The sequence below is a fragment of the Muntiacus reevesi genome, chromosome 1 (assembly GCF_963930625.1).
Source record: "Muntiacus reevesi chromosome 1, mMunRee1.1, whole genome shotgun sequence".
NCBI lineage: Eukaryota > Metazoa > Chordata > Mammalia > Artiodactyla > Cervidae > Muntiacus > Muntiacus reevesi.
Window position 1 is genome coordinate 162,986,965 of NC_089249.1, and position 144,179 is coordinate 163,131,143.

A 144,179-nucleotide genomic window follows, 5' to 3' on the forward strand; every position below is an offset into this window, starting at 1 on the left:
TCCCTGGGGTGGGAAGATCCCTCGGAGGAAGAAATGGCAGCCCACTCCAGTATCCTTGCTGGGAAAATTCCACAGACAGAGGAGCCTAGCGAGCTACAGTCCATGAGGTCCCAGAGAATCAGACACGACATGCACGCACACACCCATCCCTCCTACCCCACACACACTTTCCCCAATAAGCCTTTAGAAAAGGTAGGCCTTGCTGTAATTGTCCAGTGAATTAGAATCGATGAGGTTTAAGTGCAGCCTTGAGAAGAACCATCCTTATGTTCTGTACTGTGATTTAGTTTTACAGGAAGAGTTTAATTACTGGAGTGCTTACTGTATCTATTAATGATCTAGCCCTGTATGTAGCCTCCAATCACTCTTAGGTCCCTTTTGCAAACAAAGCCCAGTATTCTCCCAAAGATGGATAGTGGCGGCTCTGCTTGGGTGTCGGAGGGGAGAGCAGGCCCAGTCTGGGCCTTGTGTCACTGTCCCCAGTCCATACCTTCCCAGCGGTGCCTTGGGGGTCCTATGTGGAACCTGCATGGTACCCTGAAACAATGTAAAAAATGGCTTATCTAGGATTAGGCAAAAGTGGGTATTTGTTTGCAGGTGATGGTAAATTCGTAAAGTTAGGAACAGCAACGAGGAAGAGGTGTCACAAAGCCAGCCAAGAGGGAAAGGCATGGACACTGATTCAGGAAAAAAAAAAAATCGAGTTGTTCTTAGGTTTTAGGTGTTGTCAGTGAGGACATGCGGTGAAGTGCTCCTAGTCAAAAGCTAGTGGGGGACTTCCCTCATGGTCCAGTGGTTAAGACTCCACCCTCCCAATGCAGGGAGCCTGGGTTTAATCCCTGGTCGTGGAGCTAGATGCCATAACTAAGAGTTTGCATGCACAACTGAAAAGATTCTGTGTGCTGCAATGAAGATCAGAGATCACATGTTGCAACTAAGATCTGTGGCAGCCAAATAAATGAATAAATAAAATATTCTTTAAAAAGCTGGTGGAGAAGCTGAATGTCATGTGGATTTTGTCTGAGACAAGAAAGCACTTCTCCATCCATCCAGGCTCATGTCTCTTACTTATTTCTGGAAGAATTCCCTAATCTTTGCTGTCAGCAGCGCCTGAGCTTTGGGGCACCTTCACTGGTGACACTTCTCCTTGCTAAAGTGATACATGTTCACCATAGAATATTTGAAAAAGATACACATGAGTAAAGAAGAAAAATTTCCCCATTGTCCAACCACCTGGTGACAGCTGCTATTAATGTTTTGGTGCATTTCTTTCTACTGTTTCTTGTGTGTATCCATACATATACTTATAAATAACTTTTTACTATATATAGTTTTAGATTCTTGTATCACAAACATTTTCCCATGCCACAGTCATCTTGAAAATCAGAGTATTAGTGACCGCATGATTATTTGGATCCACCGTAATTTACTTGGCCATTTCCCCAGTGGTCATTTAAGATGTTCCTTATTTTTTGCCATTCTCAATTATAGTTAATAACAATATCAATGATTAATGTTGTAATGAATTTCCCTCTACATATTTAGGCCAGTCTCATTATTTTATTGGAGTAAATTGCAAGGAGTATATTACTGTGTCAAAAGGAAAATACAACTCCTGCTATTTGTTGCCAAACAGAAAGGTTGCATCAGTTCACACCTCTGAGCTGGGTTTTGAAGGAGGAGCCATTTTTGGAGTTAGGTTTCTTCCTCTGTAAAATGTGGACAGTGGTATGAACCAGGCAGTGTTTCCTTTGGTGTTGAATGGTTTTGAATGGAACATGGATAGTGAAGTCCCTCTCCTGGTGCCTTCTCCCTCTGTCTTCTCTAATGCTCAGCCCAATTATTGTGTGAGATAAACCACACTGTAATTACATGTTCTTTAAAAGTCTAGGACAACTCATACCTGTGCACACATACTGAGTAAGAGCTGCTACACATCCAAAGCCATGCACTCTGTTTAGAATCTCCTATTTCCTCAAGTCCCTAAATTCCCCATTCATTCTTTCCCAGGGGGAATGTACCCTCATTGCTGTGATGATGACTCCTGGGAAAGCAACTGCAAAAGGGAAATAAGGCTTTTACAAAATATTTATTAATGAATGATAAAATATGCAGATGGCTCACAGACTGGGAAAGAAGGGAAGCAGCCTCATTTGTGAGAGAGAAGGCCTAAAGTAAGCCCTATACCAGAGCAAGGAGGGTAACAGTGGCATAGGCCAGCAGGGTGATCATGTCCAGTTGTACAGGCTGTGCACTGCATGACAAGGGTGAATCATTCACATTACAGTCCATCACTCTTAGAGTTTCAGGAAGGTGAAACTGCTATGGGACCAAGGGGTCTCTGGAGGTCACACCAAAACTAGTGAGATTTAAATGTTATTACATGTCAAGCATTTGAAACAGGGGACAGAGAATCTGGTGATCACCAATACATGTTAACTTTGATTTGTGTGAGTTACAGCTCCTCATGTTCATGAGAAGGACTAGCTTGTCACAAACAATATAGACTGGTGAAAAGGTCTTTTCTAGTTGGCTAGGTGTGAATGGACTTCCCTGGTGCTAAGGGGTCTGCCTACAATGTGGGAGACCTGGGTTCAATCCCTGGGTCAGGAAGATCTCCTGGAGAAGGAAATGGCAACCCACTCCAGTATTCTTGCCTGGAAAATCCCATGGATAGAGGAGCCTGGTAGGCTACAGTCCATGAGGTCACAAAGAGTCGGACATGACTGACTGACTTCACTCAGGTATGAGAGGGTTTTTAATGAAGGTTGGGGGTTGTTGAGGTTAATCGGAAGGTGGGTTATGTGGATTGTATGGGAAAATGGCAGGACTAGAGTCTAGGCCACTTATAACATTAGCTATGTGATCTTGGCCTCAATTGAAAAGGGGGTATTACTTTTGCTTTATTGACTATGCCAAAGCCTTTGACTGTGTAGATCACAACAAACTGTGGAAAATTCTTCAAGAGATGGGAATATCAGATCACCTTACCTGCCTCCTGAGAAATCTGTATGCAGGTCAAGAAGTAACAGTTAAAACTGGACATGGAACAATGAACTGGTTCCAAATTGGGAAAGGAATAGGTCAAGGCTGTATAATGTCATCCTGCTTATTTAACTTATATACAAAGTACATCATGCAAAATGCCAGTTTGAATGAAGCCCAAGCTGGAACCAAGATTGCCAGGAGAAATATCAATAACCTCAGATACACAGATGACACCACCCTTATGGCAGAAAGTAAAGAGGACTTGAGGAGCCTCTTGATGAAAGTGAAAGAGGAGAGTGAAAAATCTGGTGTAAAACTCAACATTCAAAAAAACTAAGATCATGTCATCGGATCCCATCATGGCAAATAGATGGAGAAACAATGAAAACATTGACAGACTTTATTTTCTTGGGCCCCAAAATCACTGCAGATGGTGACTACAGCCATGAAATTAAAAGATACTTGCTCCTTGGAAGAAAAGCTATGACCAAGCATATTAAAAAGCAGAGACATAACTTTGCTGACAAAAGTCCATCTGGTCAAAGCTAAATTTTTTCCAGTAGTCATGTATGGATGTGAGAGTTGGACCATAAAGAAATCTGAGTGCCAAGGAATTGATGCTTTTGAACTGTGGTGTTGGAGAAGACTCTCGAGAGTCCCTTGGACAGCAAGATCAAACCAGTCAATCCTAAAGGAAATCAGTCCTGAATGTTCATTGGAAGGACTGATGCTGAAGCTGAGCTCCAATACTTTGGCTACGTGATGTGAAGAACTGACTCACTGAAAAAGACCCTGATGCTGGGAAGGATTGAGGACAGGGGGAAAAGGGGATGACAGAGGATGAGATGGTTGGATGGCATTACCTACTTGATGGCCAGGAGTTTGAGCAAACGTTGGGGGTTGGTGATGGACAAGGAAGTCGGGTGCAGTAGTCCATGGGGTGGCAAAGAGTCGGACACAACTAAGTGACTAAACTGAACTGAACTGATGATTTAGTTACAAGATGGTAGGTGGTAGCTTTGATAAAGCAAGAGGATGATTAGTGGAAAGTAGTAGAGATTTCTATTTGAAGTAGTTAGGAAACAAGTGATGACCATCTCGATGTTAGAGCCTTCTGAGATGGAAAGAGGGTTGCACTCTGAATGAGAGGCTCTGGGGTGGATTCATGGTGCTTTCTTGGGCTATTAATAGCTTCTTCCTATGTCTTCATTTCCTCACCTATGAAATGGGGATCATAATACTCAAATACTCACCGTACTCATGCCTAAAGTGAGCATAAAGCTCAGTTGGTATAAACATGCCCTGAATACTGAAAAGTCTTGTACAATGGTGGTTTTTACTGGAGATTAAATCTGTCACTAGAGCTCACAAACCACCTTCTTTGCTTCTGCTGCCTACTTTGAAATAGCAAGTAACTAGACTTTTATGTGCCAAAAGAGAAATAAATGAATTTTAAAAATATTTGGTTCCAGGGCTTTTGAATCACTGACATGAGTGTGTATGCTGATGTCCTAGCACCCTCTTGGAATGACCAGGACCTAGAAAGAAGCTGTGTGTGTACTTCCCCAGAAGGGAAGACAAAAGCCGCTGTCTCCCCGCCCACTTACATACTCCGTGCTTATTGGGCTTCTTTGTTGCCCTCCCCAAAGTCTGGGAAGGAATGTGCAGCCCGAGCAGAATTCCTCTTCTCTCTATCCCCCCAAGGTCAATACTCTGGGATGGCCTGTGCCTAAGAAGAGGGTAGAATGCAGCAGAGGGCAGGGCCAGGAGCAACCAGCCTCCAGCCACACAAGTCCAGGCCTCCACTTCCTTCCCCAAACTACAAGTTACCAGGAGATGCACTGGAGGCAAAAAGGTGGCGCTTGAGTCTTGGGACCAGGCTTTCTGGGTTCTGATCTGTGACTCACCGGGTGACCTTGGTCAACTTACAGTAGTTAAAACCAGGTCTCATTTCTCATCTGTGAGATGTGATACCTGTTGGGTCCCTGTGAGGAGATTTAAGCCATTGATGCAGTGTTGTAGTCTGCTCAAGCTGACTTCACAAAATACCACAGACTGGGTGGCTTAAGCAGCAGAGGTTTTTTTCCTAAAAGTTAGGGAGGCTGGAAGTCCAGTATTGGCCTGCTGTCATGGTCAAATTTTGGTGCGAGCTCTCTTTCTGGCTGGTAGACAGAGAGAAAGATCTCTTTCACTTCCTCTCCTAGGAATACCACCAGTTCTACTGAATTAGGGCCCCACCCTTCTGACCTGGGTTTCCCTGGTGGCTCAGACGGTAAAGAATCCAGCTGTAACACGGAGACCTGGTTTTGATCCCTGGGTTGTGAAGATCTCCTGGAAGAGGGCACAGCAACCCACTCCGGTATTTTTGCCTGGAGAATCCCTATGGACAGAGGAGCCTGGTGGGCTATACAGTTCATGGGGTTGCAAAGAGTCAGACACGACTGAACGACTAAGCATGGCATGTCTGACCTCATTTAACCTTAATTACTTCCTAAAGGCCCTATCTCCATATACAGTCCCATTGGGGGTTAGGGTTGTTTTTATTTTTTTTTATGATTTTTTTTGTGTGTGTGGGTGGACCATTTTTTTTAAGTCTTTATTGAATTTGTTACAATATTGTTTCTGTTTTATGTTTTGTTTTTTTGGCCACAACGTATGTGGGATCTTGGTTCCCCAACCAGGGATTGAACCTTCACCCCTTGCATTGAAAGGTTAAGTCTTAACCATTGGACCACCAGGGAAGTCCCAGTGGTTAGGGTTTTAACACATTGTTTTGAGAGACATAAATCAGTCCTTAGCATCAGGGAAAGTGAAACTGGATAAAATCATCAAAAGGATGTGAAAATGGCAAAGAATAGAATATAAATGCTTGAACTAAGGGCAAGTCTCTACTGCATTCTGCAAACATTAGCAGGCCTCTTTCAGGCTCAGAGCAGTGTGGACCAAACAGTAGGAAGATGCTTGGGTTGATGGAGAGCTTGCTCTTCCACAAAAAGTAGTTTTGTGTGATGAAAAGTAAGTGCAGGAAATTTTGAGAAAACCCCACTGTTACTCCCAAATATGGGGACTCTGGTGGTGTACCTGAACTGGGAAAAATGCAGAGCAGTCTTCTTGGAGCTCCTTCTCCAGTTAATATTAGCATCCTAAGGCCTAGGCCAGGTGAACCTCTAACCACACCATTATTTTCTTTGTCCCATGCAAAGGATGGGAAGTAATCTCTAAGGAGTTAGCAAGGAGTATGAGCCGAAGGCCAACACTAATTCTAGCTGGCTGTCCACACTTCCTCCCAACCCCCTATGTACCCACTGTTCCTCCCATCCAGAAGCCAGTCCTATGAACCCTGACTGGCCTTGTGACTTGCTTTGCTCAATCGGATGCGGTAGAAGTGAGGCCTGGCAACTTCTACCTTTGTTTCCTCAGGAGTCAACTGCAAGGTGAAGAAATCCAGGCTCTCTTGCTAGAGAGAAAGGCCCTGGAGGAGAAGAAACCCCATAGAGAGAGAAGCCACACAGAGGAGAATCCCGGGGCCCACGGTTTGTGGAAAGGGCTCATCAACAGGAAACGCTGCTGCTTGCTCTGCTGCTGCTGCTCATCGCTCAGTTGTATCCGACTCTTTGCGACCCCATGGACCCCACCAGGCTCCTCTGTCTGTGGAATTTTTCCTCCTCCAGGGGACTGAACCACATCTCTTGCTCTCCTGCATTGAAAGCAGATTCTGTACCACTGAGCCACCGGGAAAGGCAATAGGAAATGAGAAACTTAATTCCATTCATCAAGTATGTATGGAGCTCCAAGCACTGTGTGGGGCTCGGGGGATACCAAGAAAAATGATTTGGAGCCAGAGCCTGTCTTCATGAATTGTGTTGATATTAAACATGATTATAGTACCCACTGAGTGTTACTGTGGGAAATAGACAAGGTGCTCTGGAAACACATTGTGGGGAGAGACTGGGGAGATGGCCAAGTCTCCAGGTCAGGGAGCATTTCCTCCCTGCCCCGCCCCCATGAACACCCCTCCTGTCCATTTGCAGTTCATCTTTGTTCCTACCCCCAGCCCCAGGCAACCACTAACCTACTTTCTGGCTCTATAAATCTGCCTTTTTTGAATATTTTGTTTAAATGGGTGCATACAGTACATGCTCTCTGGGCTGGCTTCTTTTACTTAACATAGTGTGTTTGGGTCATTTTCATTCTTAAAGGATATTTTCACTTAATACAGAGTTCTGAGTTTAATTTTTTTTTTCCTTCAGTATTTTAAGGATGCTGTTCCATTATCTGGCTGCCATTTCACATTTTTCTAATGAACAGTTACCTGAAATTTTAAGTTTGACCCTCTGTATGAGATATGCCATTTTTCTCTGACTCCTTTTAAGATTTTCTATCTTTGGTTTTCAGCAGGTGTTCTATGAACTAGGCATCATTTCCTTCATATTCTACCTACCTGAAGTTCTGCCTGAGGTTCCTAAGTCTAAAATGTATGTCTTTTACAAAATTTGAGAGTGTTTAAGCCAATAATTTTTCAAAATTTTTTTTTCCTACCCTGATTCTTTCACTTCTGTCCTTCCTGGACTCCAAATACATATATGTAAATCTTCTCATATTGTTCCTCTAGCCCCTGAGGCTCTCCTTTTTTGGCATTTCTTTTATTAAATTTTTTTAAAATTTCAACTGACCATGGTGGAATTTTTTAGCTGATTTAATTAACATATTATATTTGTTTTAGGCATACAACATAATAATTTGTTATATGTATACACTGTGAAATAATTATCACAATAAGTTTAGCCAGCAGTTAGTTACAATTTTTTCCCTTGTGTTGAGAACCTTTAAGTCTACTCTCTTCGCAACTTTCAAATAAACAATGGAGTATTGTTAACTATAGTCACCATGCTGTACATTTCATTCTCAGGATTTATTCATCTTATAATTGGAAGTTTGTACTTTTTTGACCACCTTCACTCATTTCGTCACCACCACCACCACACCCCCCACCCCCACCCTATGGAAACCAATCTATTCTATCTGTGAGTTTGATTTTTTGTTTTTAGGTTCCACGTGTAAGTGATGTCATACAGTATTTGTCTTTCTAAATCTGACTTATTTCCCTTAACATGATGCCTTCCATTTTTATCCATGTTGTTGTGAATGGCAGGATTTCCATCTTTTCTGTCACTGAATAATATCACACTGTATATATTCACTCATTTTCTTTATCCATTCATTCTTTCATGAGCAGTTAGGTTGCTTCCATGTCCTGGCTATTGCAAATAATGCTGCAATGAACATGGGATACAGCTATCTTTTTCAGACATTGATTTCATTTTCTTTGGATAAATACCCAGAAGTAAAAGCGCTGGATCATATGATAGCTTTAGTTTTAATTTTCTGAGGAAACTCCATGCTGTTTTCTGTAGTGGCTGCCCCAGTTTGCGTCCTCACCAACAGTGCACAGAGTCTGCCTTGTCTCCACATCTTTACCAACACTTGTTATTTATTAATGTTTTGATAATGGCTTGATTAGTATTTCCCTAATGATTAGTGATGCTGCACACCTTTTCATGCACCTGTTGGCCACTTGTATGTCTTTATTATAGAAATGTCTATTCAGATCCTCTACTTATTTTTAAATCAAATTGTTTATTTTTGCTACTGTGTTGTGTGAGTTCTTTTTATATTTTAGATATTAACCTCTTATCAAATATATGACTCATAAATATTTTCTTCCACTAAGCAGGTTACCCTTTCATTTTGCTGATGATATTTTTTGCCCTACAGAAAGCTTTTTAGTTTCATGTAGTCCCACTTCTTTAGTTTTACTTTCGTTTTTGGTATCAAATGAAAAAAAAAAAAAAAAAAGCAACAACACAGCCAAGTCTGATGTCAAGGAAATTACCCACTAAAATTCTCTTGGAGTTTTATGGTTTCAAGTTCTTATATTCAAGTCTTTAATTCATTTTCACTTGATTTTTGTGTATAATGTAAGAGAGTAGCCCAGATGAATTTTGTTGCATGTAGCTGTCCAGTTTTCCCATTCAGTTCAGTTCAGTTACTCAGTTGTGTCCGACTCTTTGTGACCCCATGAATCACAGCACGCCAGGTCGGGAGGCCTTCACAAACTCCCAGAGTTTACTCAAACACATGTCCATCGAGTTCGTGATGCCATCCAGCCATCTCATCCTCTGTTGTCCCCTTCTCCTCCTGCCCCCAATCCCTCCCAGCATCAGGGCCTTTTCCAATGAGTCAACTCTTCACATGAGGTGGCCCAAGTGCTGTAATTTCAGCTTCAGCATCTGTCCTTCCAATGAACACCCAGGACTGATCTCCTTTAGGATGGACTGGTTGGATCTCCTTGCAGTCCAAGGGAATTCTCAAGAGTCTTCTCCAACACCACAGTTCAAAAGCACCAATTTTTCGGCACTCAGCTTTCTTCACAGTCCAACTCTCACATCCATATATGACCACTGGAAAAACCATAGCCTTGACTAGACAGACCTTTGTTGGCAAAGTAATGTCTCTGCTTTTTAATATGGTATCCAGGTTGGTCATAACTTTCCTTCCAAGGAGTAAGTGTCTTTTAATTTCATGGCTGCAATCACCATCTGGAGTGATTTTGGAGCCCCCAAAAATAAAGTCTGACACTGTTTCCACTGTTCCCCCATCTATTTCCCATGAAGTAATGGGACCAGATGCCATGATCTTAGTTTTCTGAATGTTGAGCTTTAAGCCAACTTTTTCACTCTCCTCTTTCACTTTCATCAAGAGGCTTTTTAGTTCCTCTTCACTCTCTGCCGTAAGGGTGGTGTCATCTGCATATCTGAGGTTATTGATATTCCTCCCAGCAATCTTGATTCCAGCTTGTGCTTCCTCCAGCCCAGCGTCTCTCAAGATGATGTACTCTGCATATAAGTTAAATGAGCAGGGTGACAACATACAGCCTTGACGTACTCCTTTTCCTATTTGGAACCAGTCTGTTGTTCCATATCCGGTTCTAACTGTTGCTTCCTGACCTGCATATAGGTTTCTCAAGAGGCAGGTCAGGTGATCTGGTATTCCCATCTCTTTCAGAATTTTCCACAGTTTGTTGTGATCCACACAGTCAAAGGCTTTGGCATAGTCAATAAAGCAGAAATAGATGTTTTTCTGGAACTTTCTTGCTTTTTCCCATTACTATGTATTAAAGATACTATCCTTTCCCCTAGTGTATATTTTTGGCTCTTGTGTCATAAATTAATTGACCATATGTACATGAGCTTATTTCTGAGATCCCTAACCAATCTTTGTGTCTGATTGTTGCAGCAGTTTTGATGCCAGTACCATATTATTTTGATTATTATAGCTTTGTAATATAGTTTGAAAGCAGGTAGTATGGTGCCTCCAGCTTTGCTGCTTTTTCTAAGACTGCACTGGCTTTTCAAAGTCTTCTGTGATTCCATACAAATATTAGGATTATTTTTTCTATTTCTGTGAAAAATGTCACTGGCATTTTGATAAGGATTATATTGAATCTGCAAATTGCTTTAGGTAGCATGGATATTAATTCTCCCAGTTCATGGGCATGACTATCTTTCCATTTCTTTGAACCTTCATTTTCTTTTATCAGTGTCTTGGAGTTTTCAGGTATTTCTGCTCCTTGGTCAAATTTATTCCTAGATATTTTATTCATTTTTGATGCAATTGTAAGGGATTTGCTCCTTAAATTTTTCTTTCTGATAGTTTGGTAGTAATGTATAAATGCACATCTGATTTTTATATATTGAATTTTTATCTTACAACTTTACCAAATTCATTTATTAGTTCACTCTATTCATTAAAAAAATCTTTTTCTCTTTATTCTTGAGATTTGAATATTTTCTGTTGATCTGTCTTTGAATTCACTGTCTCTTCTGTTATCCTTATATGCTGCCAAGTTTAGACAATGAATTTTTATTGCAGATATTGTGTTTTACAGTTCTAGAGTTTTCATTTTATCCTTCTTTTATAGCTCATGTTTCTTCAGTGATGTTCCCTATATTCTTCACTGTGATTGCATTTTCTTTTACATTATCAAATGTAGTTATAAAAGCTGCTTTAAAATTCTTGTCTGCTGGTTCCAGCATCTTGTTTATCTTGATGTTGATCTTGTTGATTGCCTTTTCTCTTGAAAATGGATCATTTTTTCCTGCTTTCATATATCAGGTAATTCTGAACAAGTATCAAGAATCCTAAACACTGTTAATGTTTTACAGACTTGGCCCTTCCGTATTCTTCCAAAAAGTGTGTCAATTTTATTTGTTTGTTGGGTGGTTTTAGCAGGCAGTTAGCTTGGTTGGATCCAAGCTAAAAACTTAATATCTTGGGTTGCAGTTTAAATATCCATCTTTTGAATATCTGGCAGAAGAATAGAGCTAACTTAAGTCTTTTTGTGCATAAAAAATCTTAATTTATTATGAGGTACTTAGAATACTCAAATTCATAAACTCCGAAAGTACTTTGGTAGATGCCAGGGGCTGGTATGGCAGGATGAGGGTGGGTGGGATGGGGACTTAGAGTTTAATGGGGACAGATTTTCAGTTTAGAAAGTGAAAAATTTGGGAGATGGATGATGGTAAGGGTTGCACAACAGTGTAACCACTAAAATGTACAGTTAAATATGGTTAAGATAGTATGTCTTATATTATGTGACTTTTACCACAATAAAAAAAAATTTTAAAAATCTTAAGATAAACAATAACAAAAAGCATTAGGAAATACAACTCAAATAGAATGTTAAATGGAAGTTTTGACATAGGCACCAAGATGTAATAATCTGCTTCTTTAAAACAAGGTGCTTGATCCAGTTGCAGAATTTCCAATGGAAACGTTGATCCCCCATTCCATGACTCTGAGACCCAAGAATAAGACCCAGGATTCACCCAGAGGGTGAAGATTTAGAAGCTGGGATCTTGTGAGGCAGCTTTGAAGTCCATCCCCTAAGGTCCAATTCAACCTGAGTGTCTTTGGTGCTGGAATGGGGTTGGGACGGAGACTTCAACCAGACAATCAGAGAGCCTGACTTTGTCTCCTGCAGGTGGGAGGCACCTGCTCTGATGTCTGACATTGGACTGAGACACCACAGTGGAGTTTGGCAAGGAAGAGAGTGTAGAGGATTGCATTTGGGCAGAACTTCCCTGGTGGCTTAGAGGATAAAGTGTCTGCCTGCAATGCAGGAGACCTGGGTTCGATCCCTGGGTTGGGAAGATCCCCTAGAGAAGGAAAAGGCAACCCACTCCAGTACTCTTGCCTGGAGAATCCCATGGACAGAGGAGCCTGACTGGCTACAGTCCACGGGGTCGCAAAGAGTTGAACACGACTGAGCAACTTCACTCACAAGACACTACTGCAGGGCTGAGGATGGCTTCCACGGATGAGATATAGATCATGCAGAGAGATGGGAGTCTTAGCATTTAAGACTCACTGGAAAAGACAGAGTGAGATCCTGTGACATAGACCTCTGGAGGCCTGCGGGCAGAGGGGTGGGGCAGTCAGAGGGATGGGATGCAGCCCCCACCTCAGGGGACTTGCAGCCAGGGGAACCCAGCTGTAACTTCTGCTTGGCTCAGAGAGTGTCAAGTCTCTTGGACCACCTAGTAGCCAAGTAAGAGATTCACTGCCCCTACTTCTCCCCTCGACACCCTACTCCTGAGACTTAAAGCCCTGCTTAATAGACTAGGGGCAAGAGGGTGAGAGGAAAAAGAAGCTTATCATACTTTCCTTCCCTGGTCCCAAATTCCCACCTGTCAAGGCCCTGTTTAGGGAAGGGAGAAGTTACCTTTAATCGGCCAATCTGGGGACAGAAGAGCTCTTACTTTGAAATGGAGATTCAAAAGTTCAGTCTTGCAATAAATATGTATTGAGTGCCTATTCTGTGCCAGGTATTGCTCAACACTGGGGATTTCTTAGTGAACAAGATACATAAAATTATCTTCCTTCATGGAGCTAACAATTTAATGGATTAATATCTAGGGCTAGAAATTTTAATGTTGATATTTGATGTTGTGATTTAAAGTGACCACAAAACTGTCTGTTACCCACAACAAAATAGAAATTTGAGGGGGTAAGTAAATATAAAATAAACATTTTAATTTTAATGGATGGCTATTTACCAGACAAATACTGCCAAAAGAAAGTATATTGTGATCAGAAAACAGTCTGTAAACAAAGAATGTTGTTAAGGACTTTTTAAAAAGTTCATGAAGCCATAACAATTCTAAACTTGTTTGTACCTAATAACATAATTTCAGCATACATCAAGCAAAAATTTGCAGAATGACAAGGAGAAATGAACAGATCCAGTATAAATAAAGGGATATTTAAACATCACTCATAACTATGTAACTGACAGAGTAAACAGACAAAAAATTTATTAGAGTTGGTTACAGAATATTTTAACACACATCTGACAAGCTTGATCTAAAGTAAAGATTGACAAATTATGACCCCTGGGGAAATTTCAGCACATTGCCTGTTTCTATAAATAAAGTTTTATTGGAAGAAGCCTTGTTCACCTATTTAGTATTGACAACAGCTGCTTTTGTGCAAAATGGCAGCGTCGAATAGCTGTGACAGACAGTATTTGCAAAACTGAAAATATTTACTAGCTGGCCCTTTACCGGACATTTGTTGACCTGTGATAGAAAGCATTTGACAAAATCCTGCCTCTAACAATTGAAGAATACATGTTCTTTTCAAGCATGCATGAACATTTGTAAAAATTGATAATGTAGCAAATATTGACTAGTAAAAAAGCGGCATATATATCTCTAACCACAGAAAAAAAGCCAGTATCATATATATCTCCGATTACAAAACAATTAAATCTGATAATGAAAAGATAACCAACCCTGTCAAGTTAGAAATTTTCAAAAATTTTCTAAATAGTGAATCAAAGAAGAAATCATAATAGAAATGATATGTTTAAACTGAATGATTGTGAAAATGCTGTGTTTCAAAAGTGAGTGGGAATGGCTGAAACAATTCTGAGAGGAAAAAGTAGAACTATCATTATTTATATTTGAAAAGAAGAATCCAAGTCCAAAAGTAAGGAAAAGAACAGAAAAGTAAACTCAAAGAAAGAGGAAAGGAAATGTTAAAGATTGAATTAATAAAATAGAAAATAAAGAACCAATAGAAAAGATCCAGTAAATCAGAAAACAAAAGATAAAGAATCCTTCAGTAAGACAGACCAAGCCGGGGAAAAAAAGACAAGAACACTATTGAGAATGAAACTCTTTGTAGTCAAATGGCTGTGGACTGGATAGACCCAGGAGATAGGCACAATGTATTCTTTTTATTAGTCTCTGTACATTTCTGTATGTTTGAGAGATTTCCTTATACACATGCACACACATAAAATGTGTAAACAAAGAGAGTGTGGGAGCTCTGGATTCAAACTGCCTGAGCTTTGAGACCAGTTCTAGAATTTCGTAGTGAATGCCTTGGGGCAAGTTACTTAAATCCTCTCCATCCTCTCCTGTTTCCTGTCTGTAAAATGGAGATAATCCCAACATCGGCACACGCCCTGCTTGAGATGCTGGGATCTCATGCCAAGGTTACACTGACATTGATTTTCAAAACTCTTTCTCTAGTCTTAAGCTTGCCGCAGAATCACTTAACCCATCTCCCTCACCTCGAGACAAGAATGTTTAAACTACTCTGGAGACTTCAGGAAGTTCTCTTGTTGTGCTAGACCTGACCTGGGAGGAAGGGGAGGGCTTGTCAAGGGAGGCTGTAGAAGGAGAACCAGAGCTGGGAAGTTGCCAAGAGCTTAGCTGCTCAGTCGTGTCCGACTTTTTATGACCCCATGAACTGTAGCCTGCCAGGCTCCTCTGACCATGGGATTCTCCAGGCAAGAATATTGTGGGTTGCCATGCTCCCTCCAGGGGATCTTCCTAACCCAAGGATCGAAGCCACGTCTCCCACACTGCAGGCGAATTCTTTACCATCTGAGCCTCCAAGGAAGCCCAAGAATACTGGAGTGGGTAGCCTATTCCTTCTCCAGGGGAACCTCCCGACCCAGGAATCGGACCATGGTCTCCTGCATTGCAGGCGGATTCTTTACTAGTTGAACTGCCAGAGAAGTCCAGGTAAAGAACCAGTATTTACTAAATCCCCAGAGTGCATCAGCTGGTGTGCTAGATGGGAACACCTACTTCCTTCTATGAAAGGTGATAACTGTGTTATCTACCACTGGCTGTATTTGTTTTCATAGGCATTACTCATCAAGTTATCTCTGTGCAGCCATGCATCTAGCTAGGGCCTCTAATGACTGTGTGATACTTCAGTGGTGAGCCAGATCCTGCCACAACCTCTTCTTACCCTTTCCCTTCTACCCTTTCCCTTAGTCTCAGGAACCTAGACTGCCTTTAATTCCGGGCCACAAGAAACAATACTTGGGAATTTCTTCACAGATGACCTCTTATGCAACCCTGGGTCACAAGGAAGATAAACACTGACTTAAACTAAGAATTTTCATATTGTTTTCCAGAATGTCAGCAGGGGACTCGAGCATCTGCAGATATGGGTATCCTCAGGGTGTCCTGCAACCAAGACCCCACAGATACTGAGGGGTGATATTGCATTGCCAACAAGTGCTGTAGGGATGGATGTTGTTAGTTGTTTGACTAAAAATTTGCCTCTAGGGTTTGTCTGAAGTAAGAGAAATGCTGGACTCCTGTCTCACCAGGTTTGGGTGGCCTGCTTTCACGTACCCACCCCAACTGTACATAAGGAATGTGCTATATAAGACTACACTTTGGATTCAGTGTTGTGATTCCTTTTTTCTTATTATCTTTACATGTGTTCCACGTCTAAACTTTACATGGGAGCCTGGAGCAGAGAAAGACTCAAGACTTTGGAATCAGGCTGATGGGAGGTCAGATGATGGGCGTGTCACTTTCTATTAAATTTACCAGTTCTGACTCTGCCTCCAAGGCCACCTTGATTAGTTTGGGGTGCTTTGCAGTTCTTTGGGTGCTCACTCCAGGAACCAACAGGTGGCTGGTTATATCAATTATGTGCAGGTTTTATGGTTTAATTCTGAAGATGATTTTATTCCTTAATTCCAGGGGCACATGCTGCATTTAACTAAAAGAAAGGCCAAGCCTCTTCCCTTGGCCCAGAGTCTTATGTGAATGAGCCTACCTCAGCTTCCACTGCTTTCTCTGAGCTCTCCAAGTCCCATTAACACTGGCCAAGATCATTGCTGCCTCAGGGATTCTGTGCTTACTGTTCCTTCTGCCTAGAACTTTCTTTCACCTGATTTTTATAAGATTTGCTTTTTCTGCATTATCAGTTCAAATGTCATCTCTTGCTGCCCCCCTGGTCACCTGTTTTTATTGTAGCACTTATTACCTGAAATCATCTTATTTATTTATTTACTTGTCTACTCTGCTAGAATGTAAGTTCTGCCTGAGCAGGGATCTTATCTGTCTTGATCACTGTTATATCCCCAGAACAGTGCTGTGTATACACTATACACTCAATAAATGTATAAAATTTGAATGCGTGGGTGATGGAGTAAATGGACTTACTGAAAGAAGAAGCAACTGTCCATTTAAAAAATATGGAAACTAACTTCTTCAGTGCCTATCAATATCTGTGGAATTGAAACAAATATTTGTGGAACTGAAACACATTAATGCTTAATAAAGCTTTTGGTTGAGAGCACCATGGAGAGTGATCATAAATGAGTAATAATTACCAGATTAGCATGCTGTGGGAGGCACTGGGGTTTGAGCCTAGCATATTTTAGGACAACTGTTGATTCTGAAATAGAGTTTGAGAAAGTGTTTCACCCAGGTTATATAAGCTCTGTGGCTGCAATGTGGTGGGAGGCACTGGCCTTAGAGAAGAAGGGCCGAGTTGAAGTTCTGCTTCTGTATCTTCTTAGCTATATGGCTTTGAGCATTTCCCTTCAGCTTTGGGGGCCTATATTTTCTCATCTGTGAAATGGGAGCATTCTAATTTGAATTTCTGCCAAATTCAGAATTTGACATTCTGAACAAAGTGATGGATATGGTGAATGTGAAACAAACCTAGGGAGGGAACAGGGATTGTGATCACATGACCCTGCTCTGGGCAGCTCTGGCCCTGGCAGTGTGAGCTCAGAGGTCATGCCAGAGAAGTGTCTGCTGAGTGCTGGCTGAGGGCAGTCTTCTCTAACCTCTGAGGTCAGAAGCCAGCTTTCCACAACCTCATAGACATGACATCTTGGGGCCTGAATTTTATTCATGGCTGAAAAAACAATCCAGGTCAAGAAGGCTCTTGCTGTGTCTTCTGGGGATTTTTCTTAGAACAAGGTTGTCAAGAAATGAAGCGCCCCCCTCCCCCCCACCATGGGAGGATGAGCTGAGTGGGGGTCAGCAGGGGGCTGACATGGGTCGCTGCAGGAAGGCACAGGAGCCCCAAACTCCCCTTAAGTGGAGAGGCCCAGGTCACCATCCAAATGGTTAAGGAATCTGGGAGACAGATACTGACGGTTCTTTTCTATTTGTGCCTCCTTTGTGGGACAAAGGTAGCGGTTGACTCGGAAAGACCCAGTGTGCAGATCTGCTGCTTTGACATAGAATTAAAGGGAAGGTGTTAAGTGGCCTGATGTCAGCTTTCCAGTTTTAATATCATCTCTCATGTGTTAGAATTACTTGTTGGACATCATGCACAGAATTGGAGGGCACTTGCTGACTTCTGACAGCCATTCCTATTTGATGGCTCTGTAACTCTAAGCCATCTCCTTTTGACCTAGAAGATACATTCTTTAGGGTCAGTGGCAAAGAAGAGATTTCCGTAGCAGTTTCTGTTCACCGTGGTCCTGGGGGGAGAAATAGCCCCTCGGTTCATGGCGAGAGGGAGATAGCTGGGAGAGCATCTCTGAAGCTCCCTCCGGGTCACTGAGTCTTGCCCGCGGGTGTTTGGGAGGAGGACCAGCTGGTGGTGACTGCCCGGCAGATGTGTGAGTCACTGTTTGGGGATGCCATGGCAGTGCTGCTTCTGGGTCACCAGAGAGAGAAGATGTCTTGACACATAGTGGCTGCCCCTGCCGGTAGAGGCTGCAGGCCAGACGTTAAGAAAGTGCTAGGTGGGGTTCTCAATGGCTGAATTCCAGTCCCACTTCTGCCTCTTACTGTCTGTGGGGTCTGAGACCTCAGAGTCCTCATCTCTAGAGTAAGGACGTTGGACTAGGACCTGGACACCGTGAAGGCTTGTGGTTCCTCTAACAGTCTCTGAGGCCCTGCAGAACACAGGCTCATGCGCATGGCCAGGCTGATCCAGGTCCAGAAAAATGCTGCTGGGGATACTCTCCTCCTCTGTCCCCATCCTAACAGGCTGCATCTGTACTGCAGAGAGCCTTGTTCTGTCTCATCTGTCTGAGGTTGGGGTGTGGGGACGTAGGGGCGGCAGGGATGCCTCTCATTCTCAGACGGGGCAGTGGGTTCCTAGGCCAGTGGTTTGCCTTCTCTGAGCTGAGGAACCACAAGTCCTCCCAGCAGCCCTGGTATTTGCTAATTTCCCTTCCTGGGGACACTCATCACTATCACTCCTGAAATGAGGTGTCCAGATGGGAACACAATACAGATGTAACCCAGCTATTACAGAGGGGATGCTCGAAAGCTGCTGAGCAACGTCTGGAATTGCGACATTTCCCCAGCTGGCCTTATCCTCTGTTTGTGCCAAATCCAGGGCATCCTATTAGACATCTGCCCATTTCAGGCTGAGACAGTTCTCCGTTTGTGTTTCTTACGTTTGTAAGTGTGTGTGAAGGCTCCATTTAGAGACAAGGACTGACTCTGGCTCCCCCTGGAGGACAGCTGGCTGCGATTAGGATAGGTAGCCTCACACACTGTCTTGGCCCTGCACTGTTGTCTGTCCTAAGGCAGCAGATATTTTTATGACCTGGGTTGTTTTGTTTATTAAAATATCATCTTGGGGGTTCTTTATACCCTCATAAGGCAGGTTTGACTGAGTATCTATCTGTCTTCTTAAGCAGGTGCCTCTGGGTCTTTCTCTTTGTAACTTGGCACTTAGGAGCTTCTCTGGGCCTCTGCTTACCCAGCTTTAAAATAAGGCAATTTGTCTAGCTCTAAATTATATGACGCTTGGGGAGTTAGATAGGATCTGCCTTTATAACTACAGTAGCTGCTATTTTTTTTTGGAGTATTATTTCTCTTGCTAGAATTTACTGTGACCCTAAGAAAAAGAAAAAGGCTTCCCGGGTGGCTCAGATGGCAAAGAATTTGCCTGCCATGGAGGAAAACTGGGTTCAATGGGTATGGCTACTCACTCCAGTATTCTTGCCTGGAAAATTCCATGTACAAAGGAGTGTGGAGGGCTACAGCCCGTGGGGTCCCAAAGAGTTGGACACTCCTGAGCAGCTAACACTGAGAAAAAGAACTCATCCTTTCCCTAACCTTCTACCTGTTTCTCACCTCCCCCTGATGGTCTGCCGCTTCACACCCCCCTCACCTGAAGATTCTCTGAGTTTATCAGTAAGAGCAACACAGCGCAGTGGTTAGGGACAGTGTCTCTGGAGGGGTCCAGCCTGGATGTATGGTCTGGGTCCATCACTGACCATCTGGGTGATCTGGGTGCATCACATAATCTTTCTGTGTCTATCATCTTTTTAAAAAAAGCAGCGTGGGTGGGAGCTGTGGGTAACACCAGCACCTTATGAACAAATGCATGTAAAGTGCTTAGAATGGTATTCCAAACATCCATTTGTTGTGATTTTGTCGTGGCTGCTTTCTTATGGGGTGAAATGGGAAGTGTAACCCCGGGTCACTATCAGCCTCTTTTTGTCTAGAATATACAGCAAACAAACAAGCAAATAAACAGAAAACGTGGACCCTGAAGTTCCCAGTGATGCCTGTTCTGAGTGCAAGACCAATACAGGCCACTGTCCCCACCATCAGGAGAGCCCAGCTGTCTGGTCAGCAGAATGGGCCACAGAGAGCAGGTCAAGAAAAGGGTTTAAGAGATGGGGCCACAGCCAGGAGGTTATTCGTTATCCGTCTATAAGGCAGTAAGCCCTAACTGAGGATCCTGAGGAGCACTCCCTCCAGTGGGGATGAATAAGCATCTGGTCATTGAAGGACTCAATCCAGTGGAAGAGATAAATGGAGTGCCCTTTAAGGGCTGAAAGCAGCATCCTAGGAATTTGGAGTTCCTAGGGAGGGGGTGCAAAGTAGCCAAGGCCAAGATAATAGAACAGGCAAGATCCAAAAAAGTGAAAGCTTGGTGAAATCGAAGGCTCAAGGCAATTGTAGGCAAACCCATGGTCCACGTGCCACACGGGCCTCCTGGCTTCAAAAAAAGACCCACGCTATAAATGGAAGATAAAAAATTAGAAAGCTACTTCTCAAAGTGAAAAGGACATATCTTTTATTCCCACTCTGAGACACACAGGGCTTCCCTGTTGCTCAGCCGGTAAAGAATTTACCTGCAATGTAGGAGACCCCAGTTCCATTCCTGGGTTGGGAAGAGCCTCTGGAGAAGGGATAGGCTACACAAGTGTGGGTGCCCAGTTGTGCCTGACTCTTCATGACCCCATGGACTATAGCATGCCAGACTCCTCTGTTCATGGAATTTTCTAGGCAAGAATGCAGAGCAGGTTGCCCTTTCCTACTCCAGGGGATCTTCCTGACCCAGGGATCAAACCCTCATCTCTTACATCTCCTGCATTGGCAGGTGGATTCTTTACCACTGTATCACCTGGGAAGCCCATGAGACACAAATAGGACAGCAATTAAGCTAAATTTATCTTAAATTGATTCCTTTTTAAAATAATATAATCATTTAATTGTACTTCACCTTATTGCATTTAGCAGATTCTGTGATTTTTACAAATTGAAAGTGTATGGCAACCCTGGATTGTCAGATGATGGTTAGCATTTTTTAGCAATAAAGTAATTTTTAATTAAGGTATATACTTTTTTTTTAGACATAAAATTATTTCACATTCAACAGACTACAGTGTGAACGTAACTTTTATATGTAATGGGAAAACAAAAATTCACATCACTTGCTTTACTGAAATATTTGCTTTACTGCAGTGATCTGTAACCAAACCCACAGTGTATCCAAAGTGTGCCTGTATATTACATAAACTCTGAACAACCACTGTTCACCAGGGCATGGTTTTTAGGGGCCCAGCCAGGAATGAGGGTCAGTACCTTGGAGAGTTCCAAGGGGGTTCCAAATAGCTGAGGAAGACAACTTAGTTCAGCATGAGGCAGAACCCTGCTGTTGGACCGCCTAGGTACTGTAGGCATTGATTTGTGAAGGCTGGTGCTTCTCTAGGTAGAGACCTCAGAGCTGGGATGGTGGCAGATGGGGAGCAAGATGGAGTTTGGGCATCTGCCCTCTTCCTGGTTGCAGTCTTCCTGAACCCAGGAGAGATCATTGCCCTAATCCTGGGGTCAACTGTTAGTGCCTGTCACTAAGGTGTTTGTAGCATTTTGCTGGCTTAAAGGCAGCTGGTAGCATTTCTCCTCTAATGGAGGTGACTTGGTTATTTGAAATAAGAAATTGAATGGATTGTTGCCCCCTGAAGGCAGAACCAAAGAACTGGGACAAGCTCAGCGGCAGTTGTGCTGTTTCAGTCTCATGGATATGTGGATTTCTCCAATGAATCCATTCACTTCTCGTGGGTGGCCGGGACTGTCTGTGAGACGCAGGGTGGAGCTAAGCTTTCACATGTTGTGATTGACTGCTGGCCCTGAACAGTGGAGCCTGATTAAGTTTGGTATAAAGCTTGGCTGACTGCAGTTTGGGAAGATGCACCCACACGCATCTGTTGTATGTGTGCAGATGGGCGTGTGGTTTGGATATTTCTCTCCTGAAACAAGGTGTTAAAATATAATTTATAGGTTCAATCCACAGCCAGGTGTGGACCCTGGTGAGATGGTGATGTCCACGGATTTTATCCTCACGGTTCCTCCACTTCCTCTTCTCAGTTGGTTTCCCCTTCACTTTTCCCTGGGCATTTATTGTCTTTTCTGCACAAGGCTGAGGTATGCAGCCATGGTCACCTGTGGCAACCATATGACCTAGATTTTCAGGGACATTTCTGGTTATGGGTACTTTCATTCTGTTCATTAAAAGTGGTTTGTTAAGTGTATAACTGAATGTGATTTCATTTTATGCTTTTGTAAAACATAAATGAATTAATAAATCAGGAAAATAACCTCAGTCAAACCACACATCCGAATTTTGCATGTAAGGAAATATGGTCACCATATGTCGTAGACTGAGAGGAAAAATGAGTTTCATCTCCTGGGTCAGTTCAATCCACTGGAGGGATCACCTGTGTTGAGAAGGAGCCTGAAGCTCTACTGGGAAAGAGGGTCATGATTGATTAGTGATGTCTACATCATATGGCCTCTGGTGTTGTCTTTGGCACCAGGCATTTGTGTTCCAAGGTCCTCCTGCTCTCAGGCTGTTTCAAGTCTCTCTTGTCAACAGAAAAAAGCTGGCTTAGTCATCAGTGGTGAGGAATTATTACCTTAATGTGTAACCACAACCAGAGGATGGAAGAGCCTCATGTCTCAACTGAGCCTCCAGAGATAGGCTTGGAGAATGGGATATTTTGTAGCTTCTCAGCACTCATTGCCAAGCACATAGCCAGCCCTGTTCTGAATCCTAAACTGCGTTCTTACCTAGAGACCACTTAGTTTGGAAGCACACAGACTTGGCTGTAAATCTTGAACGTTCCAGATATGCTGTATGACCCTAAAAAGATGACTTAACTTTTCTGGGGCCTTCCCAGGTGATGCAGTGGTAAAGAATCTGCCTGCCAATGCAGGAGACACAAGAGATGCATGTTCAATCCCTGGGTTGGGAAATCCCCTGGAGTAGGAAATGGCAACCCACTCCAGTATTCTTGCCTGGAAAATTCCATGGACAGAGGAGCCTAGCGGGCTACAGTCTGTGGGATCACAAGGAGTCGGATAGGACTGAGCATGCACACACACACACACACACACCACTTTTCTGGTTTTCAGCTTATTCTCAAAGAAGGAAATAATCTGTATTATGATCTTATTATTATAAGAATTAAATCATATAACATATTTAAAGCACCTATAGTGGTTCCTGGCACAGACTAGGTACTCCTTAAATAGGAGCCCTTCTAACAAATTGTAAGGACCCTGGACTATATCATTTGCTCCTGATTGGCTATTTGAATAAACCTATTTTAAATAATGGATGTCACTTGTACTTTGGTTTCACTGCTACTCCCAAATCCGAAAAATAAATAAAGGAAATGACCTTTACTAAATGATTTGGAATTTCAGCGGAAGGTTCTATAATTGCTGGTTAACAGGCCCGGGAAACCAGCTCTCACGCAGTAATTGGAGGTGTGCAGGTTGGGACATTTAATTACGGCCTGGCCTCCTGGAATAGAAGCCTTGCCACCATGACAACACCTCTCTGCATCTGCCTGATTAAGTCAACAAATTGTTGGTTCCCGGCCCCAACCAGACAGCGACAAGGGCTTCCTGCTGCTGGAATCTTCAGGTCTGGACATGCCAGTCAGATTCCTTTAGGAAGACCAGGCGCAGTGTCAGGGGAGACAGCCAGGAGGGGAGGAGACACAGCGCCTGCTGCAGAGGTGCCTGCAGCCTGGGTGGATGAAACTAGCAGAGATGGACCTGTCGGGGAGAGGGAAGGCAGGGCAGGACTGTGGAGGCAGCAAGGCAGCGTGGTCCGCAGAGCTGCCTGCTGGAACCTGCTGGTCAGTCCAGATCCGGCCCCACCACTCACAGGGGCATGTGCCTTGGACCTTACATAGCCTCTTTGGCTCAGTTTCTTTTCTTTAAAAAAAAATTATTTTATTTATTTATCCAACTGCTCCAGGTCTTAGCTGAGCATGCAGGATCTTTGATCTTCACTGTGGCATGCAGATCTTTAGTTGCAGTATGTGAATTCTTAGTGGCAGCATGCGGAATCTAGTTCCCTCACCAGGGACCTGACCCCCTGCCCTGGGAGCTTGGAGTCCTAGCCACTGGATCCTCAGGGGAGTCTCAGGGCCCAGTTTTTTTGTTTTTTTTTTTTTAAATCTGTGAAGTGGGGAAAATCATCACACTTAACCTCTTTGAGTTACTGTGAGAATTAAACATGATGGTGTTGATCAAGTGCTGAAGACCGTGTCTAGCAGATGGTGTACATATTTGATAGTATTATTATTGGAGTTATAGCTCTAATTATCTGAAAACAGAACGGCTTCTGGGTTCCAGGTGAGCAGGGAAGACAGCAGGGAACGCTGGAGGCCTCCTCCACCATCTTTCCCTGGGCTGCAGCCCCGACTACTGGACATCTCTGGGCCTTTGCTTCTGCTGTTTGCCCTCTTGATCTCCTGACCTTTTCCCAGGCATGCAGCCTTCAAGAACCAGGCCAAACATAAGGACCATGAAATCCTTCGGATCCTCTGCCTCCCCCCATAGGACTTGTCCACCCATCTCCAAGCTCTCCGAGCACCTTTCACCTGCACTGTGAACCCCTTCACTCCTGCCCCAGTGATCTGGCTCCTCGTGTGTATCCATCAGCCACCACATTGGAGGCAGCAGACCTGGATGTGCATTCTGACTCCCAGCTCGTTAGGGGTGAGACACTGGGCACCTACCTACCCCCCACCCCTGTGTCTTCGCAGGTGGGCGCAGCCACCTGGCAGGCTGTGTAGAGACTGTGTCTGGACCATCACTGAGCCCCTTCCCTCCCTCCCTCCTCACCTTGGTCTCCCTGACCTAGCCAGAGCCCACACACGCTGCTTTCTAAGCATCCTTCCTCTTCTATGCTCTGGGCTTCTGGGATCCATCTCCAGGTCTAAAGCATGAGGGGTGAACTATCTTTGTATTTTTTTCCTTCTCCCCTCATTTCACGTCTTCATTCTCTTGTATGTGTGTGCTCAGTCGTGTCCGACTCCTGGCGACGCCATGGACTGTAGCTGAATTTCCCAGGCAAGAATACTGGGTCGGGTTGCCATTTCCTATTCCAGGGGATCTTCCCGACCCAGGCATCAAACCCGTGTCTCTTGAGCCTCCTGCTTTGGCAGGCAGATGCTTTACCACTGTGCCACCTAGGAAGCCCTCATTCTCTAGCATCGGGCTATCAAATAGTGGGGAGGGGGCCTTCAGTGTGAGGGTGAGGAGTGGGGGGAACAGAGGCCAAGCGGCAGGGGGAGAGTTCTGAGGGCCAGGCCTGGACCCTGTGCTTGGCTGAGCCTTGCTCTACAGTGGGGAGAATTAAATGCCCTCTACTTTTAATTTTGAAGCATTTCAATGGGCACGATCCCTCCCACATCAGAGCACAGGAAAGGGACAGGGTTGAGAGTGGGAGGGGAGCTGGGGGGTCCGATACATCAGGAGGAAGAGAGGAAATTGAGCCCCAGTAGCCTGAGCTGCTGGCTCAGTCCCCAGGTGACCCGGGGGTGACTCATCCTGAACTCTTGGGGGTGTAGGGGGTGTGGGGGTGGGAGCTGGGTTGAGAGTGGTGGTAGTGAGCATATCACAGCCTAGATTCTGTCGGGTTGACCTTTCTTGGGCAAAGTAGCAAAGGCGCTGAGCTGGGAGTCCCCCGCCCCTGGGTTCCCCTTGAGACTCTCCTTCCCTCCAGCATCTGAGTCAGGCCTGAGCCATCCTGCTGGCCCCGTCCCGGCCCCTTCTTCAGAAGGGAAGCCCAGACGTGTCCCTTCCTGCTCAGCTTTTACTCAGAGCCATGCTGTGACGGAAGCCGCCGCGCGCTGGCCTTGGCTGTGTGCCAGGCGCAGCGTAAGCATTTCACATTCTCACTGCAACCCTTGGGGGCAGGGGCCCTCCAGCCCCACCTCACATGTGAGGAAACAGAGGCTAGCGGGGGTGAATTCATTTGCCCAAGTTCTGAAAGTGCCTTGACATAGTGGGGACTCATTCTTGAGTCTGTGGGCCCCCAACGCAGTTAAGCACCATGACACTCTCTGAAACTGATGGGACAGAGCAGTGATGAGGGGAGCAGAGGAAGGGATACACCAGGAAGATCCTGGGTCATTTGTCCCCCCGTGTGGTCAGATTGGTCACCATGGCTGGGTTTCCTGAGGGGATGGCACCCAAGGCTATCAATAAGAATTGGGGAGACCTGGGTGGGGCAGATCAGTCCTGAATATTCATTGGAAGGACTGATGCTGAAGCTGAAACTCCAATATTTTGGCCACCTGATGCAAAGAGCTGACTCATTTGAAAAGACTGATGCTGGGAAAGCTTGAAGGCAGGAGGAGAAGGGGACAACAGAGGATGAGATGGTTGGATGGCATCACCGACTCAGTGGGCATGAGTTTGAGTAAACTCCAGGAGTTGGTGATGGACAGGGAGGCCTGGCATGCTGCAGTCCGTGGGGTCGCAAAGCAGACATGACTGAGCGACTGAACTGAACTGAACTGAACTGAGCGGGGCAGATGTGGGAGGTACAGCTGATCTGGGCTGAGAGAAACAGCTGTGGGGCAGTGACGGAGCTAGCCCAGAAAACAGAGGAGAGCAGCCCGAGGCCCCAGAACCTTCAGGAAGGTGGGGAGTGGGCAGGTGCCTGGGCCCTATCTGGTAGGGAGGAGAGAAAACTGACATCTATTGAAGATGCCTGCCATGTGCCGAGCTATGTGCTGGGAGCCGGGCACCCAAATCAGGATATGTTTCAGCCTGAGGAAGCCCAGTGGAGTGGGGGAGGCAGGCGATGGTCCATAGCATTGGGGTAATACAAGATGCACTGCCAGAGACAGACGTGTATAAGATGGACTGGTAGCGCAGAGGGGTGGTGGGTGTGGGCTGGGAAGGATGTGGGAATGGCTGAGAAGGGTGCCTGTTTGAGCTGAATCTTGAATGGCGAGCAGTCGTTCACCAGGCAGCATGGAGAAGCTGCTGGGAGGTGGGGACGGCTCCTGGGCAAAGAGGAGGAGGACAGACAGACAGGCTGGGCCTCTGGAAGGAGCAGCAGAGGGTTAGGATTAGAGGCCAGTGGGGAACCACCACAGCGTTCATCCCGTGGCTCACGCGTCAGTGGAGTGTGAAGCTGAGGAGTGACTGAGATAAACCCTTGACAGGTATCAGAGAAGTGACTCTGGCAGTCAGTGTGGGAGATGGACTAGTGTGGGCTGGGACTGATGGGGAGGCTGGGAGATCCTGTCTTGAGGATGACAGATGGAGGGCCCTGCCAACAGTTACACCTGATGCCCAGCCCACCACATGGAATCTGGGCATCTCAACTGGGGCAGGTGGCACCCCCCGGCTCCCCGCTCCTGGGTGCTGACCAAGGAAAAGGTGAAGCTGGGTGGCCCAGGGTCCTGCAGATGGAGGCAGGAGGACACAGGCCAGACTGAACTTGTCAAGGGCCCGCTTTGTGCCAGACACTAGGCTGGGCGCTTTGCTTGCCAGGCAGATGTCTTCTGCTCACACTTAAGATGAAACGCTGGAGGGTCAGCGAGAGTGAGTAAGCTACCCCCAGGTCACCTGGCGGATGAGCTGAAACTGCACACTGAGCCCCTCTGACCTTAGAGTTTTTGGACTCTGCCAGGCTTGTGGTTTTCCCCAGCTCTGAGATAGCTGCTGCTCTCATCGATTCACTCAGCAAATAATGATCTCAACCGCGTGCCAGATGCTGGGGGTGGGGGTGGGGGGCTCTGGGTGAATTAGGCATGCCAGCTGGGTGCACAGAGTCCACAGTTCCACATAGGGGAGGCACTACACACACACACACACACACACACACACACACAAGATATAAAATGGCCCAAGGGAAAAACAAACATAACCCTTGGAAGAGACAGTCTCCACTGGGACTTGGAATGTTCCTACAGAAAAAGTGGCTCAGAAACCCTTTTCCTCCCTGTCTATGCACATCTTATGCCGTATTCCCTTTTCGTTCCAACTTTGCTCTCACTTTAAAACAAGGGAACACAGGGTCTGAAAAGAGGCTCCCCATTCTTGCTGGCGTATCTTTTGCCTGGAATGCAGTGATAATTCCCCACTGTGCTAGCCCATCCTCTCTTTGGCCCTGGGAGGCAGTGCTATTCTCATTCCCTTGAAAGTGAAAGTGTTAGTTGCTCAGTCATGTCCGACTCTCTGACCCCATGGACTGTAGCCTGCCAGACTCCTCTGTCCATGAAATTCTCCTGGCAAGAATATGGGAGTGGGTTGCCATTCCCTTCTCCAGGGGATCTTCCTAACCCGAAGATTGAACCTGGGTTCTCCAATATGGCTGGCATATTCTTTACCATCTGAGCCTGCAGCTTAGAGGGAGGAACCTGGAGTTGTACAGGTTCATTTGGACCCAGACCCAGGCAGCCTTCTGCCGTTCTGCCTCCCAAGTTGAATGAAAATGCACTGGTCTATGTAGTAGGCATTTTAATTTAAAAGCGTCAGACCAATTAGGTTCCCAACTGGAACATTAAATATTTAAAATTCTTTCATAGAGTTTAGTTACAGTCTGGCCACTGTAGAACTGAGGAGTGAATGGCCTCATGGTTCATGTGCATCTACTCATCAGGAAAGTTGACCTCACTTTCTTCTGGAAACTTCTTGCAGAATTAGCTCTTGCTTCTGGTTTCATTTTATTCTGTAACCACTTCCCAGAATTTAAAAATGTGTGTGTATGTTTTGAGGGGTGTAGTGAGGATGGGGATGCTCGAAAACAGTCAAGCATGTGATTAAATTCTCTAATCTATTTGTTCTAAGCAGCCTATGGGAGGGTAAGCATGAGGAAACCACAATTAAATGCGTGTAAAATTTTCCAGACAGTTGTAGAGAATGGATTTTTATAATCCAAGCCATATTTTAAATGGTTCAAGTGGTGTGGATGAGTTCGGCGTCCATAGTAAATTATTTAATGATCTAAGGAAATCTAATTTCCTTCCCTCTTTCTCTTTTTTCTCTCTCTTTCTTATTTTCTTTCATGTAAAGTTCTTCTTCATATGTTGGGTCAAGTTAGGGAAATGAACCCAAGACAAGGTTAGAACACCACGGTTTGGTGTCAGCTCTGCCAGTCGGTGGCCTTGTCTAAGTATCTTGCGTTGCTGACTCTCGGTTTCTCCAGTTGTAGAATGGGCACAGCCTTCCCTATCTGGCAGGTTTGTCTTAAGGAGTAAACAAGCTGACGTATATGGAGCACTGGGTACCAGTTTTGGCAGAAGGTAAGCTCTCAGGTTTTACATCCAAGAACCTTCTAATCTGGTGGTGGTGAGAATGGGGAAAACAGGAAGTACAGAACTGTGGCTGAGTGCCAGTCCAGGGAAGTCCACACAGAGACTACGGGGTCCCTGGGGAGGAGAGCTGCACCTTCATGGAGTGGTTAGGGAGAAGTCAGAGTTAGGGACATTCTAGGTGGGTTTTGCAAAGTAACTAGGAGCTGTTTAATTGGTTATTTATGTATCCTCTACCTTATTCCAGTGCTTCCCTGGTGGCTCAGCGGTAAAGAATCTGCCTGTAATACAGACGACTCAAGACACCCAGGTTTGATCCCTGGGTCTGGAAGATCCCCTGGAGGAGGGCATGGAATCCACTGCAGTATTCTTGCCTGGAGTCGGATATGACTGAAGCAACTGAGCATGCATGCACACACATCTTATTCCATATAAAGATTATAAATGATATACAGATACTCTATGTGAGAGTAAAATAAGGTAAATGAGGAAATAGGGTACAAGGGAAATAAGGAGAAAGAGCTAAAATAAAACCATGGGGCAGGTTAAGACCTAAAACTGATGGAGGTGATTAGCACATTTGGAACTAAGCTTCTTAGCCATGGAAACAGAAAAGGAACACTATCAGGTTGGCAGTTCTTAATCACTGTGTTCACAGAATAGAAACAGATCAAGAGCCCAGGATGTGCACAGCTTTCCAGAGGCCAAGGACAGAGACTCTTTTCCCTCAGGGCCACTGGATAAGGGAACGCTGTGTGATACAATGTCATTGTTGTTGTTTAGTCACTAAGTCATGTCCGACTCTTTGCAACCCCATGGACTGTGGTCCGCCAGGCTCCCCTGTCCATGGGATTCTCCAGGCAAGAATACTGGAGCCATTCCCTTCTCCAGGGGATCTTCCTGACCCAGGGATTGAACCCAAATCCCCTGTGTTGGCAGGCAGATTTTTTACTGCTGAGCCATCTGGGAAGCCCAGTCCTTGGTGATATTACTGTAGCATCGAGTCATCATTCCAATGTGAATGTTTCTGAGGGGGAGTGTATCAGGCAGGGAACAGTGTTCTTGGCAGTGGGAACAGCGTGAGCCCAGCTCCATGGCTTTATGGGTCTTTGGAGGGAATGTCTTCTGGCCAATTCTCAGCATGGTTCTCAGATGGGGTGACCCAGTGGGGCCTCCGGGTACCTGTGGAAGAAGTGGGTGGATGGGATTGCATGGGAGGGTGCACAGGAGGTGCATTGCTGGAGTGTGGGAACCTACTTGGACAGGATAGGGATCTGGGCTTCTCTGGCCCTGGTCTGACCATTTACAATCATGTAGGAGACTCGGAAGGCGGGGCCTTGGCGGTGGCGCAAGAAGCCTGATTGCTGGGCTGCCTCCTGGTTTGGGCCCCCAGAGGTTAGCTGCCTTTATAAAGACATTGCAAGGCTTTTCTCGGATGAAATTTAAAAAAAAGAAAGAAGCACATTCTGCAGGCTGTCAGGAAGCAGTGTGAGAAACCCGAGCTGCCCCGCTGTCGGAGCCTCATATTTTGGGGTTTTTGTCTGTTCTATTTTTGAGGCTGGTAAACTGGTTTCCTGTTTGTTGCAAAATGGGTGGTTGTCACTGTCTGTGCCTGGCCTGGAGGGAGGTGGCCTCACCCACTGAGGCCCTTCGTTCTCCCTCGAGCCAGTTACCTTCTGAGCAGGAGCCAAAGAGGAACCCAGGATTGTGGGGGCAAGGGGCCGGGGCACCCTGCCAGCTACTTCCTGGGGCACCCAGAGGTTTGAGGTCACCACGCTCAGTTCTGCAGGGTCCCTCTCTGGGAAGACTAGCTCTGTTTTACAAGAGGGGGCAGTTCATTCTCAAGGGTCAAATGAGAGACTCAGAGAGCGTGAGGGTGGGACTTGGAAGAAAGAGCAGCTATCATTAGAAGGATCAGGGAGGAAGAGAGAAAAACTAATGTTAATTATGGGAGTCTGTCATTTTCACAGCTCCTCTCTCACCTGTTACATTTGATTCCCATTTGTAGGTAAGAAGACTAAGGCTCAGAAACATTCTGTTGACTAGAGTCACTTACTCAGGAGCTGGCAGTCCAACCTCCCTTGGGAAGCAGGTTCAATATTCTTTCCTATTCCCACCTTCCCCCATCCTTTCTTACTGAAGTTTCAAGGGGCCAAAAAAAACACAAAAAACAAAAAACACCTTGTAGAAACTCACATAGCTAGTTAGTAGCAGAATCATAAAGTTAATTCATGATTTCTAGACTACTGGTTTTCTAGGCTGCCTAAGATACTTTCTACACTGACAGGGAAATGATGCTAGTTTGACCTGGGACAGAGTTGGAACTCCTAGCGAGGCACCCAGACCAGCCTGTGTGTGTGTGAGGGGTGCCTTTGTGAATATTGCCTCTCAAAGCAGCTTGATGGTGACAGACCTGGAGGGGATAGGGTTCTGTTTCTCCCTGCCCCTCCCCCCACTCCTTCACATGTCATCCCAGACCCTGCAACTCCGCCGCTGTCTTTTGGGGTAAAATAAGGATGGTCCTTCTAAAAGTGTGTGTGTGTGTGTGTGTGTGTGTGTGTGTGTGTTAGTCACTCAGTCGTCTCCAACTCTTTGAGACCCCATGGACTGTAGCCCATCAGGCTCCTCTGTTCATGGGATTCTCCAGGCAAGAATACTAGAGTGGATAGCCGCCGTTTCCTTCTCCAGGGAATCTTCCTCACCCAGGTATCAGACCCAGGTCTCCTGCATTGCAGGCAGATTCTTTACCTGTTGAGCAACCAGGGAATCCCTTTGAAAGTGTAGGTCTGTTATATTTGCTGGCTATTTTCCTTTTACTGGTTTTTTTTTTTTTCCAACCTCCCTCTTGACTCCTGGGGGCATTATTGTAAAGAGGATTGAAATCTATTTTCACAGGTATATTTTCTCAAGCAACAGATGCTAACAGTTACCCCCGATTTCTTGCAGGAATTCTTAAATTCCCAAAGCTAGAACCAGTACCTGGGGGCATTCTCAGATTCTTCTCAAATGCTTAGTTTTCCAGATTGACTCAGCCCAGAGCTGGGCACAGGGTGGGGTAGAGGCAGAGTAAAATCCATCAGCCGAGAGGGCATTGCCTTGAGGGGTGTTGAGGAGGGAAGAAGGGAGACTAGCTTGGGGGGACGAATGACCTGGGGGTGCTTTTGCTTTCTGACACTGTCCCCTACTTTTCTGCCTTTTTCCCGCTCCCTCTGCCTTGGATAATGTCCTGTCTCTGAGACCATGTAACTCAGGGTGGGACTTGAACCTAGAGACTTTTAACTAAGATCACACACCTGGTCTCAGGAAGCTCAGATTCTTGATGATTCATCACAGAAAGAATTCAATGAGAGATAAGGTGATAGGCAAGAAGTGGATTTGTTTAGAGAGAAGCACACCCCACAGGGACTTCCCTGGTGGCTCAGAAGGTAAAGAATCTGCCTGCAATGCAGGAGACCTGGGTCTGATCCCTGGGTGAGGAAGATTCCCTGGAGAAGGAAACGGCGGCTATCCACTCTAGTATTCTTGCCTGGAGAATCCCATGAACAGAGGAGCCTGATGGGCTACAGTCCATGGGGTCTCAACCTGGGGTTGGGAAGATGCTCTGGAGAAGGGAATGCAACCCACTCTAGTATTCTTGCCTGGAGAATCCCATGGACAGAGGAGATGGATGGGCTAGAGTCCATGGAGTCACAAAAATTTGAACACGGCTAAATTACCAGCACTTTCACTTTCACACTCAACAGTCAGAGTGTGGGCCATGTCAGGAGGCAAGGGTGGCACAGGGTATGGGGTTGTCAGTTTTTATAGGGGTGGGTGATTTCATAGGCTAATGAGTGGGAGGAATATTCCAGCTATTTTGGGGAAGGGATAGGGATTTCTGTGGGCCACCGCCCACTTTTTGACATTCATTTTCAGCCGTGGAACTGTCTTAGCACCTGTAGGTGTGTCGTTTAGCTTGCTGATGTGGTGGTGTTCATTGTTCAGCCGCTAAGTCGTGTCTGACTCTTTGCAACCCCATAGACTGCAGCACGCCAGACTTCCCTGTCCTTCACTATCTCCCAGAGTTTGCTCAGATTCATGTCCATTGAGTTAATGATGCCATCTAACCATCTCATCCTCTGTCGCCCCCTTCTCCTCCTGTCCTCAATCTTCAGGGGCTTTTCCAAGGAGTCAGCTCTTTGCATCAGGTGGCCAAAGTATTGGAGCTTCAGCTTTAGCATCAGTCCTTCCAATGAATATTCAGGATTGATTTCTTTTGGGATTGACTGGTTTCATCTCCTTGCTGTTCCAGGGACTCTCACGAGTCTTCTCCAGCATATACTGAGGCTCAAGACCTAGTGGAAGTTGACTCATCCTACACCTTGGACCTTTTTGGTTCTAATAAGTTTATGTCATGTCCTCAGGCTGTGTCATTTTTTTAAAGGTTGTGTCCTGCCACCTTCCCTCCTGTTTCATCTCCATCTCTTCCTGCTGAGTTTTCTCTTCCTTCCATGCTTAGAACAGAGGGAAGACGCCTTGTATCTTCTCCTTCCTCCAAATCCTGCTAAGCCTTTGGATATACTGCCTCTCTTCTGACCTGCCTTCATTGTATTTGCTTTTAAGTTATTTGTGACTTTAACTCCACTTGGCAATTGTAGCTCCTTGCATGTAAAGGTGTTCTAATTAGAGTTTATTCTCTCCACATCATGGTTCAGACCCTGAGAATGTAGAAAAAAGGGCGGCAGAGCACTTAGGCAGGTAGGTAATTCGTTCCTCCTTTGCCTCAGGGTAAACTCTGGCTGGAACATTATGGGAGAGGCAGAGATGGACAGGTCAAGGTCAAGGTCAAGCCCTTCTTCCACATCTGGGCCTGTCCTCTCTCTGTTTGGGAAGGCAGCCTTGTCATTTAGGTTTCTGATACCTCGATTCTGTGAAAAAGGTGCACCTACCTTGCTTTTGCATCTTCTCCCCTATGGTTGGCCATACTTGTGCTCCATCCTTCCTCCTGAACCTTCCTTCCATTTTTTGCTATCTATTGCTACTTAACAAACTATCCCAACACTTAGTAGCTTGGGGCAGTGATTTCTTATTCTCACAGCTGTGGGTGGGCCGTTCTCCCCTGGGCTTGGCGGGACTCACTCCTATAGCTACGCTCAGCTCACGGTGGGGCAGGGAGGGCCAAGAGAGCCTCACCCTCATGCTTAGGGTCTCGGTGCTGGCGGTTCTTCCCTATGTGGCCTCTCATCCTCCAGGAGGCCAGATCTGGCTTCTTCACAGTGCGATGGCCTCAGGGTTCCCAGAGTTGTGAAGGCAAAGCTGCTAGGCTCCTGAAGGCCTAGGCCAAAATTGACGCAACAGCACTTCCGCCACATTCTTTGGGTTAAAGCAAAAATCAAGGGTGGCCATATTCAAGGGGAGGGGAAATAGACCCACCCTTTACTGAAAGGAGCAGTAAAATCATATTGCAAAGACTCAGGGAGTGTTTAGCAATGATCCACTACACCCCGCTTCGTTTGCTTTGAAAGATAAAACCCCCCTTTTGGAAACCTTTGTGAAATGATTTCTAGGGGAGCATTCTGAATATGGCATGGCAGGTTTAGGAACTGATGCTCTGGTCTCTGCCTGCCACAAAGCTCTGGAAGAGTCTATTTGCATAGTGGAGCTGGGGATGGCTGCTTCTAAGGAATGTGGGCACCCACCTTCTTGATTAACAGGAGCAGCATCTTAGGGCACATCTCCCCCACCCCACCCCCAACCTGCACCGGACAAAGGGCTTTCTCAGGATGAGTCACAGTGGGGACCTTGGTCACCACTCAGATCATGCTGAATTTTCCCTGGAGTCCTGTGAGCGTTAATCCCCCTGTGAAAATAGACCTGAATTTTTATTTATTTATTTATTTTTTTTGCCATTTTCAATATCTGTTTCTTGAGCTCAATATATTTTAAAATTCTTCTTCCTGGGTATAGAAGTTAGTTTTGCTTTTTTGTTTGTTTTTTTGTTTTTAAATCATAAGCAGCAGAACTAATTCTCACTAACTTGAAAAAAGGGAATGTATTAAAGTGGAATGGGGTCTCATGGAATTGGAGAGAGACTGAAGAATTGGGCCAGGAGAGAGCAAGAAGCAAAGCAGAGGACTGATAGGTTCACTTCAGTCACTCATTCATCCCCAACTCTTTGTGATCCCATGGACTGCAGTATGCCAGGCCTCCCTGTCCGTCACCAACTCCTGAAGCTTGCTCAAACTCATGTCCATTGAGTCAGTGAGGCCATCCAACCATTTTATCCTCTGTCGTCCCCTTCTCCTCCTGCCTTCAATCTTTCCCAGCATCAGGGTCTTTTCCAATGATTCAGTTTGGAAATATACATATACAATCTGAGGACATGCTCACAGGGGGCTGGCAGAGAGATACTGGAACATCAGGGCTGGTATGTCTATGTCAGCCTGAGGGAGCTGGGGGCATTTCACAGAATGAGCAATGTCGACCTCAGAGGACAAGCAAGGAAAAGCATTTAAGAAAAGCATTTCAGGCTGGTGGAATAGCATGTGCAAAGGCACTGAACCTTGAAATAGAGTGATCTTATTTAGGGACTTGCAGGTAGTTCATGGGTGAGTGGCAGGAAAAGTATAGGATAGAAACAGAGGATGAGCCTGGAATGGGAGGTAGTCACCAGATGAGGGAAGGCCTATAGTAACTATTAAGGAATTGGTATTATATCCTGGAGGCCAGAGTTTTCCATACTGGATTTCTGGAACCATAGTGACCTGAGATATGCTAGTAGATGCTCCTTGAATAAAGGATTCCATGAGCACATAAGTTTGGGAAACCTGTATATCATTATGTGTTAATATTTCTCTCTTGGCTTCATCATCAAGATACTAAAGGCTCTGGGAAGTTCTGTAATAAAAAAACAAACAAACAAAAAACAAATACAAAAACACAGCAGAGACCACCTGAGAGTCTGAAGTGGTGCTCCAGGTGAGAAGTGCTAAGTGCTCTCTGTCCACAAGTAGAAAGGAGGCCGTTTTCCCTTCCTACCCTTGTCCTGTGGGATGGTACAAGGGCAAAGCACTTTAATTCTTTTGAAAATAGAAGGGGCAGCAGAGGGGAACTTGGTTGTAAATCCATTCGAAAGGGATAAGCTCACGTGGAGTGTGAGCCCTCTGACAAAATGCTTCTTTTTTTTTTTTTTAAACGAACTGAGTATTTCCAGATTTGTTTTCATGACAAGCCTTCAGTTCCCTTTGGCTTTTGCTGGAAACGATGCATTTTCTCTGACTTGCAACCTTTGCTGGTTGAACATCTCTGAATTCTCGGTTCTAAACATTCAGAATATTCCCTCTCCTTTTGGGTGGTTCTTTTTCATTTTTTTTAAAAATCAAAAAAGGTATAGAAATTAAAATGCTCTTTCTTCCCTCCTCTTGGACGAAAGGAAGGGAGAAGTTTCCCAGAGGAATTCACTGAGGGTAGAAAGAGAAATAGGACATGTCACCCGAGGGTTGGGTACTTTGCTGTGTTTGCTTGGAGGCTGCAAACCCTGTGACCCGTAGTCTTCCAGTGCTGATTCAGGAGAGTGATGGCAGCTGAACCCTGGTTGCAGATGAACAGAGGAGCCTGGAGTTTTAACCAGGGTCTCATGCTGGGCTGGGAGACACCCAGGCATGGGCCTTGGGAGTGGACCCTCCATGTCCTCAAGAGTATTCCTACCAGAGACCTCCACCATGGGAGTACACTGATAGGAGGATTCCACGTGATGAAGAAAGGGGCTCATTTGATGATGATCATCCCTGCTCAAACCTGGAGAAAAGGAGAGGAAGACTTTTTTCATCCATTTCACAACACAGCATCTGGAAGGATCAGCCAAGATAAGAAAGAAAATGGTGGCCAACACCTATTAAATGTCTACTTTATGCCAAGAACTTGCAGCTCATGTGTTTTCATCCACACATGCATACTGTCCTCAGTGCAAGCCTTTGAAAAGCTTATTAATATTAATTGTAGGGAAAAGTGTGAGAGATGCTATTTTGTAATTTTTTAAATTGTTTTCTCTTATTGTTTATAAAACATGTTTGTTTTAGACAATTTAGAATTACCAGGAAGGAAACAGCAAGTGCTGAGACCTGGAAAGAGTATTTCACCTGCCCATGTGAGTAAGTGATGGAGTGTGGATTTGAACCAGAGAGAGGCCACAGCATGTGCCCAAATCCACTCATTCACTCAACTGCCAGTGATCAAGCGCTTTCTGTGTATCATAGAAAACATTATCTAATTTAATTTCACAAGAAAAGAATCTGTCAGGATATAAAATTAATGGTAGAGCTGGGATCTTTTTTTTTTTTTTTTTTTTGAGCGTAAGTACTTAGTTGTGTCTGACTCTTTTTGACCCCATGGACTATAGCCCACCAGGCTTCTCTATCCATGGGATTTCCCAGGCAGGACCACTGGAATGGGTTACCACTTCCTACTCCAGGGGATTTTCCTGACAGAGGGATCACCTCTCCTGTGTCTCCCTCATTGGTTGCAAATTCTTTACCACTGTGCCACCTGGGATATATTTTTAATGTAGAAGGCTGAGTGCTGAAGAACTGATGCTTTCAAACTGTGATGCTGGAGAAGACTCTTGAGAGTCCCTTGGACAACAAGGAAATCAAACCAGTCATTCCTAAAGGAAACCAGTCCTGAATATTCATTGGAAGGACTGATTGAAGAGCCCACTCATTGGAAAAGCCCCTAATACTGGGAAAGATTGAAGGCAAAAGGAGAAAGGGGCAGCAAAGGATGAGATGGTTAGATGTCATCACCGACTCAATGGACATCAGTTTGAGCAAAGTCTGGGAGATAGTAAAGGACAGTGAAGCCTGGCATGCTGTAGTCCATGGAGTCGCAAAGAATTAGACATGACTTAGTGACTGAACAACAACAACAACAACAAAATACAGAAATAAATAGAGATGTGTGTTTATGCTTGGGTTAGGACACACATACCCACTCCAGTGTTCTTGCCTGGAGAATCCCAGGGATGGAGGAGCCTGGTGGGCTGCCGTCTATGGGATTGCACAGAGTCAGACACGACTGATGTGACTTAGCAGCAGCAGCAGCAGGACACACATTTTTTTTTTTCCTAGCTTTGACCGTTAGTAATGATACTCCAGTTAGAAATGAGCACACTCCACTAACAGAGCTTAGTTTCTGAGTACCATTCTCCAGTGAAAGGAACCAGAGCTCTTTGGAGAAATGGCTGATTCTGGAGTTGGGCAGGGAAAATACATGAGCCTGAAACATCTTATAGTTCTAGAAAGTAAGACAGTGCTTAAAACCAAAACTAAACCAAACAAAAAATGTAAGTATGTCTAAAGGATTTACAGGCCAACTAGAAAGAACTCTCAATGACCAAAACCGAGCAACTGAAGCAATAAAATAAATAATAATAGTATCGAATTATAACCAAAAGAATCCTTGAATCCATGTGTTACAGATAAACAAGTGAATAAATAAATAAGTAGGGAAGAAAGTGCAAATCTTCTTTTTGAGAATTTCAATTAATTTATGCTACTCCCCTTCCAGTAGATGGAGCTTAATTCCTTTCCCCTTGTGGGTAAGCTAGACTTAGTGACTCATTTCCAAAGAATAGATTGTGGAGAGAGAAAATAGTAACTCATGGTTGATGAGCCTGGCAGACACCACCTTAAGCAAGTGACTAAGGTTAGCATCCTCAGTTCTAAGTCATGTTGCTATCACGTGACCCCAGAACTGATGTAAGGAGGAGGGCACATCGCCTCTGTGGTATTCCTCTCAAAGGCTTATAACCCAAATCCAACCGTGAGGAAACATCAGACAAACCTACATTGAGGGACATTCTACAAAATACTACACCAGTGCTCCTCAAAAATAGTATGGTCATGAAAAACAAGGAAAGCTGAAAAACCATCACAGATTTTGTCACATGAGTGGGGAGGTACGACAGCTATATTATAATGTAGGATTCTGTATCAGGTATTGGAACAGCAAAAGGACATTAGTGGAAAAAACTGGTCAAATCCAAACAGAGTCTGGAGTTCAGTAAATAGTATTGTATTGAAGTTAATTTTTCAGTGTTGACAACATATAGCTATGGAAGATGTTAACATTAATGAGAGCTGGGTGAAGGGTATAGGGGAATGTTCTGTACCATCTTTGCAATTTTCCTATAAATCTAAGATTATTTCAAAATAAGTTTTGAAAATTCTTCCCTTATAAAATAGGTGGTGCACAAAAGATATATAAAAGCCCAATAAACAAACAAAACAAAAAAACAAACAAAAAAAGCCCAATAAACAGAGAAAAAGTTGAGTTTACCAAATAATAAAACGGTGCAAGTTACAATAATGAGAGATAGACTTTATCTGTCACATTGGCCAATTTTTTGTTATAAATCCTAAACACTCATAGTGCTGTGTAGGGTACAAGGTACCTGGGCGTTGTTGCCAACCACTTGTAAGGGTGCAAACTTCCACAAGCCCATAGCTGATATCATGCTCAGTGGTGAAAAGTTGAAAGTGCTTCCTCTAAGATCAGAAAAGAGACAAAGATGCCAGCTCTTGCCACTTTTTTTCAACATAGCAATTGAAAGTCCTAGTCAGACCAGTTAAGCAAGAATCAGAGATAAAAGATCAAATTGGAAAAGAAGAAGTAAAACTCTCTTTTTGCAAATGACGTGATATTTTACATAAAAAGCCCTAAAGACTCCACCAAAAAAAAGAAAATAATAATGTTAGAACTAATGAACAGATTCGGTAAAGTTGCAGGATACAAAACTAATATAAACTGTCTGTTGCTTTTCCGTGCTCCTGGGCAGTAGGTGGCCCCAGGAGGGTAGCTTTCAAGAATCTGGGTGTTTTCCCCTTCACGTCTTGAGCCTCTTGCCTTGGAGGGTGTCTGCAGCAGAGAAGGAATGGGGGAGGGGCAGATGGTGACAGGCAGGGCCACCATGGATAGAAGTCAGAGCTCTAGACAAAGTTTCTGTGAGCACCAGAGAAGCTGGAAGGGAGGCTGAGCTGCAAATTCATTCATCCTCTCAGCACACATTTCTGGGGTCTTGTGCTGGAGACCTGGCCCTGTTGCCCAGCAGGGACCCCCATTCTCCCCCAAGGACACAACTCTGCCCCTGAGCCCACATCCCAGGCTTGAAAAGATGAATCCTGTCTTGGAGAACATTCCTTGAACAACTTCATTTTACGCCTGGTGTTGCCAGGTCCTGGGCTAGATGCCAGAGACAAAGACAGATGATGTGGCTCCTGCTTCAAGCAATCCAGGACCTGGGATGGACAAGAAAATTATGACATGGTAGAGGTACCATAGTGGTGATTTGGGAGCACACAGACAGGGGAAGTGCGTACTTCTGCCCAGCTAAGGTGTGGCAAGCTTTTCTCGGCAGGCTTCCTGGAGGAGGTGTCCCTTGAGCTGGGTCTGGAAAGCTGAGGGACGAGTAGCTGGAGTAGTGGCATTGAAGACAGGGCAGATGGTGTGGTACCTGAGAAAAGCATGATGCTGGAGAAATCTAAAAATAAATAAGTAGGTTTACACCAGGGAAGGGAAGTGTGTGCCTGGAGAGAGGGGCTTCCTGGAGAGAGGAATAGGAGCCAAATCAGGAAATGGCTTGTATGGCTGTTGTATTGAATAGGATTAGATTTTCTGCATATAAAACAATGACAAGACACTAAAATGACAGTGGTTTAAGCACATAGGGTTTATTTTTCCGTTCTCATAAAAGAACCAAAGGTAGCCAGCCTAGGCTTCCTGTATGGTGATTCCACAATATAAACAGAATCCAAGCTCCTTTCTTTCAGGCTTTCCATCCACAGAGCCTGGCTTCCATCCTGAAGACCATCTCATGTTCTAAGATGGCTACTGAAGTGCCAGCAATCACATCCATTTTATTTAAAGGAACAAGAGAAAGGCAGAAGGGTCATGAAGTCATCTGTGCTCCTTTCAAAGAAACTTCTTGGAGATTTGCACCTACATCTTATTGGCCAGGGATTAGTTACCTAGCTGCAAGAAATGAGGGGAGGTGGGAGTTTGTAGAACAGAAAACTTCATTTCAGCAAGGTGTTCAAAGGTCAGTAGGAATTTGCCCATCAGAGAAAGGGAATAGGGTGTTCCAGGAAGAAGCAGCAGCAGGTGCAAAGATGTGCACATATAAAGGAGCATACGCTTTTGGAAGACAGTGAATAGGTATGGCCGGCTTGAGGGTAGACTGTGTGTGTGTGTGTGTACACAAAATGTGTATGTACACGTGTGTCTGTACATATTTGTGTCATATATGTGGGGAAGGATTAGGAGGGGTTCTGAGAGGGAGGATAGGGCAACTATGAGGGACTGGAGGGAGTTTGGACTTGATTCTGCAGAAAAGGGCAAATCATATAGACTTTCAGAGGGTATGTTAACCAGATATAGGTTTTAGGAAGGTCAGTCTTAGCACTCAGGACAGGGAGAGAAAGCGGGGGATGGGAGTACTGGTGTCAAAATGCATGCCTCTTATTCAAGGGGCAGTGAGGGAGCATGAGACAAACTAGGATGGGTGCTGGAGTCAGGGGAATGAAGCTGGCTTGGAGGGAAGGGTCCATGTTGTCGAACCCAGAGACCTGCTGTGGTAAGCAACAGGGAGCCACTACAGGTTTGGGAGGAGGATTTTCCCACAACTAGTGGGGACATGTCTTCAGCAGGGGTGCTTGCTCTGGCTTTTGGAGGAAAGAGAAAAGGAAACTCCCCCCCCCCCTTTTTTTTAACCAAGTATTCTGTCTCCTGGGCTTCCCTGGTGACTTGGTGGTAAAGAATCCACCTGTCAATGCAGGAGACATAAGTTGGATTACCGTGTCAGGAAGAGCTCCTGGAGTAGGAAATGGCAACTCACTCTAGTAATCTTGCCTGGGAAATCCCACGGACAGAGGCGCCTGAAGGACTCCAGGCCATGGGGTCTCTAAAGAGTCAGCCATGACTGAGTGACTAAACAACTCTCTCTACTAGACTTACTGCATCTTATCTCCTTTGGCAGATTTCAAATGAAAACAGAGGGAGGTTAAGCAACAAGTCCATAGTCACACAGCTAGGAAGTGGCTGAACCAGAGAAGCCAGTTCTGCACTTACCCCTGACCCTGGAGAAACCTGATTCTGTGTCATGGATGGGTGGCTTTTCCTCTGTGGGGTTATTTTGTTTTACATGACATGGGATTTGACCCACATGTCATCTGTGATCCAATCTGGTGACAAGCCTTGTATTCAGAGCTTCCTTTACATACACTTATTCAGGTGAGCGCAGATGAGTCTCCTGCTGAGGCCGTGTGACCTGGGGGGGGGGGGGGGTGTAACAGTCTGGAAGACAGGGGGGGACAGTCTGGTCCCAGCCTGTGACTACATGGGTGGCCCAGGAGCCAGCTTCCTGCTCCGAGTGTCCTTTCCAGTGAACTAGAGGGTTCAGACTAGAAGAATATTTCCCAAATTGTCTGTGTTTTCCACCATCACAATTCATGTCACATTAGCCTGTCCCCTACACTGTTTTTTAAATTCTTCTTTGAATATATTTACATTGATTTTTTTTTCCATCCAGTTTTGACCTAAACATGGGTCTGTAAAGGGCTTCCCTGGTAGCTCAGACAGTAAAGCATCTGCCTGCAATGCAGAAGACCTGGGTGTGATCCCTGGGTTGGGAAGATCCCCTGGAGAAGGAAATGGCAACTCACTCTTGCCTAGAAAATTCCATGGACGGAGGATCCCAGTAGGCTACAGTCCATGGGGTTGCAAAGAATTGGACATGACTGAGCAACTTCACTTTCTTTTCTTTTGGGTCTGTAAAGTCATGGGTTTATTTTGATGTGATTTTCTCTGAGTAACATTAAAATAAACTCATAACTATAAATAAAACACAAAAGTTTGCCTTCCTAACAATCTGACTCTTTGCAACTGCATGGACTGTAGCCCTCAAGACTCCTCTGTCCATGGAGTTTTACAAGCAAGAATACTGGAGTGGGTAGCCATTCCCTTCTCCAGGGGTTCTTCCCTATCCAGAGATCGAACCCGGGGTCTCCCGAATCGCGGGCAGATTCTTTACCATCTGAGTCACCAGGGAAGTCCAATAGTAATAATAACAGCTAAGAAAAGTTGAGCTGCACTTGCCTAAGCAGAGTGATCTATGAGCTCAGTTTGTTTTCAGTTTATCTTCAAAATAACTCTCTGAGGTTTTAACTTTTTAGCCCCATTTCACAGATGAGGAAACTGATACACAGAGTGACTGTGTAATGTGCCCAAGATCACATAGCTAGATCAACCTCAGATAATCTTATAATTGGCCAACAATACCCAATCCCCATCTTAGGAAGCTCAAGGCAAGGTCTGGCTCTGTCTGAGGAGCCACAATACTACAATGGATTTTGCTGCAGTGGGATTAGTGATGTGTGTGTGAAGTGAGCTAGCCCTCTGTGACCACAGTCCAGGAAAGGAAGTGGTACCTTAAGAGGCAAGGAGTGGAAGGATGGCGAGGGACAGGGAGCAGAGAGGTGAGGTGGCTCCAGGGTTTTGCTCTGGTGTCCCTCTGAGAGGAAAAGACTGGATTGGCAGAAGATAGGGGACTCTGCTGATGTGAGAAGGAGGCCGGGCTCAGCTGTTGAGCGAGTTGAGATGAAGGACACAGAAGCAGCTGATTGACATGCCTGCCTTTCCATGGGCAAGTTTATAGGCACTTACTTGGAGTTTTCCTTATGCCATTAGCCATCCATTACTAGCAGAATGATTTACACCGTTCCCAGCTTTTTCACATTTCACTTCCATGGATGAGATATAATGTGGAGGAACCCTTGTGCCCAGGGCACTAATTACCTGGACCACGTCCCAGGACGCCGTTGCTAGCAGGAGGCCTGGTGACTCACCTGTGCTTCCCTGTAACAGGTGGACCTGGCCAGGCCCCAGAGCGCATCAGAGCTGCAGGACCCGCTGCGCTTTGTCACCAGCTGGGAAGGGGAACCGCCTGGCCGTCCCGCTCAGGCTTCTCTCTCCCTCGTCCCCACGGGGTCCCTGGCTCCTGACCTATGAGGGGTCACTGGCTGGGTTACTTTGCCTCTTGGGGTCAGTGCTCATCTGGTAGCATCCCGAACAGTCTTCTAGTGATTTTGAGGCATTCTCCAAGGGGTCTCCCATATACCTACCTTGCTCATCAGCTGTGGTCCCCACAGGCATCTGTTCCCTTCCTCCCTTCCTGGTCCGGCTCCCACTTATGCACATCTACCCTCCTTGAAGCTGCTCAAAGAAGCTTCTTTCTTGCCTTCACCTAGCAGATGGTGGCCACATGTTGCCGGGGGCTTGGTCTGGATAGTCCCAAGGCCTCCAGTCCTCAGACACAGGAGAACCAGGACATTGGACAGAGATAAGAGGCTAGGGAGGGAGAGAGGTGGCACTTTATCCCCTGAGTCCCACAGTAGTGGGAAACCTCTCTCGAGTAGTTCTGTTGTCTTCTGTCTCTGACCTCTCTCTCTGCGGGAGCTCAGAACTGGCCGGAGGACCTAGGGGCATCCACTCTGCCCCTTACTTATTTCTCTCACTGCCTCTGCTCTGATCCTCACCCCAAATCCTCCTTTCCCAGCTTGAAAATCCCCTTGCATACGGGTGGAACCTCACACGAAGTGGTGTGCTGTGTCTGTGGAAGGGTCCTAGCATGTGTGGGGACAGGTTATTGTCCAGGTCTGTGCTGTCCAGTGTGGTGATCCCTTGAAATGTAACTAGTGCAACCATGGGACTGGATTTTTAAGAAACTTTCATTTACATTTGAATTTAGAAAATAAAGCAGCATAGGAACTTCCCTGATGGTCTGGTGGTTAAGAATCTGCTTTCCAATGCAGGGGATGCTGGTTCCATTGCTGGTTGGGAAACTAAGATGCCACATGCCAAGGGGCAGCTAAGCCCATGAGCTGCAACAGAGAGCCTGTGTGCCTCAACTAAGACCCAATGCAGCCAAAAATATATAAATAGATAAATATCTGAGAAGGAAAAGAAGAAAAGAAAGCAGCATAGAACACTTTCCTGTGAAATACAACTTTATTATTTTTGAAGTATTACAGTTCACTTTTTAACCTCCGGTAAGATGTTACTATTGTGTACAGTGCATATGTCAGACGCCAGAATTGCTTCTAGTGCCTCATTAATCATTTTTTTATTTCTCAATGAAATGAGACTATTTTGGATATGTGAGTTCAATGAAAGATATCACTAACATTAATTTCATCTTGTTTCTTTTCCCTTTTTTAACGTGTCTATGAGACATTTACTTGTATTACTCATATTGTATTTTTATTGGACAGTGTGGATCTAGAGCAGAAGTTGGCATGCTTTTCCCATAAAAGGCCAGATAGTAAATATTTTGGGCTTTGTGGGACATCTGGTCTCTGGCACAGTTACTCAGCTCTGCCGTTGTGATGCTAAAGCAACCATAAACAATACAGAAGTGAATGAATGAGCTGTGTTCCAATAAAGCTTTATTTATAAAAGTAGGTGGCAGGTTGAATTTTACCTGGAGGCTCTCACCTGCAGACACCAGCTCTAGAGTCATAGTAGGCAATAGGAAGTGAAGTGTAAATGTGAAACTGGAACTGGTAAGGGTTAAAGGAGCATCCTAAAGAATGGGCTGAGAAGGAAGGACAGGCCCTGAGCAGATGATGGAGTAAGAAAAGTCCTCCTGAAAGATAATGCGGGAAAGAAAACTCACAGCTGCTGAGTGCCGAGCGTGTGCTGGGCATTTTTCACATATTTACTTGTATTGACTACGTTAATCCTCTCAACAAAACTGTAAGGTGGATTTTTATTGTTTTCAGTTGCTAAATCTTGTCCAACCCTTTGTGAACCCATGGACTGCAGCATGCCAGGCTCCTCTGTCCTCCAGTGTCTTCCAGAGTTTGATCAAATTCATGTTCATCAAGTCAGTAATGCTATCTAACCGTCTTATCCTCTGCTGCCCCCTTCTTCTTTTGCCTTCAGTCCTTCTCAACATCAAGGTCTTTTTCAGTGACTCAACTCTTCACATCAGGTGGCCAAAGTATTGACGCTTCAGCTTCAGCATCAGTCCTTCAAATGAATATTCAGTATTGATTTCCTTTAGGATTGACTGGTTGATCTCCTTGCTGTCCAAGACTCTCAAGAGTCTTCTCCAGCACCACAATTCAAAACCATCAATTCTTTGGCACTCAGCCTTCTTTATGGTCCAACTCTCATATCTGTACTTGACTACTGAAAAAAATCATAACTTTGACTCCTCAGACCTTTGTGAACAGAGTGGTGTCTCTGCTTTTAAATATGCTGTCTAGGTTTGTCATAGCTTTCCTTCCAAAGAATAAGCATCTTTTAATTTTACTCACCATCCTCAGTGATTTTGAAGTCCAAGAAAATAAAATCTGTCACTGCTTCCACTTTTTCCCCTTCTCTTTGCCATGAAGTGATGGGACTAGATGCCATGGTCTTAGTTTTTTTTAATGTTAAGTTTCTAGTCAGCTTTTTCACTCTCCTCTTTCACCCTCATCAAGAAGCTCTTACCAGTACCATAATTAGTTTTCTAGATGAGGCACCAGGATGCATGCCCAGGCAGCCTGGCTCAGATCCTGTGCTCTCTCCTGCTTCTTATGTGCTGTGTCCTTTCCTCACTGCATCTCCCACCTTTCTTTTTTTTTTTTTAATTATTTATTTATTTTGGCTGCATTGGGTCTTTGTTGCTTACTGCAGGCTTTCTCTAGCTACGGTGAGCAGGGGCTGCTCTTTGCTGGGGTGCATGGACTTCTCATTGTGGTGATTTCTCTTGTTGTGAAGCACAGTCCCTAGGCATGCAGGCTTCAGTAGTTGCAGCACTTGGGCTCAGAAGTTGTGGTTCACAGGCTCTAGAGTGCAGGCTCAGCAGTTGTGATGCACAGGCTTAGTTGCTCCGCAGCATGTGGGGTCTCCCCAGACCAGGGATGGAACCTGTGTCCCCTGCATTGGCAGGCAGATTCTTACCCACTGTGCCACCAGGGAAGTCCTTCCCAACACTCTTATGAGGTGGGTGTTAGGAACCTAGTTTCAGATGAGCACCTGGGGCTGAGTGGGGACCAGAACTTGCCTGACCTCCACATCTGTACCTGAGCCTACCCTTGGTCCTAGGTCACCTGCCTTCCAGGTGTCCATACTCCTTCTGATGTGTGTCTCCTTGCAAGGAATGCTCTTGTCTGTGAAGCCAGGTCTTCATGCCTCCTTGTTCAAGGTGTTGAATTCCTGGCCCATGTGGTGAAGGTGATGTCTTTTGGTGGGGGTCAGATGCTCCTCCCGCTCCTGCTGGATGCTGGTGGGAGCCCCTGGAAGATTGGGAGCTGGCTGGGCTCCTTGTCACCTCCTGTCCTCATCATGGGCCAAAGAAAGGAAGGTCGCACCTTGATAACCCACTTGAAAAAGTCCCTTGACTTCATGCTTTTCAGTTACTTTTCTCCTGGATTCTTACTGATTCAAAGAAGCCACAAAGAGCCTGGAATACTTGACACCAGAGAAGCATTTTTCAATATACATATATAAGTCAAATAAAATTGATAGCACAGTTTGTATACAGCTTTATATTCTAGTTTTTGGTCTCATTTAATGTTATCGGGTTAATTTCCCACACCAATAAATATTTTCAAAAACAGAAGTTTTCGCATCCTCCTAGTATTCCAGTTTGTAGAGTTTTTATCATTTACTTAACCACGACTCCTTGGTGGATATTTAGGTTGTTTCCAGTTTTTTGCTGTTATAAATAATACTGTGATCTCTGTCTTTGAACCCGAATCATTGATCTCTTCTGCTGTTGATCCATTTTAGATTCCTAGGAATGGAATTGCAAAAGGATGCAAAATTCGGAATCTGGAGCCCCGTCTCCTCAGTCATTCCTTACCTCCTCAGTAAGTCGTAGGGCCCCTTGGGCTGATCAGATAATGGCAGATGACATGCTGGAGAAGAGAAAGCAGCAGAAGGAGCTGAACTGCTCTTTATGCAGAAGGGTCTGGAGGTACGGCAAGAAGAGAGAGGTCCCAGAGGAAAGACGAGCTGAGAAGAGCTCGACTAGAAGGAGGGGGACTGAAGAAGAGTTGGCAGGTGTAAGAGACAGGAGGGGGCCACCTGAGCGGCTGCCCCATGGAGTGATCCTTGCACAGGAGAGAAGGAGGGCTGCAGGTGTTGAAGAAACTTGGCTGTGACTCATGCTGGGTAATTTCCATTTGCTACTTTCTTGGGAGAGCTCAGTGAAGAATCAGTCAAAACTTGGGGAACTCAGTTTGCACTTCTTTTGGATGGAACACCATGCCAGGATGGGCATTCAGATCCAGTTTTATTTAAGTTACAGGGCTTTGATAGAGATTATTGAATTACCAGCTCTCCCCCCAAAATTGTAAAAACTTGAGCTCTAATAAGGAGCCTGTTTCATGACACCCTCCTTAAAATGACTAATAGTTTCTCAAGAGCAGTTTCTATGTAAACTAGGATGTGATGGTAAGAAGACTACACTAGAATTTATGAAGCTTAATTGTAAGCCAAGATCTGATTAATTTACTTGAGCAAGTCATGGAATCACTCAGGTCTCTGTCCTATTATTTATGTCAGCAGCTGGCCTAACCTAGCCTTTCTCAGTGTGGGGTGCTGCTACTGCACCCCTCAGCATCCCCAGACTGCCCCCAGCCAGTGTTAAAAGCCGTAAGTCTGGAGTGACCTCTCTGCCTATTCTGTGTCCAAGGATTCTTCCAGAGTGGCGCCGACTGATGGAAACATGATGTGAGCCCCCAGTGGGAATCACACGTATCATTTAAAGCTTTCTGGTCACCACATTAAAAAAAGTAAAAGGAAACAGTTGAAATCAATTTTAATAATACATTTTCTTTAACACAGCATATCCAAAATGATATTATTTCAACATCATCAATATTAAAAAGTTAATACGCTATTTGACATTCTTTTTTTTTTTTTAATACTATGTCTTCAGATGCCAGTGTGCTTTTTACCTTTAGAGCAAATTGCAATGTGGACCAGCCATGTTTCAATAGCCACAGGTGGTTTGTGGCTTCCATATCAGGCAATATAGCCCTACAGCCTGGAGTTCACCCTCCTCAGTAGCAGCCCAAGGTGGTGGGGGCAGGCAGGGAGGGTGGAATCCGGGGCTTCCTGATAGAATGATGCTCTCCAGAAGCACCGCTGCCTCTGCAGGCTTCAGGTTGCCCGGGGCAACTCAGCCTGATTTGATCACGTGTCTCTCAGCCCCTCTGCAGACCCAGAATCCCCATCCTTCCTCTGCAGGAACATGCAGACCCAGGCAGCTTTTCACTCGTAAGCCCTGGAAGCCAAAGGATCAGGTTCTATGCCCTTCCCCAGGTCATGGGCTACTTGCCACATCCCGCACCTCTGTTTGCAAAGAGCTTCCTTCCATAATTCTGGCCATGCCCATTTACCTGATTGACAAATGCAAGGACAGTGACCGTCATCAATTCTGGAGGGACTTACATCCCCTCACCACCCCCCCCCCCCCATTTTAAAGGGATCTCTGTCCTCAATGGATAATTTTCATTTAAAAAAAAATTTATGTATGTGCTTGTTGGCTGCTCTGGGTCTTTGTTGCTGTGCTCGGGCTTTCTCTAGTTTTGGAGAGAGGTGGTCACTGTGGAGCACAGTGGAGCACGGGCTGTGGTGGGCGGGCTCAGTAACTGCGGCTCAAGGGTTCAGAGCAGTAGGACCCCGTGGCTCGCTAGCTGTGATGCACAGGCTTGGTCGCTCCGAGGCACATGGGGTCTTCTAGGACCAGGGATAGAACTGGTGTCCCTCGCATTGCAAGGCGAATTCTTAATCGCTGGACCACCCGAGAAGCCCTCAGTGGATGATTTTCTGGTCCTGTCATTCTGAAGAACAACCATAAACACCACCTCCAGCAAGGCAGCCTGCTATATTTACAAAACAGGGCTGAAGCCGACGACCTTGAGGGTCTCCTCCATCCCCAGCCATCCTTATGCTGTTATTCTCATGACCCCCATGCTCTCAGGAAGCTTGGGGGAAAGATGATCCTGTATTTCTTTGTTCCCTTTGCGTTCTGTCTGACTGGAGAGTGTCCTGAACACGCCTGGTGGCTGCAGGATTGCCCCGCATCAGCATATATTGTTCTGCAAGCCCCTCACCCTGCAGTGCCCAGCCGCCCTCCTTCCCACCCTCCTTTTGTCATGTGGCACACGGAGATATTATTTATTGTAGCATTCTGACAAATAAAAGCCATTCTTCTGATTTACAACCCTGCAGCCTCCTCTCTTTGAGTCAGTGTGTGATTCATCTCTTTAATGCGATACTTCCGAAGCGTGCGGCTCACCCGGGGGATGAGTGTGGAGTGAGCCCTTCCTGCCAGCAGCCTGCCCCCTCAGGCTCCTCTCCGCTCTCCTGACCCCAGCACCCACTCCACACAAACACCCAGCCCGGGGCAGCTGCTGCCAAAGTGCTTAAGTTTTCCTGCCTTGATTCTGCCCTGCGTGTTATTCTATGCTGGGTCCTAGGAGGATGTGGCAGGTCCCTGAGAACAAACACTGATTCACATCCAGCTGCAGCCCCAAAAGTTCAACTTGGCTTGGGAAGTCTAGGTTTAAAAACCGTGTCCTGAGCAATGGGAAGACCCCTTGCCAGAAGGGACAGTGTTAGAGAGGGAGGCCACCCTTGTCCCCCACCAATGTCTAGGCTTTTCATTCTGACCTGGTTACATAATCCCCTAAGTGCTTTGTGGGGGCTCCAGTGATTTCCCTTGGTTAATTACTCATTCACTCACTGATTCACTCAATAAACAGTCATTAAATTTCTCTCTATGCTCACATTGCTCTTTTTTTAAATTGTGATGAAATACATATAACCTAAAATGTATCCTTTTAACCACACTGAAGTGTACAGATCAGTGGCATTAACTAGATTCCCACTGATGGACAGCCACACCACTGTTCATTTCCGGGATGGTTTTCATCTTGCATAACCAAACTCTGTCCCCATGGAACACTACCTCTCCCTCCCCCACATCCCTTCAGCCCCTGGCATCCACCATCCTACTTTCTGCCTCTATGTAGGACTTTAGGTATCTCACATAAGTGGAATCACACCGTATCTGTCCTTTTTGACTGACTTACTTCACTCAGCGCAGTGGCCTCGTGGTTTATCCATGTTGTAGCAGGTTTCAGAATTTCCTTCATTTTTAAGGCTGTACAGTATTCCATTGTATGGCTCTACCACAGTTTGTTTATCTATTCACCCATCAATGGACACTTGGGTTGCTTGCACCTTTTGGCTGTTGTGTCACACGCTTCTTGTTACTGGGTGTATCTAGATGCACAGATATTCTTTGCCCTTGATGGGTTTCCAGGGTAGCGGAGGAAGGCTGAACCCTCATGGAGCAGGAAATGGCTGCAGCAGAGAACATCATGGGGCCAGAGGAGAGGGCTGAGCTAAAACACAGCAGGAAGGCTGATGATAGCAGGAAAAGACCAGAGAACTGAGATTTAAAGGGAGACAGAAGACCATTGCAGCAAAAGGAAGAGCACGTGCAAATGTTCAGAGGCAAGAAAATCTGAATTTCTTCCAAACTTGCCAGTCATGGGGCCTGGCTTCAGGCAAGGAGGAATGGGGAGCAGCAAAGGAGACTGGGGTCGTGGGTGGAAGGGGAGCCCATCACTAGGGGCTGGCATACTTTCCTGTGTCCCATTGACCTTGAGAAACCACGGGAGGGTTGTCAGGAGCCCTCAGGAGGTGGAAGCGCCCACCCTGTGGCTGGTGGAAGATGGCCTTCGTGTGAAAAAGACCTTGGAGGCTGGAGAAAGAAATTGCTACCATAGACTGGTGAGAAAAAAGAGTGTGGAATGGAAGCAGTTGAGTGGGGAGGATGGGGCAGCCTCTCTTTAGGAGGAAGAGGTGGAAACAGGAGTCGTTGGATGGGTTCTCCTTTCGTGTCAACAGCATTTATTGAGCTGGGTGAAATGGCATTTATGGTTTAGTGTGGAATGGGCAGGAGAGTAGAACCAAGAGTGAGTTGGTATCTGACTTGGATCATCCATTGTCATGAGGGTAACTCTCCCTGCCTGGTTGCAGGGACTCCCTGGCTATCAGGGACCTTAGGCATGGTATGGCTCAAGTTCTGGTTTTACAAAAAAGAGAAGAAAAGCTCAAAGAGGTGTCTGATCTACCCAAATGCGCACAGCCAGCCCATCTCCTCCCTCAGGTTAGCTCTAAAGCCACATGAAATGGCTCTCTCCACTACACACCCCTTCTGTTTTAAGAGCTTTTTATTGCCAGTAACCCCTGGGAGATCCAAAGTCTTTAGCAAAATTACAAACAATGGGGAAGCAAGAACTTGTAATTAAAATTCTCAGTTTTGTTATCCTTGCTCTTCATTAAACCTTGGTGGAGCTCAGCCAGCCAGCACACTTTTCTTGCACAGGCACTTGCCTTGGTTTTCTCTGGGGAGAAGGCCCCTGCTTCTGTCTTGAGAATCAACCCCATGCTATCTTTTTCTGCCTTACTTAACCCAGAGCTGCTCCTGGCTCATGGGAAGCCCTCGGTATGTGTTCTGGCACTGTGGTTGCTGATTCAGGCTGTTCAGACTCCAGGGACCCAACAGGATCAGGTTGATCTCTCTGGGGTCAAGTGGCTCCTCCAGTTCCTTTCTTTTTATTATTATTATTTTTGTTTATTTTAAAGTTTTATTGGAGTATAGCTGATTTACACCGGAGGAGGGCATGGCAACTCACTCCAGTATTCTTGCCTGGTGAATCCCCATGGACAGAGGAGCCTGACGTGCTACAGTCCATGGAGTCGCAGAGTCAGACACGACTGAGCGACTAAGCAGAGCGCAGCTGATTTACAATGTGTTAGCTTCAGGGATACAGCATTGTTGTTGTTCAGTTGCTCAGTTGTGTCCGACCCTTTGCAACCACATGGACTGCAGCACGCCAAGCTTCCCTGTCCTTCACCATCTCCCAGAGCTTGCTCAAACTCATGTCCATTGAGACAGTGATGCCATTCAACCATCTCATCCTCTGTCATCCCCTTTTCCTCCCTTTCCTCCTCTATACAACATAGTGATTCAGTTATGTTGTTGTTGAGTCACTAAGTCATGCCTGACTCTTTGTGACCCCATGGACTGTAGCCCGCCAGGCTCTTCCGTCCATGGGATTTCCCAGGCAAGAATACTGGAGTGGGTTGCCATTTCCTTCTCCTGGAGATCTTCCTGACCCAGAGATCCAACTCATTTCTCCTGAGTTGGCAGGTGGATTCTTTATTGCTGAGTTCCTCCAAGGAACGGAGTCAGGTATATATTCACATATATTCATTCTTTTTCAGATTATTTTCCCGTAAAGGAATCCAGCTCCTCTCTGCATCTGCTCCTGCTGTCTGCTCTGGTTTGATTTTGGGTGGGAGGAAGATCTCCATACTTCCCCCAGCACTTCCTGCAGGGGTATCAAAGGGACATGCTTTGATACAGACTGTTAGACTATTATATTGACCCCTGATTTGGCTACTTTAAGAAAGACACAGAAGAGCCCCAGAGTCAGTCTCAGACCTGCCCTGGCCCCCTGGCCCTCACCTGGTTTGACTCTCACCTGGCTAAGTTGTGGCTTGTCTGGGTCCCTCCGTAGGTGCCCTGACTGTTTCCTGGGATTCCTAGTGGCCACCGCTCCCCCTTGGCATTGGCCTTGGCACCTGGTCCTTTTGGCACATGCCTCCACTTGGCAGACGGTGACCTGGCCCGGCCTCATCCACCTCCCCATCACCCCAGGTCCTGTGACTGGCCCGGCTCTCTCTGCTGCTCGGGGGAGCCTCTCCGCACTGTGTGAGCTGGTTGCTGTCTCCTTCGGCCCCACCGTTGAGATTCACGGCTTCTGCTTCTCTTTTTGTTTCTGCAGTCTGGTTCTCTCTGTCCTGATGGTTCTGAAACCTCGTCACTGGCTCCAGAGTCAGGCTGGTTCTCCATCAGGAAACTGTACTGAGTGTGTCTCTGGGCCTACTATGTCATTTCACTTACCCTTTTCCAAGACCGTTATCTCCATATTAAGATGAGGAAAAAGATTCAGAGAGGTTGTGTCATTTGCCCAAGAGCACCAACAGGGGCTCAAACCTACATCTGTCTGACCCCAAACCTGGGCCATTTTCATTTCCTCTCCATGCAGCAAGCAGAGGAGAGAGTAGGAGAAAAGACTTCCTTACGTTAGTAATTTTCCACTAATACTTGCTGAGCATTACTCCATGTGCTCTTTGCACGTGTAATTCATTTGCTGTCACAGCAGCCCCTGTGATAGATACCGTTGTATCTCCATTTCCCAGTAAAAGACACCAAGTCACAAAGAGCCATTTGCCCAGGCTTCCCAGGTAGAAAATAGTGGAGCTAAAATTCGAATCCAAGCAGTCTGACTCCAAAGCCAGCAAGCCCCTCTCCTTGGCACTAGGAGGACATGGGGATGTGGGGAAGAGTCAGATGCATCTGGGTGACCGATGCCCTTTGGGAAGATCCCAGCAGGTGGGGGTGGGAGGAAGGCCAGCTAGGCAGCAGGGTCAGGGCTGTGACGGGAGTGACCCTGGCAGGGGGGCATCGTCTGGTGTCGGAGAGTCTGAAGCAGGGTGCAGCGGCCCAGGCATAGGGACGCAGGTGGGAGTTGACGGGCTCAGCTGTCAATATGAGCGTATTCCTCGATACACCAAGCACCCTTCTGCCTTGGGCCGCGTGCATGTCCTGTTCCTTCTTCCTGTGATGCTCTTCCCCCAGACACACACCTGGCCTGCTCCCTCTCCCCTTTCTGTGTCTTCTCAGGAGTCTTCTTCTCCAGGAGGTCTTTCTTACCACACTAACATGGGGCTTCCATCACGTTCCACCCCCTTTCCTGTTGTATTTGTCTTCTCACCACTTACCACCCGTTGACATTTATTCATTTGTCTCTTTCACTAGAATATAAACTCTCTAAGGGAAGGGACCTATTTTTGCCCCCTAGGGTATGCCCAGTCTCTAGGGTAGTGCCCAGCTCCTATTCCTGCTCAGACAATATTTCTTTTCTTTTTTTTGAAAAAAGAGTCATTTGCCAGGCTTCTTCCCATGTAGGAAATGAGGTCCTGCCTTGACCTCTGGCTCTGATTTACAATATTGTGTTAGTTTCAGGTGTACGGCAAACTACATATGTATATCTCTATATTCTTTCTTTCAGGTTCTTTTCCATTAAAGTTTATCAGAAGATATTGAATATAGTTCCCTCTGCTGTACAGTAAATTGGGCAATATTTCTTGTACGAGTGAATGAATGAATGAGTGAATGAGACAAGTCCCTAGAACTGAGATCAAGTGTCAGAGCAGGACCTGTTGTCAGCTGACCTGCCTCACCCCTAGCAATATGGTTAGATTCCTGAGCCCGGAGCAAGGCTGAGTCCATATCTGGGGATCAGGGGGGCTCAGCTACACTGTCACTTCAGGTTCTCTCACCAGTGACGCTCAGCAGCCAGGCCAGTGTGAGCTCAGGAGGCTGGGTGGTGGGCATCTGGGACTCCCCACAGGGCCTGCAAGGCCGCCTGCACCTCACTGCTCCTCACTGTGTATCTGGAACAGTACCAAAGGGAAGTGTGTTCTCCTCTCTTTTAGGCTGAGAATGGTCAATCAGGGGGAGCTCTGGTCACTATGGGGGCGGAACAGCCCCAGTCCGCTCAAACTCCAGGGAATGACAAGCACACCCTTGGCTCGGCTCCTCTACTGTACTAGTTATGGAAGATGAGGGAAAAGTCTTCTTTTGTATCACTGCCTGACTGACAACATCATCTGCCATCTCTGAGTCTTTGCTGAATGTTCTAGAATGTAAGCTTTAGGGGGATATAGGGATTCTGTGGGCTGTGTACAGTGACTGACATGCAGTGGCTGTTCTGGAACCACCTGTCAAATGAATGGGTTGTTGAATGGTGACGTAGTCCTCAATGAGGCTCTCAGTAACCCTGGTGCCCACTGCTTTTGTGGGGCCACTTTCTACCCATGCCCAGCATCTCTGGGTTCTTCACAGAGGGTGAGGGAAGATGCACGTGGTGTGTAGTACAATGTCTGACATGGAGGGGTCCTCAGCAGACATTAACTCTTGTGATGAGCTACTGCTCCCATCTGGAGGATAATGACATTGAACTTGGTGAGGTCTATAAGTGACCTACATTGACCTCTAGCCCAAAGTTCTTTCCCCTGCATGTCCAGAAAGTGCACACATTTGAGTGGTGACCTGTCATTTGAGCTTACTTGATCAATTCCCAGTGGAATGTTCGGCTACATAATATTAATAGTGAACTATCAGGGACCAGGGATCCGGCTTCCCTTGGTGATGGGTTTGGGGATTAACAAGCAGGCTTGTGGCTTTGATGGCCCGTCCCAATGGGCCTGGAGCCGGGGGTGAGGGGCCGGAGAGAGTCCTGGGCACACAGCCGCGATTCTGCAAGCAGACAAACACCCAGTGTTCCTGCAGACAGGCCACAGAGATGGAGCTGCGTGGCCAGAACAGCTGGGCGGAGGCTGGTGGCAGGAGGCAGTGTGAGGCCCCGCTTTGTTCCTGGAAGGTCATGGGGACTATCAGAAACATAGAGAAGCCCCTTTCCTTTCCCTCTGGGCTGCAGCCCAGGATTCAGAGCTTCCTGCTTGCTGGCCAAGGAGAGCCACCGGGAGAGCCCAGCTCAGCTCTTGCACCGAGACTGGCAGGCGACCAGCAGCCCGGGCTGCCCAGCCTGAGTCAGGGCCTCTTCACTCCCACAGCCCTCCAGCGGGCTCAGGGGTGGCTGCAGGGCAGAGAACCCGAACCAGGAGTCTGAGTCCCCAGCTATGGTCCTTGTGCTGCTGCTCAATGTCATGTGGCCTTGGGTGGGTCACCTTCCTTCTGCCCCCTGGGTGTCCTCCCAGAGCTGCCCTGGAGCTCAGAGAAGGATTTAGTTCCACATCTGCCACCTCGTGTATGTGCCACACACAATAAGGTTTCGGGTTAAGAAAGAAAGAAGGGAACAAATAGCATGCACTCCCTAATTATGTAAAGCAGCTGGGGGGCTTTCCAGAAAGATGGCAGAGTGAGTGCCTGATGGTCTCTGAATGAACAAGAGTCAGAAATGGAGACAGAAATACCTTCCTAATGCAAGCAGATGACAGCCTCATGCTCCAACCCTAGAGGCTTGAAGCAGTGGAATCTGGGCGAAGTGACATGGCCACCAAAAAGCCAGCACCAACCTGGATGATGGTCACAGCCTCACCTGCACCCTCATCTCTTCAGCTGCTAAGGACAGGTCACCTTTCAGAAACACACAGGCAGAAAGACTCAAAGACGGGCCTCGGTCCCCCAGGGCCAGCAGTGGGAGGGGACTTCCTCTGGTCCAGATCAGCCTGGCCGGTCCTCCAGCGTGTGCTCACACACCCACGTGGGCACACCCATTGCCCTGAACTTCGGCTCAAGTGGGGACACAGCCCAGTGTTGCTCAGCACAAAGGGTCTGCTCAGGAAATGTCCGCGCACCTGAACTCATCACCTCTCAAGGCTCTGACCTTTTCTCCATGGACGTGTGGCAGGTGTTCTGGGTCCCCAGCATCAATGACAGGACAGTCCTTGTCCTTGGAAAACTCTAGAGTCCATTAGATTTTTCTTTTGTGAACCATGTGGGCAGAGCCTGATTGGGCAGCCTCTTTTCTTTTGTCCACATTCTGACTGAAGACTTTGTTTAAATGCCAAGGGGCTCATCCCTTTATCATTGTTACTGCAACTGCAAGAAGCCTAAACATGTAGATTTCCCCTTGCACCACATCCTCTGCGATCTGTTCATCACTGACAATGAACACTTGGCACTGGGTGCAGGACACAAGGGATACATGTAACTGTGTCCCCACGTAACTCCTGGGACAGTTCCAGGAGCTCTCCAAAACCAGGCAGGCAGAGTCTGGGGATGTCAGGTTATTTGTAGAGTAACCTGCTGGTCTTTCTGGTGGTTTGACGTCAGGAGCCATGTGGCTTATTTTGCCACACTGCGGATCCATGAAATCGTGAAATGTCCATGTTGGAAGCTCGGGTATCAAAATTGCTCCCTTCATTCTCTTGGAGTCCTCAAGTGATCTGAAAGAGTGCCAGTTTCTGGTAACTTAGATTCTGAAGCCAACAACTCTGCCTGAAAGAACAATATAATGCCTAAAGCTCCTCATATGGGAATCTGTCTTAACTCAGGTTTATATGCTCCACAGAAATTTCTTCTCCCACAATGACAACTAAAAGGAGAGGGGTTTGATGTTTGTCTTGTATTAAAAACACTATGGTTGGCTGGCTGGCTAGCTGACTGGGTGGGTGGATGCATATAGAGAGAGAAAAGCAGTGAGTGAGTGTTTCAAAGTTTTCATGCTTCAACACCTGAAAACAGAATGTGCTTTAGTTATTCTATTTACCAAAAATAAGTAATTGTGAAACTTAACTATGGGAAAATTCACACATGATCTGAGTTGGATGCAGTGCTCCTAAGATCCCATCTCTAAAATATATTCTTTTATCATTCTCTGAATTGAATCATTCCTTTTATTAGGCAAAAAGTGTTTTTTTCCCCCTATTTCTGAATAATCTACCCAGAAACTCTGGAGTCAGTAATATATACAGTCCATGGTTTATCGATTATAAGACTTTTTGAAGACTTTGTGTAAAAATATTTCAGGAAAATCCAAATAGCTGCTAAGTAAGTGTCCATTATGTGCCTGAATTCTTTCTCAGAAATGGTGTTTAACTGGAAGTAACAGACCTTTAAAATCTAAGACTCAATTCATTTTTATTCTTAAAATTTTCAAAGCATTCTTTCTCCTAGTGTATCAGTCAGTTTATACTGCAGTGACAAGCATCCCAATATATTGACATACAAAAATAAACATTCATTTCTTGTTCCCTTTACATGAAGACTGTGGCACCTCTGGGCCCTGAGGCCCTTCAGGGCCTATCTTCCTATCCTGGGACCTGGGTTGAAGGAACAGCAGAACCTGAGACATCCTGTTTTCCTGCTGCAGAGGGCAGAGAGGCCTGCTCATTTGAAAAGTTTCTGCTTAGTCCCAGAAAATGTCACATTCCCAATCATCTCGGTGACAAGTCATGTCACAGGACCAAGCCAATGAGGCAGAAACGTATGTTTCTAGAACACTCAGGCAGGTCACATGACAATGGGCAGAGATGTAGAACCTGGAGGGAGTGCATTGTGGGGAATATTAGTTACATCCTCTACAGTTGCTTGTGTATGTAATATGTTCTTGATCTTTCAATTAAGTCTCAGACCTAATGAAGCTTTGCCAATAGCACTGAATTTATTAACTAACAAGTCTCTTTCAAAAAGACTCATCCATAATCTGTGACATTTTCTAATTTAATCTATTTTTTTTTTTAATGTAACTCTACATAGTGTAAAATTTTCTAGTTGAGTGACTAAAGGCCATATAATACAGAAAGACCTTGACCAGGAGTCCAAGGATTTAGGTTTAGGCTAGGCTCAACTCTTAACTAGCCAGGCAGCCTTCTCTGGCCTTAACTTTCTCATCTCTGCACATCAGAGATATTGACCACAGAAGTATTTAGGACAGAAAGGAGCATCAAAGAAACAATTAGCCAAGGCTGATACAGGCCATGGCACCAGAGCAGCATCCCAGAGACCCCCTTCACTCTTTAGAATCTGGATTGTGGGATATGTCTTGGCAAAAAGAGATGGGGTGGCATTTGAGGATGCTCAGAGCAAGGTTGGTTACCAACTGGTACAGAGGGATGTCAGCATTTTAGCAACTGGCACAGCCATTTCAGTGCACCTCAGCTGCATGTCAGCCCTGTGTGATGTTTTTTCCACATTCCTGCAGATGAAGCAAGGCAGGGTTGCCATGCAGAAAGAGTATTAAACTAGGAATCACAAGATCTGCACTCTAAGCGTAACTCTACCAGTTACTTGGCAGATTACTTAACCCTTATGTGCCCAGTTTCTCTGGAATATAGGAAACAATCTCTCCCTGACACAGTTGGCATAAGGATGACTGGGGTGGTGTGAGTGATGTGCCTGGCACAGCATCTGGATCACCAGTAGGTGTCTGAATCTGCACCTAAACCTGATTAGACCATGACCTGAATCTGGGTCCCAAATCTACCACTTCACTGTTTCTGTGAACCCATGTTCCTATAAACACCATAAAATGCGTCCATTTATGGGACAAATGAGCAGTGCTTATAAAGTGTTGAGAACAGCTCCTTGGATGTAGTGAGCATATAAAGAAATCCTGTTTTTATTCTCTGTTGCAGTGACCTCTGTACTAGTTTGCTGAAACCATCCCCATTGGTCTCTGTCATTTCTGATATCTTTTGCTCCTGATGGCTACCATCTGCCTTTTTCTTTTCTTTTATTCTTTTCCTTTTTATGTCTTCTGCACAGAGTAAGACTGGCTTTGAGAACAGTGAAATGTTTGACTGCAGATAACAGAAACCCCCTTTAGCTGGCTTTGCTAACATGGAAATAGGACATGTTACACAGAAGGGAGTAAGGGGTGTCATCATTGGACCATGACAGTCAGAAAGGCTCTGTTTCCTCCAGTCTTCCCTCTCCTGTCAGTAGGACTGCCCTTGTAACTAGAAGAAGGAGGATGCCGTTTCGCAACTAGGATTAAGTATTCCAGGTGTGGCTAGATATTGGCAGAGAAAGAAGGCACAAACCAGATCCTAAGAATGTGGCCTAGAGGAGTGAGCATGGAGAACCAGGTGGTCACACATGGCATCACTCATAGCAGGGGGCTGCAGGAAACACATGGGGGTCTCTGAAGAATCAAAATCAGCCCAAGAGAGGAAGAGTCAGCTTAAATATCTGCCAAGCCCAGAAGCTCAGATGGTAAAGCATCTGCCTACAATGTGAGAGGCCAGGGTTTGATCCCTGAGTTGGGAAGATCCCCTGGAGAAGGAAAGGGCAACCCACTCCAGTACTGTTGCCTGGAAAATCCTGTGGACAGAGAAACCTGGCCGGCTATGGTTCATGGGGTCGCAAAGAGTCAGACACAACTTAGTGACTAACACTGTAAGCCCAGAGAAAGGCACAATCGGCTCCTGAGAGTGTGGGGCAAATAACCTTTCCTCCCCTTACCTTGTCCATCGACTCCCACCCAAACCAAGAAGGGGCCAGAGACACCAGCAAGGAGGGAAGATAGACACACTGGGCAAAGAGGAAAGCAGATGACAACCAAATGGCTTGCCCATCACCCGTGACTATCTTGAAGCAGGCCTGAACTGGGGAGAGGAGAAGCTCCAACTTGGCTAAAAATTATTTATTATTATTATTATTGGCTTTATTAATTACCTAATTGAAACTGTTTTATGTGTACAAGTGACCAGAGGATGGATAGATTATCTATCTATCTATCATGGTAAGGACCTCGCAGACCTGCTATTAGTAACATTTAAAAAATATTTTGAAATGCTCTTATATTTACAGAAGAGTTGCAAAGATAGTACCTCTAGAGTAGAATTTATCAACCTTCTTTTTCTTTTTTTAAAAGATTTTGAATTGAGGTACAATGGACATATAGCATTATGTTAGTTTCAGGTATACAGCATAATGGTTCAATATTTGTGCATATTTTGTGAAAGGATTACCACCATAAGTCTAGTTAACATCCATCACTATACATAGTTACAGTTTTTTTTCTTGTGATGAGAACTTTTAAGATTCAACCTCTTTCTTCATTATCACCCTACCCCACCCCAGGAGCCTTTGTAGATCTTCATTTCTGTAATTGTTCCCTCATGAAATTTTAATACCACAGGTGTGTTGTGTATCTATGTATGTGCTGTGCCTTTTAGAGGGCCACCAACCATGGTAATAGCTAAGTTTTTTTTTTTTTTTTGTCTGTACAACAACCGATTTTCACCCTTTGAAAGCACTCCTTCCATTGAAAATGCATGCTCTGGAGAGTTTCCGCACACTCTTCACCCAACACCTCTGATGTTAATATGTTACATAACTGTAGTATGTTTGTCAAACCTGCAAGACTAGCACTGGTGCAACACCATTAACTAAACTACAGAGCATATCTTGATTTCTCCAGTTTTCACAAAGGTCCTTTTTCTGATCAAAGATCCCGTCCAGGACCCATATTGCACTTTGCTATTGTGTCTCCTTCAGTTTCCTCCATTCTCAAGCTTTTCTAGACAGTATCTCAAGCTTTTCTTGTCCTTCATGACCTTGACACTTTTGAACATTAGTACTGATCTGGTATACTGTTCAATTTCCTCAATTTGGGTTTGTCTAAGGTTTTCTCATGATTTGACTGTGGTTATGGATTTTTGGGGAAATACCATATGGGGGGAATGCCCACTTCTCATTGCATCATATTGGGGGTACATGACAGCAACATAGCTTATTGCTTGTTAAACCTCAGTCCCTTGGCTAAGGTGGTGTCTGACAGCTTTCTCCACTGTAAACTTACCTTTCGCTTTCCATACTCCCTTGATGAGAAGCAAGTCCCTGAATCCAGCTCAAACTCAAGGAGAGGGGATTTAAGCCCCAGCTTAAAGGAAGGAGGAATATCAAAGAATCTGTGGACCTCTTTTAAAGTCACCACAGTAATTTTAAAATAATTGGGGGGAGATTCTTTCAGGCTATGCCAATGTCCTGCTTCTCCTTTGAGTTTTACCTACCAGTTTTAGCATTCACAAGGTGCATCTTGCCTGCAGCAATTATTACTGTGGTGTCTAACAGTGATTTTTATTTTTCTCATTTGTTCATTTGTTATTTGGAATCCTTTTGTAAAAAAGAGATAGCCCTTCTATTTGTTTACTCAGTAAGTTATTTATATTAGCATGGGCTCCTGGATTTTTTTTTTTTTTAGTTTTAATACAATACTATCATTATTTGTTTTGTTATTCATATTGTTCTAGCTTTGATCATTGGAAGCTTTTTCACATTGGCTCCTCTGTCCTTCTGACATGCCTCCAATCCTTCCTTTCTTCCTCTTCCTTTTTTTCTTTCTTTTAAAAATCACTCTCTTACTTTCTGGCACTACAAAATGTTGCAGGCTCAACTTGTATTTTCTGTACCCCAGCCCTAGCATCAGACATTTCTCCAAGGAATCCTGGTTCCTAGAAACTTTTTAAGAAAATATTATTTATTTATTTATTTGACTGTGTCGGGTCTTAGTTGTGGGATGTGGGATCTTTCACTGGGGTGCACAGACTCTCTAGTTGTGGCACGTGGGCTTCAGTAATTGTGGTCCCGGGGCCCAGTTGCTCCACAGCATGTAGGATCTCAGCTCCCCGTTCAGGGATCAAATCCATGTCCCCTGCATTGCAGGGCAGATTCCTAACCACTGGAACATGAAGAAGTCCCCCTAGAAACTTTTAATTACCCGAGTGACCAGAAAAATCATGGAATATGCTCTAGATTCCTTTCAAAGGTCAAAGAATAACCAGCTCTTCAGGACAGGTTTGATAGGACAGTGGGAGATAAAAATGAAGTTGCTTCTTAATTGTATGCTGCATACTCCCTTGCCCAATTTAACAGTAACCCTGAGTCACTGTCCCTCCTAGGGTTGACCAGTTGGACTGATGGATGTGACATGCTTTGGAGAGTGGACAACACTTAACAAGTGCAAAAGCTGAGACATCTGGTCAGCTTTGGATACTCCATTGTTTCAGGGCCTGAGGTCTCTGAATATCAAGTAGAAGAAATGATTCTTGCTACAAAAGGGAACCGCTTGCTGTGTTATTTGGCCTCTTGGGGTCATGGTGCTGAGAGGTGCTAATCAGAAAGGGCTGGCATTGCAACACCCTGGCCAAGAGCTTCAGCAGCAGAATGGACATGAGGTCAACGGGACTTCCTAACATCACGAGACTGCTCTTCATGTAAGAGCCAGAACAAAGAGTCTTTAGGGGAGATCTGGTGGACACCTGGCCATGACACTGGCCCATAGCCCTAAGGAAGAGCCCTGCGCTCAGAGATCAAGTTTCCCTATAACCTCTTTGCTCAGGCCCAGCAAAGCCAATAGGAGAGGTTTTAGACTTCCAGTGAACTGTCTCAGTTGTGTTTGTAATGGCGTAAACAGAACCCGCCACCCCCACCCAGCTTCCTGTCTGATGACCAGAAGCAGCAGCTCTTTGTCTGAGATGAGACAAAGACAGTTCCTTCTTCTGAACTGGTGGGTTTCCTCCTGACCCCCCAGAGGAGTTCCTCTCATCCCCGAGAAGAGGATTTTCCACTTCACAAGAAGGGAAGCTGATTAACAAGGGTCTGTGCATCAAAGAAGACAGATGATTTGACTGTGAAGATTAATTCCAGCACCCGTGTTTTATGATTCTGCCAATGTACAGATTGGTAGCATTGCCCAGTTGGTCTCCGTGGGAAGTTTACATGAGACAAAATCAGTGTGAGAGGACAGAGAGAAACGTGGCTCAGAGTCAGGCCTAGTGGGCAGTTTGTTTTAGTCTTTTGACCTCAGTGTCTCTGTCTTCAAAGTGAGAATACGTGGAGCGGTGTTTGCTATTTTCTCCTTGACTTACCCTCGTGAGGAAATTCAAGAACATATGTTGAGCTAAGAAGAAGTAATAATGAATCCTGAGCAAACTCGGTCTGAAGCTTCCTGCTTATTGCCTGACAAACATAATTTAGTGAAAAGAGACTTCACTAAGGTCGGGAAAATTGAGACTGGATGAACAAAAGTCTTACCAGCTCAGGGAATCTGTGATCCTGGCTGTTCTTGGGTTCCTGACACACACCAGGCTCTCAATGAAGATGTGTCAACTGCATGAAGAAAGTGAGAGGGGAGCCAGTAAAGCAGTGTTTGAAAGGGAGATTCCTTCAGTTCTGGGAAGGTCAGCAGACAACACTGGCTGAGATGCCACAGGTCCTGAGGCCGAGTCTAGGGACAGCCAGGCTTACTGGACAGAAGACAGGGAAACAGAGCTTGGAAAGGAATTCTGCAATATCAGAACTAGTAGGTCCACCCCTCCCCGCAACTGTTCACAGTTTGGGGAACAAATGTAAAGTGTCCCCCCTCTGGGAAGCCTGTACTATGTACAGACCCACACTGCTCTCTGCGCCCATCCCTCTAGGAGGGCAGGGAAGGACTCACATTTCCCTCGTCCCTTTGTTGCCTCTTGTGTATGTGCACGGGGTAGGGGTGGGATATGTCTGCTTTGTCTGTGTGTGTCTTCAACACTCAGCACACAGCTTCCTTCCTAGTGAAGGCTCAGTAGAACTTCGTGGAGCTGAGCATAAAATCTGGAAGGAAATTGAGTCTGGAGGAAGGAGCTTAAAAAGGAGAGGGATCAGACTATATAAGGATGCCCTGATGAAGCACTTAATATCGTGTGGGTGTCAGGTCAGAGGTCGAGGGGCTTGAATGAGAGCCATCATCGACCCCAGATGGCTGGTGTGGAGGAGGTGGGATCTGGAGTAGGACCGAGGCTGGGATCTCAGCCAGCTGTAAAAGCTGAGCCACAGTTAAAGCTGGTGGGTGGGTTGGTACAGAGTGTCCATTGTCAGAATGATTTGGGGGAGCCTTTTATATCTGGGGGGTTGGTTGAGGGAAAAACTTGGCAGCGGGAGGGAAACCACAGGTAACCCAAAGTCAGCAGATGGGAGCTCCATAATTCCAAGAGACTGGTCATCCTGACATGGCCCCAGCAAGGCCGAAGGTGTATGGAGATTGCTCAGAGTCAATTAAGCAGATCTGGCAGGACTTCAGAGGATGGAGCTCTGGGCAGGAAAACCAGAGTAAATGTCCTGCCCCACCCTATTCTGAGCCAATACAATGGAGAAGGAGTTGGAACCACCACGATACAAATGCTCCAGGTATGCCCAAGTTGGCACTTAAGAGCATGACCAGTTCAAATCCTGGCTCCACCATTCAGTAGCTGGGAATTGCTGTGCAAGTGACTTCACCTTAGGTGTCTCTGTTTCCTCATCTATGCAACAGGAAACCACCGAGCCTGTCTGACCTGATGGTGGTGAGTGTAAATGAGAAAGTGCATGTAAAGTGCTTAGCACAGCCCCTCACACACAGTACGTGCTCAATGAATGTCAAGTCTTGTTTTTTAAATTGCCACTGCCCACAGTTTCCCAGCCTTGCACTATTGACATGCTGGGCAGGAAAACTCTTTGGTGTGGGGGATGTCCAATGCATTGTAAGATGTTTAGCAGCACCCCTGCCCTCTACCCACTAGATACCAGTAGCAAATTTCAGTTATGAAAATAAAAAATGTCTCCAGACATTATCAGATTTTCTGATATCTGGAGCAAAAAAAAAAAAAAAACCCTGGTTTGGAACTACTGCACAAACTCTGGACTTGCCAGGTGCTGGTCTACAGATGGTATTTTTCTGATGGGGCTGCAGTAGTGAGTATAGACCACACATGTCCTGGTCAAGATTGCTCAGATCCTAGGGTCTCCTCCATCTGGCTGAGGGACTCATCACAGGAGGCCGCATGGGAAGCTGAGGCACAGGTACAACTGTGACCATGCCCCACTAGCGGTAAGTGTAGAAGCGAACTGTCATCAGTCCAGGAGGTGCATCTCAGCTCCCATGGATCAATGCAGGTTCAGAAAGACACTTGGGAAGAAAGAAGCAACAGGCACTGCCCAGGCAAGGGCATTCCCCCGAAGGAGAAGCCATAACATGGGTCCTCACTGCCAAACAGGTGGGGAAAGGCAATGGGATGAAAAGAGGGAAGAAGTTGTCATTATGAGCACCCACTGTATGCCAGGCATTGTACCAGGCATTATCTCACTGACTTTTCAGGTAGCCCCATGACACCCATTTATTTAGTCACCAATAAATGTTTACTGAATGGCTGTGACACAGGGAACTGTCCGAGGTGCTGAGGATGCAGCAGGAAACAAGCTCCCTGCCCTCATGCAGCTTACATTCTAGGGAGAGAACCTGACAACACCAGGAAGAAAATGAGTCTGATGTACAGCCTGCCATATGAGATAAGAGCCCTAGGGAAGATGGGGAAGGGAACTGGGGAGTTGTGGGGTTGTGATAGTATATAGGGTGGTCTGCAAGAGCCTTGAGATCTAGTGCTAAAAGTTCAATTTCAGTTTTCTCCTTGCTTAAAATTTACTGGCATAGCATTTGAGACTCAATAACAAAATGAATCAACACTAAATTTTAACTCCCCAGCAAACAATATGGTGGAGAACCATATTGTTCTTAAGGGTGCTGAGGCTCAGAGACCCGCCCAAAGATACTCAGCTACCAGGTGGAGAAGCCAGGTGTTGACCGATATCCAACTGACTCAGAAGCTTAGGCCCTTCCCACAGGGCTAAGTTTCAGGACTTGTCAGAGTTTAAGCAACATGGGATGATTCAGGGGTTGGATGATGGGGATCTCCCTCTCTGGGGAGACCATACAGCAGGAAAACTCAAGAGTGAGAAAGGAACAAAGATGTAGACTGAGGGAAGAAGGGTTTATAAACATCTGGGAGGATGAGGAAGGCTAAAAAAAAAAAAAAGAAACAAGGCTGGCAGGACCAGGGAGGGAAAATAATCAATTAATTAAAGCAAGCCAAACTGCTCAGACATACTTTTTCAGTCCTTAGAAGCCTGGAATCTTCCTCCCCTGAAATTTCCAGGTACTCCCTAATCCAGAAACAAACAAAGGGATGTCCAAGAAGCCTGAGAGACAAGAGTGGAGGAGGACTGTAAAATCCAAAAGCCATGGCACTGCACACTCTGAGGCTGGCTTACTTGGCAGAGGGTGACACAGTTGACATCATGGTTCCTCTGAAAAATGCAAGGTCATGGGCACCCAGCACCCACGCCAACTCAGTCACTGTCCCCTGCCACCCACACCTGTGATGATGGCCCTGAGTCATGAAGAAAGGCTGAGGCTGCTCTCAGGACATGACTGTCTACTGAGCCAAACACAGGTGTAAAAGGCCACCTCTGTACAACCTCTTCTGGCCTCATGTTAGAGCCCTCAGCCAACAGCTTGTCAAAGACTTCTTCATGTGGTTGTCTCCCTACAGAGCTGGGGATCTTTGAGGACAGGAACAGAATTTCTGCTTCCTTTCTCTGTCCTTCCTGCCCAGCACAGGGTCGTTCCCGTAGGAGGGATGCAAAGGTATTTGTAGAATGAAGATGGAAACCTAGTCCCTTCAAAAAGGTGCGTATGAAAGCTTTAGCCCTTGTAGAATTCATCTTCTGTATACAAACCAACTCAGACCTTGTAACCTGAGAATTATCCTTCCAGACAACAGAGGCTATCCTGCACCTGAATTTTCTCTCAAGGGCACCCCCTACTGTCATCCCTCTGGTTTACTCTGCACTGAATGTTGAGTCATCTCTTGCCTTTCCTGTCCTCACTTTACTCCCACCTTGTTATGTGTTCAGTTGAATTGGCTTCTCTGGTATTTCTGACACCTGCCTCCTTCTTTCCTATCTCTATTCTCCCAGTTTAGTTCAGGCCCTCTGGGCCGGGTGTGATGCTCACCTTACATCTTCCAGTTGTTATCTAGTCTCCTCAAACAATCTTTACATTCCCCTTCCATTCAAATTCCAAAGCCCAGTAGGATCGCATCTCTTCTCTTCTTGGAGCCTCCGTGGGTTCCCTCCTGTTGTCTCCGTTTCAGTACATTCCCCCAGTCCCTGCACATCCCTCCTATTCCAAGCGCCTTCTCTGTCATCTGCCCCAGCCCACCCTCCATCTCATCTCCTACTGCTTCTCCTGTGTGTTCCCTGGACACTGAGGTCTGGGCACAGCGCCCACTCTGTGCTGTCCAACTCCTGGGTCTTTGTTCCTGCAGTGTCCTCTGCTGGGCACGCCCTTCCTTCCCATGGCCACAGGTCTCATCCTATCCTTCAACACTCAAAGCCACCCCTCCTAAGAAGCCCTCCTGATTCTCTGCCTGCCTTCTCTTGGTAGTGATCACATCCCTCCTGAATGTCCACAGCATCTAACTTTCACCCTTGTGACATTGGTCACCAAACACCAAATTATAGCTGTTGTTGTTCAGTCGCTAAGTTGTGCCTGACAATCTTTGCGACCCCATGGACTGCAGCATGCCAGGCTTCTCTGTTCTTCACCATCTCCCAGAATTTTCTCAAACTCATATCCACTGAGTCGGTGATGCCATCCAACCATCTCAGCCTCTGTTGTCCCCTTTTCCTCCGACCCTCAATCTTTCCCAGCATCAAGGTCTTTTCTAATGAGTCAGCTCTTCACATCAGGTGACCAAAGTATTGGAGCTTCAGCTTCAGCATCTGTCCTTCCAATGAATATTCAGTGTTGATATCATTGTGTAAATATTACCTCCCCTAAAGTAGTCTCCAAACTTTATTGATTTTCTTACTCCACTAGTAAAAGTTTGATAACGCACACCAACATGTACATTCTTTATTTACTTATAAACTGGACCATTGTGCTAATATATTTTGTATAACCTGAAACACAATAAGAATAGGAATTTATGGAAGGGTGTGATAAAAATAGTTGATAGAGAAGCTTGGTGTCTTCTCCCTGTGCCCCCAGAACTCTGGTGTGCTGCACTTTGGAGACCACCGGTCTAGTGGGGGAAGGACTCAGACTGCAGAGGCATCAAGTTGAGGCTGTTCATGGGGTGAAGCATCCAGTGGGGAGGAGAAGCAGGTGGGAGAGCCAAGCAGTTCTGGGAGAGGAGAGGTGCTCTCTAGATGGCTGCTCCTGCCCATTGGCTCTAGGAAAAGGCTCAGCAAAGCGTGGCAACCCAACCAAGCGTGGCAGTTGGAAGCAGATGAAGAGGATCCCCAGGCAGGAAAGGAACAGCAGCTGGGCACAGTGGCTGCCTGGGAATTCCAGGCTCTCTTTAGATGCCAGGCCATGTCCTTGGGGAATAGTGGCCTCAGGGGAATGGAGCAGGCTGTCAGCACTGTGTCCCTTGAAACTTGCATCTCAACCAATAATGGCAGCTCTAAGCAGAGATGCTAACACAATGTGACTCCCATGGTATTTGATGGACAGGAAACTAGAGCCCAAGGGAAGGTGCCCAAGGTGACCGTGGCGCTGATGACGTGTGAACTCTCTTCACACTTGGCCTCTAGTTTGTGTGTTAGCCTTCACACTCTCGTGGAGGCACCCCTGTCACCATCGACAGGCCTGCAGCCCCAGCTGCTCAGACCAAGCTGCTTCTGCGAAATGGAGCTGGTTGGGCTCCGAGAACAAGAGGCAGCTTCTGCTAATGCCCTGGCCCTAAACACACCCATGCTCACACGCACACATACACCAGATAGGACCTCTTTCTATTAGTACACCTTCAGCAATGTTTTTTCCAAGTGTCCCTATAATGCCCCCTGCCCTGACCCTTCCCCCATCAGAGTGGCTTCAGTGCCTCTATGTCTGGTATGTACACAGCCTCTCAGAGCATCTTTTATCTTCAACAAAATGCATGACCTTCCCTCTCAAAGGGAGGTAACTTGGGGAGACAGATGCAGCAGGGCTGAGGGTGGGGAAGGAGGGCCCCTGCCTGCTCCTCACCATCTTCTGAGCCACAGGAGAGCTGAGGAAGGTCGGGGGGACAGTTGGCTCGGCCTTGTCACTGGTCTGCTCTGCGTGTCCTCCGTCCATGACTTTGACTATGCTGTTTGCCAGGTTGCAAGACTGGGGAGAGGCATTGTGGGAGGATTCTGGCGCATTCCTAGTCCAGCTATGGAAGAGAACCTCCAAGCCTCCGGTCCCCTTGCCGTGACCAGCCCCTGGAGCCAATGCCTCAATGGAAAGGAAATCCATTCTTTCCTTTATTCAATCAACAAGCATATGATATGTACCTACCATATAATTAGCCTTTGAGAAGATGCACAAAAAGAATAAGCTAGAGTCTACACTCACATTGAATGTAGCAATGTTTGTTAGGGGGAGGATTAATCTAGGATTAATTAATCTATGTGCACCACCCTGTCCATTGGGAGAGAAGGGTCCCAGCAGAGATGCCTAGAGAGAGAAGAAAATAAGGGGAAGAGGGGAGAGAATGAATGGGTTCAGACAGAGAAAGTGAGCGCACACCCCTCCCTACCAATATTGCTAAGCGGTGGCAGCATTTTATCACAGCAGTTAAACTGGTATGGCTTTGTAGTTAATGTTTTACTTGAATTGACTAATTTAATACAACAGTCCTATGAGGTAGGTACTCTTATTCATTTGCCCCATTTTTGGATGGTGAGACTGAGGCTCAGAGGGGCTAAGTAGATCCTGCCAAGGATCTACAATCCCTGAGTGACAGGGCCAGGTAACTCTCATCTCCACTGCTCTGACACGTTGCCTCATTGCCTCTCCTCTCATCTGCAGTCTCAGTTAATGTGATGACCCTGTTCAGAGCATCCTATGAGATTGTACACAAAGGAGTGAATGACCAGCACAGAGTCTCACAGCTCTTAGGGGGCCACAGTCTGACCTACACCCAGGTCTCCTAATTCCCCCACATACTTTTTAAATTCTGTCACAGTCTCCCAGGTTGCCAGGGCACAGGCTAGGATGCCAGGTGCCTTGTAAGAGCAAGTAAAGGTGGAAAGGAGTTTGGAGGTTCGTGAATACGTTAAACATAGAGTTATAATGTGATCTAGCATTTCCTCTCCTAGACATAGACCCCAAGTATTGGAAAACAGGTGTTCCAACAAAAATGTGTACATCAATATTCAAAGCAGCTAAAAGGTAGAGCCAGCCCAAATAGCTATTAACAGATGAGCAGATAAACAAAAAGCGGTATACAATGGAATATTATTCAGCCATAAAAAGGGATGGGATCCTGACACATGCCACAACATGGATGAACTTTGAATATATGATACTCAGTGAGAGAAGTGAGACATCAAAAAGTTATATATGGTATGATTCCAGTCCATATGAATTCATATTCCATATGAGATATGATTCATATTCCATATGAAATATCCTGAACAGGTAAATCCGTAGAGATAGAAAACAGACTGGTGGTTAACAGGGACTGGGCAAAGGGGAGAATAGGGCATGACTGCTGATGGGTACAGGGAACTAGATAGTGGTGACGCTTGCTCAACACTATGAGTGTACTTAATGCCACTGAGTTGTACACTTTAAAATGGTTAAGACTTGTATGTTGTGTGTGTTTTGCCACAATAAACAAAGAGGAGCTCTTAGAATCACCAGGGACTTCTTTCTGAGAAAGCAGAGGGTCATAGTACAAAGAGAAGTGATTTAGACAGTAGCCCAGGTTCTCTTAAAGGAGAGGTGTCTACAACTCAGAGGATGCCCTTAAAATTCCCTGAGCTCTTTAGAGAAAAGGCTTCTTACAAATCAGTAATCATTAGGTCCCAGGTCACTTCATCACAGATGGCATTACAGCTAACCATTTGTCCAGGGTGATTCTGTTTTGGATTTCTGCCCCCAGCCTGGAGTTTCCCAGACTCCACTGTGCATCACAGTCACTAAGGAAATTTTGTGAAATGGCAGATTCCTGGGTGTCATTCCCAAAGACTCGGGTTCAGCAGGCTGAGGTCAGGAAGCCATGTTTTATGAAGCTTCCTGGACATTGTGGTGCAGCCTGCTTTCAGTGGTTATTTCAGACCCACCATCCTGGCCCACTGCAGTGCACAGCGCCATGCCTGAACAAGACGCTGCTGGAGAGATGTGTTCTCAGGTTGCCATCCTGCATCCTCCCTCAGCCTTCTGGGGCGCAGACTTGCCCGTGGACCCCATATCCAGCATTGGTCCTGCTTTGAATGTCATCCCATCGACTCTCTGGCTCTTAGGGTCCTCCCTGTTGCTCAAATGTCTTATGAGGGTCCTCACTTTACACTCAGTGTCCCCCCAGTCCCTGGGAATGGTCCCGGGGCCGCATACAGCCTGTGCATTCTTGGGCAGGCAGCCCTGGCTGGAGGTCGCCCAGTTGTATCCACACCAGATTTGTCCACTTCAGGCTGGAGGGCCTCACAGGACATTCTACACTTGGTTCACTTAAAAAAAAATTTATTTCATGAACAATGCATAATTGTTATTAAAGAGAAGAATATATAAATAAGCGAAAGGGGATTTAATTAGTTATTCCTAATCCCTCTACTCCCATTATTAGTATCTTCTTGTATAACTTTCTAAACTTTTTCCTTTACAAATGTGTGTGTATGTGTGTGTGGGTGTGGGTCACTGTGTGCTTTATGTGTTTATTCAACAAATATTTGTGGATTGCCTACTCTGTCAGATACTGTACTGGGAGCTAAGAATAGTGGTCAAATGATACACACAAAAATCCCTGCCTTTAAGGAGTTTGCAGTATATACATTTGTTTAAACTTAAAAAAGAAAAAAGAACTGTATGCAACTTTTAAGGGATCTTTTTTCCCTTAATAGTATATTGCAAATGTCTTTCCATGTTTTATCAATGAATGTAGATTGATATCATCATTGTAATGATCATACACTATTCCATTTGGTTATATTTATAATATTTAACCAATTATACATAAAGTGACTTGGTCTGGTTTCTCAGTGTTATAAACAATTTTGAGATGATCATGTTTGTCTAATGATCTTTGATGCCTTTAGACATTATTAGATATTACTATTTACTTAGCATAAATTCATAAAAATGGAATTTTGAGGTCAAAGGGCATGTACTTCTTTTTCTGTTTTCAGGACAGTTGTTAAGACTTTTCATTTTGAAATATAAATACAGATTCACAGGAAGTTGCAAAGATGGTGCAGAGAGGTTCCAAGTACCACTCACCCAGTTTTCCCCAGTGGTTACATCTTGCGTTACTATATTACAATGTTAAAACCAGAAATTTACATTGTGACAATGTGTGCATGTTGTTCTATGTGATTTTTATTACATGTTGATTCCTGTAATCACTGCAAATCACCCTACAGACTGTTCCATCACCCAAAGTCCTCCTTCATGCTAATCCTTCATAGTCATTCTCATCCCTCTTTCTTCAACCTTCTCAGATGCTGACAACCACTAATTTGTTCTCCATCTCTAATTCAGTCATTTTGAGAATGTTTTGTAAATTGAATCATACATTATATGATCTTTTGAGAAACTTTTTACTCAGCATAGTGCCCTTGAGAGCCATACGAGTTGTTTTGTGTATTAGTAGTCTCTTCCTTCTTATTGCTGAGTAGCATTCTGTGATATGGATGTACCACTGTTTTAACTCTTCACCTATTGAAAAGCAGTTGTTGGTGTTTTAAAAATAAAGCTGCTACGAATATTTGCATACAGGTTATGTGGCTAAAAGTTTGCATTTCTCTGAGATAAATGCCCAGGAATACTATTGCTGGATCCTATGGTAAGTGTATGTTTAGTTTTTAGAAACTGCCAAACTTTTTCACAGTGAGCCTTCCGTTTTACATTCCTACCAGCAATGTCTGAAAGACCAGTTTCTTCACATCCTCGCCAGTATTTGGCATTATCACTATTTGTTATTTTAGCTGCCTCAGTAGTTGTGTAGGGATATTTCATTGAGGTTTTACTTTGCGTCTGGATAATGGATGATGATATTGAGTATCTTTTCATGTGCTTGTATACCTTCTGTATAGCCTCTTTGGTGAAATGTTCGTTCATATCTTTTGCCTGGTTTTAATTGGATTGTTTATTTATTTGTTTTTACTGCTGGATTTTGAGAGTTCTTTACGTGTTTTCTAGTCCTTTGTCAAATATGTGGTTTGTGAATATTTTCTCCTGGTCTGTAGCTTGTCTTCTCATCTTCCTAATAGACTCTCTTGCAGAAGATAAGTTTTTCGTTTTGAAGAAGTCCAGTGTATTGATTTTTTTTTCTTTTATGGATCATGCTTTTGATGTTATATCTAAGAATTCTTCACTGAGCTCTAGGTTTTGAAGATTTTTCTCCTATGCCATCTCTAAAAGATTTATAGTTTTACAATTTATTTTTAAATCTGTGACCCGTTTGGGGTCAAATTTTGTATAAAATGTATGGTTTGTGTTGAGTTCCACAGTTTTTGCCTATGGCTAGTCAATTGTTCCAATATCACTTGCTGAAAAGACTGTCCTTTCTTCACTGAATTGCATTTTATCCTTCGTCAAAGGTCTGTTCTCGCGTGGAACTATTTCTAGGTTTGCTCCTCTGTTCCAGTGATGTATGTTCTGCCAATATCGCACAGTCTTAATGACTCTAATTATATAATAAGCCTTAAAATCAGGTAGAGTGATTTCTTGCACCATAATTTTTCTCAAAACTGTCTTAGTTGTTCTAGTCCCTTTGGCACGTACTTTTGAGGGCCCTTGATAACATATTGCCCAAGTGCCCCCAAAAGGTGGTGCTCATTTAAGCTTCCGCTAGCAGTGTGGGGAGGTGCTGTTTCCATACACCCACACCAGCCCTGGCTGTTATCATTCTTTTTAAATCTTGGCCTATCTGATAACTGAAAAATTATATCACATCCTTATTTTCAATTGCATTTCTTTAGTTACCTTTCAATCTAGGAAGGCAGCCAGGGCCCCCAGATCTTAGGTATAAACATTTGGTATCTTTGTGACGTGAAGCTTCATGTGGAAGATTTCAGAAATGTCCATCAGAGAAAGCAGACGGGTTTGTGTGGCATCCATCGGTGACGCCTTTTCCTTCGATGAAGGCATTTCACACCCTCTTCCTAGCTTGTTCTTGTTCTTCTAACTTCTGGAGAGGAAATCATCTGTTGAGGCAACCATACATGTTCATCTTCAGGCAGGCTTCCCTCCACTGAAAAGCCCAAATGTCCCTTCAAACCATAGTCAGAAGTTGACCATGTATTGCTGTAGAGCAGAAGCTAACAACATTGTAAAACAATTATACCCCAGTAAAAATAGATCAGCCAATAAATAAATAATAAAGTAACCACCCCCCCAAAAAAAAGTTAACCATGTCTCACCTCCGTCATTCCTGCTGTGGTTCATATGCTGCCATCTCTAGCGTGGATGATTGCCAATAGTCTTCCAACCGTGTTCTGACTTCTACACTTGTCCCCTAGCATCTGTTCGCAACCCAGAAGCCAGAGGCTTGTCTAAAATACAGATCTCTCCTATGGTCAACCCTCTCTTCTCCCCCAGGATAAGGCCAAAGCTTCCAAATGACCTGCCCACTCACCGTGCCCCATCCCCTCCACGACCTCTGCTGGGTCCCTCTGCTTTAACCACCATGGTGTCCCTGCTGTTTCTCAAACACCCAAACATGCTCACATACAGTCATGATTATTTCCTCAGGATTAATTTCGAAAATCCAATTGCTGGGTTGGAGGATGTACATTTGTAGAAGCTTTTGGCAGTTGTTTCTGCAGGGAGGCAGTATCCATTTCCACACTTACCAGAAATGTGTGAGTGTGCCTCTTCCCCTACTCACCACCACGGGGTGTTGTCATTTTCAGAAAGCCTTTGCCAAGTCGTTTCTTGCTACTGTATTCTCCGTGTGAGTTTTAAAGAAAGAGTTTTGTATGACTGGATCAAAACCCGCTCTTTTACAGCAATTCAGAGACAGTCTTCTTATGGATGTTTCTTGTAACCATCCTTGGTATCAGCCAAGGACAAGAGCCTAGAGATGTAACCAGTGGAAGCGTGACAAGCTGTCCAGACATGGAGGTTTGCAGGAATCTGACACATTGTAAAGGGGGCACTTAGGAGTCTGGGGGAGAGGATGGGTGGCATATATTTTATGTGCCATTTTTCTGAATTGTGGCTTTTCCCAGCCAAGCTCTGGACAGGACCTAGAGAGCCGACAAGCTTCTGCTGTTCTTCCAAAGGCCTGCCTCAGACCAGTGGTTCTCAAACTGAGACAGTCTCAGAATCACCTGCGTCAAACAGAGACCACCAATTTAATAGGTCTGGGATGAGGCCCAAGAGCTTACATTTCTAAGAAGTCCCAGATGATGTTGATGCTGCCAGTCCAGGAACCATACTTTGAGAATTTCTGGCCTAGAGTTTATTTTATCTTTTTCTGATGGTTCTTTTCCCTTCAGGCTAGATAACCACCAGCCCCATGGCACCCCCATCATGGCATGGACCACATTATAAGGCTATGCGGTCTTTCCTGGGTCTTTCTCCCCTATTTGGAGATGGACCCTAGAATGGGGGCCATATTTTAATTCAGCCCCTCCAGGGCTTGTTGAACTTCTCAGCACAGAGGCCTCATTGAAATTTCCCCACAAGAATGAAGAGGGACTGTGTGATCTCTGCAGGATTATGTAAGAATCCTGTGTGCTGGTCAGTAAAGAGTCAAAGGGTGGAGGTCCCCCTGTGGTGCGACAGTTGGAGAATTATCCCAGGATTCCGTTTCACTTCCTCTGACAGTCAGATTCTGATGTCATCAAGAAGATACTCAGACATGAAACAGAAAACTAGGACAGTGGACTTGTTTTACAAGTGAGGTCATGAAGACCCCAAGAGGGGAGCGACTAACTCAAGGTCACAATCCTGAGTGATGACACGGGTGAGACTTGAGCCCCTGACTTCCCCGACAGCCCCCTGTAAAGGAGGTAGGGTGGGAAGGGAAGAGTGGTCTGAACTCAGAGAATGAATTTGGAAACTGGCCAGGGTTCCCCACCCATCACAGGCTTCTTACACCTCCCTGCAGCCCTCTGGGCCTCGACTTGCTCACCTGTAGCCTGAGTATGAGGCCAAACCAGTGATGCCTTGGCCGACTGTTGTGAATGAACCTAGCACTGTACCTGCCACATAGAGGGCGTCTGAGACTTCCCTGCCTCAAGTAACTTCTGCTGGACTTTCCAGAGGCCCCTCACCCGCCCTCAGTGCCGTGATTCTAAAGGGCAGTGTGGTCTCTGGCTGCACTTTGACCCTGTGAGTCTTTTGCTCCATGAAGGGGACAGGGGAGAAGCTGAAGAACCTTTCCAGTTCCTTCCAGGAAGAACACACACCTGAAGGTGCAGATGGGACCTCATGTGATGTCAGCCCCCGATCACATTTTGTCAACTTCCCTTCCCGCCTCACCACATCCTCCCGGGGTTTTCGGTGTCAGAGCTCAAGTGGAAGGTGCAGGCAGAAGTTAAATATAGAAAGGCACCTACTCATGGTGAAATGCGTGGGCCGAGCCTCGGGTGAGGGGGCGTAAGCACAAGCTAAATTTAGAGGCCTGACTTCCTCTTCTGGCCCCTTACAAGCCATTATGCAAACACCGATGCTTGTCAGTTTCCCGCTGGGGAGGACTTCAAGGGCTGAAGACGAGAACTTGGCAGTGAAGCCTGCCGGTTAATCATGGCCCTCCGCCCCTCGATGGTCCCATCTGTTATCACTTTTTACCCTCCTGGCAGTTGTGAGAGCTGGGCATGGAGGGTGTTGCTGATCTCAGTTCACAAATGAACAGGCCGGGGGACTTGCCCAACATCATCGCCCGGCAGAGCCCAGACGTAAACTCAGGGTTTCACCCTGACTCCCCTTTCAGTTCCTGAGAACCCAGCTCAAGAGTGTGCTCTGGGCTTGGTGGTCCAGTGGCTGATAAATAGCATCCCAGTCTGCAGGTGTCCCCCAGAGCCCTGAGCGGTTTGGTAACTACGGGTGGAAACCTGCACACGGGAGTATGACCAGGGGTGGACCAAAGCCTTGCTCCTCAAAGTCTGGCCTGCAGCCCCACAGTGTTGGCCTCACCTAGGAGCTCAGACCCCAGACCTGCTGAATCAGAGTTTGTGTGTACTTTAATAAAGTTCCCAGGGGACTCATGTACGTATTTAGGCTTATGAAGCTCTAGCCCAATACTTTGGGTGGTGCCCACTTAAAGAATCAATTCATGGGATTTTCAGACTCTAGAAATGTGTTCTTTTACTGTCTCATTTATTCAGGGGCCATCTATTGATTAACTTCCACATTTGAGGCCCTGTGTTAGAATCTGGGGGCTTCCCTAGTAGCTCAGAGGATACAGAATGTGCTTGCAGTGCAGGGGACCTGAGTAGCTGCTAACCCTTATGATTACTTGCTGTGTGTTTGGAGAGCTGTTTTGATTTTTTGTTTGTTTTTAATTGAGATATAATTGACACATAACATTGTATTAGTTTCAGCCATAAGACATGATTCAATATTTGTATATGTTGCAAAATGATCACCACAGTAAGTCTAGTTAACATCCATCATCACGCATGGTTACAATTACTTTTTTCTTGTGATGAGAACTTCTAACAACTTATTGATCAGAGACATATTAATACATCTTATGTTACTTGAACATTATTGACCAGAGATATATCAATATTCACTTACATAACAAATTGCCAGCCACAGGCATTAGTTTCTGCAAAAATCGTTAATATCTTAAGATCTACCCTCTTAGCAACTTTCAAGAATACAATATAGTATCATTAACTATAGTCACTTTGCTGTACATTATATCCCTAGGACTTATTTATTTTATAACTGGATGTTTGTATCTTTTGACCACTTTCACCCATTTTGCCTGTCCCTCCATCACCTGCCTCTGATAACCACTGATCTGTTTTCTAAATATATTAGTACCATTTGAATTGTTTTCTGTCTTTTTGATTCCACATGTAAGTGAGATCATATGGTATTTGTCTTTCTCTGTCTGGATTGTTTCACTTTGCTTAATGCTCTCAAGGTCCATCCCTGCCGTCGAAAATGGCATCATTTCCTTCTCTTTGAAATATTCTGAATAATATTCCGTTGTATATATCACACTTTCTTTATCCATTTATTTATTAATGTATACTTATATTGCTTCCCTGTCTTGTCTGTTTTGAATAATGCTGCAGTGAACATGAGGGTGCATTATCTTTTCGAGTTATTGTTTTCATTTCCATTGAATAAATACTCAGAAGTGGAGTTGCTAGATCATATGGAGGGTCTATTTTTAATATTTTGAGTAACCTCCATACTGTTTTCCGTAGTGGCTGCACTAATTTACATCCTCACCAACAATGCATAAGGGTTTCCTTTTCTCTACATCCTCATCAACACTTGTTATCTCTTGTATGAGTTTATTTAATCATCACAGTGGCCTATGAGGTAGGTGTGTACAGTTCGTAGACGGGCGGCAGGAGACTTTAGGCAACATGCTTGATGGTGCCTAGTAGGTAGCAGAGCCAGTATCCACTTGGGCATCTGGCTCTTAACCAAGAGGCCTCTCCACATCTATGGATTAAAGAAGACTCAGAGCAGCATGGCCCAGCCAGAGCCCAGATTCAAAGTCAGGAAGGACCTGAGCAATCAGTTGTGCTGGGGCTTTCACTGAATTTTGACTTTAAGCTACAGAGCCAGTTACTTGAGTAACATCTCCTGCAGGCTCTATGAGAGATGGAGCTGCTCCGATTGGGTGGAGGTGGCCCCCAAGTCATGCCTCTCTTCCCCCCAGACCGCCCCCCTTGCCTGTGTCCTCTGGAGTGCCACAGAGTGCAGGGTGAAAGCTGCCCATGGCTCAACTTCTTCATTTTGTAGATGCAGGCACAGGAGCAAGAGAGACAAGATGCCTTGTCCAATCGCATAGCTAATCGAGACAAAGTGAGCCAGAGCCTGGTGGGGTAAAGGTGAGCTCTGTTCCACACAAGGGCCAATCTGTTTCAGAGAGCACGTGGCTGACTTCTGTTGGAGCATTTCTGAATTGCATTAGAAATTAAGGAACCCTAATGAGATCATTAGACGTAAATTAAATCCCTTATGACTATACAGTGGAAGTGAGAAATAGATTTAAGGGACTAGATCTGATAGACAGAGAGCCTGGACGGAGGTTCATGACATTGTACAGAAGACAGGGATCAAGACCATCCCCATGGAAAAGAAATGCAAAAAGGCAAAATAATGGTTGTCTGAGGAGGCCTTACAAATAGCTGTGAAATGAAGAGAAGCAAAAAGCAAAGGAGAAAAGGAAAGATATTCCCATTTGAATGCAGAGTTCCAAAGAATAGCCAGGAGAGATAAGAAAGCCTTCCTCAGTGATCAATGCAAAGAAATAGAGGAAAACAACAGAATGGGAAAGACTAGAGATCTCTTCAAGAAAGTTAGAGATACCAAGGGAACATTTCATGCAAAGATGGGTTTGATAAAGGACAGAAATGGTATGGACCTAACAGAAGCAGAAGATATTAAGAAGAGGTGGCAAGAATACACAGAAGAACTGTACAAAAAAGATCTTCACAACCCAGATAATCACAATGGTGTGATCACTCACCTAGAGCCAGACATCCTGGAATGTGAAGTCAAGTGGGCCTTAGAAAGCATCACTATGAACAAAGTTAGTGGAGGTGATGGAATTCCAGTTGAGCTATTTCAAATCCTGAAAGATGATGCTGTGAAAGTGCTGCACTCAATATGCCAGCAAATTTGGAAAACTCAGCAGTGGCCACAGGACTGGAAAAGGTCAGTTTTCATTCCAATCCCTAAGAAAGGCAATGGCAAAGAATGTTCAAACTACCACACAATTGCACTCATCTCACACGCTAGTAAAGTAATGCTCAAAATTCTCCAAGCCAGGCTTCAGCAATATGTGAACCGAGAACTTCCAGATGTTCAAGCTGGTTTTAGAAAAGGCAGAGGAACCAGAGATCAAATTGCCAATATCCACTGGATCATCGAAAAAGCAAGAGAGTTCCAGAAAAACATCTATTTCTGCTTTATTGATTACGCCAAAGCCTTCAACTGTGTGGATCACAATAAACTGTGGAAAATTCTGAAAGAGGTGGGAATTCCAGACCACATGACCTGCCTCTTGAGAAACCTGTATGCAGGTCAGGAAGCAACAGTTAGAACTAGACGTGGACCAACAGACTGGTTCCAAATAGGAAAAGGAGTACGTCAAGGCTGTATATTGTCACCCTGCTTATTTAACTTCTATGGAGAGTACATCATGAGAAACGCTGGTCTGGAAGAAGCACAAGCTGGAATCAAGATTGCTGGGAGAAACATCAATAACCTCAGATATGCAGATGACACCACCCTGATGGCAGAAAGTGAAGAGGAACTAAAAAGCCTCTTGATGAAAGTGGAAGAAGAGAGTGAAAAAGTTGGCTTAAAGCTTAACATTCAGAAAACTAAGATCATGGCATCTGGTCCCATCACCTCATGGGAAATAGATGGGGAGACAGTGGAAACAGTGTCAGACTTTATTTTGGGGGGCTCCAAAATCACTGCAGATGTTGATTGCAGCCATGAAATTAAAAGACGCTTACTCTTTGGGAGGGAAGTTATGACCAACCTGGATAGCACATTAAAAAGTAGAGACTGCAAGGAGATCAACCAGTCCATCCTAAAGGAGATCAGTCCTGGGTGTTCATTGGAAGGACTGTTGCTGAAGCTGAAACTCCAGTACTTTGGCCACCTCATGCGAAGAGTTGACTCATTGCAAAAGACCCTGATGCTGGGAGGGATTAGGGGCAGGAGGAGCAGGGGACGACAGAGGATGAGATGGTTGGATGGCATCACTTACTCGATGGACATGAGTTTGAGTAACTCCGGGAGTTTGTGATGGACAGAGAGGCCTGGCATGCTGTGATTCATGGGGTCACAGAGTCGGACACGACTGAGCAACTGAACTGAACTGAACTGAATGAGATCATGTTGACCACTACAGGCCCTTCCCCCAGAATTATTCTGTCTGTCTGTCTGTCTGTCTGTCTCTCTCTCTCTCTCTCACACACACACACACACATGAGATGTCTTAAGAGTAAGAATGTTCAGAGAGCCCCTTAAGCCCAGAAGCAACCCGGAACTCTAGGGTCAAGAATCTTTATCTGGGGTTGTTGTCTTCGCTGAAACCCATGCAGAGGGACATGAGAGGGGCTCAAACAAGCACTGGGTGAAGGGCCAGCCATGGATCCCGGAGGGTGGCTAACACCCCAACCACCTGATAATGCCAAGTGGAAAGTCACATTTCCAACAAAGCTCTTTTTGCACCCACACCTCCCAGATGATGCCATTCCTTGCCTCAGACTTGTTGGAAGGTTGGAAGGGGAGCCCTGTGGGCCTGAAAATAGAACCCTCATTCCGTCTCTGGCCTGAGTGGAAGAGAGAAGGGCCACGTGTGTTGACTGGAGCACATCGCCTTCGCACAAACATCAGGTTTTGCTAAAGCAGGCAGCCCTCTTTACTGAGCCCATCATGGGTTCTCTGCTGGGAGAAGAACCACCTGCTCTGTGCAGGTTGAGGGCTAAGCAATGATCCCCCCACCCCCACCTGGGGTGCTCCTATGCACATCAGTCCACAGAGAGTCCTCACGGATCAGTATCCATGAATTACAGATAGAGAAATTTAAGTGTCAAAGAGGCTGAATCAACAACCCAGAGGAGCCAGCTGGTAGGTGGCAGAGGGCATGTGGCATTCGGATTAGTGGCCCTGGCAGACACCGGGTGTAGACCCCAGTGATGCAGCCAACCGGCTGTTGGGTCAGCTATGTGACATCTCGCTTCACGTCTTCATCATCCATGCCATGTAATAGCATCAATGCCAGAGAGCTAGCATGAAGATTAACACGACTTAAAACAGTACCTGGTGGGTAACAAAAATCTTAACAGCCTTTACTAAGGTTGCTGTGATGATGAGGCTGATTCTGTTACTTTAAAGTCTATATAGGTGGTCCCTGACTTAGGATGGTTCAACTTAATGATTTTTTGGTTTTACAGTGATACAAAGAAATATTGAATAAAAACTGTTTTTCTCATTTTGGATTTTGATCTTTTCCCAGACTAGCATACATAGCACATGCTCTCTCATGATGCTGGGCAGGGACAGCCACAGCCCCTAGTCAGCCATTGATCACCAGGGCAAGCAACAGATACACTGCCGGTGACCATTCTGTTTTTCACTTTCAACACAGTGTTCAGTAAATTACATGAGATATTAAGCATTTTATAATAACGGGCTTTGTGTTACATGACTTTACTGTAGGCTCATGTAAGTGTTCTGAGCATGTCTTGGGTAGGCTAGGCTAAGGAATGACGTTCAGTAGAATAGGCTTATTAATTGCATTTCAATTTGCAATATTTTCAGTTTACAATGGGTTTATCAGGACATAATCCCATTGTAAGTTGAGGAAGATCTGTCTTCAAATGTTACTTCCCTGATGGCTTTTTGTAGGTAGGTGGACCACAGTTTCCCATTCAGCAGTTGAAGGAAGTGGGGCAGGGAGAGGGGGAATGACTTCTCAATGATCAGGGACAAAACAAGGATGCATTTGGTTTTACTGTGTTATTTTTCCATAAAGCCAGGGCTCCTGGTCACCTCCCTGGCCCCCAGACACTTTACTGCTCTCCTTGAGACTAAAGACCCCTTGGGACCTTAGACCAGTATGTCTTGGTCTTGCTGTTATGTCAACTTTTGCAAAGACTCAAACTTTTAACTAGGTGCCTGCCTTGCATTTGAAACCAATCTCACACTTTATTCCGAATCCATTAAGTGCCAACTCTATGTCAGGCACTCAAGGCAAAAATACACATGATATTTACCTAGAAGCCCTGTTCCTACTCTGGCCCCATCCTCAAGAATGGTATATCCTTCTATTGCTGCGTTGCTCCCCGTGTTGATAATGTGCCTGGTTTTCCAGGTCTTCTGGCAATGGGTTCTCTGTGCCAGAAGCCTTCTGTCATCTGATTACTTCCTTAAGATGAGCAAACACTTCTGAGTGGAATCATTGGATCAAAGGAAATAATATCTTTTTAAGAGTTTTGATCCACGTTCTTAATTGGCTCCCAGAAAGACAGCGTCTTAAAGATGTTTGTTCCAGTACTGTTTACTGTGCACCCAGCAACAGTCTATCAGTAAGGGGTTATTTGCATTAAATGTGCTCAATCTACACAGCTGTTGAAGGGGGGTGGACATATTGAAGATACAGGTTGGACATTCAATGACTTGAAAAGGCGCCGACATGGATAAATGAAAAGCATGGTAAGTCTAATAGACAAAAAGTAAACCCAAACTGCACCAGGCATAGAAAAGAGTATATCTCAAGAAGGACACCAAGTGTTAACTGTGGTGATCAGATCTCTGGGGTAGGATTATAAGTCATTTCAATCTTCTTTTTATACTTTCTGAAATACAATATGTACTGTTTTGATAATTAAGAAAAAATGGATTCCATCCCTTTTCCTCATCCCCTTGCCATTTCTCCGCGGGTGGGAGTTGCCAGTGGCATCAGGCAGCTGCCTGATGAGTCTTCAGTAAGCGGTACCGACATGGGTACTTGGTGGAAGCTCGTGAGCTCAGACTGGGGTTGGGTGTGCCCTGCAGTGCCCTCTGGGTCCCAGCTAGCCCTGTGTGTCCTAGGATCAAACGTGTTGCCTGCTCAGCGTTTCCTCCTGATTGGCCCTGATTGTCATTGGCCCTGATTCTTGTGAGCAGGGCTGGCAGCTGAGGAGTTGCCCAGGTCTTCCCCCTCACTTAATCTTTCCTCCTCCTGCTAACCCTGAGGTCTGCACTTTGCCTTTTACTGCTCATCCTGGTCTGCGTTGCCCCTGGCCCATGGTTATGCCATCGCACCGGGTCACGTGCTGGCCCTGCCTGACTTTCTCATTACCTGGTCTGAGTGTCTGGAGGGAGCCAGGGTATGTATCCTCTGCATCCATCAGCCAATTGATAGAAGCTGGCCCCTAGGTGGGAATGCACCAGCTCCAGGCCCTTCAGCCCGCAGTGCAGGTGGGAAAGTGAGTTCCAGAGATTGAGGCGCAGTGCTGGCTGTGGAGGTCAGGCTGGTGTGCAAGGAAATGACCAGAGGGCCAAATAGGATGGACAGAGCCCCGACAGCATCTGCTGCTGGTGGGCATGGCCCAGTGCATCACCCCCATGGAACATGGCCCCCCTACATGAGATTCCCTGGGTTGCAGCAACCTAGGGACAGGTACCCTGAGTCTGGAACTAGTGCAACCGGACTAGGACCTGCCACTTCCATGCATAGCTTCCTTGGACAGCTTCTGTGCCCCATGTTCATGGGCTTAAATAGTACTACGTCCCTTAGACTCTTCTTATCAGGAGGGCCATGACCAGGAGGCTGGAATGGGAAGGGGAGCCAGGTCCATTGCCTTGCTTCCCACAGAGGACAGACTGAGGACTTCACCGCCAGTTCTGGGCCCTGTTTCCTCACCAAACATGCCACCTCGTGAAGTCCCTGATTTCTAACCCCAGAATGGTGTTGATGACAGGTTGGTGTGAAAAATAACCGGATAATGGATGTGAGGAGATTAGCAGAGGCCCAAGCATTTGGTACCCATTATTACTGTTGTTTTTATGGAAGGTGATTTTTGTCCAAATATAATTAGTGGTTTATAATCTATTGCTCTTTTTACTACTGCATTAGCCACAGAGAGAAACCATGGGGCCGGCAGGCAGTACATCAAATTACTTATTTAGAGTGGGGACAGGAGGGGTGGTATGACCACCTCAAATATGCTATTTAGGGCCAGAAAAGATTAGCATCATCTAGGCTGGCGGGAGTCCCTAGTTCTTTGCGATGTAGCTATTTATTCATTCATTCACCATTCATTCATCCATCCATTCAACAAATGTTGATTAAGGATTATTATGTGTAAGGACTATGCTAGGTACCAGATCTCCTAGAAGCTACTGGCAGATGTTGATCCCCAGCTAGGAGGCCTTTGACACAAGTTATACATCCACCTTCTTAGGGGGTTTGGTATGTTCCTTCCGGTGGAGAGGGGAGAGCCTCTGGCCAGAACATTCTTCCCAGATCCCCACTCTTGCACCCACACCTCTAGCTCAGGTTTTTGGTCATCCACTTCGTGCTTCCCTCCACTGGGATCCTCGGCATCATGAGCTGCCTGAAAAGGTGGAACCGAGAGCCACAACAGCCCCTCTCTTTGTTCAAGCAACGACGCACAGTGTGTTCATTGCAAGTGACAATTAGAACCCGAGGCCAGGCTTCCTCTGCTTTATGCGTCTCAATTCTGGGTGCCCATGTCCCTGGAGTCCATGCGGGATGCCGAGGCCCGGGGAATCACATGTAAGCTTAGCTCATCTTTCAGGAGAAGGATTGGGTGCAGTCATATTTCATCACATGGAGAGACACATGCATAGGTCATGAAACAGAATTGTATATGTGCATTTTAAGGATAAACAAGAAACTAAAGGCATTTTGGCTGTGGGACCTGCTTTGGCCCATGTCGCTGGACCTTCCCAAGGGAAACCTGCTGGCGTCCTCCCTTCTTATGGTTTCTCTGATGGAAAGATTTGAGAACTTCACCAGGGTGATATTCAGGTGATGGTGACCCTGTGCTCCACCTCCTTGTTGGGGTGAGCATGGAAGGAGAGTGCCAGACTTGTGAGAGGATGGAAGGGAATCAATGTCTAGGGCTCATTTGGGCTGAAAGTCCACAGAGAGGAGACACAGGAAAAATATCCATCTTCTTTGGTGCTGAGGCTTCCCAGGGTGCGCTAGAGGTAGAGAACCCTCCTGCCAGTGAAGAAGATGTGAGAGACACAGGTTCGATCCCTGGGTCAGAAAGATCCCCTGGAGAAGAGCATGGCAACCCACTCCAGTATTCTTGCCTGGAGAGTCTCATGGACAGAGGAGCCTGGTGGGCTGTGGTTCATGGAGTTGCAAAGGGTCAGACATGACTGAAGCAACTTAACATGCAACATGCATCCATGGAGCTTCTAGCTTTTGACCAGAGCCCAGTACTTCCCAGAACTAGGACTCACAAGACTCTGGCTGACGTGGAATCTCTTCTGAGATCTATGCTGCTGGCTCCTTCTCTTCCTTCAGGCCCCTACTCACATGGCACCTGATCAGGTGGCCTCCCTGGCCACCCTTCCCCCTTCACCCTGCCCCGCTGCCATCTGCCCCATTATCCTCAAACAGAGCTGGCCTGCTTCTGGCACTTGGCAGGACCTGACAGGTTAGGTAGACATGTGTTTGGATTTGAGCTCTGGAGGGCATGGACTATCTTCTTGTTCACTCACTGAATGAGCATACCTTATAAAACCAGGATTAGCCAGGATCTTACTGATCAATGCCATCTATTAAACAGAATTTGCAGAAAACCAAAATCAAAGTGAACAAGAAAAACACAACTAAATGCAAGGATTTAAGTGCCTAGTAAACTTTCTACCCTTAAAGCATACCTTCTGAGGAGTGTCAGGGACTCAGCCCCCATTTGACATAATCTCCCAGAGCTTCTCCATCCTGCCTGTCTGGCCAGCACATTCAGATCATGGCTTTCTTGGCATCTGGCTGTCTCCCTAAAGACTGGGAACCTACAATATCAGGGACCTCTTTCCACTGCATCATCAGGCACTTAGCAAAAGCTCTTTGGCCTCTGAGCTCCACATGATAGGGAAGGAATCTATTTCTTACCAAGGAGGAGAGGGGACTAAGGATGGGAAAATGTTTGATGGGAGTTTTCTGGTTGATCCATCTCTGCTTAGAATATTCAGGGGCTCCCTCCTCTCATCTCTACCCCTTCCATTTCCTAAGGACTCTGCTTGATCAGGTGTGTCCACGTTAATGTGATGGTACCTGATTGCACACGTGCAGGGAAGAGAAGAAAAATGCAACTGCTCAGATATCTACCAAGCCTTACTTAGGATTAGGTCCTCTGTGTCCAGGAACAGAGAGGAAAGTAAGGAGGGCCCTACTCCACATTCTGGTTGGGAAGAAGGCAGGAGCCTTTGTGAGCAGACAGTATTCACCAGTGAAAGGCAGCTGTCAGCCCCCCAGGGACCATCTCCAGCAGGCTCAGGCCTCGAAGGAGGCTGGGAGAAGATGTGCAGGGAGGGGCAGCTGTTCCTCCACCACCTCCCCTTTCCCTGTGGTCTGGAGCTGCACTGAAAATACAAATTGTGATTGGAATTGATGTGTTTCACCAACCGGCCACTCACCGGTTATTGATCGAACGCGTACCATTCCTTCGTTCGTCCATCCGGTGTCTGCCATATGTTGGGCCCTGTCCTTAGTGCTGAGGATTTGGCAACACGGAAGGAGCCAGACCAGGTCCTTTCCTGCTCTCACGGAGCTTCCACGGCAGGGGACAGTAAGCAAGTCACAGCTCACATCCTGGTGATGGCTACCATGCACGTCCCATACAGCGTTTCTCAGTGGGGGTGCAGCTGGCACTTTTCAGGGCAGCTGTTTGTTTGTTCAGGCTGACTAGCATGTTGCAAGCTTTAGCATTTCTTGCTCTGTGCCCTACTGCCAGTGACACTCTTCCCCATGCCCCACTCCAGTCATTGGAACACCCAAGTACCCACTCACAATTAAATATGCCTTATCAGGATGTGATCCTGCCCCCCAGTGGAAATATGACATGATCTCATTTCATCCTCACAACAACATCATGGAAAGCGCTGTTACTGATCCCCATTTTTACAGGTAGTGAGACCGAGGAACAGGGATGCTCAGCAGCTTCTTCAGGGTCACACAGTTGGAGGGATGGATTCGAGACCCAGGAGCCTGGCTTCAGAACCGTACTCTTGACTACTCTATCACATAGCCTCTCAAATAAGCACAGAAACTGGAGATCCTAAGCTGGGAGGGAGGCTATGCTGAAAATAAATGAAGATGATATAATAGCAGGATGGAGTGTTTCCTCGGTGAAGCATTATTTTAGCCCAGTGGGGTGATAAGGAGGAGTAATGAGAACCAGTGGCGGGCCCCTGACTGTGGTTTGCACACAGGTACTCTAGATATACCACCGAAAATTGGGAGCTGGTAGGTTTATGTGGTGTGTGTGTGCATGCATAGTGATGTTTACTTTAGTGAAACCCTCTCCCTTACAGGGAATATCCTGCTCACTGAGAAATAATTATTCACATGAAAGACACTTAACAGGAGACTCAGATGTGGAACAGAAGAAAGACCATGTTGAGCAAACCAGATTCTGGGAAAGGAGGCAGTCCTTTTTCTGTCTCCGTATCCAATCAGTGGAAAAGTAATTACTGACAGTCCTATGGTGTGGGTCTGAGCCAACAGTAATGGGGAAGCTTTGGAAGCTCCTTTTTATAGCCTCCACTGTGACTGGTGTGTAGTAGGTATTCAAATGTTGGGTGGATGGATGGGTGGAAAACAGATGGAAAGATGGATAGACAAATAAATGGGTAGATGTAAGAATGGGTGATGGATGGGTGGGTGGGTAAGTGGGTGGATGTGTGGACAGGTAGATAGATTGATGGTCAGACAGTTGGATAGATGAAATTTGGTGCCTGTACAGAACTTCTGATTTCAGAGGCCAGATGTGTTCAGGGACCAATTCAAGATGATTTAGAATTAAGGGCTAAGTTACAAATCAAGATAAGTTCTAAAAAGTGTTTGTTTATCTTTTCTCAAATAAAATTAAGCATAAGGAGAGCATTTTCTATCACTTTTCTTGGATGGTCAATGTAAATGAACGCCTAGACCCCACAGTCCTTTTAGTACATCTCAGGCAGTTGAAGGAAAGATGTAAGACTTGCTGAGGACGTGCTATGTGTCTGTCATTTAACAGACATCATGGCCATTAGTTTTCAAAGTAGCCCTGCATTTGACACATCAGGAGTTTGAGGCTGCTCAGACAGCCCAAGCAATGGATGCAAGGCCACACCATCAGGTTGAGCTGCAAATCAAAGTCAGGGTTGTCCATTTCTACAGCCCCACCCCCTCCCCCAGCATGCACAGGAAAGCAGACAAATAAGGCAACGTTTCTTCAAGCAGCAGACCCATGTGCTGTGGTTGCAGCCTCTTGTGACTCACCTGTATTGTGGGTTATCTCCCAGCGCAATGCGGGGCCTTGCCAGAGACCCAAGGTCAAGGAGATGGGGGTGAAGATTAAAGAGGAAGGAAGAAGCTTGGGTTTGTTTCCACTGGGGAGCCCAGAGAGGGTGGCTTTGTCAGCCCCAGGGCTGGTTAGTCACTGAGGCAGAGGTGGGTGGGAGTGTGGGGAGGGGTCAGGGCTGTGGGGGTGAGCAGACTCCCCACACGGAAAGCCAGTCGGGGACCCAGATTCTGCTTGGAGAGTGCAGGGGCGGCGGATAGGTGGGTTCCCTTCTGGTTACTCCCCTGCTCCTCCAGTTCTGTCTAACACAGTTTAGCTTTAGAGAGGGAAGAGGGGGAGGGCTGAGGGACAAGGAAGAAGGAAAGAGAAGAGGCGGCTTACCTTCTTTCTTTGAAGGCGAGCAGACCTGTATTCCTGCTGCAGCCCCTCCCTGTCCTAGCTGTGTGATCTGGGGCAAGTCACTTTCCCTCTCTGAGCCTCAGTTTGGGTCTCCCTGGGTTATCTTAGTAACTAGACAAGATACTCTGTGAAAATGCTTGGCTAGGGCTGACTACCCAGGGTAGTCCCAAAAGTTGGTTCCTCTTTCTTCTCTCCCTTCTCTGGCTGGGTCTGATGAAGAGAGAAAAGTGCCAGTCTTTGGCTGGGCTCGGGGAGAATAAGCCCTCTCTCCAGCCAGCTGGCCCTGTTCCTTCCTTCCTTCTCATGGGCCTGGCTGTCCTCACCAAGGATGCTTCTGCCCACCCAAGGGCAGAGACCACGAGTCATGACAGGTGACATCTGAGAAGGGGCTACTTCATGCACTCTGAAAGTGAACCTTCCAGAAGCCTCAGAGATGAGACCATGGCCCCATGAGGGCACAAGATTTATGTGGATCACACAGCTAGCAAAGAGTGGCAGGGCCAGGCCAGCCCCAGGACCACAAATGCCTCCCTCCTGCAGCCCTTGCTTCCCAAGTCCTCCCACCTCTCTGCCTTCTCAGCTACTGTGTGGTGGAAGGTTTCCTTGGTGCTGCTTGTAGGAATCAATGAAGGAGGAAATGTGAGAGCTCCTAGCCCAGGGTGTTTATTAATATGTGTAGAATAAATGAATGAATAAAAAGGATACCTCATCCAGAGCTGAGCTCTCTGTCCATGTCAGTTTTCTCCTTCCCCACTCCTTGCCCCCTAAAATGCCATTGGGGTGTCACCCTGCGGGAATGGAGAGACAAGTGGGCAGTGTCACTCCAGAACCTTGTGGAACATCCGAAGGTCTCTTCCCGGTTCTCCCGGTGTGGCTGCAGAGGACAGGGAGTGTTGTCGATGGTCCTGCCCACCTGAGTGTCCTTGCAGGCTCCCTAGTTGCCCTGCTTCCACAGGTCTTGCGGAAGTTGCTTTCTGGGTGGCCTTGGGGATAGCGGCTCTGGGCCATGGGGCCTGGGAGAACAGGGGACTGGGGCCACACTGTCACCAGGGTTCATGTCCTCATCCCACTAGTATGAAGATGGCCAGGAGTATGGTTTGGTGCACAGAGGATGGGGAAGCTGGACAATGTAGGCTTGAGTCCTAGTTGTTGTTGTTCAATTGCTAAGTTGTGTCCGACTCTGCAACCTTGTGAACTGCAGCATGCCAGGCTTCACCATCTTCATGGAGTTTGCTCCACCATCTTCACGTCCTTCACCATCTCCTGGAGTTTGCTCAAATTCATGTTGAGTTAGCGATGCCATCCAACCATCTCATCCTCTGTTATCCACTTCTCCTTCTGCCCACAATCTGTCCCAGCATCAGGGTCTTTTCCAATGAGTAGGCTCTTCACAGCAGCTTCAGCATTAGTCCTTCCAATGAATATTCAGGGTTGATTTCCTTTAGAATTGACTGGTTTGATCTCCTTGCTGTCTCGAGTCTTGTCCAGGGACTCTCAAGAGTCTTGTCCAGCACCACAATTCTGAAGCATCAGTTCTCAAGCACTCAGCCTTCTTTATGGTCCAGCTCTCACATCCATACATGACTGCTGGAAAAACCATAGCTTTGACTATACAGACTTTTGTTGGCAAAATGACGTCTCTGCTTTTTAATATGCTGTCTAGGTTTGTCATAGCTTTACTTTCAAGCAGCAAGTATCTTTTAACTTCATGGCTGCAGTCACCGTCTGCAGGGATTTTGGAGCCTAAGAAAACTAGACCTATCGCTTTTTAGCTGTGTGACCTTAGGCAAGTCATTGTAACTCTCTGATCCTTTTTGTCATCTTTAATATGGGAACAATTTCATACTTACATGGGGATTGTGGATCAGAAAGGGCCATCCATGACTAGATGTTGGGGTGACTGTGAAAACACTTTAGAAACATTTGAGTCATGGTCATGTGGGAATGTAGCTTTGCTGCCATTGCTCTGTTGCTGGTGGCCCCTCTTCTGAAGTGATCTGGGTGGCTGGACTAGAGAGCCCAAACTTGAATCTTGGCCTTAAGCAAGTCACAGAGTCTCTGAGAACCTCAGGTTTTCTCATCTATCAAGTGGACATGATAACCCTGTCTGCCTTCTCAGGGTCATCTGTAACCATGTGAGATAAGATTGGGCATCTGTGGTTGAGAAGTACTTTTTAAAATAGTAGCTGGAAAAAAATTAAAAAAATAGTAGCTGGATTTGGGCACAGTTGTGGAAGAGTCTGAAGAAGCCCGGACTTCCTTCTGAGAAAGGCAGATGGAGGAAGGGGGAACCCTAACTCTTTCCCTCACGAGCTGGTTAACTCCTGAGGTTCCGTTACTCACGCACCCCGAGCCTCCCTGTTCCCATCTGACAAGACTTAGGGGTGCCCAGGGCTCAGGAGGGCAGTCTCTGGGACAGCCTGTCGTGCTTGCCTGGAAGTCCTGGAAGGAGTGGCTGGCTGACCCTGGGCTGGCCTCTCTGGCCACCACCACCCAGACAGCAGAGCTTTTCTGACCTCACTCAGCTCTTGCTAAAATCCTCCCTCAGCCTGGTTTTCTGGAGTTCCCTGGTCACGACCGATGCTCTGCTCATGTGATCTCCAGCTCAAGATGTCGAAACCCTACCCCGGGCTCCCCGGAAACCCCCTGTCGGCCAGGCCAATGGCACAGGGGCCGTGAGCACTCCTTGGCTATTGCCACATGGGGCATCTCTGCAGATACTGTAATCAGAAGTTCCTGTTTCCCCCACCAGGAGAAGTGGACGGACGGCTGAGGGAACTCGGGTTTCCGGTGGCTCTGAGATTATTCCGAGCACAATACCACCCTAGGGAGGCTGTGTCTGGGGACCCACACGGAATGCTGTGGTGTGATGGTGCCACAGTCCATTACAAGCGGAGGCAAGATGCCGAAACCCCCCTTCGTGGGGATCTGAGTGCTGATGCCTGCGCTTTTCTGCTCACAAGTTTCTTTACATTGTTCACAGGGACAAAGGAGGGCAGGGAGGCTGGCTGTTTGAGGCGAGACTATGAATCCTTAAGGGTTAGCACACATGCCCCTGTGGCCCCACTTTACTGATGAGGAGACTGAGGCATGGGGGCGAGAATTGACCAAGCCCAGGCAGGACAGTTCATAAGCAGCATTACCCGGCCTGGAATCCAGGGCTCTCCAGCCACAGATGCGCGGGGCTCAGCGGGGGCTTGTTGGGGGTCCTCGTCCAGGTGCTGGGAGAGAACTGGCTCCGTGACTTTGAGCCCGTCGCCTGACATCTCTGGGCTCCGGTTTCCTTCTCTGTCTCATGTGAAGATTGGAGTAGCTCAGTATTTCTCAAGCGTTTCCACAGAGAAGGTTAAAATGAATTTCTTGGAAGTTTAGTGTTTTCCCATAAGCATTCTCATGTTTTGTGTTTTTTGCCCTGATTTTATGAGTTGTTTTAATTTTTTAAGATCTTGTGTTTGTTTCTTCGCTAAATGGCCATGTCGACATGGTGTTCTGAGATGCATCATATGCTCTGGGCACAATGCCAAGGTTCCCTTTGGGGTTGACCAGCTCCTCCTCCTAGAAGGAAAGGCCTGGGGCAGGTCTGTTCCACTGGGCATCCCAGCCATCAGCAGCACAGAACTCAGGCCTGGGCCAGAGTGGGATGGGAGAGGACCCTCTCGAGGGTGGGCATTGCTAAATATGAGTCTCAGTGTTACCAGTTTTGAGGTAGTAGTAGTGTTAGCTGCTCCGTCATGACTGACTCTTTGTGACCCCATAGACTGTAGCCTAGAAGGCTCCTCTGTCCATGGAAATCTCGAGGCAAGAATACTGGAGCGGGTAGCCTTTTCCTTCTCCAGGGGATCTTCCTGACCCAGGGATCAAACCCGGGTCTCCTGCATTGCAGGCATATTCTTTACTGTCTGAGCTACCAGCTATGACCTTGGGCAAATCACATGCACAAACTTCCTGGTCCTCTGTAGATATGCACATCGATCCAGAGCCTTCGTCCAGGATTACAGTGGCACAGAAGAGAGCAGGGGTGTGAGAGGTCCCATCACGGCCTGGCATGAAGGATGTGCCAGGACAGGTTAGGATGCCCATTGTGTTTTCGGACTGCAGAGTCCCACAAATCTGTAAACCCTTTCCCCATAAAAAGCCCCTTTTTCAAAAACATCTCCCTCCCCAGTTCTGTCAACAGTCTGGGATTCTCAGGGTCACTGAGGCCTTGGGTTAAGGCCTGGACAGCTCTCGTTAAAATGCAATTGTGACGAAGAAATGCTGGGGCCGAGTTCCATGCCCCCCTGTCCTTGTGATTAACCAGGTGACCTCGGCAAGTCATTCACTCCTCTGAACCTCTGCCTCTTCATCTATAAGCCGAAGGTACTAGAGCTAACAAGTCACTATAAACTAGGCTGTTTTCAAGATGCCCAGAGATTAGGGGCCAATGGATGAGTGTAGGCTACTGCAACCCGGGACAGGAACTCCAATGAGAGGAAGTCCCGGGGTATGTCACGGGCCCTTTGGGGACACAGAGATGTACCAACCAGGCTTGAAGAGTTAGAGACCTTTCTGAGCTGAGATGGGGTCTCCTCTGAGATGGGTAGGATGGCAGGAGGCAGCCAGCCAAAATAGGGCTTTGGGACATGGCAGACAGGGGACACAGAGGAAGTTAAGCTGAGGCATCGCGCTAAGCTCTACCTTACGCACACAGCATCTGAGTTAGGGCTGCAGACAACCCACCAGTAGTTATTTGCAGATGAGAAAACTGGGCTGAGATCCATGAAGCAGCTTGCTTCAGGCTGCCTAGCCTGTGAGCGGCTCCAATGGGCTTCAGAGCAGACCACTCAGATCCCAGATGCTCCAGAGTGGGGGCCCCTGCGAGCTGGGGAGAAGGGACTCGGATTTCTCAGCAGATAAAGGAAAATGTGAAGAAGACCTCACTCGGTACTTGGTGCCTGAGGTCTGAGAAGCAGAGGGTGGCTGCAGACTGGAGGGGCTGGCCCTGGGGGGACAGAGGGCCTCAGGCAGCCACGTTGGCCTCTCTGTGTAGAGAAAGAACCAGGACTCCTTCTGGCCCTTCCCTGCTCCCCTCAAGGCCTCACCTCTGACGGGCTGTTGTGTCTGAACTGCTGAAGTACACACGTGTGGTCCCCGCCGTGTCTTACCCGTGCGCCTCCAGGCAGTCAGTGAATGTTTGTTGAAGGAAGCCACAGGTGTGTGCAGTGGTTTCCAGCACTGCCTTTGCCTGTGGTGAATGCTCACAAAATTGGGGGGTGGGGGGTGTGGCAGGGCATGGAAGGATGGCATGTCTGTAGTTCATCCCTTACCTTTCACAGGTGAGAAGGCTGGGGTCCAGAGAGATGAATGTTTGTTCCCGGGGGTCACGCTGCTTCCCTGGCAGGGAGAAGGAGATGAGTGAGCAGTGGAACCACCTTCTTCCTCTTGAAGCCAGGGTGCCTTGTTATCCCAGGACCCCACCCCTTCCAGGAGGAGCTGAGCATCTGGCACTTTGCCCAGGGAGCTTGGCCTGGTCTCACCCGTGGGAGATGCATCTCCTGAGGTTCTGTAGGAGATCTACGCTCTGGGTACCATGGGGGTGGGGGCAGCCCAGAACTGGACAGTTCTAAGGCATTGAGCCTGGGAGCTCCTTACTTCTAAGCAGGATGGGAACAGAATGGGGGAACCTTTGGTTTGCCCCCTATATGGGAGCATGGGAGCTGGTGTGATAACCATGGGCTCCCAGACACTCTGGGCAGGCACTGGCTGTGGTGCTGCCTCATTGAACAGGGAAAGGTAGGTCCTTGGAGGCAGCATCTCCCCCGCACAGCCTACAAATCATTTTTAATGAGTTGTCACTTGGACAATGGGACTGAGTCTTGGCCCTGATTCAGTGTTGTTGCCTTTTCTCCCGCCTCCTTTCTAGATTTTTTTCTTCTTCTTCTTCCTTCTCCTGCTTGCTTTCTTCTCTCTCCAGCCTCCACTTACTGGAAATGAAATCTCTCAGCGCATGAATGGCAGGGAGGGAGGGAGGCGCCAGGACAAAGAGAAGGCTTTGTCTGGCAGTGAATTTAGGTAGCACGTGGGTGGCGGGGAGCGCGCAGACTTCCTTCATCCGCCTGTCACGGAGCTTGCCTAGTGTTGGTGGAGAAGGCGAGATGGGTTTGATCCTCTGGCGAAGCCTGGGTCCCCAGGTGTGGGGCTGGGAAGAGAGGGCCCCAGCAGGCAGCCCCTGGTGGGAGCAGAGCACGGAGGGAGCAGGCTGCTGGTTGTGGGAGGGGATGCTCCTATTTTTAAGCAGGGAGCAAGCCCCAAAGATGATGCTGGTCCATGCGATCTGAGCTCACCTCCTCACGATCCATGATCTCACATGCCTTTGCTGCTCTTTCCTCATAGTTAGGGGACCCTAACCGCTCTCCCTCACAGGACTAAATCAAATGGAAGAAGAGAATTCTCAGCTCTCCCCCATCAGCACTGTCTTCTTCACCATCATCATCTTCATCTTCTTCACCATCATCATCCCCAGCATAGCAAGCATTTATAGATCACCTACTGTGTGCCAGGCACTGTTAAAGTCCTTATAAAATGAAAGGATTTCCTATACAGTAGGTGCTCAGTAGAAATTATTTGTAACTGACTCCAGTTTTCTGCTTGGTCAGTAACTTATTGGGCAAGATCACATCACCTCTCTGGGCCTTGATTTCTCATCTGTCAAATGGAGATAATAATAGTGCTTTTGGCAAAGAGTTATTGGAGGTTAAAATGTGTTGAAACACATAGAATGCTTGAAAAAAGTCAGAGAGTTGGCGAACTATTCACTGGTGTTAGAGCCTGTTGGTGAGGTAGTCACTTGAACTGGAGAAGGAATGCATTATTTGGTGTCACAAACATTGTGCCCGCAGGCCAGAACTCACCCTGAATGGCCCAGGAACATCCTGTTAACACTCCCATTGCCAAACACACCATTGCGTCATTTTTACTGCCCACAGCCCTCAATTTGCTTTTCTTCTACATTCTGCATCTCACCTGGTAGTATCTGCAGCCACCCAGGTCAATGGATATTCTCCTCTCTGCTACCCCCACCCCATCCCACACCAAGGGGCCCAGGTACCGTTGCTGCAAAGAATCTGCCTGCAATGTGGGAGGCCCAGGTTCGATCCCTGGGTTGGGAAGATCTCCTGGAGAAGGAAATGGCAACCCACTCCAGTATTCTTGCCTGGAGAACCCCATGGACAGAGGAGCCTGATGGTCTAGGGTCCACAGGGTCGCAAAGAGTCAGACACAGCGGCTTTGCAGACATGCATGACCAGCTGCCAGGCAGGGAGGAGTTGGGGTGAAAGCATGAGCTGAAGGTGGGGGCTGTAGATTCTGTACCCACCGAAAGCCAGGATCAGGATGGAGGGGGAAGCTGGAGATGATGAGGATAAGTGTACTTGTGGGACACCTGCTTGGTGGCCAAGTAGGATGTGACAGGATAGTAAAGAGACAAAGAGAGTGACAAAGAGACAAAGCGCCTTACCACAGAGGTCTCTCCACCCTGCTCCACTTCCGTGTCCTCTGTGAAGCATCCCTCACAGCCACTGTCCTTCTTCTTTCATTGGCTGCATAAACTCACCTCTTGGAAAGCCTTCCAGCTGTTGCTCAATCGCTCAGCCATGTCTGACTCTGCACCCCCATGGGCTGCAACATTCCAGGTTTCCATCACCAACTCCCGGAGTTTGCTCAAACTCATGTCCATCGAGTCGGTGATGCCATCCAACCATCTCATCCTCTGTCATCCCCTTCTTCTCCTGCCTTCAATCTTTCCCAGCATCAGGGTCTTTTCCAATGAGTTGGCTCTTTGCATCAGGTGTCCCAAGTATTGGGGCTTCAACCCTCTCTGCAAGCAGAACCAGCCCTGTATCACTTACCCTGTAATGGCCAGACTCTCTGGGCACAGGCTTGCCTCCATGCTGGGGCTGAGGCCGAGTCATAGGTCCCAGTTCCTGGTTCCATCTATGTTTGCTGGGTGATAGACAGGAGACAGGAGTTCCAGCTTTCACATTTGGCTCCACCACCAATTCTCACATGATCTTTGGGAGCCTCTGCCCTGGCGAGGCCTCAGTTCCCTCTTGAGTTCAGAGAGAGCTGGGTGGTCTGGCCCAGAGGGCCCTTCCCACCAGCACAAGGCCTGCGATGTTAAAGCAGGGGCTGGGGGACACAGAGTAAGGCATTCTACTCCACTCTTCACTGTCAAGCTCCCGGCTTTTTACAGTAGTTACCACTTAGTACCTGGTGTCAGGCAACTGGCTGTTAGTATTGGGGTTTCAGAATCAAAGGACATCCCATCCCTTGGCTCCTGCTTGGCTGTGTTCTCATCCTCCACATTCCCACCCCCACCACTTGGTCTCAGCACGGCCCGTATGGCCTGTTGCCCCATGCAGCCAGGAAGATACCAGTGGTCCCTGGGGGAGATGACACAGGAGACTTGGATCGCCAGGGGTCAACGTGAAAATGCATTGCCACGGCACTTCCTCCTGTAATTTCCCAGAATGCTCCGCACACCTGAACCTGGCTGGCTCTCTCTGAGCCAGGAGCACTCTCCCTTTCTGTGGGGGCTGAAAACCTGGGTGTCCTGCGCTCTCCTGCCCATCCCAGGACCTAGCTTCATCTAACCACCCAGCAGGAGCTCTTTGGTGAAGACAGGGCTCTGGGCAGTGTCTCTGGCTTTGTATGCTTATGGTTCTGTTGAGGGGCAACCAGGCCTGAACCGGGGGACAGTCTTAGAGGGTGGAGCTTTCTGGTCCAGCAGCTGGATGATGGGGAGTGGGCGGAGCTTGAAGAGGTCTGTCCAGGCTTGGCATAAAGCTCCGCAGGAACGAATGGTGGACATCCTGCAGAGAAGTGGGGCTCAGCCCGCAGGCAAGGTTGTACTTGGGGACAAGTCCAACCGGCCCTCGGCTCCTCACCCACCTGATTCACGGCTGCAAAGCTCACAGGGGCTCATGGGGCCCTGTGTGGGCTCAGGGCTTCTGGTAGGGAGTTTGCTGCTGCAGTCGACCAGAAAACTGGCCAGGTTGGTGGCCTGGAATTACTTGAGGACACAGAGGACCCTCAGGAATAGGACTCAGGACCCCTGTCTCTCTTCTCAGATTTTATCCAGCTTCCTGGCTCAGTCAATCAATATTTAGTGGCACTTGCGCTCTGGACTGAAGTGTACAACTGTCTCTGTTTCCACAGTCAGACCTGCGCAGAGATAGGCTGTGTGTCGTTCTTGGAGGTAGTGCGTGTCCTGGGCCTAGGGGTATGCAAGCACGGACTGCAGAGCTACTGGGCAGAGGGGCCACCAGGGGGAGATTCTGACAGGGCTGCTCTCAGTCCTGATCTCTAAGACTCCTCCCTCTCTTTGTGACCTGTGCACAGAGGTTGGGGTCCTTCCTCCTCTTCATGAACAGCCCCCTGTGGGAAGCCTCGGCTCACCCCCTTTGATCTTCTGAATGGAGCTATGGGCTGTGGAAGCTGCCCTCTTACACCCCCCGCCTCCCACCTGTAGGATCTAAGTGCCCGGAATCCTGGCTTCCCGCCCATGCTGCCCACATTCCACTTGGGAGCCTTCCCCACATAATCAGGACCATTAGGAGCCTCCTAATGCCACCTGACCTTAGGCCTGTGATGGACCCACGCCGGCTACGCATGCATTATTAATGTGCAGAGAGCAGAGACAACCACGTGGATGTATTACACCCTGGCGTCCCCCGTGCATTAGTTTGGAGCATTGGTAGCATCCTTTTGGTGGTCCAGCGATGTCCCCTTCCTAGATTGGCCCCAGGGGTGAGTGCTGACGGGGGGAGTAGCTTTCTGGGTACCCAGTACCTGCAGCAGCAGGAGCTGGGAGCATTGACACCAGGGATTGCAGCCTGGGCAGGCCTGGCACATCCAGCTCCGCAAGGGGAACAAGTTGAAGTGTCAGCTCATCTACTCCTCACCTCTGCAGGGAAGGAGGGCAGAGGCTCCAGGAGGGAAGCAGTTTGTCCAAGGTCTGGTAAGGTGGGGTAGAAGCCAGCCTCCTGGCGCCTTTCCCACACTAAGCCTTCCTTGAGCAGAGCCTTGTCAAGTTCCGAGCCTTAGACCAGGCCTCCTCAAGTGGACAAAGGGAAATTTTGGGCAGGGATGGGGGGCTTCCTCCTCTCCATATGAAGAGGTAAGATGAAAGCACCTTACTCTGCCATTGGATTTGCTAAGGTTAAAACCAACTGGCTGTAGGACCTTGGCCTAATCACTCTCCCTCTCTTGGCTTTAGTGTCCTCATCTGGAAAATGGGCTCAATAATTCCTGCCTCCCTCTTTGGGCTGGTGTGAGGCTCAGGAGTGGTGAGACTGGAGGCTCATGTAACATATGATTACACATGAAAAGCAAGAACACATCTTCTCTTTCTTGGTCTCCAGCGCCTTGTACCTTTCAATACAGAATCAACTGTTGGGCTAGTTGGCTTATAGTTGAACTGAAATAACAAGAGGAGTAGGCACAGTGGCTGTGAGTCTACAAGGACTGTAATATTCATGAGGCCTTGGTCTCAAGTGCAGACCTGTTATTTACAAGCCACCGACCCAGTCACAGCCTTTTTTCTCCCCCTCTTCTCAGTTTCTCCTTCTGTAAAACGGGTCTGGAGTTGGGAGGGAGATTAGAGTCCTTCTAAAAATATTCCAATTTAAAAGGTACCAGAGGCTTATTTAGACTAAAAGGTAAGTGACTAACATAAGGTCCTTTTCTAACAGCAAGTTTGGGAAGGGGGATCAGAGTCCTGGGAAGCACCTGGTTCCTGTGGAAGTAGAAGGAGGGGTTGAGGGGATGAGCTTTCCAACTGTCTGTTTTTGCCTGAGGACCTGCTGTTCAGTCTCTTCTCTACTTTGCAGGTGAATAAACTGATAAATAGAGAGTGAATATATAGTTGCCTCAAGTCACAGAGTTGGAGCGAGGGAGAGAATGGGCCTGGGTCTGGCCAGTCCCTCTAATGTGGTGGAGGAAGTAGATGGGGGAGAAAGGGAGGGGGCCCCCAGTGATTGATCCTCTCTCTGGGTTCTCTGCAAAGTGCATTTCCTTCAGGACCTCTTTTCATTCCTACAACCCTCCTGGGATGTAGGTTTGGTTATTATCTCCATCTCACAGATGGAGACCCTGATGCTTGGGCAAGTGAGCAGAAGGGTGAAGAGCCAGTGGTCTGGAGCAGAAGGGTGAAGAAGCCAGTGGTCCTGATTTCTGGTTGTTCCTGGATGGCTGTGGTAGAAGGCCACCATGGCCAAGGCAAGCCTGAGTAACCCCATGTAGTTATACGGAGGCAGGTGATGTGGCCCCAGAGGGGCAGCTGTCCTCTATGCAAACAAGGCCTGGAGCACTGAGCAAGGGCATGGCCGAGAAAGCCCCTCCGTCTCCTCCCCATGACCCCAGCCTTGTGACACCTTCACCACAGCAGCTGCCCTCAGTCTTGGCCTTGAATCTCAGGCCAGACCAGTTCACAAGAGCCATGTGCACCCCCTGGGGAATTCCCCGGGTCCATCTGGAGGCAGTCACAGCCCGAGCAAACATCTGGCTGGATGAACCAGCCCTAGAAGCCTCTCTGACCAGAGCATCCCCAGCTGCATGTCTGTTTCACTTCTGGGGCTGGTCTGGGCACTGTTGGAGAGCCTTGGGTTAGAGAACTTCTCACCTTGGACAAACCCAGGCTCATCCATCACCGCTGTGCCCAAACGCTTCACCCTCTGCCTGGCCTCCAGGCCTTTGCTTCTGCTGTTCCCTTTGCTGGACCCTTTCGCCCAGCCAGCTCCATCTCATCTCTGTCCATTCTGACACCTTGGCAGAACTGCGCATCCCTGCCCAGCCGTGAGTGCTCCAGCCCTCCATGGTACCTGCCATTACAGTGCTGTCCCTGTAGAGCACCCAGCTCCCCAGTGGGCTGGGCATGGCCCCACTGAGGCTGATGGATTTGTGGCTGGCTCTGGACTAAGTGCTTTCTGCGGAGTCTCACTGAATCCTCACCACCTAGTAGGTAGGTACGCTTCTCATTCTTGCTTTACAGATGAGGAAGGGGGCTCAGAGAGGTCAAGTCACTTGCCTGAGGTGGCACAGCTAACAAGGGTCAGAGTTAGGAGAAGGAGCTGGGAGTCTCTCTGCAGAGGCTGTATCGGGAATAGACTCACCCTTCTCAGCCTTTTACTCCCAGGGCCAACGGTGCGTAGAGAGATTAAGGACCCATAGGCGTCCAATAGATAAATGTTCAAGAATGAGACAGTGGATCCTCCCTCCACAGCGCCCCCTCCATGCGCTCCTCCCAGGAGCGCCGATGCTCATCCTGCCACCCCCTGTCTCCGCCAGGCGTCAGCAGGGCCCCCCCGGAGCCATTCTCCTTGCTCTGGGCTGTGGCTCAGTGAGCCCTCCCGGCCGTGTTGTGGGCTTGGGAGGCTGTACCCGCTTTATAGAGAGGAGGCGGGCCCGGTGAGGTCTAATCAGTGTCCCAGAAGCAGCCAACAGGACGTGGTCCGTCCAGCCCCTGCCTGGGGCTCTGGGCTTGGTGTCGCTGCCCCGTCCCTGGGCTGGCGAGAGGAGACCTTCCTTTGCAAAGCTGCCTGGCCGCCTCGCACCCAAGGTGTCGCGGTGACGGCACCGTTGGCCAGCTGCCCCCCCCCCCACCCCCAGTCTCTGAGAAGAGAGGAAACACCAGGCAGTGGGGGATTCCTCTGGCGGCGCCACGCCCCCTGGCCACTTCCTCTGGACACTCTCGTTTTCTTTGTCACTTGTTTTAGTTTCTGCTTTTCTTCCCTCCTTCCTTTTTTTCGAGGCCACTTTCATTTCCGTCTGGCAGTGTCTCCCCACCCCACCCCCATCCATCCTTTCTGCTTGGCACCCCCCACCAACCCTCCTACCACCTTGGGATCCCCAGTGGGAACACCAAGGTGGCTCTTGGGTGCCCTGGGCCCCCCAGGCTCTCTGCTCAGCCTCCCTGGGCCTCAGGATCCTCTTCTGTGTGATGAGAGTAAGAATATCAACCTCGGAAGATGTGAGGAGAAAAGGAGGTGACACATGTAACGCTCAAATAAGTAGTACTTAGAAAAACTCAGTAAATACCAGTTCTGTGTCTCCAAGGTCTGCCTCTGAGTTCACTCCCCTATGTCTGTGGTCATCTCTCCCACAAACACGTCTTCACTGGGGCCCCACATCTGGCCAGAGGCAGAAATTACCATCTGTGCTTCTGTATGAGCCACTGAGGCCTGCGCAGAGGGGAAAGTCTGGGAAAGGAAGAGGTATTATCAGTTTTGACCTCTAAGTACAGGCCTCTTTCCAGTTCAAGAATTCCCTCCACCCTGCCCAGCACACAGGCCTCCTTCCTTGCCAACTGCCTATGGCAAGGAGCTTGGTCCTGCCCTGGGCAGCCCATCTACTGCCAGACAGCTCTGCTCTTAGAAAGTTCTTCCTTCCAGTGAGCAGAGACCTGCCTGCCTTTACTTCCATCTCCAATTTTGGCCATCCCCAAGAGACCACTCCCTTCTCCCCTCACTGTTCCAGATGTTTGAATGTTGCCCTTGGGCTGCTCCAGTCTTGCCCTCAAATCCCCCTGCCCCAGCCTGAGACACAGTGTGGTAGCGTAGTTAAGATCCTGAACTCTAGAGCCTGGCTCTCCCAGTTCAGATCCCAGCATGGCCCCTTGCTGCCCTTGTGGCACCGTGAATGTCTACGCCCCAAAGAGACAACTGTGAGACTCCGTCCTCTGGTCATCATCTCCCATCCGCAGAGTGACTGTTCTTCAATGGGCAGTTTTATTCACTTTGTGTGTTAGTCGTTCAGTCATGTCCCACTCCTTGCGACCCCATGGACTGTAGCCCACCAGGTTCCTCTGCCCATGGAATTCTCCAGGCAAGAACACTGGAGTGGGTTGCCATTCCCCTCTCCAGGGGATCTTCCCCACCCAGGGATTGAACCTGGGTCTCCTGCATGGCAGGAAGATTCTGAGCCACCAGGGAAGACCTCATTCACTTTAGTTGGCAGCAACTGTACCTCATGAAGAAAAACAGCCCATTCTTTTGTTCATTCAGTCCTAGACCTCACATGTGAAGGCAGCCTCTTTCTCCCAGGGGGAACCAGTCTCTCCCTGCCGCAGCAGCTGTTCTCAGAGGAAGATCTTGCAGGCAGTGTTCTGGTGGAAATGAGAGCATATTGATTTATCTTGAAGCTGAATTTGCAGAGTCAGCACACTTTTTAACCTAGATTTTGTGTTTGTTCCATAGGTTGAATGTGTTCCCCCAAATTCATATGTTGAAACCTAATAAATGTGATGGTATTAGGAGGTGGGGCCTTTGGGAGGTGCTAAGGTCATAAGAGTAGAACCCTCATGAGCAGGATTGTTATTATTTAGTTGCTAAGTCATGTCTGACTCTGCAATCCCATGGGCTGTAGGCCCTGCAGGCCCCTCTGTCCATGGGATTTCCCAGGCAAGAATACAAGGGTGGGTTGCTATTTCCTTCTCCAGGGGATCTTCCCAACCCAAGAATCAAACATGAGTCTCCTGTGTCTCCTGCAGTGGCAGGAGGAATCTTTACCGCTGAGCCACAGGGAAGCCCCGTGAGCTGGATTAGTGCCCTTATAAAAAATATCCAAAGAACTTGTCCCTTTCAGCATGTGAGGACATAGCAAGAAGACTGCTTTCTGTGAATCAAGAAGTAGGTCCCCACCAAACACTGAATCTGCAAGCTTTTCCATCTTGGACTTCCCAGTCTCCAGAACTGTGAGAAATAAATTTCTGTTATTTATATGCCACCTGGTCTATAGATTTCTGTTATAGTGGTCTGGATGAACTGAGACAGTTTGCTTTCTTGGAGTGACTTTGGAGGATGACAGTGGTGATGGAAGCGAAAGTCCACCCCAAGACATTATTTGATGCTACCCCTGCAAACTTGGAAAGGAAGGTTCATGTTGGGGCTGCCCTGAGGGTGCTGTAATCCCAGGAGAAACTAAAGCTGTGTTCTCTGGGACAGGCCGATGATGGCATTAGAAGTGGGGAAAGCTACTTGCCCTCCATCCCTTAACCAAGCTGCTAGTACCTCCAGGAGGGGTCTGGGTACCGTGCTGGTTATTCATTCTTCAGCATGAACTACTTAATCAGATTGCTATCCCATGCTGACCAGGAGAAACCTATAGGAGGGCTTCACCTCATGCTCTGAAAACTGTGCTGAGATGTTCCACTACTAAAGTAAATTGATATCTGTCTCTTCCCAGTTTGCGTTAAAGAACAAAACTACTACTTAGAATTATCTCAATTTTTCGGTTTTCTCCTGTTGGTTTTTCTTAAGCTCCTGGCACCTGCTTGACAGCTAATGAGTGCTCACAGGAAGTAAAATGAAATGTACAAATAGCAAACAAAGATTAGTGGGAATTATCAGAATCAGCCAGTTCTGCTGAGTTTCACAGCATATTTTTATGGTGTATGTGCATATGTGGGTTATGATTTTACAGTGTGGGTACAATTTCTGCTGATAAACTTGTTCCCAGTTCATGGGACGGAGCACATGTTTGGTGTTTTGTGGAGTTCCCCCAAGAATTCCATGACTTCTGGTTTGGGCAACGGGATGAGGATAGACATAGTGGCGAAAAGAAGATGGGGCCCCCAGAAGGGATGGGGTACTCCAAACTCAGGGCTTCACCTGACACACTCTCCACCCCATCCAAGGCTGTCAGGCCCTGGTGACTCGAGATCTTTCAGGTCTGTCCCCTCCCTCCCTTGCCTACTTCTAACAACCTTGTCTTACCGAGATTTCTGTAACTGTTTCTATCACCACCTCTATGCCCCTCCAGTCTTTTCTCCACAGCACACCAGGGGAATCTTTCAAAAACACCAATCTGCTTACATTGTCCCTTGCATAAAATCTTTTTTTAAATTTAATTTTTATTTTATCTTGGAATATAGTCGATTATTAATATTGTGTTAGTTTTAGGTATACAGCCAAGTGATTCTGTTGCAAAATAGAAACAGATGCACAAACTATGAAAACAAAGTTATGGTTTCCAAAGGGGAAAGGAAGGGGAGGGAGATAAATTAAGAGTTGGGGATTAACATATACATTCTACAATGTATAAAATCAACAAGGACCTACTGTATAACACAGGGAACTCTATACTCAGTACTCTGTAATTGCCTATATGGGAAAAAGTATCTGAAAAAGAATGAATATACGCCTAAAATCTTTTAGTAGCTCCCTCTGGCCTCCAGGGTTAAACACCAGATTCCTTTTTAGTGTGATTTGCAAGGGCCCTTGGGATCTTATCCCACTGTTTCCCTCTCCACCTCTGTGCTATACCCACCCAAAATGTGATGCCACTGTGTCTCAGGGCTTTTGCAAATATGATTCCCTCTTCCTAGAAATTTCTGGGCTTAACCACTCCCCCCATCTGGCAGGCATTGCATGTGTGTGTGCATACACACACACACACACACACACACACACACACACACACGCACACACACAGGCACTTAGACTAATTCCTATGGATCTCAGTTAAGATGCCCAGTGGCTTGACTGCCTCCCAACACCTGACATTGCCCACCCAGTGTCCTCCTATGCCCTCCGGACTCCCTCATGCCAGAACTGGTCACACTACCGCTGTCTTTTGCTGTTCTCTCTCCTCCACTGGACTGTGAGTACCTGGAGAATAGGGCTGTCTTACCATATCCCAGCTGCTTCATGTAGCGGATACTCAACAAATACCTCTTGAAAGGAAGGAAAAAAGAAAGAGGAATTCAACTTTATTTGGCTAATCTCACAGTCCAGTCAGCGCCAGCCTGGTCATTTGTAAGAAATTCATGTCAGTTCAACTTATAGTTCACAAGCACCAGCTACATCCCAGGTCTGTGCTGGGTGCTGGAGGAGGAAGAAGGGGGTGGGACAAGGGGTCTGCTCTGGAGGGATTTGAGACAAACCTACAGCTACAGCAAAGCAGACTGTGTCCATGCTGCAAGCTACACACACCAAGAGCCCTGGGAATTTGCATCTGGAGGAAGCGGACCCAACGTCAGGGTGGGGAAGGTGGGGACTGAGGGAGCAGAGGCTCCTCCTGCACTCACGTGTCTCTGCTGGCTCCATTAGTCTTCAGAGCTGATGGGTTTCTGTTGAGAGTCCTGGTCAGGCGTCACTCCCTGGATGGAATCATTCATGCATGCCTCTATACTGCCCAATGCACAGCCCTGTTTGGGAATATACTCTTGCTTACCAAGCCACTGCCCGGTGTAGGGCTAGGAGCATGACCTTGGAGTCGACTGCCTGGGTTCCGATCCTAGCTCTACACCTGTAAGCAGAGTAATTGTGATGGTGGGCATGTTCCTCAACCTCTTGATGCCTCAGTTTCCTCATCTGTACAATAGAGGTGACAGTAATCCATTCTTCATAGTATCATTGCCAGTGTTAAATGGGTTAATACAGATAACAACTCAGAACTATGCCTGGCACAGGATACAGATCATATAACTCTTTGCCACCAGCATTATTAATTAGCCTGTGCACCTATAAATCTCTTGTTCTAGTTTATGAGCTTTGTTTTTCACTGTCATAAGAGCTCTGCGTGCATATGCTCAGTCAGTCAGTCTGACTCTTTGCGACCCCACGGACTGTAGCCCGCCAGGCTCCTCTGTCCATGGGATCTTCCAAGCAAGAACACTGAAGTGCATTGCTGTTTCCTCTTCTAGGGGATCTTCCTGACCCAGGGATCAACCCCACTTCCCTTGTGTCCCCTACATTGGAGTTGGATTCTTTACCACTGCACCATTGGGAAGTCCTCATAAGAACATTTAGTACATTTAACAAAATTTTATGCATGCAACACATCATTTACTATAGGCATGATGTTGTCCAACAGATCCCTAGAGCTTATTCACCTTGTTGAACCAAAACTTTATACTTGTTGAATGGCAGCTCCCCACTTCTCCCCTCCCCCTCCCCCTGGCAACCACCATTCTGTTCTCTGCTTCTGACTTTGACTATTTTAGTACCTCGTGGAAGTGGAATCCTAAATATTTGTCTACTTGTGACTGGCTTTTTTCTCTTAGCACGATGTCCTCCATGTTCACCCATGTTGTTGCATATGGCAGGATTTCCTTTCTTTTTAGGGCTGAATACTATTCCATTGTATGTAGATACCACCTATTTGTTATCCATTCACCTGTCCGTGGACCCTTAGTTGTTTCTGCATCTTGGCTGTTGTGAATAATGCTGCAATGAACATGAGAGTGAGATGCCACTTTGAGATCCTGATTTCAGTATTCCTGAGATAAATACACACGTGGAATTGCTGGATCATATGATAGTTCTATTTTTATTTTTTTCATGAACCGCCAATCTGTTTTCTATAGTGGCCATGCCGTTTCACATTCCCACCACCAGTGTACAAGGGTTACAGTTTCCCTACTGATGAACTTCTTGGCATCAGAGTCTGATTCTTGTTCTGCTTGCAGGTCCCTCAACACCTGGCGTTGGAATTTCACATAATATGCTTTGGAAAGGTGGAATAGTAATAATAATAATTCAGTGCTTGAATTGGGTGAGCCAGGACTGAATGAACATAATTTTTCTAGATGGACTCAAAGCTATTCTGTGTGTGTGCAGATGGAATCAACCTATGAATGAACCATCCTATTTGTGGGATGGTCCCAGTGAAGAAAACTACAGCATCTCCCTTCCTCTTGGCCTTCAAGAGGTTCTGTCTGGAACCTGGAAGTGGCCCCAGGGGACTGCACAGAGGTGATGTTGCGAGCGCATGGGGTTTAGCAAGCTGCTCTGGGAATGGAATTTCTTGGCTTCTCTGGAGACTTTTCAGCATCTGGGCCATAGAGGAGGGTCTGGGAGGATGAATGAGGGTGGACAGGGGCAGCACAGGAGGGTCTGCGGTGGCTTGGAAAGGACACTTGACTGAAAGCAGGGTCAGAGTTCGCTGTCTTAGAGAGGCTGGGCCTCCAGCATGGCAGGTGTGGCTGGGCCCCAGTCGGCCTGCAAAGTCCCAGTCTTGTGTGACTCAGAATAAATTGCTTCCTGCCTTAGCTTCTCCTCTAAGGGATGCTTGGGGCTACTCGGTCTGTACGTGGTGGGTGCCCCCAACCTGGGCAGCTTAAAGCAAGAGACAGCCTGATGTGATGGAAAGGACTTGGGGGCTGGGAGTCACATTGTCCTGGGTTCGGTTCCTGACTCTGCCACTCAGCTGGGTGGAAGACCCGGGCGAGACATGGAGCTCCTCAAAGATTCCATTCCCCAGTGTGGTACAAATGTAAGTCGTTATCCCAACTGGGGCTACATGAGGTTGAGATGAAGCTCAGGAAGGATTCTGTGTCCCCCTGAGTCCGAGCACTGCCTCATCCTTCTCTGATATTGTGGCTTTTGCTCCAGGAAGATGGATGTCCCAACTAGTCCAGGGCTTTCAGATGAGCTAAGACTTCCAGCAGGGACTTCGCTGCAGGCCTCCTGAGCAGTGTGGGCCAGTGAGGTCCGTCCTTTGGTCAGGAACAAGTGCCCTGTCCTCTCCCTCCCAGGACAAGGACACGCCCATTTGGGAGATGGAAACATGGAGGCACAGGAAGGAACAATGACTCACTTAGACTGCCTCACTCTTTCTAGGTAGGTGAGTTATTCACATGAATGAAACAACTACTGTTCACTCAAGATACAGGTGAAAATTAGGGGCCAAAGGTCTTCTTGCTCCACCTTCCCCCTCACATTTCACTTCCAACTTAGAAAAAGTCTAGGTTGTCAATGGAGCCTCACTGTTGTTCTCTGCCCTGAAATTTCCAGCCTCTGTGCTTCTGTACTTTTATCTAATTTCATTTTGTTCTCTGCTTGTGACACTGTTTTCCATATTGAGTAGCAAAGTCTGTTTAGCCAAATCCTCCCCATTCTTTTTTTTTTTTCTCCCCATTCTTTAAAGCTCAAACAAAGCCCTCTCCTTTTCTCCTCCTCCAGGAAGTCCTCTGGATTTAGGCCTGGTTGCTCTTATGCAGCTACTTTCCATGGCTGCTGCAGCACATTCTGAGCCCTCTGTTGCAGCTGTCTGGCCTTGGTCTCTCACCATGCCAAGGGTATGTTTCTTATCAGTTCACTTACTTATATGCTCTTGCCCTCCCAATCTTTGGGTAGGTCCTAGTACCATCAAGGCTAGTTTCAGCCCAGTCAGGAGGGAGGGTTGGAACATGCACCTAGATCCCTAACTAGAATCCACTGGAAGCTTCTTTGCTTCCCTTTGGTCTCAGCTCCCACTGCCCTAGGGTGGGTCAAGGTCTATGGTTATAATTGCAGCACATGCATCTGTGTGTGGGGGGGGTGAGGGGTGGAGTAGAGGGGAGAAAGAGATACAGAGAAACACAGAGACAGAGGACGGAGTGGAAAGAGAGGGAGGGGAGGGACTGGAACGTGGATCAGGGAGCAAGCTGGTGCCAGGTCACACACACCATGTTTCTGTTTCGAGGTGAGAGTGAAGCAATTCTTCTTTTCCATCAGCTAACACGCCCTGCAGGTCCTCTGTGGGATGCTAAGTCTGCAAGCTGGAGCAGGCCAGTCATTCTGATTCCAGCAGGGTCCAATCTCTGTCACCTATAAAGGCAAATACCAGTGTCCTTAAAGGTTCACTAATAATTATAACAAAAGCTGCAAGCATCCAGGGCATTTACCATGCTAAGCACTTTACATGTGTTATTTTAATTTTTTCAAGATCTATTTGAGGTAGATGCCCCTGTTAGTCCTGATTTTTCAGATGAGGAAGTCAGGGTTCAGAAAGATTCCATGCCACAGCAAGCAAAGGGTGCAGACCCGCAGTAGTCTGTCTGCCCCCCAAGTCTGTGCTCATTGCCCTTGCCCAAAAGAATCCTGTGACCCAGGAGCCTGGACTCCTAGGTGTGAGGTCCTGGCTTTCCCACCAGTCTCTGTCTGTGGGACATTCTCTGCACCAGGCCTCAGTTTCTCCTGCCTTAAAATGAACCAAATGCTGCTGAAGGGCCTTGCCAACTGTCACATGCTGAGAAGCTGATTCTGAATTCTTGATGCTAAGATGCAGTCATTTTCATTCTGTGATTCATGGATTCTGGCCATAGACTTTAAGATCCTGGAATCCTGTAATCCCCATATCCTTCAATGTTTGTTAGAATTTAGGTTCCATGAGGACATTAACTTCTGTCCATCCATACATGCCCTGCTACAAGTCAGGGTCCAGCACAGCCAGAACTTGACATCAATCAATATTGGCTGAATGACTGACCACTCCCAGTTCTGCCTCCCCCTATGATCAGTAGTCCGTGCCCACACTCTGGCTGGAATCTATATCCTGAAATGTGGCCGGTTAACCAGTGATGTACAAACTCTGGACCAGCAGGCAACAAATTTGCCCTCTAGCCCTGATTGGCCACTAACCAGCAACATGACTCCAGGCAAGTAACCTAACCTCTCTAAGCATCTCTTTCCCCCATGAAGTCTAGACGAGGAGTCAGAGAAACACACCAAGATCATTCCTGCCTCAGGACCTTTGCATGTACCATTCCCTCTGCCTGAAATACTCTTCCCCACATTCATTTACTGTTGTCTGTTTCTCCTATTGGAATTTGGACTCCAAGAGGGGTTTTGTTTACCTGATTCAGTGCCTAGAAGAGTGCCTGACACATAATAGGTGCTCAACAATATTTGTTGAGGGAAGGAGAAAAGGCAGAGACCAAGATTTGTGGAGTTGCCCTGGCCCTGAGACCTCTGCCCAAGTTCTGGTCCCCAGATGCTGAGCCACTTGGGACAGCTCTCTGCCCAGGGGCTAACTTAGCCTGAACTCCCATGAGGCCTGGGTGGAAAATATACCCATTTTTTATGGTGTGTTGCTTGAGGTCTGGTGTCTGTTGCTGTCGCTCACATAACCAGAGAAGGAGGATCCTATATTTGAGTCAGGAGAATAAGGAGGAATAAGATGTCTGACCCTGCTGGTCTTCCTGAAACTGCTTTGCTCACATCTCCTCATCCTGCCCCAACTCTTCTCAGCTCCATGCAAATCTTCACTGCCCATAGGAGAATGCAAACTCTCAACCCGGAATTTATGGCTCTCTGTGACCTAACCCTGCCGTGGTCGCCAATCTACTTTTTCCCAGCTCTCCTAGGAGAGGTCTCAGCTGCAGTGGGGTCCAAGAGCTACTTTCCCCAATGTACTAGACCAGTCCTCTCGCCAAACTCTACTTATTTGTGCCATATTGTCTGCCCAGAATGCTCTCCACTGCTCCTCCTCCAGGAAGCCCTCCCTGACCACACCCACCCAGAGACCTATCCCTTGTCTGGGCTTCTCCAGCTCTCCTGGACTTGCTTGCTTCTAGAGAATGCTTGATACTCAATATGTAGCTATTCCCTACATGGTGGGTGCCCTTCCCCTGTGGGAAGCCCCATAGGCAGGAAGGGGAAAGGACTTGTTCCCTCTGTCCATCCTGGGCTTGATCAAATGAGTTCATGGGTGCACCTTGTAAACTGTAAAGTCCTGTCCCACCTTGGCCCAGGCCCCCTTATCTCTTGCCTTAACTCTTCCACCAGCATCTCTGTGGGCCTCCCTGCCTCCAGTTCACCTGGCCCATCTAGCATCCCTGCTGAGCTAGACACGGGTCCCTTCTGGAACACCAATCCGATCATTTCCCTTCTCTAGTGACTCTCCTTGCCAGTAGCTTCTGGCCCCATGAGCTTGTCCCCTGCTCTCAGACCCTCCTCCTTGCCTTTGTTCAAGTCATCCCTCTGCCCAGAATGTCTTTCCTTCTCCCTCTCCCCCTTGTTCTATGAGACCATCCCCTTCCTCCAGAATTCCCTGACCCTCCAGGCACATCCAGCCACCCTGAGGGCCTCCGTGACCATTTCTGTGTGATGGCACCTCCCCAGCTGTGCCTCTTTCCTCATTCATTCGCACAGATGCCTCCTTGGTCTTCAGAGTTGGCTTGAAGAGAGAAGTGCTAAAGTGAGAGTTTCTCCTGGTGGGAGGTGTGATCCACTGAAGATATTCTGTGAGCCAGGCCTGGTGCTGTATAAACTCCAGTTTACTTAGGCCCACCTGCTGTCCTGAAAAAAAGAAATCACTGTCTTTTTACCGACGGCAGGACTGAGGTCCAGAGATGCTGCGGGCCTGGCTCAAGGTCCCACAGCAGATGTGGCACAGGGATCCTGGTTGACTGATTTCACAGTTCCCTCCAAAGTGCGTGATTGTGACAGAGGTAAAAATAATAGATCTCTTTCCAGAACGTGACTGTTAATGAACTGCCCTGGGGATCTGGGCTGTCTAGTTCCTCCATGTCTCCCATGGGCACGTCCATCTCAGCCCTGACAAGCATCTGGCTGATGTACAAGGGGCCACAGTCCCCATCCACCTTCCTGTCCTTGGTCAGGCTTGCTCTGGGACCCTTCAGGTCACCTGGGCCCAGGCTCCAGACCAAGGTTAGACCTAGGGTTTCTCTGCAGGACTCCTCAGAGAGCCAGGGCCACCCTGGGCCCACGTCTGCCCAAGCCTGACATCCGTGTTGCAGATCAATAAATCCGTCTCTTGCTCTTCTCTCCCGACCATCTGTTCTCCCTGGTGGTCCCCAGGGAGTCTGCCAGGCTGGCTGCTATCTCCCAGGTTGGAGGGAAGAAGCTATTTTGGGGCCATCTGTTTGAGAGGTGCCTCCGGCTGGGGTTCCACAGCTGAGGGAAGCTGCCCAGGCAGTGGGGGGCTGTCATGAGGGGACAACAATCTGGGAATGAGAACCACCTTTATCTTTAGGCTCGGGGCCAGGCCGTGCCAGCTCTCCCTTGACTCGGGCAGACCAGTGAGATCCCAGGCCTGGCTGCATCTTGGACATCTCATGGGGGCAGCTGGTGCCAGAGGGAGTGGTGAAGACAGTCTAAATGCTGTCTCCCCTCTCCTCCCCACCCCCTCCCTCTTTTAAAACACATACACACACCCTTAAAATTGGGTTGCCAGTGACAACCTGGCATATCATCTTCTTTTTATATTATTCTTAGCCCCTCTGTTGCCATAGCAACCGAACAATGCTTTTAAATATAGCAGTTAATTTTTTCAGCTCTAGAAACAAAGTTCTGGTGCTGTCCAGAAGGCCGATGCCTTGTTTCTCTCCTTGGGACAGGGTCCTTCAGACTCATCTCACCAGATGTCAGCCCCAGAGTATAAACTGGGGCTGGCTGTCCTCCAACTGGCAGGGACCATCACTCTGTGTTCCCTCACCTGGTGACACTCCAGAGTCAAGGTGTAGCAGACAGAACCCAGGTTCTTTCTACAGCCCCTCAACCCCTGAAACCCTCACATTTCCTCTTTATGCCTCAGTTTCTTGATCTGGGTAATGGGGATGATGGTATATGCTTCCCAGATTTCAGTGGGGCTTAGAAGGAGCTAAAGGAGGTGAAAATGGCTCTGGGAGACACTCAGTAAATCATCTGTGCTTCTTTTCCTTTCTCCTTCCCTTCCCCCATCCCTTTTCTTCTTTTCTCTGTTTCTGTTCTCTGTTTCTTACCTCCCTCTCTCTTTTGCATTTTTCTCAACTGCTACTCTCCACTGCTTTGAATTATTGATGTTAAATTCCCAGCCAGTAACATCAGAGGGTTAAAATCCATAACCAGCCTTCCTCTGGCCTCCCCTCAGATCGACCCTCCCTCCGTGGGCTGGTGAGCTCATCAGAGTCCTTAATCATACATCATGGCTTGAGAACCCAGGGCCCTGTGGTCCAGCCGCTGAGCAATCCCGGGCAGGAGGCAGCCCAGGCAGCATGTCTTATGGAAGGGCCAGGCTGGCTCTGAAGCCTTGGGCAGAGTAAGGCACTGTTAGTGGGAGATTACCTGGGAAGGGGAGCTGACTTCCAGTGGAGGGGCTACATGAGAGAGTGCTCCCTGGCCCAGTAGCAGGAAGTATTATTTCCAGGTGCCCTTGACTCCTGACTCACTCCCACCATCATCTCGAACCTCTCCCCAGACCCTCCCCCAGGCTTGCTCACCACCCACTCATCTCTCTGTATTCCAGAGCTCAGCATGGCAGGGCTTTGAACAACAGGAATCGATGTTTCTGATGCTTAGAAGCAGTCAAAATATGGTAGGGACTGCCCATCAGGGAGTAAGTTCCCCATCATTGGAGAGGTCAACTAGAAGAGGTTGCCCAGGGGGCAGGACGTTGAGAAAGGATTGTAGTACCAGGTTACAAGTAGAATAAACTCTGGCCTCAACCTATAATCCTATAATGAAAACAATAATATTAAAATCACCATATAATTTTGCAGAACCTTGAGCACTGATTATTATCCTCATTCGTAATAAAAAAAAAGTTAACTTGCCCAGTGTCATTAGGCTGATAAAAAGCTGACTCTGAATCTGCTTGTCTATCTTCGTCATGATTCTTCAAGTTCAGTTTTCCGGGCTGGAAGCTGCATGGTGGGGGGTGTTTATGGAGCAGTGCTGAGCGTGGCTTTAAGCTGAGTCCCCAGCCAGTGACTTGGAGACATGCAGGAGCCAGAGACTGCTCCAGGTGCTGGAGATTTTTTTCTCCAGCTGGGACCAACAGCAGACACAGGAAGAGACCATGAGTGCTCTCAGGGTTGTGGGAGCCTTGAGGAGGGAGAGGTGCTCTGGGATGCAGCCCAGGCACAGGTCGTGAGGGGGGCAAATGTAAGAAGGGAAGGTGGCCACCCTCTCTAGCCCCCTGTGGGCCACAGATTCTTGCGGACACTCAGCACCTCACTTTATTTAATCCCCCTCTGCTCTGTGAGTGCAGTACAACAGCCAGTTTTGACAGATGCTCTGCTGAATTTGTCAAGGTCATACACCTCAGAAGGGGAGGCACCGTGTGTCTGACACCAAGGTACCACTGACATCAGTGGGAGGTGACGGGGGGGGGACAAGGTCTGGCTGTCAGTCTTCATTGTCTCAGATGTGGGCAACTGGTGAGGCAGGAGGTGGCGACTGGAGGGGCTTGGCCCCCACCCAGCAGAGCTGCATGGCGCTTTCCCCAACCCCGGGGGAGGATAGAGGTGGGGAAAGTGGTTGTGGGCACAGTGTGTGCCATGGCCTGGAGAGGAGACCTGGGGCAGTTTCTGAGTCCATGTCTGGTCCTCTGTGACCCCTGAGGCAGGTCATCTCCGGCCCTTGATTCCCCTCTTCACTCCGAAGGCAGAGTGTTCACTATCCTGCGTGTGTCTTGTGCTCAAGCTCATTTTTCATGGTCAGCATCAGTCTGACTGTACCTGAAACATCAGCAGGTGCCTACTGCTCTCTTATCTAGGGGTTGTTTTCTCCGTAGCACCCTGACATTCTATCATATTCCTCTTCATTTATCTGTGACTACCTTTCTCTGCTGTGAAACTGTACATCCCACGAGGGCTGGGACTGAACTTTATTCAGGGCTGTGTCTCCAGCACCTAAGCAGCACCTGGTGCAGACAAGCCCCAAGCACGTAGTGAATGAATGAACGAATGCTTGACCACGTGATCAGGGTGGCGTCCCTCCTTCCTGCTTTGCCGGCTCTGTCCGTGCCTCTGGGTTGCACGTGTGCCTTCTGTCTCCCCCATGCTGTCAGGTTCCTGGGGCTGAGCACAGAGACAAGCCTAAAAGCGGTGCTTGATCAGTGTTCGTGGAAGCGGTGAATGGAAGCCTTCCCCCCGCCCAGGCATCAGTTTCCCTATTTGTAGACTGTGAGGGTGCTCAGAGGCCTTTTAAGCGCCCTCCCTTGGTGACAGTCTGGGATTTGTCACCTGTTGGCTGGCATTTCTGCATCTGCCCCTGGGTGTGTTTGCTGCCCCAGTGCTTGTCCTGACCCTCCAGGGTTGGTCACTGGCCAGAGCCTGACTTCCCCCTGATGAGCAATTAAAACCCCAGAATAGCCCTTTGTTCAGAAACAGGTGCCTGGACCCTGTATTTATCTCCAGCGTGCATGCCCAGTGTTCTCGGGGCCCTGCCAGTCATGTGGTGGGCATCGCTGGGACCACGCGGACTTCTCAGCCCCGAGAGGCCACCCCTGGCATCAGCAGACAGCCAGGGCCAAGAGGAGCAGGCGCCCCTGAGAGCCAGGCGCTTGTGGAAGGCATCTCACGTCTCTCAGGAAGGCCTCGCAAGGTCGGCGTCATCAGCCTCATGTCACAGACGGGGTCGGACGCTGAGAGCGGCACCCTCCCTGTGGATGCACCTCAAGCTCTCAGAACACGAAGGGGCAGGACTGGGGTCCAAACACAGGGCCGTCAAGCTTTTTCACTGTCCTGCTTGGCTTTCCCTGGTTGGTGGGTGCCATCAACATCCTGAAGCTATAGCCCAGTGACCGTGGGTGAGTGGGTTAGAGAGGAGACCAGCTCATGGATATACTCGTGGGGTCTACATTTGCAAGTAGCCAGACTTGATTTTTGGTCTCACCTCTCGCCACACCTCCATGCTTTCTGTATGTTCTTCCAGGTTCTGTGAAATCTCACGTCCTCTCTGAAGGACATGACAGCAGTCTAAAATGCTGGGGAGAGAGAGAGGCCAGGGACTTGAGATCAACCACACGCACAGGGCGGGGCAGGCACTCAAGACCAGCCCAGGGGGTGGCAGAGGGAAAACCCAGTCCAGGCCCGCAGCAGGGACCAGAGAAACCGCCGACGTGGGCTGTCAGGGGGACATCCGGGCACTGCCACTTACCAGCCAGGTGACGTTTGTTAAGCTGGCCTTCAGCTCCCTTTTCTATAAAATGGGAGGAATGAAAGCAACTGCCAGACGTGGCCCTCTTTGGGGACTTGATAAAGTGATTGCTGCAAAATGCTCAGATGGGAATTCGTGTAACTCTATGGCTGATTCATATCAATGTATGACAAAACCCACTGAAAAATAAAAATTAAAAAAAAAAAAAAAAATGCTCAGATGAGCACCTGGCAGGGAGCACGTGCTTTACCACCACTGCCGGCCACCGCCGTCTCCCCACCCTGCTGAGCAGTCGCTGCACCGGGTTCGTGGGGCTGCAGCTGGGAGCTGAGCCAAGGCTGAGAAGTAAGGTGTGTCGGGTCTTGGGAGAGAGTCGGGGACAGTTTCAGAAACAGTGCACAGTATTAGGGCGGGAAAGTCTGAGCCGGGGGGTTCCTTAGATGATACTCATGATGGGGTGGAACAAGGGATGGGACTAAGCTTTCAGGTGTTGCAGGGGACCCAGCTGTCACAGGAGGAGAGTCAGCCCTCACTCTGGGCTGAAGTAGGGGCCATTCCAATCTGACTCTGAAGAGTTAATTTACTATTTCACACGTGCTTGTCCTTTGGAAGCTGAACCATGGAACGTGCAGGCTGGCAATGCCGTTGACCACCCAGGGTCACAGAGCAGGTTAAGAGCACGCCCCTGTTCTCTGTACTTCTGTTTCCCCTTTGGCACTCCAGATGACCTTTTTAGGATCTTTGCAGCCGGGAAAATGGTCCCTAAAGACTTTCTGTGGTTTGTTCAGTGCTGGGTCAGGGTGGTGGGAGCTCTGAAGAAGCAGATGAGGATGCAGTGGGAGGAAGCACCTGATCCCTGGCTGATGCATGAGGAACAGGATGGAGGGAGGAGCATGGTCCAGTTGCTGGGCCTTCAGACTAGAGCAGGGTTGACTCTCCGAGGCACGAGGGTTGTTTACACACTGTCAGACGCAGAGTGGCATAAACTGGACCTCTCGCTGGGGCCTCTCCCAGCTCCTGATGGAAGTTGCTTCCTGAATTCAGCCTCTGTTAGTCCCTGACTCCCCTGCTTCTTCTATGTGCCATCCCTCCAAAGTGCCAGTCCAACGCCTGAGCCAATACCAGTAGGAGTGCCCAGGGGGCTGGCCTGGAATTGGCATGGTTGCCTTGAGCTCTGCATCTGGCATTCCTGTGGGTGGAGGTGGTGAAGGGGGAGTATTTACGGAGTTTCAGCTTCCACTGAACTCTGCCCTGCTGGTGACTCTACATAACTGGGTGTGTTTTTTTTTTTTTCTGCCTCTGCTTCCCTGTCTTAACCTTCAATTCCCTGCAAGGGTCAAAGCCCCATATGAACTTCATACCATGAGATTCTGGCTAGTTCTTACTATTCCACCCAAACCATACGTTGGGTTGGATCTTATTCATTATGTCCTCAAGCTTCTGGCTGGGTTCTTGCCCCCAACAAAGAAGACGACCAGGACATGGCACTGCCATTCTTTTAACTTTAGAGACTGTCACTCCCAGAGGCTGCCCATATCTACCCATGAGTGGCCCTCCTTGGACCTACCCACCCTCTGGATACTCCCTTTTCCAGGCTTCTTCCTGCCACTGGTCCTTGATGCTACAACCCCAGCCATCTGGTAGGTACACACTCCCAGATCTGAAGCTCTAGCTGGGTACAAGGATGCTCTGGGCTTCAGAAAACAGAAACCTGACTGCAGATGGCTACCAGGGAAGCCCCGGCTTAATAAAAGGGGTTTAATAACTCCAGAAGCCTAGAGATAGGGGCAGTTCCAGATTTGAATTACCTAGCAGCCCAGTGATGACAAGGGCCCATCCTTTTCCAGCTTTTCCTGCTCTGCCCACCTTCCCACCAACTCAGCATTCTCTCACCCAGGTCATAAGATGTTCCCAGGGGCCGTTTGCAGGCACAATGGTGGATGGTGCAGAAGAGAATCATCTTTTCCAAAATCTCTTTCTTATCCCAGAGATCCTTCTTTTAGCTATAAAATGGGAATAAAAGGCCCCACTAGCCAGAATTGAGTCACATCAGTTCAGTTCAGTTCAGTTCAGTCGCTCAGTCTTGTCTGACTCTTTGCGACCCCATGAATCGCAGCATGCCAGGCCTCCCTGTCCATCACCAACTCCCGGAGTTTACTCAAACTCATGTCCATCGAGTCGGTGATGCCATCCAGCCATCTCATTCCCTGCCATCCCCTTCTCCTCCTGTCCCCAATCCCTCTCAGCATCAGGGTCTTTTCCAATGAGTCAACTCTTCTCATGAGGTGGGCAAAAGTACTGGAGTTTCAGGTTCAGCATCAGTCCTGCCAATGAACACCCAGGACTGACCTTCTTTAGGATGGACTGGTTGGATCTCCTTGCAGTCCAAGGGACTCTTAAGAGTCTTCTCCAACACCACAGTTCAAAAGCATCAATTTTTCAGTGCTCAGCTTTCTTCACAGTCCAACTCTCACATCCATACATGACCACTGGAAAAACCATAGCCTTAACTAGACAGACTTTGTTGGCAAAGTAATGTCTCTGATTTTTAATATGCTGTCTAGGTTGGTCATAACTTTCCTTCCAAGGAGTAAGCATCTTTTAATTTCATGGCTGCAATCACCATCTGCAGTGATTTTGGAGCCCCCAAAAATAAAGTCTGACACTGTTTCCACTGTTTCCCCATCTACTTCCCATGAAGTAATGGGACCAGATGCCATGATCTTAGTTTTCTGAATGTTGAGCTTTAAGCCAACTTTTTCACTCTCCTCTTTCACTTTCATCAAGAGGCTTTTTAGTTCCTCTTCACTTTCTGCCATAAGGGTGGTGTCATCTGCATATCTGAGGTTATTGATATTTCTCCCAGCAATCTTGATTCCAGCTTGTGCTTCTTCCAGCCCAGCATTTCTCATGATGTACTCTGCATATAAGTTAAATAAGTAGGGTGACAATATACAGCCTTGATGTTCTTCTTTTCCTATTTGGAACCAGTCTGTTGTTCCATGTCCAGTTCTAACTGTTGCTTCCTGACCTGCATATAGGTTTCTCAAGAGGTAGGTCAGGTGGTCTGGCATTCCTATCTCCTTCAGAATTTTCCACAGTTTATTGTGATCCACACAGTCAAAGGCTTTGACACAGTCAATAAAGCAGAAATAGATGTTTTTCTGGAACTCTCTTGCTTTTTCCATGATCCAGCGGATGTTGGCAATTTGATCTCTGGTTCCTCTGCCTTTCCTAAAACCAGCTTCAACATCTGGAAGTTCTCGGTTCACGTATTGCTGAAGCCCGGCTTGGAGAATTTTGGGCATTACTTTACTAGCGTGTGAGATGAGTGCAATTGTGCAGTAGTTTGAGCATTCTTTGGGATTGCCTTTCTTTGTCACATGCCTATGCCTAAACCAGTCACTAGAAAGTGAAATGAAACTACCATTACAGGATTGGACTAATGGTTTACCCCATGGGCATGGGGAAGGGCTGGCCCCAACAAAGGAAGGCTTCTGTATTCCACTTGAACTTTTCCTGTTTGTATTTGGTGCCAGAGCCCCTGGTCACAGCCCTTTGTAGCCAGGGAAGTCATTTTGACGTCTTCCTATCTGCATCTGTTAGGGCTCGTAGGTGTAAGTGACAGAAGCTGACTTCAAACACCTCAAGTGAAAAGGGATTAAGTTGGAAGGATAATGAGACTCTCACAGAATTTGTAGGAAGGCTGGAGAACCAGGCTCAGAAAAGGATCCAGGGCCCCTTAGAGGAGCAGAAAACAGGAACGAATCACTGGCAGTCCTGCCCTGGCTGCAGAGATGGAAGATTCAGAGGCATGGGAGGAGCATACAAAATACCTAGCTCAGCCTCATGGCATCCCTTGGGCTGCAGGGAGCCTTGTCTAACTGTCCATCAACAGTGGGAGAGCTCATTCCTCCAAAATGAGATCACAGTGCTATTGCAGAAATAGGAAGTGGGGGAGCTGAGTGGCCAAAACCCAGCAAATGTCCACAGTAACCCATGAAGCCTGACCCAAAACCAAAGCAGAGATGGCGTGCTTCATGTTCCTCACGTGGAGTAAAAGCTGCATGACCTCAACTGCATGGGGATGGCCACTCAGAGTAGGAGACACATGATCACCCCGTCAGGTCCCCACAAAGGCAGCCCCCTCTGACGTCATGCTGACAACAGAGGATTCTGTCAAGTCATTCTAGAGGCAACCTGAGACACTCACCTGAGGGATGGCTGCTCCTGGCTCCTCCCAGCTGCTCTCCAAATTCTTCTACTCATCAATTACAGTGAACTGGTGACAGCCCCAAAATACCCCTGAAGCTTTCCTCAAGACTGCATAAATCAGAGGTCCATGCCCGGGTTATCCATACCCTGGGAAGGATGGGTTACAGGCTTGGCCAGGTCCCTTGGGCCAAATAGCAAACCATTATGAAGCATCTACTATGGGACAGGTAAGGCGGTAAGCACTTGGCAGACAGTATTTCATTTAATCCTCCCAACTGTTCTATCATATGGCTACCGTTTTCCTTTTCTACAGGTGAGGAAACTGAGGCTGGGGAAGAGTTGGTGATTTTCCCATGGGCAAGTCAGTAGCAGAGGAGGATTCAAATCTGATCCAGAGCCCCCTCTTCACTGTACTGTCCCACATCCCATTGCTAACTATGTCTTGTTCTTCAGGCTTCAAACAGAAATGAGGCTGTAATCTTGGTTTGTATATTTGTCCTCTGGGCTTATCCACCCACCAAAGGCCCTTCTTCTCTTGGTCATCAGCCTGCCACCTGTTGAAGCCTCAGATGGCCCCAGAACCGCCTTTCCAGAATGCCAAGTCCTTTCCTACCCAACCCAACGCCCTTCATGAAAGCACAGTTATGACCTGTACTTTTCAACATCCACAGTGAAACCTTGTCTTTGCCCTCATAGTTGTATCTTCCGCAGGACATGGCTCTGCCTTCTGTGAGCACAGAGCATCCTTTCTGCTGCTCTCACCAGTGCCCTCAACCTGGCAACAGACCAGAGACTCTATAGGTCTCCAAGGGGTGGTCAAATGGAGCCATTTGCCAGCTAGGCTCCAAGAACACCTCGAGGTGACACAGAACCCCATTCAGGGGCAGTCCTGGAGAAAGTTGTGAGGGTGACCTAAAACACACCCTACTCAACTGCTGCCAAGGCACCTCATCTTTATCTATTTTACACACTGGTCTTCAATGTAAGTTTTGTTTTCTAAGAAAAAAATTCTCTGCAGGAAGTGTATGGGTTTATTGGATACATTGATGCTTTTCCCCACAAGATTCCACAAGTTTTCCCTTGAGCTATAAACTCCTATATCACCCTGGCCACTAGAATTGTCTTATGGAATCATAACTTAATATTTTCTCTTTGACATCATTTGAAGGTCAATACTTGACGAATAGTCATATATGCATGGAATACCTCATACATTAGTAAAGAGTAAAGTTGTGCACTGTGTTTTTTGATACCCTTGAAGCAAAGACCATGGTGACCAAGTCTTTCAGAAATCTGGGCCAGGAGGATTGGATTTCTGTAGTTCTCTGGCTCTTTCTTAACCATTGACAATAAAACCCATCTTGTTTCACTCCTTACCTTGGCTACTAGGATGTCCAGAGCTGAGATGTTCTACTATGCATCTCTCTTTTTAAAACGTGATTTTTCAATTGTATAATACTTATTTGTTTCCTAAGAATTAGAAAGTAAAGACAAGTACAAGGAAATAAAAAGCATAAATCATTACTGTGTTTCTATCCCCCCCAAATTGTTAATACTTTCATCTATTTTTCTGAGTTTTTTACGTTCAGTTTTCATGTGGTTTTGTATATAGGGTTCTTTTTACATAGGCAAAATCATCCAGTATATAAAACTCTGTAGCTTGCTTTTATCAACCTGAAATATAAAGATAATCATGTTTTTAAAGGATGCAGAATATTTCATCGAGTAGGTCAGTTCAGTTGCTCAGTGGCTGTTGGCAATTTGGTCTCTGGTTCCTCTGCCTTTTCTAAATCTAGCTTGAGCATCTGGAAGTTCTCAGTTCACATACTATTGAAGCCTAGCTTGGAGAATTTTGAGCATTATTTGCTAGCGTGTGAGATGAGTACAGTTGTGCGATAGTTTGAACATTCTTTGGTATTGCCTTTCTTTGGGATTGGAATGAAAACTGACCTTTTCCAGTCCTGTGGCCACTGCCGAGTTTTCCAAAATTTTCTTGCATATTGAGTGCAGTACTTTCAAAGCATCATCTTTTAGGATTTTAAATAACTTAGCTGGAATTCCATCACCTCCACTAGCTTTGTTTGTTGTGATGCTTCCCAAGGCCCACTTCCCTTTGCATTCCAGGATGTCTGGCTCTAGGTGAATGATCACACTATCATGGTTATCTGGGTTTGAAGATCTTATTTGTATAATTCTTCTGTGTATTCTTGCCACCTTTTCTTAATACCTTCTGCTTCTGTTAGTTCCATACCATTTTTGTCCTTTATTGTGCCCATCTTTGAATGAAATGTTCCCTTGGTATCTAGTTTTCTTGAGGAAATCTCTGGTCTTTCCCATTCTGTTATTTTCCTCTATTTCTTTGCATTGATCACTGAGAAAGGCTTTCTCCTTGCTATTCTTTGGAACTCTGCATTCAAATGGGTATATCTTTCCTTTTCTCCTTTGCCTTTAACTTCTCTTCTTTTCTCAGCTCTTTTTAAGGCCTCCTCAGACAACCATTTTGATTTTTTGCATTTCTTTTTCTTGGGGATGGTCTTGATCACTGCCCATTGTACAATGTCACAAGCCTCCGTCTGTAGTTCTTCAGGCACTCTGTCTATCAGATCTAATCCCTTGAGTCTATTTGTCACTTCCACTGTATAATCTTAAGGGATTTGATTTAGGTCATATCTGAATGGTCTAGTGATTTCCCCTACTTTCTTCAATTTAAGTCTGAATTTGGCAATAAGGAGTTCATAATCTGAGCCACAGTCAGCTCCCAGTCTTGTTTTTGTTGACTGTATAGAGCTTCTCCATCTTTGGCTGGAAAGAATATAATCAATCTGATTTCGGTGTTGACCATCTGGTGATGTCCATGTGCAGAGTCTTCTCTTGTGTTGCTGGAAGAGTATGTTTGCTATGACCAGTGTGTTCTCTTGCTATAACCAGTGCTAACTCTGTTAGCCTTTGACCTGCTTCGTTTTTGTACTCCAAGGCCAAATTTACCTTTTACTCCAGGTATCTCTTGACTTCCTACTTTTGTATTCCAGTCCCCTATAATGAAAAAGACATCTTTTGGGGGTGTTAGTTCTAGAAGGTCTTGTAGGTCTTCATAGAACCGTTCAACTTCGGCTTCTTTGGCATTAGTGGTCGGGGCATAGACTTGGATTATTGTGATATTGAATGGTTTGCCTTGGAAACAAACAGAAATCACTCTGTCGTGTTTGAGATTGCACCTAAGTACTGCATTTCGGACTCTTTTGTTGACTATGAGGGCTACTCCATTTCTTCTTAAGGGATTCCTGCCCACTGTAGTAGATATAATGGTCATCTGAGTTAGAGTCACCCATTCCAGTCCATTTTAGTTCACTGATTCCTAAAATGTCAGTGTTCACTCTTGCCATCTCCTGTTTGACTACTTCTAATTTGCCTTGAATCATGGACCTAAGATTCCAGGTTCCTGTGCAATATTGCTCTTTATAGCATCAGACTTTACTTCCATCACCAGTCACATTCACAAAAGGGTGTTGTTTTTGCTTTGGCTCCATCTCTTCATTCTTTCTGGTGTTATTTCTCCACTGATCTCCCATGGCATACTGGGCACCTACCCACCTGGGGAGTTCATCTTTCAGTGTCCTAGCTTTTTGCCTTTTCATGCTGTTCATGGGGTTCTCAAGGCAAGAATACTGAAGTGGTTTGCCATTCCCTTCTCCAGTGGACCATGTTTTGTCGTAACTGTCCACCATGACCTGGCCATCTCGGGTGGCCCTACACAGTATGGCTCATAGTTTCATTAAGTTAGACAAGGCTGTGGTCCATGTTGCCTGCTTCTGTTCAGTTCAGTTGCTCAGTCGTGTCCGACTCTTTGCGACCCCATGAATCGCAGCACGCCAGGTCTCCTTGTCCATCACAAACTCCCGGAGTTTACTCAAACTCATGCCCATCGAGTCGGTGATGCCATCCAGCCATCTCATCCTCTTTCGCCCCCTTCTCCTCCTGCCCTCAATCCCTCCCAGCATCAGGGTCTTTTCCAATGAGTCAACTCTTCTCATGAGGTGGCCAAAGTACTGGAGTTTCAGCTTCAACATCAGTCCTTCCAATGAACACCCAGGACTGATCTCCTTTAGGATGGACTGGTTGGATCTCCTTGCAGTCCAAGGGACTCTCAAGAGTCTTCTCCAACACCATAGTTCAAAAGCATCAATTTTTCATTGCTCAGCTTTCTTCACAGTCCAACTCTCACATCCATACATGACTGCTGGAAAAACCATAGCCTTGACCAGACGGACCTTTGTTGGCAAAGTAATGTCTCTGCTTCTGTTAGGTCCATACTATTTTTGCCCTTTATTATGCCCATCTTTACATGAAATTGTTCTCTTGGTATCACTAATCTTCTTGAATAGATCTCTAGTCTTTCCCATTCTATTGTTTTCCTCTATTTCTTTGCATTGTCACTTAGGAAGACTTTCTTACCTCTCCTAGCTCTTCTTTGAAACTCTGCATTCATATGGATATATCCTTCCTTTTCTCCTTTTCCTTTCATTTCTCTTCTTTTCTCAGCTATTTGTCAGGCCTCCTCAGACAATCATTTTGCCTTTTTGCATTTCTTCTTTTTGGGGATAGATTTGATCACTGCCTCCTGTACAATGTCATGAACCTCTGTCCATAGTTCTTTAGGCACTCTATCAGATCTAATCCCGTGAATCTATTTGTCACTTCAAGTAGATCAGAAGTCAGCAAACTTGTTTTATAAAGGGCCAGATAGTAAATAATTTAGTCTTTGGGGATTTTACTGTTTCTGTCCCACTGCATCATGAATATTTTTTATTTCTTATTTATTTTAGTCAAACTCCAAATGGTTCTATTTTATTATTTCTATAAAAAATCTACAAAAAGAGAAATAAAGAACAAGCAAAAACTGTATTAGAACCTGTCAATATAATTTTATTCAAAGATAAAAAAGATATTGATTTCTGTTAAATCTCTGTGGTTTTAGAAAATTAAAAATACAGTTTCAGTATAATATCATAATACCATCTATAAGTGTTTAAGAGAGGGCGTTTGGATCCAGTGCACAGTACTGGGTGGGCCTTCAAAACAGAATTGATGAATGAATGGATGGAACTGTGAAGTCATACTGCTCCAACTTCATCACTTGTTAGTTATATGACCTTGGACAGAGCACTTCCCTTCCAACAGTGCTTCAACACCCTTCTCTGCAAAACGGGTTTACTGCATAAGGATATTTGCCTAGTGCTCACAGATGATGAAACGGAGGCATGGGTGATTGAGTAGTTTGTTCAGGGTTTTGTAGCTGGTCCACGGAGACCTCCAGGTCCCCACCTACAGGCTTGCTGTGAGGATTACATGAAACCAAGTTTGTAAAGTTTCTGGCTCAACAAATGTTCATTCCTTCCCATAAGCCGGCCAATTGGTGAGTCTGGGGGTCTTGAACAGGGAAGCTGAGCACAGCAGGGTCTGCACCCCCCATAGGGGCTGGGACTGCTCTGGAGGCTTCTGCATGGTGACTGTGAGATGCTTGCACTGGTGCTTGGGAGGGACGCCCCAGTTGGATTCTTTGGATACCACCATTCCCAGGGGACCATTTCCCAAGGGGCCATGTCACCTCCATGGAGTCCAATCTGTGCTGGGGCCAAATAGAGAATTTGCCTTTTCTCAGCAGCCTTTTGGCCGAGGGTTCAGCTTAGGCATTTCTAACACGACACAGCCTTAGCGGAGGAATGTAAAGCCCACATGAGGGAGAACATGGTAAGAAAAGCACTTGGCATAGGATGAACTGGCCCATGGGACGAGTCCCATCATGGCCGGCTGCTGTTGACCTTGTTAGGCTTGTCATCAGTATTTCTATGAACCAGGCCTGGGTATAGGAGGCTTTACCTCCTCCATAGGATATCTGATCAACCCAACTTTCCTTCAAGGTAGGCCTCCCCATTTTATAGATAAGGAAACTGAGACAATATTAGGAAGTAAGTACACAGCTAGTAGTAACAAAGTGAGAGTGAGGACTTGAATTTAAGTTTCTGACTCTAGAGCCCGTATTCTTAGCTATTATTCATCATATTTACTGCTCTTCATAAGAGGTTTCCTAGTGGTGCACTGGTAAAGAATCCACCTGCCAATGCAGGAGACTCCGGTTCAATCCCTGGGTCGGAAAGATCCCCTGGAGGAGGAAATGGCAACCCACGCCAGTATTCTTGCCTGAAAAATTGCATGGACAGCGGAGCCTGGTGGCCTACAGTCCATGGGGTTGCAAAGAGTCGGACACGACTGAAGAGCTGAGCATACAGCACATGAGCAGCCTGACATGCATTAGACATAAAACCTCCTGAACCAATCTCCTCCCTCCTGGTTTTGTCTGACCTAGGAACTCGGGGACCCTAGGTTCTCTGAGACCAGAACTCCAGCTCCCTTTGTGACGGACTCATCTACACTGCAGGCACAGCTGCCGACCTCTTTCCAGGGAGTATTTCATGCATTAAACCATCCAACAAATGTTTTTTAGGGATCTTCTCTGTGCCAGGCCTTGTTCGAGGTGCAGAGCATGCATCACAAATAATAATAATTACAGGACTTCCCTGGTGATACAGTAGTTAAGAATCCACCTGCCAGTGTGGGGGACATGGGTTCGATCCTTGGTCTGGGAAGATTCTACATACTGTGAGGCAACTAAGCCCACATGCCACAACTACTGAAGCCCACACACCTGGAGCCAGTGTCCTGCAACTAGAGAAGCCACTGCAATGAGAAGCCTATGCACTGCAACTAGAGAGTAGCCCCTACTCACCACAACTAGGGAAAGCTCGTGCACAGCAACAAAGACTCAGTGCCATCATAAATAAATACATAAATAATTTAAAATATTAATAGGTAAATCTGTATAACATAAAAAGTATTAAAAAATAATAATGATTACAACTAACCCTTTCTATGCACCAGGTACTATTCTAGAAACTGTAGATAAATGAGTTCATTTAACTGTCACAGTCCCACAGAGAGCTGGAATGAGTTTTCCTTATAGCTGAAGAAATCAAGGCAGAGAGAGCTTAAGTGCTCTGTCCACTGTTCCACAGCTAATGAATGTCAGAGTCAGGATTTGAACCCGGGCCATCTGGGGTCAGCACCCATACATTTAATTGCCCTTACACTGTTGTGGCTCTCATAATCCCTGACTCACGGAACTTCTCATCTTTCTTTTCCAACTGGCATGTTAAAATAGCACCAAAATAACTTAATTCAGTTTTGTTTGCTGAGAAGCAAAGTGGACAGTGAGAATGAGCGATTCCGGATTTGTAACGTGCTTGACATCATGGGGCCAGTGGGAAGCAGTCAGTGTCATGAATGGGACCCTGCTCTACTTTCCACCATGGCCTTGACTATTACGTGTCCTTTGGCAAGTTTCATCACCTCTCTGAGTCTCCAGTTCTTTATTTACAAAATGGGTTGTTCGTACCTGTTCTAACTGCCTCCAAGCATTTCTGTGAAGACCAACTGGTGTGCCAGATGGAAGCAAGATTTCAAATAGGGGGGAAAAGGCACTGGGCAAGGATTTGTTATTGAATCAAATGAGATTTTGGTCAGCTTGATGAATGAATGAATGGCTGAAGGTCCTAGCAGATCTGCAGATTGGCTCTCCGGGTAACAAATGGCTCCCTTCAGGAGGTCTGTTGGAAGTTTTCAGAGTCTCATCAGGGCTCTATCCTTCTCTCTCCTTGACCATGTTCCATGCTCCTGTTCCTTGAATTATTTTGCATCTGATTTTGTGTAAGCCTCCAAGACTGTTTTAGCAAACATTCATTAATGTCTGTTGGGAGAAAAGCCTTGTGCTAGACTCTGTGGGGAGACTGAGATGAATTTGGCATGGTCTCTGCTCTCAGTGGCTCAGAGGCTAGGAGAAGTGTAATAATAACAGTAATAATGACCAGCAATTATTAAGCATTTACCACATCCCAGATATTGTGTTGAGTTTTTATATGCATTTACATTGCAGCAATTCCATGAGTTACTAAACCTTGTCCCATTTTTACATGCAGAAACAGATTAAGACAGGTTAAGTACCTTACCCAGTTTCACACCGCTCTGAAATTATAGAGCAGGACATGACTTTGAGAAAGAAAATGTGCATACACATGACTCTATTTTAAGGTGGAGACGACAGTGTATGCTACTGAAGGGGCAAGGACAGGCCTCTTGGGGTTCAGCAAGAGACGGGAAGAACGATGTGGCGGTGGCAGTGGTGGTGGTCCGACGATGAGGGTATTCACAACGACGGTGGTGGTGGTGGTGATAATAATGACAAAAATGATGATGAGGGTGATGGTCAATGATGATGAAGATCCTCTGGTGCCCATTTGCTGAGCTTCTGTGTTATGCCAGGCTCTGACCTGAGTGCTTTCTATCTCATTTCATCCTATTATGACTTTCCAGTGTCAGGGTGATCATCTCCACTTTACTCTTAAGGATTTTGGCCTAGAGAGAGGCCAACTGGCCTGCTGAGCGCTCCCTTCCAGTCTGTGCTGGGTTGGAGCTTAAGCACCCCACCCTGCAGAGCCACTGCTCCTTCCCCTACCTGGACCCCTAACCTGTGACCCCAGGGCCAGGCATCCCAGAGATGCCCGTTAAATACCCATTGAACAAATATTGAATGAATGGATCTCCAAGGGGTCAAAGCCTTAAACATGGGAGACAGAAATAACAATGTGTCCAATGTGTATAACCATTATTTAACTAGATGTAGTGGTGCTGTGATCACTAAAATACAAATTAATTGTAAAGCGTTATGTTCTTAGAGGGCTTTCCAGGTGGCGTCAGTGGTAAAAATCCACCTGCCAATGCAGGAGACATAAGAGATGCAGGTTCGTTCCCTGGGTTGGGAAGATACCCTGGAGGATGACATAGCAACCCACTCCAATATTCTTGCCTGGAGAATCCCATGGACAGAGAACCTAGCAGGCTACAGTCCATAGTGTCTCAAAGAATCGGACATGACTGTAACAACTTAGCACATTCCTGTAGATTTTGTATTTTTTTTTCAAAGAAAAGCTGCTAAGTGTGCAGTGGGGGGGAGTTCTGAGGAATACTTTCGCATGAGAAGGAGTTCTCATGCTAAAATTGATGGAAGCATCCTCTGGTCCTGCGTGGAGTGTAAGGGCTTTGCCCAATGTCTAGCACAGAGATCAGTTGGAGAGGGGAGCCCAGCAGGCTGGGGATTGGGAGCTGTGGCATTGGCCCTGGGTATACAGGGACCTGAGCTATCCTTTTCCGTGACTGCTTCCATAAGACCTGACAGCAGCACCCAAGTGGCTAGGGAATGCTGGCATGAATGAATGGATAATGGAAGAAAGAATGAATGAATTACAACGATTTGTGCTCTGGGAGCCTGTGAGGGGAGGTTTTTCTTAAGGAGTGCTTGAAAGTGAGAGTTCCTCCACTGGGAAGCAGAAATAAAACATAGAAGCTCCAGCGGGGGCTGTTGACTCCGGACTTCCAGTTCTGGGAGTGGGGTCAGGAGGCTACGACGGCACCCCCGGGGAGTCCGATCTTGACCCTGGGATGACCCTGTTGGAAAAGGGGTGGTGGCCGGAGCTCAGCTGTGAGGCTCTTCTCAGTGAGGCTGTGCTCGCCATGTGGGGGGTGCGTTTTTCAAACTCAAGTGCAAGTTGACAGATGGCGGTGGTGTAATATTCTCACATTCTCTGCTTCCCACAGGCCTCCCTCCAGCACAGCCCTGCAAGCTCTTAAAAAACTCTGACATATCTCGACCATGAGACCACGGCTGGCCCTTAGCAGGTAAGCTCCCCATCACTCCCTCCCAGCATGGGACGTGGAGCCATTTCAGCACAACCCCAAGACCATGGGCGTGTGTATGGCCAGGAGGGAGGTTGGGCTGCCTCCAGTCTTGGCAGGAGAGTGGAGCCCTGCACTCTACCAAGACTTCAGGAAGACGCTGCCAAATGTCCAGGGTCCCGCAGCTGGCATTTCTACCCATGGCAGCATATGGCGCTAGGAATGTGTCCTGGGAGAGGAGCCAGGGAACCGGTTCTAACGCCATGTCAGCCTTCACTACTCAGGAAAATCTCAGACAGGAACCTGCCTTTCTTTGTTTCTGTGTGAATTTGAGGGAATAGGATTCAGTGAATGGGGCAGGCCAGAAGTCAGCTCTTCCAGGCTCTGATCAAGGCCTTGGGCTGGGAGGAGGGACCAAGGGCACAGCAGTTGTCTGCCACTGCCCTAGGGCTCACCTCCTATTTGATGGTTCCATGGACCTCCCGTCCACAGGGAGCCTGGGTTGGGCTTTGCGTGTGCCCTGTGTGTGCATGTGTGCATTGGGGGCCAGGACCTGTGTCCCTTCCAGCCAACTGTGCTTGAAGTCGAATTCAAACATGGACAGTCACCTTGCATGGGCCTGTCATGGTTGCATAGCACACCACGGTCACTGTAGACTGCAGTGCCCAGATGGGAAGGGCAAAGGTGGCCCACACATCCTGAGAGCATGGGCAGGCCCGCAGCAGAGTGTGGGTGTGAAGATCTAGCTGGGTAAAAGGCAACAGAGGGTGGGAGAGCAGGTTAACCTAAGAGCAGGGCCTTTCTTTGTGTGGGAGTGAGTGCAAGGCCAAAGCTTATCGGCTGATCTGCGAGGAAGCCCAGGAGAGCTGCCCAGGAGATGAGACCAGAGGGCGCTGAGGTTCAGAGAAGAATAAAGCACATCATTGCTCTGAAACAGTTTCCCATCTGAAGGAGGAGGCGATGTGTAAATAGCCACAGTGGAGGAAACCTGTGAAGGCGGGAGGGGTCCATCCTGTCTGGGTTTGGTTGTGGGGGTGGTTCAGGGAAGACCATTGGGAAAGTGAAACTTAAACTGGGCTTTGAAGGATGAATAGGAGTTCACTGGGCAAAATAGGAAGAAGGGCCTTCTAGGCTAAGAAGACAGCATGTACAAAGGTGGAATAAGTAGGATTAGTAGGCGCAGAGAAAGAGTAGATAGAAGTGAGCCTGGGAGAAGCAGGTGGGGCTTTTAATGCTAGGTTAAGGAGCTTGGGTTGGGCCCTATATGATTGAGGAAGGAAAGCAGATGGTCAGTCTGGGATGCCAGGAGAAGACTCTGGGCCCCAGGGAGAGACTGAAAGCAGCAAGGAGATGCTTGTATCAGAACCTTGAACATCAGTCATGGGAGGCCCAGGGCAGGAACCCCTCATTGAGCTGTCTGTGCCCCACTTGGGCCCTTCAGATCTCCTAGTGAAGGGCAGCCACAAGGCACCCTGGGGGCCTCTCTGGTGGAGGGCTGCTGGACTTGCCATCAGAACCCCTCTTCCCACCCGACCCGGTTCCCCTCCTCCCCCACCCCTGAAGAACGCTGGGCCGCCTCCCCCCAGACAGCAGTCCTGTAAGAATGCAGTGTCGGGACTACCCTGGTGGCCCAATAGTTAAGATTCCCGAAGTCCAATCCAAGGGGTGCTGGCTCGATCCCTGGTTGGGGAACTAAGATCCCGCATGCCATGCGATGCGGCCAAAAATATAAAAAGTGAAAAATTTTAAAATGCAGAAAAAGAACTGTTTGTTTAAAAAAAGAATTCAGGGACTTCCCTGGTGGTCCAGTGGTTAAGAATCTGCCTTGTAATGCAGGGGACGTGGATTTGATCCCCGGCCCAGGCAGTAAGATCCTACAGGCTGTGGGGTAGCCAAGCCCACATGCCATACCTAGAGAGTCCTTGTGCCAAAACAAAGAACCCCACACAGCCAAATAAGTGAATAAATATTTAAAAGAAAGGAAGAGAGAAAGAATGCAGTACTGTTACTAAAGCCCTTCTTCCTCAGCCCTCCCCCTCCACTACACATCCAGGTGGCTCCCGCCCCAGAGTCGTTTTCTGTGTGGCGGGTAACACTCTGCAATTGTGGAGTTTTGCAGTTTCCTCTCTTGGCAGGACTCGAAACGCCTTCACATCTGTTGTCTCCTGGGACAGACGGAAGAGGAGGCTCTGGGGGCCAGAGCACTGGACTCCAGCCCTGTCTTGTCACTCCCTCGGGGAGCAGTGTAACCGCCTCTGCCTGGGGGTCTTCATCTCCCACATACCCACCTCCTCGGGTGGTTCCAGAATCAGGGGCCAGAGCTCCGTGAAAGACCAGCCCGCTGCCCGTCACGCGGGACGCTTACGTTCCCGGCTGCTCCCCCTGCTCCCGTCCCAGCGATGGAGCAGGTGTCCTGGGAAGGCCTGTGGGTTTTCTTGGTCCAAGTGTGGCAGTTCGCACCTGTGCCTTCATGGGCAGTCAGACCAATGGACTAGACTTTCGTTTGAAAATTTAGGTTGGCAGAACTTTCCTGACAACTCCTCTCTTCCAGGCACTGGCAGACACTGGGGGCCCCGACAGGAATAAGAAGGTCCCTTCTCCAGAAGGGATGTGTAAACAAATAACAATACACTGTAAGAAAGAGAAAGTGCTGTGGAAGAGGGGGTGTGGAAGGATCAGGAGGAGTTCGTCAGATCAGGAGGACTGTGAAAGGCAAAGAGTGCGCTCTAGGCAAAGGGACCGGTAGGTAAGGCATCGCCATGGGAAAGATCCCGATTGGTGGGGTGTCTGTGTTGGTGTTTGGGATGACCCGCCCTGCAGAGCTCCCCAGCTCCCCAGCACAGAGGAGCATTCTAGGAAGCCTGGTACCCACTCCCTTGTCAGCTCAGGAGGGTGGGATCCAGATCAGGCTTCACAGTTAGAGGAACATCAGTGAGCTCTGAGATAGGGCGGCTGCGGCTCCTCTAGGGCCCCGGCAGCGAGGCGCTTCTGAGACTTTTCTTGGTTGGAGTTGAGGGCACATGTTACCCACCAACTTGACAGTAGTCCTGGAGACACTGTTGCTGTGTTTGTGCCAGGACTTGGGATAGATATGGTCCCTGCACCACATACAGGAATATGAGGATGAATAGTCCTCAAAGTCCCGTATCACATAGCTACTGATGCTCTAAGGGGCTGTAGAGGAGGGGCAACTAGAAGGCAGGAGCAGGGGCCACCATAAGGTGGGAATCTGAGAAATATGCTAATAATAATAAGAAGAATTATAATAATGAATGATTATTGAGCACTTACTATGTGCTAGGCACTACTCTAAGAATATTTTTAAGAGGTAATCCAAGTTTATTTTTATATTAATTCATTTATTTTAATTGGAGGATAATTACTTTACAATATTGTGATGGCTTTTGCCATACATTGACGTGAAACAGCCACGGGTGCACACGTCCCCCCCATCCTGAGCCCCCCTCCCACCGCCCTCCCCACCTCATCCCACTGGGTTATCCCAGAGCACCAGCTTTGAGTGCCCTGCTTCATGCATCGAACTTGCACTGGTCATTTATTTTACATATGGTAATATACACGTTTCAGTGGCATTCTCTCAAATCTTCCCACCCTCGCCTTCTCCCACAGAGTCCAAAAGTCTGTTCTTTACATCTGTGTCTCCTTTGCTGCCTTGCTTATAGAATTGTCATTTCTGTCTTTCTAAATTCCATATACATGCGTTAATATACAGTACTGGTGTTTCTCTTTCTGACTTACTTCACTCTGTATAATAGGTTCTACGAATTTTATATGGATTTACCCTCTACCTACACAACAGTGCTATGAGGCAGGTAGTTATCATCCTCTTTTACAGATGAGAACTGATGCTGAGAAGCCGAGTGACTGTCTTGGGCACACACTGCTGGGAAGTGGCCAAGTCAGGCTAAACCTGGGCAGCCTGACCTCAGAGCCCTCACTTGAATGACCTGGTGCAGCCTGAACACTAAGCCCTATCTAAGAAATCAGGGCACCGACAGGATTGGGACTCTGTCTGTCTCGCTCTAATGCACAGTGTCAGTGTTAGTCGCTCAGTTGTGTCCGACTCTTTGCCCCACGGACAGTCGCCCACCAGGTTCCTCTGTCCATGAAATTCTCCAGGCAAGAATACTGGAGTGGGTTGCCATTTCCAGTAGGCACTCAGTGAAAATGTGTTTGCTAACAAGAATGCGTAAATGCAGGGATGTGTTGAACTCTGAAAGAGCAGGGACAGTATATAGACAGGGACAGGCATTGCAGACAGACATTGTAGCTGGAGCAGAAGGCTCAGAATCTATCACTTGCAGTGGCTTCAAGATTTTTCCAGAGCTGGAGCACTGGAAGGCTGGAGGGGGCCAGTTAAGGAAGGTAGAGCTTGAGAGTCAGCTTCCCTGGCTGATTCTTCCTGTTCCAAAGATCTGGCACCTGCCTGACTTCCCCTGCAAACCTTCCCCACCCAACCTGATGCACGTGGAGAAAGAGGGGGCACCATGACCTTTGTGTCCCCACACCATTCTTTGCACTTGTTCCTTCAAAGGCTCCCAGAGGCAGGGAGGGCCTGCACCACCCAAAAGATCTCAGGAAAGATGGTCAAAACATGTTCCTGTGTGGGATGGCTTACTGAATACTTGAGGCTTCAGGGAGCTAGTTTTTTTTTTTTTTTCTTTTTCATTTTTATTGGAGTATAGTTGCTTTATGATGTTGTGTTAGTTTCTACTGATACAGCAAAGTGAATCAACTATATGTCTACATACATTCCCTCTTTTTGGACCTTAAATCCTTCCCACTTAGGTCACCACAGAGCACTGAGGAGAGCTCCCTGTGCTATACAGTAGGTTCTCATTAGTTATCTATTTTATACATAGTCGTGTATATAGGTCAATCCCAATCTCCCAATTCATCCCACCCTCCCTCATTTCCCCCTTGGCATCCATACATTTGTTCTCTACTTCTGTAAGTATGCAAATATGCATATTTGCCTTGCAAATATATTTATTTGTACCATTTTTCTAGATTCCACATAGTTGCGTTAATGTACCATATTTATTTTTCTCTTTCTGACTTACTTCACTCTGTATGACAGGCTCTGGGTCTATCCACATCCTGGCAAATGGCATAATGCCATTCCTTTTTATGGCTGAGTAATATTCCATTGTATATATTGACCACACCTTTCTCTAATGATGGACATAAAACTTCTTTCCATGTCCTTACCGGTCAGAATGGCCATCAACAATAAATCTGCAAACAATAAATGCTGGAGAGAGTGTGGAGAAAAGAGAATCCTCTTACACTGTTGGTGAGAATGTAGATTGGTCCAGCCACCATGGAGAACAGTGTGGAGGTTCCTTAAAAAACTAAAAATATGGAGAAACAGGCATAGAGAATAGACTTACGGACATGGGGAAAGGGGAGGAGAGGGTGAGATGTATGGAAAGAGTAACATGGAAAGTTACATCACTGTGTGTAAAATAGATAGCCAACAGGAATTTGCTGTATGGCTCAGGAAACTCAAGTAGGGGTTCTGTATTAATCTAGAGGGGTAGGATGGTGCGGGAGATGGGAGGGAGGTTCAAAAGGGAGGGGATATATATGTATACTTATATTGCTGATTCATGTTGAGGTTTGACAAAAAACAAAAAAATTCTGTAAAGCAATTATCCTTCAATAAAAAAAAGTTTTTTTAAAGAAAAACTAAAAATAGAGCTACCGTATGACCCAGCAATCCTAATCCTGGGAGGAAATCATAATTCCAAAAAAACACATGCACCCCAGCGTTCATTGCAGCTCTACTTACAGTAGGGAGCAAGTGTTTTTCACAGGTCCTTCCTTCCAGCTCCCTGGGTTCTGGATAGGAAACCAGGGCTGGAACTTCACTCTGTGACTTCCTAGCTGGGTGCTGTGGGGTGAATCAATTCTGTGCCTCAGTTTCCCTCTCCATAAAGTGGGAGTAAAAACAACAACAGAATTAAAGCGGGCAAGATTTGGGGAAACTCCTCTCAGAATGAAGATCAGTGAAAAGTAATTTCTCAGCATCCTGCTTTGCTTCTGGGACCTCAGTTTCTTCCATAAAAGGAAGACTTGGAGAATGTTTCTCTTTAATGCCAGTCAGGCTTGATATTCTGGAATTCAAAGCGATGAACATCAGTGGGCTAGATATCTAAACACATTTACGTACACATATATGCTATATGACTATGTGTGTGTGTGTGTTAGTCACTCAGTCATGTCTGACTCTCTGTGACCCATAGACTGTAGCCTACCAGGTTCCTCTCTGTCCATGGGATTCTCCAGGCAAGAATACTAGAGTGGGTTGCCATGTGCTTCTCCAGGGGATCTTCCTGACCCAGGGATTGAACCTGAGTCTCCTTCATTGTAGGCAGATTCTTTATAGTCTGAGCCACCAGGGAAGCCCTCGCTATATGACTATAAATGTATACAACTTAATCACTTTTATAAATTTAAGATATATGCAAAATTATAGTTAACATAAACATATAATGGATGGCATCTTTTGTTGTGTTTTCTTTTTAAAAAATTTTATGTATTTATTTATTCTTTTGGGGCTGCACTCATTCTTCATTGCTGTGCGTGGGCTCTCTCTAGTTGTGACAAGTGGGGGCTACTCTCTAGTTGTGATGCACGGGCCTCTTATTGCAGAGGCTTCTCTTGCTGCAGAGCATGAGCTCTAGGGTGCACAGGCTTCAGTAGCTGTGATGCACGGGCTTAGTGGACCAGGGATCAAACCTGTGTCCCCTGCACTGGCAGGTAGATTCCTAACCACTGGACCACCAGCGAAGTCCAGTTGTGTTTTTCTTCTGATTGGAAAAGTAGTATGTATTTGTTGAGAATGTTTTGGAAGGTACAAGAAAAGAAAAAAATTTAGCCACTATTCCATATTTGATACTGCCTCTTGGATATTTAGTGAATTCCTCTCCCACCTTTTTTTCCTATGAATGTACCTAATTTTTTTTCTTTAAAAAAAGCGTGTTTGGGATTGTATTCTGCATCCTATTTTTCAACTCAAGCCAAGCTGTGGGACCAGGACTCTGGGCAGGGCTGTCGTCCCCATGCCCGAGAGGACGCCGAGGCCGATGCTGCCACAGGTGTTCCGTGCCCGCTCCCCGGCTCCTGCCCGGGTGGCTGGCTGCAGGCATCTGACCTTCGGATGTTCTGTGTCTCTGGCGGGTGCGCATGTTTGCACTAATTTTAGCCTAGCCTCTCAGGCCCACTGGCCTTAGGGGCAGCACATAATGGATGCCTTATGTAGATAGCTGCCAACGGTGCAGGAGGAAGCGTCCCACCTTAAAATGTTCCTCCTCGCCGGCCAGTCTTCTGCTCTTGGAGAACAAGCCGGCTCCCTGTTCCTTCCCTCACCAGGAAGGGGCCGATGTTGACGTTCCCAGCCCAGCAGGCCGGACCTGGCGGGCAGGTGGCCCGCCGAACACATGAACGATTGCTTCTCTGGACAGGGCCGTGTTTTCACAGGACAGGCTTGAGTTTGAGCTGAAACAGCTGAGAGAGAGACTTCTTGAGAAATGGATGGTGGTGAGTTTGTAGCAGGGTATCTGGAATGTCCGTCCATGGGCATGTAGAGAGAGACTTCCTCACCTTACTGTTTTATCTTTGTCAAATGTGTACAAACGTACAATGTCCTCTGACATCCCATTTTGTCCTGATGGCAGCCCTGTGTATGAGGTGAGAGAATTCCCATTTTACAGGCAAAGGAACTGAGGTTGAGATGGGGAAGTAATTTTGCTCAAGGTAATCCAGCATGTCAGCGGCAGGAGCTTGAATGTGAACTGTAAGTCCAGGGTTCTTTCCATTCCCAGGCACCATATGGGTCACTGGTTCATCTCAGTTCATAACCATCTGCTCTATGTTCTCTTAGGTTTGGTATTATTTTTACAAAATGGAGATGCTTTAATTTTCACCTTAAAAACTATACATGTTTGTTGAAAATAAAGATCAAGTGTAGAGGCATATACAAAAATCCAGCTATCTTTAAGACATTACAAAATATAAAATAATATAAATATAAAATAATGCCACTCTCTAAAGTTTTGTTAGAAAATATAATTGTTTTAATCTAAAATAGGTAATTTATGTTAAAAAGAAATCTACACACACACACACACACACACACACACACACACACACACACACACACACACACACACACACATATATGCGCACACAAACACATACCTGGTTGGTGTGTTTCTGAAGCACAAACCTGTTTGTGGGAGGCTCTTGCTTCAAAACATGGGACGGCTCCCTTTGTCCACAAGGTAAGGTCCACGTGCCATAGCCTGACATCTAACCTTCACAGCGTGGTACCTGCTGAACCGTCTCCCCACTCTCTCCCCATCTAGGCTCCCCCAGCACTTAGGTACTCTACCGTGGCACCAAGGTGGGGCTAGAAACTTTCCGCACACTCTGCCTCGTGAGCAGAATGGAGCCACAAGGGAGGAAGCCAGTGGCTTATTCATCTCCACGTCCCTGGGGCCCACATGGGGTCAGACACAGTGCCAAGACAGTTGAATGTATCGATCCCCAACCCATGGTCCTTCATGAGAAACCGGAGCCTTGATCCAGGCTTAGAAGTGAGCTGAGACTGGCCCAGCAGCTGCCAGCCCCATAAGGAAGTGGCTGCTTGGCCGGACTCCCAGAAGGGGCCTGCAGGGCCAAGTTGAGAAATGCCAAGCCTGGGCAGACTGGGAGGAGGGAAACGGAAGGGCGTCCCCAGATGTGAGCTGGAGACCAGCCCCTTCCCCCGTGGCTAATCTTCCACCTCCACCCCGGCTCCCCTCCCCAGCCCCAGGGTGACAGCAGGGCTGGTGTAACACATCCCCAGCCTGGACACTGGCTATTAGACTGGAGTTCAGTGCTCTTCAGGCACAGCCCACGGGCATCACTGCTGCTCTGAAGGAAAAAAGTCAAGGCAGGACCATGTCTCTCCAACTCCATGTGGGACTCTTCTCTGGGCCCCTTAGCCTCTCAGACTCTGGGCTTTGGACATTATTGTGGGAGAGCCCAGGCTTCCAGGCCAGAGTTCCACAGCTTCATCTCCTGCCAGTCTTGTCAGTTACTAGATCAGGGCTCCATCTCTCTGAGCCTCAGTTTCTCCATCCACAAAATGGGACTAGTGATACCAACCTTTCAGAAGTTTTGTATCTTCCAGGAAAGTTCAAGCAGGCACTTCATGAATGCCTGTGCTCCTCCTTCTGGAAAGTCCTCAAGGCCCGAGAGCCTCCCTGAGAAGTTCCTGGGCTGCTCGGCAAGGGTGGAAGTCTCTGGGAAGAGGTGCTGGGGCAGGCAGCACTTGGCATATCACCCTAGCAGCCACCACTTCGCTGATTCTGGCATGGTCTCAGGAATTTAACTGAAGACAAAGCTTTTGTTTTCTAATGAAAGTCTATGAAAAAGTAGATTTTTTTCGATAGAAAATCTACTTCACTTTCAGTTTTCTAGGCATATGTCTTTCCTTCATTTGTTTTTTTAAGAATAATTTTGTTTATTTGTATTTGGCTGCATGGGGTCTTCATTGCTTTGGGTGGGCTTTTCTCTAGTTGTGGTGAATGCGGGCTACTCTCTAGTTGCCGTGCATAGGCTTATCATTACGGTGGTTTCTCTTTATGGTGGCTTCTTTTGTTGCAGAGTAAAAGCTCTAGATACACAATAGTTGCAGCACACAGGCTCAGTCATTGCGACATGTGGGCTTACTTGCTTTCCAGCATATAAAATCTTCCTGGACCAGGGATCAAACTGGTGTTCCCTGCATTGGCAGGTAGAATCCTGTCCACTGCACCGCCAGGGGAGTCCTTATTCACTTATTGATTCATTCATTTGCTCATTCTGCAAATATCTCCATGGCCTTGACCATCTACCAACGTATGGAGATAGGTGCACAAACAGGCCATGCAGGGACCCTGCCTTCCAAGAGCCCGCTGTCTCACTAATAATTGTCATTTAGGGTGAAAACGTAAGGATGACATGGGAAATGTTGTGGGAGAGAGTGGTTGCTTCCTGTAGGGATGGCTGGAACAGGGTCCTTGAAGAAGGTGGCATCAGAATGAGCCAGCTGGGAAAAGCATGGAGGGAAAAGACTCCAGTCTCCAAAGACACAGAATTCCAGGAATAAACTTGGGAAGGCATTGTGAATTAATCTATAAGTTAAATGAAATTCCAATTCCAATAAAGTGTTTCCATTAAATGATTATAAAGTATATCTGAAAAGATAAACTTAGACTAAATAACCTAGAAAAAAATCAGTGTTGGTAAAAGAATAGGCTTGTGGATCGATGGACAAGAACAGAGCACCCAAAAGTAGATGTAAGTGAGCATGGTGTTTAAAATTAGAGACAAGAAGGCAAATGATTCCTAACATACTATAAGATAACAAGTTAGCTATTTTAGGAGAAAAATAAAAGAATAAAACTAGATCCAAATCTCAGTCCTTGCATCAAAGTACTTCCAAGCTAAAGAAAAAGCATGAAACCAGAAAGGTATTAGAAGAAAAACAGTGAGGGAATATTTATACCCTGTTGGGATGGAGAATGCCCCCTTAAGTAGAAAAATAAAGCCAGAAATCATGAAATAAAATATCAATAATTAAAGACCCATGGGCAAAAAAAAAAAAAATCCCACAATAATCAGGATTAGAGAATAATAATGAACTAAGAAAAGTGTGTATGATGGGTGAACATGTGTATGATGGGTGAAGGGTTAATAGCACTAAGACAGAAGAGCTCATAAATCGGGTAAAGACAGATCAGTAGAAAAATGGGCAGAGGATATGAATAAGCAGTTTGCAAAAGACAAAACACAGGGCATGGCAAGCATATGAAGGGTAGCCACCCGTAGTCAAAGGATGTGCATTAAGGAGTCAAGATGTACTTCTGGTTGCCTATTTCAAAGTGTGAGAATACCTAGGGAAATGAGCAGTAGGACACAGGGGCGCTGGAGGACTGTTGGTGGATTGTGAATTGAACTTAATATGTATCAACATTTTCAAATGTGCATAGCCTTCAACTCATCAGTCTGCTTCTAAACAGATATCCTAAGGAAACAGTCAAAAAGTGCCTGGAATTGTACCTATAAGAAGGAAGCAGAGCGTACTGGTTAAGAAAGAGGCATCAGAGGTCAGAGAGACCTGGTTTTAAGTCCTGTGATCCTGTAAAGTTACTTAACTTCTCTAAGCATCAGATCCCTTATCTGTTAAGTGGTTATAATAATAATACCACCTTCATAGCCTTGTTGTGAGATAATATTCAATGAGATAATACTTATAAAAATCATAGATATAATTTATATATGTATATGTAAATTTATATGTATACTTATTATAAATAAAATTCAATGACATAATACTTATAAAGCTCAT